Consider the following 143,649-nt stretch of genomic DNA (forward strand, 5'->3'; position numbering starts at 1 on the left):
ATTATTATTATTATTATTATTATTATTATTATATTATTATTTTGGTCAGCAAAGTATAGTGGTGCATACCTTTGATCCTAGCACTTGGGAGGCAGAGGAGGCTGGACCTCTGTGTTTTCGAGGCCAGCCTGGTCTACAGAGTGAGTTCCATGATAGCCAGAGCTCAGCAATGAGACCTTGTCTTGAGAAATCAACACCAAAAATTTTTGGGTTTTGTTTGTCACCATATGGATGCTGGGAACGGAACCCAGGTCCTTTACAAGAGCATCCAGGGCTCTTAACCACTGAGCCATCTTCCCTGCCCCCCAGGTACAATCCTCTTGGTCTCACTGGGATTCTTCTTGGTGGATCCTGAGGGAGCTGCGATGCTGAAGGCCCCAGGCAGAGGTGCCAGGGTGGGACAAGAGACCAGCTGAGGGTCCTGAGCAGATCTGGGGGCCAAGCTAATTATACTTTAGAATATTCTATTACATTTATTTCACCTGTGAACATGGGGGTCAAAGGAAAACTTGTAGGCGTGGGCTCTCTCCTCTTCTACCATGTGGGTCCCAGGATCAAACTCAGGCCATCAGCCTTGGCAGCAAACACTTCTTGTTCCCTCTGAGCCTTCTCACTGACCCTTTTTGGTTGTAGACCAGGTTCTCATTGTCACATAAGCCAGGCTAGCCTTGAACTTACAGCAATCCTCCTGCCTCAGCCCCCTGAATGCTGGGATTATAGTGTGCCACTGTGCCCAGCTCATCTATACCTCTTCCACACCCTCCTGTGTGTCTTAAAGAGATCTGATGTGTCACTCAGCCCAACGAGGTCATTGCCCTTGGCCACCCTGACTGAGCCAGGGAGTGCCTAGGTCACAAGGTTTAACCTTCTTAAGCCACATGTTCAGCTGCTGCTGGGGACACACTACTATTCCTCATGAGCTCCTTGACCTAGCCTTCTCTCTGCTCGGCCTCTGTCTGCCCTGATGGGGCCCAGACTCAGCTCTGCCTCCAATTCCCACTCAGGGTAAGCAGGGCCTGCTGGAGGTTGGAAGCTCCATGGACAGCTAGACTCTCACCCCTGCCTCCTGCCTTGTGCCGCTTCCTGCTTTCTCTTCCGGCCTCCTGGGGGGGAAGGTGGTACCTTCCCCAACTCAGGAGCATCTTCTTGGATGGGCACTGCCAGAGCCCAAGTTTAGGGGCAGGCACAGGGAATGACATTTCTGAAGCCCCTGCCATGTGTTAGGGGTCTTCATGGGTAAGACAACTGAGATTCCCCAGGCATGCTCCAAAATGCTGATGTCAGAGAGAGGGAATGAATGCCTGGCCAAGGTGACAGGAAAGACGTCAGTGGTGTGGGGACAGCATTTCCCAACCACATCGATTCACAGTGTCCGTCTTGATAAAGAGAATAGAACAATTATCCTGTTCAGGAGTTTCAGTGTAGCTGGAGCTTTCTCTCTGGGTCCCGCCAAGCCCCAGCAGTCCCATAGCCCACTTATAAATAAACATACAGACGCTTACATTATTTAAACTGCTTGGCCATTAGCTCAGGCCTATCATTGTCTAGCTCTTACTCTTATATTTAGCCCATTTCTATTAATCTATGCTTTGCCACATGGCTTGTGGCTTACTGGTACCTTACATCTTCCTTGTCCTGGCAGCAGCTCCAGGCAGTCTCCCCCTCCGCCTTCCTGTTCCCTCAATTCTCCTCTCTGTTAGTCCCACCTATACTTCCTGTCTGGCTACTGGCCAATCAGTGTTTTATTTATTTATACAGAACATCCCACAGCATTTCAGTGTCAATGAAAACTCTCGGCCTGTTGGGCATGTCCCATGCTGGGGACAAGGGTCAGCCATTTTCCGCATGGAAATGACGTGTCTTTCATGGTCTCCCTCAGCTGCCTGGCAGTGGCTGTGTGGAGCACTGTGTTGGGAAGGATTCAGAAGCCATTTGTAGGCGCTGTAGTGGGTGCTGTATTAGTTAGTGATGTCTGCCAGGAGCCCTGGGAGGGGGTGGGTCAGAGACCTTTGTATGATCTCCATTTGCCCCCTGTCGCCACCTGGTGGCCAGTAGCTGAACGGGTTGATCTGAAGGCGGCTGTCTTCAGTCATTATGGAGTTGGGAATTGGCCAGCAAACAGGAAAAGAGTTTCTAATCTACACTGTTCCCAGAAGTCAGAGAGTCTTTTGGAAGGAGAGGAGAGCATGGGTAATTTGAAAAGAAACTTCCTAGATGATTCTAGGAACTTGAGAAATTGTCCTGGAAGAACTTGGCCTTGGGAGGAATGGACCAGTTTGGCAGGAAGTGGCTGGCCTTCCTAATAAGTTACTCTTGTCTTTCAGGGACACAATACAGCGGGGGTTAAAAATCCTCTCGAGGAGCCAAGAGTGGTCATGCACACCTGTAACCAATCCGAACATTCTAGTGGTGGAGGCAGGGGATCAGGAGTTCAGAGCAAGCTTAGGCTACACATGGAGTTCAGGGCCGTCCTGGACTGTATGAGACCCTGTCTAGAGGGGCGATTTATTTATCTGGCTTTGGGGATCATGAAGAATGTGGACTGTGGGTCTGTCAGTGAAGGCTCCTTGTGAGATGGACGGTGGTAGAACACAGGGTGGTATTAGATGGTCTGTACAATCCTAGTTGCTGTCACTGTGTGATTGAGCAGTAGGCTGGGAGTCTGGAGGCCCAGGTCCCTTCCATTCCTAGCTTCCGTGGGTCTTTGTTTCCTCAATGGATGGACTGAACAGCCCCCACTTAAGTCTAAGTTCTAGTGGTGTGTGTGGTGTGTGTGTGTGTGTGTGTGTGTGGTGTGTGTGTGTGTGTGGTATATGTGTACATGTTTGTGTGTACATGTGTGTAGCTGGTCAGAGGTTGACAACAGTGTCTTTCTCTATTGCATTCTTATTTTTTTTGAGGCAGGGTCTCTCACTGAACCTGGAGCTCACTGATGGGGCTTGACCAGGTGATCAGTGAGCACCGGGGCTTCTCCTCCTCCTGCCTCTCCCTCCCCGGTGCTCGGATTATGTCCCACACCACCACGCCCAGCTTTATGGTGTGTGTGCACGGGTGAAATGCGTGGAGCATTGGGCCATGACTTGCATGTGGGGGTCAGGAGAAGCGTTTGTGGCGTCTCTTTACTCTCTGCACATTTGTGTGTTCTGGGGATTGAAATCGGGTCTCCAGGTTTATGCAATAGGAACCTTTCCCCTCTGAGCTGTCTCGCTGGCCCACAACTGTCTCTTCACATAGGTTCTAGGGATCTGAACTCAGACCTTCATGGTGCCAGGCAGGCAGGCTCTTTACTGGCTGAGCCATCTCCCAGGATCTCAGTATACTTGGTTCCACAGCTGTTGGCATTTTTTCCAAAGATGGGAGGGTGGAGACGAAAGTTTGCCCCCTGTTTGATAGGCTCAAGAAACTCAGGGGACTCCTCTCCATCTTCTTAGAAGCCAGGTTGTGGGAGCCCATCTGCCTATGCTCAGGATAAATCAAACAAACAGCCCCTCTGTTGAGTTCCTTCGCTGCACCCCGATAAACTGCTTGTGTGATCCCCAAGCCAATAACTGTCCTGGTAGGAAGGCAGAAGAAACATCTAGAAACCAGAAAGGAATAGAGGCAGGACAGCTGCTTTCCCAGATATTCCTACTTTATTTTTTGGCTACATTAGTGCAAAGTAAAGGCAGTGGGCATTGTGCATGCACCTGGGGGGGGGGGGTGTGTTCTACGTGAAGGGGTGGGTGCATGAGTGGTGGATGGCGTCAGGGCGCTTCAAGCAGGCTGCATTCCGAGACCAGAGCCAAAACCAGCAGTAGGCTTGGACGACACAGCCAGCATGCTTTCTCCTAAGGGTGACCATGACAGGGAAGTGGGCAGAGCGTGGGGGGGGGACCATGGGGACTAAACGGAGAGTCAAAGGTCGGGGGGAGGGTGGTAGTGGGGGACTGTCAGCCACTTTGGGGCAGGCAGAGAGCCTGATTCTAGAAGAGAGCCACTTCAGGGCAACACAAGAGTCCCTGAGGGCAGGGGGACATCCCAAGGGACATTGGAAGGAACAAGCAAGACTGAGTTGGGAATGAGAGTTTTTAGTCTTGGTCTGACTGCCTCAGGGGGGTGTGATGGGGCTTGGGACACTGACGGGGAAAGACTATCAAAATGGGAAAAACTAGACTTTCTTCTTGTGCGTGGAAGACGGCCCGACTCCAGCCTCGGATGCACATTCCTCTTGATTTGTGATAGACTAGGAGGGTTCTGGCCTGCTTAGAGTTCGTAATACTGTTATTTGCTCGCCCCCGGGAACCTTAGGGAAGAGAGAGAGACAGAACAGAGGTGGCTCTGAGTGGGAGTGGGGGCCGGTTCCTTTGTTCATTGCCGAAGAGTAGAAGAAGGGAGAAGCATGGGGCCTGGGAGGAGGTCCCCTCAGATCCAGAGCTCTGTGCCACCTGTGCCCATTTGGGGAACCAGGGACGAGAAAGAGATCCTGGACCTCAAGGTATCTACAGTGCTAGAAGGCGGCTGCCATGCGCCCAGGCTGTGCCCGCTGCAGACCCCAGGCCCGAGGACAGCCAGGCATGCCAACAGGAGATGTGACTTCAGAGGTGTGGGGCCCAGGTTTATCCAGCTTGTGAGGTTGCTGACTAGGCTGGCGAGGGGCACCGGCACAGGGGCAGGGTGAGGCTCTGTCTCACATCCTCCATTGTGGAGGGGAGAGTAGGAGAGAGACAGTAGGGCAGGGGGGGCGTAAGGGTGGATGAGGGGCAATGTTAGGGTGGAAGATGAGCCAGGAGAGGGTGGTGCTGGGAGAGCGAGCGGGGGATTCGTTTTCCTAAGAAGCAGATGGGCATCTTCCTGGAGGAAGGGGTGCAGGCCCTCTGTGTATCCTGTGTGTCTAGAGTCGAGGGTGGGTCTGTTTTGTTCTGGAGTGTTTTGGGGTGGGGGGACAGAGGCGGCCTCGATGTACAATTTCTGCCCCTGAGCTGGTCCTTACAGGCTGAGGGCCTGCCGATGCCCAAGGGGACACGTAGACAGGACACAGGGAATGACCTTGTATGTGTTCAAGATCAGAGCAAGCCCCTTTGTAAACATCTCTCCACTCCCACCCCCACCCCCATCCCCATCCCAGGGACCAGAGAGGGCTCGCATACAGACCCTGCAGCCCAGGGAGCGGGTCTTTGGCAGCAGTCTGAAGTGGGGGAGATATCAAAGGCTCAAGGGTAGCAAGGGCGGCTCTGAGAGGGGAGACCAGCTGGGGCGGAGATGGGGGCACTGGGGCACTAGGTCCTAATCACTCGACACGTGGTTCTCGTTCTGCAGCTGGTGCCAGCGTTCAATCTTCTTGTCCTTGTTCTTCAGACATTCGTACCAATGTTTCAAGCGCTCACCTTTGGCCGAGATCCCCAGCTGGCAGCCTCCTGGGGATGAGCAGGGAAGGGAGAGAGGGGCAGGTCAGTGGAGAGGGACACAGTGGCCACTCACGTCCCTAGACTCAGGGAGAAAGACAGTGACACCCCCAGCCCTCCCCGCCCTCTAAGAAGAGGCCTTTGGTATGTGACTGCCATTATTATCAATAACCCTCTGAACTATGGCTTTTTGCTGCAGCACCTAGCCAGACCCCCTAGAATCCTTGCCCAGCTTCTACCCTTTTCTGTACTTGTCTCCACATACCGGGCATTCACTGTCGATTCCCCAAGGGTCAGTTCCATCCTTATCCCTGCCTGGAATCTCTCCCTGTACCATGTTTATGACTCTCTCTATCCTTGGCCTTTGGAAGGGCTGGTGAAGTTAAACTCAACATCTGGAACTTGCATAGAGATTAAGGGGGGGAGGAGTGTCCCTGGTGCCTGCAGAGGATACACTCTGTGCTCTCTTGGGGTTCAGTTATTCTGCTGTGGGTGTGTACCCTCACTCATTAAAGGCACATCCAGGTGGGATCAAAGTCGGGACCCTGAGTCCCAGGTTAGCCCTGAGCCTACAGAGCTGCTGGAAGATGGGATGGTATGAACCTAGCCTCCCCTAGCCCTGCAAGGCGTCCTCTCTGGGGGAGGCCGGATGAGGGGGCTGTCTCCAGGGCCGGGGCACTCACCGATGTAATCGTTAGATTTGCCGATGTCGTAGTCCCACACTGAGATATCCAGGGACTTTTTGGCCAGGTCGCTGTGCTTGATGTCGTAAAAAAACTCCTGTGAATAGGATAGGGAGGGCTGAGCAACAATCCCAGGAGCCTCCAGCACAGGCAGCTAGGGAAGGAGCCTGAGGAGTCCCTGGAGTAGGGCATTCTGGGAGCAAAGAACCCTTCCCACCCCAGGCCTGTCATGTCCTTTCATCAAACACTCCTTAGGACAAGAAATCCCGGTGACACTTTGGCAGCAGGATCTGTTTGGTACTGGGCAGTCGTTGGTCAAGGATGGTGAATTCAGCCTTTCTGGAAGCTTCCTGAGATTGCGTACCTCAATTAGCATTTAGGGATTTACAGTAGCCCAGCCTTTGTCTGGTTTTGCTTTTTGAGACAGGGTCTCACTTAGCCCAGGCTGGCCTGGAGCTCAACTGTGTAGCCCAGGCTAGACTCAAACTCATGGATGAGCCTTGTACCTCACCCTCAGCCACCACTGGTCTTAACAGTCTTTAAAAAAAGCAACTCTTCGGCCGACTTGTAAAGTTCAGTCATGTTCATTGTTCAAACAAACAAGGAAGGAAGCCATGACGCATTATCCATCACGGCCACCCAAGAACAGCCACTGTCAGGGTGGGCCCATGTGCGTTTATACTGATGTGTGATTTAAAAACAAACAATGAATTCTAAATCTAGTTTTGAGGTTTCCATTTTGCACTTTATAACTTATGTTAAAAACCAGTTTAGCAGCCGGGCGGTGGTGGTGCACACCTTTAATCCCAGCATTTGAGAGGCAGAGCCAGGTGGATCTCTGTGAGTTCGAGGTCAGCCTGGTCTACAGAGCGAGATCCAGGACAGGCACCAACCAAAACTACACAGAGAAACCCTGTCTTGAAAAACAGAAAAAAAAAATCCAAAAAACCAAAACTTAGCCCATTTCTTAAAAATATTTCATGTCAATGTGACAGTTCATGCCTCTAATTCGAGTACTTGGGAGGCTGAGGCAGGAGGACCACTATGAGTTCAAGGCCAGTGTTAGCTACACAGTGAGTTCCAGGCCAACCAGGGCTACCAAGTGAGAACTTGTCTCAAACAAACAACAAAACAAATGAATAAAAGTGTCTTAAATGTCATCATCTTAAAAACACCACGCATGGGTTTATGTGTGTTTGCATGCCATGACTCCCAGATAGAGGTCAGAGGACCACTGGTGGGGTTCTCCTACCACGTAGGCCTCAGATAGCAAATGCAGGTCATCAGGTGCCCCAAAGGCTCACTGGGTCTACATAACCATTTCCATGGTGACATTTAATGGCTGTCGGGCTGTAACTTGGTCCCTCACAGTTGGGTGTGTAGGCTGCCTCTAATTTTCAGCCATTAATGACACCACCAGTGGCATCCAAGAGGCAAGATCACTCCATCCATCCATGATGATCCATTTAGGACCATTTCCAAGAAATGCTTTGCTGACTGCTGTGTACGGTGATGTCAGGTGAACTATGAGCAATCCGGCTGCAGGTTTCTTAAACTCAGAAGTTCGTACTATTGTTGTCTCAGAAAAAACTCACTAAGGCCACAGGAAGGAGGGTCTGATGGGATATTTCTTGTTTTGTTTTGAGGCAGTGTCTTGGGGTCTCGCTAGGTAGTCCGGGATGGCCTTGAACTTCCGAACCTCCTGCCTCGGCCTCCCAGGTCTGCACCCCTTCCCCCCTCCCCGCCCCCATTTGTATTATTTGTGACTTGTCCAGATTCTGAGAGAAGGTAGGGCAGCCTGCAGTGTGGGTCTCCTGAGTGAGTTTTTGAATGTTGGCTTTCAAAAACCATCATAAAAAAAAAAAAACCGTATCATACATCTCTCCCCCCACTTGCAAAGCATGGTAGAATCCAGTATTAGCAAGCTTAGAGGAAAGGCCAGAGGGGAGCGCAGGGGTGGGACAGCCCAGCAGTCCAGCTCAGCCCTGGTCTCCTGGCATCTTGAGAATGTATTTTTCTCTTTGTTTGGGGTTTGAGATGGAGGCTGTCCAGGTGGGTGAGGTTACAACTCTGCTCCTTTATACTCCTTATTCAGTCATTCGCTAATGGGACAGACACCTGCACCCCTCCCGCCAGGCTGGCTTATGGACGGGTAATGGAGAAGCAGGGGTTCAGCATGAGATGGAGGGACAGATGACTCTGGAGACATAGGAAAAGGTTGTGGGGGGGAGTCACATTATTCTGTGTTTTGAGGCATGGATAGGAGTTTGTCAGGGAGGAAAAGGGGCACGAGGTGTTACAGCCACTTAAAAAGGGGACGGTACATTCAGATTGGAGTTTTCTGCTCTTCTATGGAGGAGGAGCCAGGAGTCTACTACCATGGCTCAGGTGTGACCTCCCATGGTCCGAGCCAAGGTGGGGGACTTGAGAACACAGGGGAGTGGAGCATACTTGAGGACCCAGTGCTCAGTGGGATTCGATGGGAGGCTGTGGAGGTGGCCGAGAGTGCCGCTGCCCTCATTCATGTCCACGTAGCTCAGGAAAGACCCTGGGGGTGACTTAGTTCAGTATCTGAAAACAGCTTCCTCCCTGCAGGGTTCTCAAGCTCTGGGCTTTGTGACAGGGAGTCTGCCCCGCTTCCCTTTGACATAACTCAAGCCGACCGACAACAAAATGCTCTTTTGAGGTGACAAGGAGTATTCTGGAAGGGATTCACTCCTCTCTCACAGGCAGGAAGTCTCCACCAGTACGTCAAAGGAGGAGGCAGACTTACCTCATTAAACTCAGGGTTCAGCGTTTTCTTTTTAATCTGAGTCTTGTGCTTGGCTTTCTTCCCCATGTCTGGTTTCAGCCAGCTGGGAAGAGACACCCATGTATCAGAAAGTGACCCAACACTGGTGACACCTTGGATGGTGGTGGCCCTGCTCTGAGCACCTTGGGTCATCCTGCTGTTCAATGCTATCCACTGGCTTCCTGTGACCTCAGGGGAGAGTTTAACCTCTCCTCTTATGGCCCCAGTGTCCATGTGGTTGGATCTCAGCTCCACCCCAGCTTTCTTTTCCCATCATGCTCTTGACCACTGCTTCCTTATTCTCCTCTCTACCCCATGGCCTTTGCACACACCACCATTTCCACCAGCCAGGAAGCTCTTTCTCAGAGTAGGGCACAGTGCCTACCACACAGTAGGTGCTCAATCAGTATTATCTGGGTGAAAACAAGGACTTTTGGGGGCAGGGTTTGACAGACACTAATGATCAGAATGGCTGAAGAACATTCCAGCAACCAAGTCTGCTTACGCTCTTATGGTATTTTCTACAGGAGTGAGACAAGAGGGCTAAAACCCTCTCAGGGTGGGGACATCTGGTTCTAGTGGTCACCAGTGGAGCAGCTTTGACAATGTTGATGGAATAACCCCGAGTCTGGGGTATTTGGGGTGTTTCTATAGTGAATTTGAATCAAGTCACATTGCTTCTTTGGCAGTGGAGATCTGAGCTACTGGGGACATGGGCAGCTGACCCCTGGGGTCTGTAAGTGGGATCACTATGGCAATCACTCTAGGAAGGGACAGTTACAAGGGTCCCCATGTGGCAGGCATCACACTGGCTGGCTTCCAGCCTCATGTTCAGTCTGCACTGGGCATAGTTTAGCTGTGTGACCTAGGGCAGACTCCTTCCTTCTCTGGGCCTCAATGGTTAATAGTCTAGAGGGGTCTCTCATCCTCATCCTCCCTCTCCCAGGGTTTGAGACCCCCAGAACCCCTCTTATCTCCCATGGGTGCTGTTTGACTCACAGCTTGACGAAAGGGTCTGAGTAGCCATTGGCGTCCATGGCGGCCAGGTGCACACAGCGGATAATGCCCACAATGAGGCCGCCCTGCTGTGTGCTGTACATGAGGGACACCAGGATCTTTCCACGTTCCTCTATATCGCCGATTCGCTCCACCTGCTGCGTGTGGCAAAAGACGATGTGGGGCTCAGAGGTGTGGGAGGTTGCATTGGAGGGCGGGAGAGCCAGGGCCAGCGAAAGGGTCAGTCAGCACCATGGACAGCAGGTGCCTCTGGCAGCCCAGGAGCATGCCCCAGGCTAGGCTCACACATTGCGCAGGGTGGGGGGGCAGCTCAGCTTGAGTCAGAAGGGAGCAGAGCCCTGATTGGAACATTCATTGTAGCTGAGCTCCATCCTGGTCACTGACCTTGGCCCCTGACTGGCCTCAGGTCCCCTGCTACAAAGGGATGAGTATGCCATTGCAGACCCAGCAATAGAAGCCATGTGAAGTAGGCTCTGGAGCCATGGGTATGTGAGGATAGGAGAAGTCCCCTCTTCCCATGGTCTGAGCCTGGGGATGAAGGACATTCTCCCTTCCCCCCATGAGCCAGCAGGTCAGTGATGGTGGGATGATGTGGGAGGAAAAGAAGAGAAAAGAGGTCCCTGGTAGTCTCAGCAGAGACACCACCACTTCCCACCCACAGCCAGCTCACCTCCTCCTCGTAGAGTGCCATGCCACGGGCTGACCCAGTGGTCCCTGCGCGCTTCATCTGTGGGAGGAGACAGAATGGGATGGTAACCTTGAGGCTCATCCCCCTGCCCAGGGAGGACCCAGAGCCACAAGGGTGGGCTCTCCAAGCCACATCCCCCCCCCCCCACTCTCCCAATCACCAATGTTTACACAGCATTAACTGTCAAGATGGGGGCAGCAACCATGTGTGAGTTTTACTGCATTCTCCAATTTACGGAAGACGACACCAAAGGTCAGAGGACCAGCAGACTGTCCAGGTGTCGGCGAGCCCACCCTTAAACCACAAGTACTCATTCACTCAGGCTGGGTAGTTCAGGGCTCTTGGGGTCTGGCCTACTAGATGTTTCTCCTGTGTCGCTCTGGGGTCCTTCTGATGGACCCCAAGGTTCTGAGAAGCATGGTTGTGAACTATGGGTTAAACTCAACCTCCACCCATCAGAGATGAGGACAGCTGGGAGGAGGGGACAGTGTTGACAAGTCCTGTCCTTAGTGCAGTGAGGTAGAAGGAGGTGGTTCCTCAGACACCTGGCTACCTCCGTGTCTTGGGACAGCAGTGTCCACTTTAGCCAGACAGGCATTACCCAGAAGCTGGTGATGTTGAGGATATGACCATCCCGTCCTGACCAGCTGGATTCACCAAGTGAGAATGAAAAAGAAGCCTGAAGAACCAGCTGCCACCAGACAGGGTCCCAGTGAGATGCCTCATGTCCAGGACTGGTTTTCGAGACTTACTCTGTGTGAGCCACACTCCCAGCTGACTGGAGAAGCTGGCTCCCTACTTCTGGGTGACCCGGGCCATGTGCTCCCGACCCTAAGTCAGCCCACCTCTGCCTGGCACTCTGCACTGCCACAGCCCCTGCCTGATACCCACAATGCCTAGCAGGAAGGCAGCAGGCAGCCCCTGGCTCACCGGGATCACCCGCTCGAGGCAGATGTTGAAATTTTTCCTCTGGTTAGGCTTCAGCTTTTTGAGTGAGAACCTGGTCTCACCAATGAACTCATTGTGGCCGAATTTGTCCTCGTCACACACGGAGATCCTGCCGCGGAACCAGAGAGAAAGAGCAACAGATACTGAGCCCCCCTGTGCACCTGAGTGAGAGGTACTGGGCGTGGCCTCGGTTTACCTGCAGCCTGGTGAGTGACTCAGTTCACAGCCTGAGGGGGTCTATGCCTCTCATGATCCCAACTAACCACTGCTCACACAAAGAGCTAGAACATTCCAGTGCTGGGGTCCTTCCCTAGACCCTCCCTTACCTTAAGAGACCCACTCTTCCCTGCAAGGGGCCACACACCTGCACTTGATCCTGGGTAAATGGAATCACACAGTGCACACCGCCTTTTCTTGAGACAATGACTTACGATGTAGCCCAGGCTAGATTCAAATTCACTATGTAGTCTAGGCCAGCCTAGAATGCCTGAGCCTCCTGCCTCAGCCTCACAGTGTTGGGATGACAGGCATGCACAACCCTACCTGCTTATCTACCCTTCCCTGTGGCTTCTTCAGCGCCACGCATGTGAGTCTTAGCCATGCCGGAAGCTGTGGGATATACATCCAAACACAATGAGGGACAAAAACCCCTCAGTCCGTACTGAGCATGTGCAGATGGCTGCCATGGCTGCCTGGACAACACAGGCTGACAACTGTGGGCACCTAGACAGGGAAGTTCTCACCTCCCTCCCCACCCCCCACCCCCCACATTTACAGTTCCTGCTGGAGTCCATGCTGTTTTTTTAAGGGCTGGTCCCACCCTTCACTGCCACCTGCAGGCACCTGAGCGTCTTTCTCTGCATGTCCTCCTCCGTGATGCCGTGGTACTGCAGTGTCTCATTCCACACGGGGTTCCGCGTGTTGCGCAGGGTCTTCGTACGCAGCTTGTTGGACTAGAGGTCCAAGAGACAGGCAGGCAGGCATCCATCAGTAGAGACAACCTGGAGCCCCTCCTCAAACATTCCCTTAAGTGAGGAAGCTTAGGCATCTCCCATGGAGACAGACACGGCTTATAGCAGAAATGATGCCACTCATTCTGAGGCAGGGACATGGGCATGTCTCCCGAGTCCTCAGGAAGTGTCCTCCAGGCCCAAAAGTCCTCAGAGGGGATGGCCTGCCTTCCCTCCTCCCTCCCACAGCACTGAGGGTCGAACCCATGGCCGTGACGCAGTAGGCAGGTGCTCTCCCCCTGAGGAACACCCCCACCCCAAACAGACTTAAACCTCAAGATGGAGCACACTAAGTGACTCAGGCAGGCCTTGAACTTGTGACCCTCCTGCCTCAGCCTCCCCAGTAGCTGGGGTCATAAACCTGTGCCACTGAGTTCAGCCTTTTAAAAAAGTTGCGAAAGTTTTTCATTTTACTCCAGGAGAGAAGACTAGAAATACACCCACAAACACAAGAGGAGGCTGGATGGTCCTAATTCACACTAAGGTGTAAATGAACGATTGGGTTTTGAAGGGCAGCAAAAGTCACCAGTGGGCTGGAGGAGGGGGGGGGGACCATAGCATCACTAGCCAATCACAGCCAGGGGTGGGCACGTCTTTAGCTCAAAGACAATGATGGGTCAAAGTGTGTGTGTGTGTGTGTGTGTGTGTGTGTGTGTGTGTGCGCGCGCGTGCGCGCCGGGGCCGCTGTGTACCTTGCTGGCGCCAGGCAGCAGATGCAGCTTCACATATGGATCCGCCAAGCCATTGGAGTCCATGGGCTTCAGTCCCTGCAGGAGGAGGAGGAGGCACAAGATGGTCAGCCACAGCAGAGGATGGCATCTGTCTCACCCAGTGGGGACAGAACAGAGGGACGCTGTATCATGAAAATGACGCTGACATCAGGCACAGGGTTTAACAACATACCACTCCCTAGCTGTGTGGCCTTGGGCAGCTTTCTATGCCTCTCTGAGCCTGTTTCCATCAGGGTGGTTTCAGCACAGTTGCCCCTGGGTGTTGTAAAAGGGATAGAGAGGGCACCCTGGCATAGACAGCAGAGAGATGTGGCTGGGGACAGAGACAGTCCTGAATCCAGGGTCTGACCTCTGCCTTCATTTGAGGCCTCAGTTTCCCCCACTTAGAGGATGAGGCTCACACTGCCTGTCCCTCCTCAAGGCCAGGAGAAAGTGACTTTAGCATCACTTTCTGAGATTAGGTAAGCTGGCCTTGTTCACCTAAGCAGTACTCCAGGTTTTGTGACTCAGACACTCTCCACCCACCCTGGCTAGGTAGGAGTCCCACCCATGACCTCAACCTGCTCATCTGATTGATGGGGTCGACCGTGTCCACAGCTCGGTGGGGTTCAGGGAGTTATGAATGAAATCTTGCCTTTGAAGATATGCCTCATGTATCCAAGGATGTGACCCCAGGCATTAGCTTTCTGGCCTCAGTTTCCCCACCTGAATAATGGGGCTACTAAAAATGCCTCCCATAGCTGGAGAGATGGCTCAGAGGTTAAGAGCACTGGCTGCTCTTCCAGAGGTCCTGAGTTCAATTCCCAGCAACCACATGGTGGCTCACAACCATCTGTAATGAGATCTGGTGCCCTCTTTTGGCATGCAGGCATACATGCAGGCAGAATACTATACATAATAAAAATGCCTCCCTCACCTGGTCACCAAAATAGAGAAGAGAGTAATATACACCTGATCACTCAGTACAGTGTTCAGTACACAGTAGGGGCTCAATAATTGCATGCTAAAAAAATGGCTTGGGTGGGAAGGTGGGTTGAGGCTGGAGTTGCTTTAAGATGTTGATTCTTGTTTATCCTCCAAACTGGGGTGTTTGAGTGAAGAAAGAGGGTCGTGTCGCTTCTACCACAGGCCAGCAGGCACAGAGAGGGGACTGTCCTAGATACCCACAAATGGCCAGCCACTTAGCATTTGGTGCTCCCAGCCTGCCTTGGAGGGAAGACATCACCGTCACCCCCAATGAGTCAGAGAGGGTCAGCCACTTCCCCAAGTAACACAGTGCGGTGTCCTTGCTGGGGTTTTTTTTCCCCATGGGATCCCAGACTTAAGTTCATGCCCCCCCTCGCCGAGTCCCCCAAGGTCTGGAATTCAGCTTGCGACAGTACCTCCCTCCCCACAAAACCACCTTAATACCACAGCCACGGTTTCCACCTCACTGCTGCCCCTGGCAGACAACGGCATCAGCCGGAGAGACGGAAAACACCAAGTCTGGCTGTCTTGGTGGCAGCTGTGGTGTCCCCTCTGCGTGCTGTGGGTGGCCTAGGTGACCCTCATAGCCAAGCTGCCTCCACTCCCAGGAAGCAGCCACAGGACCATCCCCAGGGGAAGTCCTCCCCAAGGAAGTCTGCTATGGCGGGTGACAACCCTGTTCACATCTCTGCCATTACCACAGTGACGGCAGGAGCCAGGCCTGGGACCCATCCCCTCAGTCTCCTAGGAAAACCAGAGCATCCCCGGGGGTCCCCACCCACCTTCGCTCTGATGATGGTACACTGCAGGTTGCTGTTGTCCTGGTCATAGAGAAGGCTGAATTCCAGGGCACCCAGTGTGGCTACAGGCAACACAGACGGGAGCCAAGAAAATGTTAGATGTTTTGTCAATCCACAAACATTTCCTGGGGACTCACCAATGGGTCCAGCCTCAGCTGGGTATTGGGACCACAGAAGAGAGAGAGGGCAGAGCCCGGTCTTATACTCTATCCTGGTAGACCTCTCTCCCGAGAGCCTTCTACAATCATTTGTATGTGTTAGTTAGTGACTTCCTCCCCTGGCAGGTTGAGAGCTCCCTGAAGATAAGGGCTAGGGATCTTGATTGACTTCCCTATCCCTACTGTGTGCAAGGCACACAGTAGGTGCTCCTGTGTGTGCTGAAGGAATACATGGATATCAGCATTTGCTGGTCCTCTTGCTGGGAATGCTCTCTCTCTCTCTCTCTCTCTCTCTCTCTCTCTCTCTCTCTCTCTCCCCCCATGCTCACATGGCTCACACCCTCTCACGTTCTACAGCTTGGCTCAAAAGTCGCCTCCTAGAGAAACCCTCCCTGATTGTAACCTCGAAACGATGCATGTTTCATCCATAGTTTGACTCTTGTCTCTCCTGTTGCCTTTTGTCCCAATGACCTAGGGCCTGGAGCCGCTGAGTCACCTGGAGGTCAAGAAATCCTTGTCGGTGACAAAGCTGAGGAAGTGAGGAACAGAGAGAAGCCAGCTGTACCCAGCCCTGTGACAGAGCCTTACACCAGGGCAGCCTGGAGGCTGGCAGAGGTCACACTCGGGAGATTGAGGACGGAAGAGCATCCAGGACAAGGATGGAGGAGGGCAGATACAGAATGCTGCTGGGGACTGATACGGCAGGTGGGCTCCCCTCTCTCTTCCCTGAGACCACAGACCCCTGACTCTGGAGTGCCCCCATATGTCAAAGGGGGCAACTGCTATATCATGCAGTGTGACCCTCAAGTGACTGGAACCCTGTGATGGGCTTCCAGCCCCTCTGCTCACTGGCTATGTTGGCTAGTTTTATGGCAACTTGACACAAGCTAGGTCGTTTGGAAAGAGGAAATCTCAACTAAGGAAATGTCCCACAGGCCAGTCAGGTAGGGGAGGGTCATTTTCTTGATTGATGGGGAGGGCCCAGCCCATTGTGGGTAATGTCATCCCTGGGCTGGTGGTCCTGGGCTCTATAAGAAAGCAGGTTGAGTGAGCCCCTCTATGGCCTCTGCATCAGCTCCGGCCTCTAGGTTCCTGCCCTGTTTGAGTTCCTGCCCTGACTTCCATTCTTGATGGACTACAAACTGTAAGCTGGAATAAACTCTTTCTTCCCCAAGCTGCTTTTAGTCCTGGTGTTTATCACAGCAGTAGAAACCCTACCTAACTGGCCATTTCTGAGTCTCAGGGAGCTTTTCCAGGACTATATGCAGATTGAGAGGAGAGAATTCCTGTCCCCACTCCCTAGGGACAGGAACTAGGGAGTGTGGATGGCCCTTGTGGGAAGGGAGGCCCACCCAGAGCTCAGCTCCACCAGCGTCCACTTTCCTGGCCTGCAACCTTTGTGTTAACAACGCTGTCATTCCTGATGTGTGCTCAGCCCGACACAATCATGGCGGTGTCCAGTTCACCAAGCACTTTCCCTGCGGTGCCTCAGTTTACCTACCCATCAGCCAACACAGGAAGCAACACAGGAAGCCCCGCCTCCCAGTAGCATTCCAAACGTTCTGCTTTCCTGGCTGCTTCAGCCATAGCAGACAAAGAAAAAGCCTGTATATGTGTGTGTGTGTGTGTGTGTGTGTGTCTGTCTGTGTCTGTCTGTGTCCCCCTGGTTCTGAGTTCAAGAGGGATACAGTAGGTGTCTAATAAATCATTGTAAGGATGATCTAGCAGGGATCCTAGTCACGAGGGAAAAAAATGAGATAGACACACATCATTAGACTCAGGGACTCAGGCCTGCTTGAGGCGGTTGTGGGCCCCCAGATAATTCTGTCTGGCAGATGGCCACCTGAGGTGAACCTCAAGAAACCCCACAAGAGGCTTTAAATGACTCAACGAGGCTCCACTCTTAAGCTTTACCCTAATAGGACATGTGGTACCAGCACTGACCACACGGTGGCACTCACCAGCCATCCCAGCACTGGGGAGTGGCTGGCTGTAGCCCTTTCCCAGCACATCCAAGGCCCTGGGTTTGATCCCCAGAACCACAGGATTTTGAGGGTCCACATGCTAGCAGTTAGGTGGCATCTGTTGGCTTCAGAGTCCCATTCCCGCCCTATCTCCAGCCCAGTTTCTGGGCGACTTTTCCCAACACGCCGCCTCCTCCCCTGCCAGAGCCTCTTACTTGCTTCATCAGAGTCGTAGCTGTTGGCCTCCTCCTCCTCCTCCTCTGCAGGTGGTGGCTGGCGGGCAGGGGCCGCCTGGGAATAGGGGCCTGCAGGGTGGGGAGCTGACGACGGGAAGCCCCCCACAGGTCCTGTCCTCTCCTCCCGGCCTGGGGCGACAGCCCCTGGATAGCCAGGGTCACTTGGAGGAGCCTCTGTGGGGACGAGAGGAGACAGGGAAGAGGCAGCATTGAGTCTGTGTCATAGCAACGCGGCTGGAGGAAGCTTCCAGAATGCAGGTTCCCAGGCCGCACTTAGAATCAGAGGTCTGGGAGCCTGAATGTGACAGGCATGCCCCAGGGCTGATTTGGATAAAAGCAAGATAAACCCCACAGAGGTCAGTGAGTGGTGTGGACTCAGCCAGACAGTATGAACCTCAATTAACCTCAGCTGTGTGACGTAGGGCCAGTTACTTAACATCTCTGAGCCTTAAGTTTCCTTATTTGTTTTTTTTTTTTTTTTTTTTTTGGTTTTTTCGAGACAGGGTTTCTCTGTGTAGCTTTGCGCCTCTCCTGGAACTCACTTGGTAGCCCAGGCTGGCCTCGAACTCACAGAGATCCGCCTGGCTCTGCCTCCCGAGTGCTGGGATTAAAGGCGTGCGCCACCACCGCCTGGCAAGTTTCCTTATTTGTAGAGTGGGAGTTACCGAATCCAAAGGTGCGTTAAACAATGAGGGTCCGTGAAAAACCATGGCTACCTCGTAACCATGACAACCAGGCACCTGCGGCCTGCATGTGGGTCATGGAATCATCACTGTTTGCTTATCATGGGCCACACACACAGCAGACTCCACAAAAAGTGGTTTTTGTTTGGCCGGTTGGTTGGATTTTGAGTTTTGTTTTAACTTTTTTTTTGGTTTAATTTGTTTAATCGTCCCGACAAGACTGTGAGAGAGGTCCCAGGCTGACTCACACTTCATAGAAAACACAACAAAACACTGAAGCTCAGAGAGGGTTAGTCACTGGCCAGGAGTAACGCAGCAGGGAGTGAAGGGCCAGAGGGGATGCCAGGCAGTCTGGGCTCTGGGCCGCAGGAGCTGGCTTGTCAGTGTGGACAGTCCAGGGTATCAGAAAGTGGGCTGCTTAGGCCTCATCAGACAGGTCTTGGGGTACAGGCTGAGTACATGTGTTCTCCGAGAGGCTGGGACAGTTCACACTTGCCTGCACTCTGCTCTGGAAAGCGTCCTGGCCCAGGAGCGGCCCTGCTGCCCCCAGGGGCCCCTGCGAGGGGACAGAAAAGGAATGGTGATGAGGACATACTTCTGGGGTCTGTCCCTTCCCTCACTTCACAGGGTGGACAGGAGGCAATGGTGTGCAGAGGTCCCTGGGATGTCTGGAACTGTCCCGGGGGAGGGGAGGGAGGGGGGGCGCAGCTGGCATTGGAAAAGCCCAGGTCCAACCTCAGCATGGAGATCTTCCCGAGTCCCATTTCCTCCTCCTCTGAGATGTGGAAGAGGTACCACCAAGGCCCTGTCCCTTCACAGTGGACAGATTGCTCCACCCACCCACACCTCTACCGCAGTCCTGCCCTCAGCACGGGGGGGGGGGGGGGGGCTCCTTCACTCCCAGGGTCTAGAAAGAGCTCAGGGCTCTTCCGGTTTCAGTCCTGCAGGGTGATGGGACTGGAGTCACTGCTTGGGGACACCAGGGCACACAGGGGCTGCATGGCAGGTACCTGGCTGCACAGGTTGGGGAGATGCCTGGCTTGGCATTGAGGCCGGGGTGTGGCGGGAGGCCTGGACTGAGTTAGCCCTCCTCAAACCTGCAGAAAGAGGGAGACAGCATAATTCACATGCGCGCGCGCGCGCGTGCACACACACACACACACACACACACACACACACACACACTTAAGGGTCCACTGAAGGCTGCCCTTCTCTGGTCCTTCTTTTTTGTCCCTCAGTGCTTAGACCCTCTGGGCAAATCTCAGTGGCTGCAGGGTTATTGAAAAGCACAGGTCAGCTGGGCCCAGGGATGCAGGCCGGTCATCTCAGCCACTCAGGTAGGAAGCTTGCAAATTTGAGGCCTACCTGGGACACAGAGTGAGTACAAGACCAGAATCGGTCTCAAAATAAAACAATAAAATGGGCCTGTGGGCATGGATCAACGTAGTGTGCTTACCTAGAACCTGCCCCCCAGTGAGCTGACGATGGGATTAAGTGAGATGATACACGCCAAGAGTTTAATCATGTGATCGGTGCAGAGCAGGCGCTCCGTAAGAGGAGTTAATGTTACTAATGGATCGTTTGTTCACCTGCACACCTTAGACAGCCTACATTCAACCAGGAATCCTGGAATAGGCTAGGAAGAGAGGAGAGAGCACTGAGGGGCTTAAGGGCCATCTGGAGTGAAGAGGCATGCGCCCGGAAGTAGGTTGGGGAGGCCAACTTGGATAGTGGCATGTCCTAGGGCTGTGTCCGTCCTTCCACCCGGGAACTCAGAAAAGGGGGCAGTAAGGTCAGCTCAACATGGAGTGGGTGGTGCTAGGAGATAAGGAGACATGGACATTGATTGTACAGGTGCACATGTGTGTATACTCTTGTGTGTGCATACATGTGTGTGTATGTGCCTGTGTGCATGCACACGTGTATATTTCTGCCTGTGGGGAATGAATGCGGAGGCCAGAGGTCAACACTGGGTATCTCCTTCTACCATTCTCCACCTTATTTTTTGAGAGGGTTTCCCCCTGAACCCAGAGCTCTCCATCTCAGTTAGGCAGCTGGCTAGTGAGCCCCATGACTGCTTGTCTCTGCCCCTCATTGCCCCCATCTCTGCTCTGGGGTTACAGTCACATCACAGGTGTGCGCCACCACACCGTGCATCTGACATTGACTCTGGGGGGTGGATTTCGTGTGGTCAGGGATGTCCTGATGTTGTCTTTTCCTTCAGGAGGCTGAACAACACATGAAAAGCACTGATTACATCTAAAAAAGTCAACTGAAAATGTACCAAACATATACACACTCAATGCATGCACCCACGTGCACACACATGTACATGTGCTCACACACAGACAAGTACACACACACACACACACACACACACACACACACACACAGGAACATGCATGCTCCCACATGCATATGAATGCACGTGCGCACACACACACACACACACACACACACACACACACACATATGTACATTCATGCCCATGAATGTGCATGCGCATACAAGCTAAATCATCAAACACAGAGAAAACACAAAGGACAAACTTCATGTCACAGCTTCTTAGATTCGACACTCAAAGCAGAGGACCAATTGGACTTCATCAAAATCAAACCCCTGAAAATCAAGTGACACCATCCACAAAGAGAGCGAGTGAGCCACAGGGGGGCAGAAGCCATTTACAAATGACCCAGCAACAAAGGGCTGGAATCCTCCATGTAAAGAACACCAGCCCAAGGGCAACAGAGTCCTGTTTAAAACATGGGCCAAGGGCCAAAACAGACATTTCTGTGGAGTATCCAAGTGGGAAAAGCTGGGTGCCACTGACTTTTAGGGAAATGTCAATCAAATCTACAGCACCACTCTGAGATACAGACTCACACCCATGGGCCGGAGGTAGCTAGTACTTAAAAACCAACCCACAGCTGAGTGTGGGGGTGCACATCTTTAATCTGGGCACTTGGGAGACAGGTAGGCAGATCTCTGTGAGTTTGAGGTCAGCCTGGTCTACAGAGCAAGTTCTAGGCCAGCCAGGGCTTCACGGTGAGACCCTGCCTCAAAAATAAAAAGCAAATGAACAAAAACCAGCACTGGGCTTAGTGGCTCAAGCTTGTAACCTTAGCACTTAAAGAAGCTGAGGCGGGAGGATCACTATGCACTCCAGTCCAGGCTAGCTACAGTGGGAAGCCCTGTCCCCAAAACCAACCAGCCAAGCAAACAAATACACCAAACAGCTAAACAAACCAGACAGTCACACGAGTTGACAAATGTATATAGAAACTGGAATCCTTGTGTATAATTGACAAAAATGTAAAAGTCTATGCTACATAGGAAACAGGAGGGTGGTTTCTTTAAAAGGTTAAATATAGAACTGCCCAACATTGTGGTATTCTCTCTCTTGCAGGTATCTACTCCAAAGACTTGAATAGATATTTGTTGGAGATGTTTATAACAGCACAATTCACAACAGCTAGAGATAGGCTCATGCGCTGAGCGCCTGGCCTCCAGCTGGTGGCACGTTCTGGGAGGTGGTGAAACTTTAGGAGGTGGAGTCTCACTGGAGGAAACTCTACTTTCTGTCCACTGCTGTGTGAACTGCTTGGCCACACCCTCTCCTCTATGCCAGACTGAGACCTCTGAGGCTGTGAGCTAAGTTCATCTTTCTTCCTTTTAGGTTACGTCCTTCATCCTGTCACAGGGACGGGACTGGGGCTAAGACAGGAGGGTCATGAGTTCAAAGCCATCCTGGACTCATAATGAAATAACTTCTCTCTCTCTCTCTCTCTGGTGTCTGGAGAGTTCTTACTTCAGAGCTCCACAAGGGGCTCGGCCTCTCTTCCTGAGAAAAGGTTTTGAAGAATTAAGTAAGCTTCCCTACAGCCTCTCCCTCAAGCTTGCTCCAAATTTCCTTATTGCATGTGAAAACATAAGCACAGACCAACAAAACAACAGCCAACTCTTCTGCCTAGACCAGCAGTTTGTCCAACCTTTGACATCATAACATGGCATCGTTATCTGTGAATCTACAGGCAAGCACCACACAGCCATGTTACCAAAAAAAAAAAAAAAAAAAAAAAAAGACTCAAAATTCTGCTTCTGTTCTAAATAAGTTTGCAGTTTTGTTTTGGGCTGAATTCATAGCTATCCTGGGCTGCATGTGGCCTGTGGGCTGTGGGTTGGACACTCCCAGCAGAGGGAGGAACGGGTGACCAGGAGGAGGGATGGTTGGTAGGACTGCACACCCCTCAGGGACACAGTGTCTGTTGACAACTTTGTGGCTTCACAAGAGAAAGAAATGGCTGGTGTTGCTCCACAAAGAAAACCTTTGGCACCAGGCACCACGATTCTGAGAGATCGGGTCGGGGGCTGAGATTTGAGCCCTGTGTCTCTAGCTCACTTTTGAGAAATGATGCCCAGCATTGCTGCTCAAGTTGGGTCTTGCCATCCAGTGTTAATTGGGATTATTACAAGGGCTTTGTCTGGCCAGTCCAAGTGGTGCTATCCAGTGAAAATGTGGAGTCATTTTTCTTCCTATTTGCCTCTCTCTCTTTTAATGATCACATTAATTATTAATAACCATACTCGGATAAAAGCCATGATATTAATAGTGCTGGTAATTTTCTTTTGCTAATTTCACTTCTATTCATCTTTCACTTTTAATTAGTCCAGTTTCAGAATTATTTACAGTCGATAGAAGAAACACACGTGAAAATCAGGCATGGTGTCGCACACCTATAATCCAGCACTAGGGAGGTAGAGGCAGGAGATTCAGGTTCAAGGGCACCAAATCCTTGGATATAATGGAGTTCCAGAGTATCCTAGGCTACATAAGATTCTTCCCAAAAATAAAAAAAGAGGGGAAGAAAGAGAAAGAGGAGAGGGAGGAGGAGACAGAGAAGAGGAGGAGAGGGAGAAGAAAAAGGAGAAGGGAGGGGAAGAAACACAAGAAAACCAGGAAACCGTCTTTAGCAGGCCCAAGTTCCCCAGGTTCCATGGTATATTCAGGTGAGTGGGGGGCCTCTCCCAATTCCTAATTTTAATTTCTTCTTTTGTGCTTTTCAATTTCCCACTAAGGAAGACAGCAAAGCCAGTTGGCAAGCTGGTTTTTCTAGAAAGTTCCCTGTGATACCCTCCCAAACAAGGTTCATGGTAAACTGTGAAGGGGCTACGGAGTCCTAGACAAGAGGCCAGAAGCTGACAGACAACAAGTACTTCCCTAGGACACCTCCAGGTAGACCAGTAGGCCGGGACCTGTCCAAGGTTCTGAAAGGGGTTGGCTTTGTCGTACCTCGAGCTGGAGCCCGGGCTGTAGGCTGCTCCGGGGCGGCAGGCTCACCAGCAGGCTGCTGGGGCTTGGTCTTCTTTATAGGCATGGGCTGTGGAAGGACTTGTTTGGGGAAACCCTTGAAGAACCATGCTCCTGAGCGCTTCCAGACCTGGGAAGGGAGGAAGGCAGGTATGGGAGACATGGCAGCCAACTGCCAGTTTTGTTTTTTTTTTTATTTTTTGTTTATCTTTGCTCCCACAGCTCACGGCCATGACAGTGGCCACATACATCTGTTCCACTCATCAGCCTCACAAACCTGGTGGCCATTTTATTGATAGAGAAAGTTGAATGTTTGCCATATCAAGAGTCAACCCAATAACTCACAGCCAGAGAGAGGAAGAGGGAGGGCTCAATGCCAACTTGTAACTATGACCTGGCGCTTGATGTAAGTAATAAGGGAAGCACCTGTAAGCCCCAATGCTTGGAGGCAGGATGATCAGGAATTCAGGTTCGAGGTCAGCCTGGGCTACATGAGACCTTGCCTCAAAACAGATTATCTACTCCCTGACAACTTCAAGACCCCAGGCCTTTATCATAACTTCAGGTTAGACAAGATGATATGGGGACATCTGGAAGATCCCCACATTCCCATCTTGCTATAGCCCTACAGGGTTATCCAGCAATGGCACATAGTAACGAGGCTTCCATGACTTTAGTCTTCTGGCTTACAGGATCCAGGAGCACACCAGAGGAGTGTGCAGATGTGGAGAGGAGAGTCATGGTATCTATCCCCTTGGCTCTCTCCCTGCTCTTGGGTAGTGGTGACCCCCTGCTCCCTCTACCTATCTTCCTGGCTACTGTGCCCTCCTTTCTCTTTCGATTCAGACCAGGGGGTGGATTCAGAGCCCTGCCATCACTCATGTGGGGAGGTTCCCCCCTCTACTTCTGGCGTCCCCCACTCGGCCATAAATAGCACCTTCATCAAACCTTCCCTGTGTGTCCTGCTGTCCCGAGGCTGAAGAGAGAGAACATGACCATGGTGATAATGTCTCCAAGGCAAGAATCTACAACAGCGGGCGAATGGTAAAGAAACCGGAATGGTTGGGGATAAGGTCAATAACACAAAGCAGGTGTGGGCAAGAGAAGGATTCTAGAGGAAAATGGACAGAAAAAAGAGAAGGATGGGGAAGGCAGAGGATGAGGTAGAAGGAAGAGAAGGAAGCAGAAGTGAGGAGATAAAATATCATGGAGGAAGGGGGAGGGGGAGGAACAGAAAACAGGGAGATGAGAAAGGCAATGGGCAAGGACAGAGAAAAGTTGAGGGGAGTTCTGCAGAGACGACCCAGTGGGTGGAGGGCAAGTGGGAGGACCTGACCTCAGATCTCTAAGCACCCACATCAAATCTGGGCAGTGCGTACCTGTCACTCCAGTGCTGGGGGGTAGAAGCAGGGGGATCCCGTGGGCCCACGGGCCAGCCAGCCTAGCTGAAGCCATGAGCTCCAGGCTCAGTAAGAGACCCTGACTCAAAAAGCAGGACAGAGACCATAATGACAGACACCTGATGTTGACCTCTGGATGCCATAGGCTCATATCTGGGGAAGCACACCATCACACACGTGTGCATATACTTATGCCACAGAGAGAGAGAGAGACTTGGGGGAAGGGAGACTCAGAAAGTGAGGGACAAGGATGGGGAAGAGGAAATCGGAGGGTAGTGATAAACAGGCAAAGGGAAGAGGGGAGGAAGGAAAAGACCACAGCGGCACAGGAAGAGACTTTGCCGATTCACCAGCCATTCATTCCTGTTAGGTTTTTAGACAGGGTCTCATGGGTCCAGGCTGGCCTCAAATCCACTATGTGCCTGAGGCTGACCTTGAACTCCTGATCCTCCTGCTCCTGCCTCTCCAGTTCTAGGATGACAGGTGTGCACCACCATGCCCAGTTCAGGCCATGCTGGAGATTGAGTCTGGGTCTCCTCGTGTGTATTAAGCAAACACTCTGAACCACATCCCCAGCTCTAGGCTGGTTCTTTTCCTACCAAACCCTGAAGACACAAGAGCCAGGGCAAGCCCCAAGCCTCCAAGTGCCAACACCCACAGCCTCCCCACCAACCCCCTCCAGGCACAGGCCTGGCCACTCACCTCCCTCTGCTCAAGGCAGATCTTACAGAGCCATACTGGATGCGGGCGGTTATTGGAGGTCTCAACGCCACACTTGGTGCAGACATTCTGTGGAAAAAAACACAGTCAGAGCACACAGAGGTGAAGCATGCTTTGAGCTGTTGGGGGACTATGGACAGGCAAGAGGGGCATAGGGGTGGCAATGGAGTTCAAGATCTCTTGGGGATCCAAAGAACTAGAACCCTTTTTCACTTCTGAGAGCAAGGCCAATAGGAATAAGGTTTCACTTTGGGTCTTGCTGCCAATGGCAAAAGCTGGATTCTTTCCCAAGATTGGAGGGGAGATCTCTCAAAGAATCCATCCTGTGGGGCCTGGGTTCTCATCCACAATATAGAAGAGGCCACCGGCATGATTTTTAAGAAAAGCCAGTGTATTCATTCTGTTTATTGCTTCTTTCTTTTCCCAGAAGACTTGAGACAGTTTTAGCCATGACTACATGTCCACCCAACTCCAGTAGAGAATGGCTGAATAATAACCAGACAACACAAAGGGACATTATACTCTGGGGTGAGCTTCCCATTGGCTGAGGATGAATAGGAAAACCTACAGGTGCATAAAATTGTCTATCAAGATAACTGTTATAATGCATCATCTTTCACATGAATTTTCCCCAACACTGTATTTGTCTTGTTCAAGACAGTTTTTTTTTTCCTTTGGTGTAGCCCTGGCTGTCCTGGAACTCACTCTGTAGGCCAGGCTGGCCTTCAACTCACAGAGATCCACCTGCCTCTGCCTCCTGAATGCTGCGACTAAAGGCATGCACCACCATAGGCTGCTTGGATCACAGGGCGGGATGCCCAGCAGCATGATGGGTATCTCTAGCTGGGTGGATCACTGAATTCCCTTGAATGGAATCAGGTGGGCCAAAGACAGTGGCATCTCAGTTCTGGAAGGGTTGCATGCTTATAGTTCAGGGGAGCAGGGCAAGAGCTCCAGTGGGTGGACTTCTCTGCTTGGAGGAATGCTCTTAAAGTCCAAGGAGTCCATGTTGGCTGGAGAGAGGCTTTTTTTTTTTTTTTTTTTTTTGGTTTTTCGAGACAGGGTTTCTCTGTGTAGCTTTGCGCCTTTCCTGGAACTCGCTTTGGAGACCAGGCTGGCCTCGAACTCACAGAGATCCGCCTGGCTCTGCCTCCCGCGTGCTGGGATTAAAGGCGTGCGCCACCACCGCCCGGCTGAGAGAGGCTTTTTAAGTGTTTCTTTTAAAAAATATTTTTTTTTTTTTTTTTTTTTTTTACTGGTGTGTATTTTTGAGTATGTGTTGCCAAAAGATAACTCTGTGGTGTTCTCTTTTTCTACATTGCCAGGGTTTCAGGATTGAATTCAGGTCACTAGGCATGTACGACAGGTGTTTTTACCTGCTGAGCCTCTTGCCTGCCTTTGCTATCTAAGTCTCTTGTGGCTTGATGCATGTTAAGGGAACATGCACACATGTGTGAGCTCGTACATGTACACACACACACACACACACACACACACACACACACACACACACACACACACACACACACACACAGCATACTCTTCAGACCACACACCTAACTTACTAACTAACCCATAGCCAGGATCCTCATGCCCCAGACTCCTGAGTTCATCTTGCATCAATCTCAGCTCTAAGGGGACATAAAGGCCTTCCCTGGAAGGACCCAGGACCCAGATGACCTTGAGAGACCGAGAATCCTGCAGAATTCACATCCTACAACAGCCCTTCAGAAGCCAAGCTCCATCCTTCAGACCCCAGATCCACAGTCTAACCCCCCCCCCCCCCAACATCCCTCTGCCCCATGCATGTGTCCAACACGAAAGGAAGGGAGCATGATGCTGGTACCTTCTTACAGTCTTCACACACGACACAGGCAGAGCCCAGCATGCCCAGCTGCTCTCCACACAGAATGCAGCGGTTCACACCATCCCCGGCCACATTCTTCCTCATGTTCTCCAGACGGTCCACCAGGCGCCTGGAGCAGAGACAGGACAGTAAGGGCCCCCAGGACCAGGTGCTCCCCATGTGTCCCAAGAAGAGTAAGGCCCTCTGTCTCTGAGTCTATGTTCTTGAAGATCTGACGGCAGCTCCGTCCCTTTCAGAATGTCTGAGCCCACTCCAAGTCCAGGCCCCTCAGTGTCCATCTGTGCTAACAGCTTCAGGTTCAGGCCTTTCCTAACTCACGAGTCCTCTTCCAGGGAGCCGCCACCAGAGTTCTGAATCTGCTCACTAAACGTGACACACCTGCACTCGGCCATCGTTGCGGGCATCTGGAACAAATGCTTTCAAACTAAGCAGACTGGAGGCACCTGCCCAAATGCATATTCAGAAACACGGGTCTGAGGCGGAACTTTCTAGAAAGCTCAGAAGCAGTGCCGCTTAATGCTGCTGGCCCAGGCTCCAGCCCAATAATGAAGCAATGAGTGAGAACACCGACCCTGCAGGAGGGTTTTTGGCGTCTGGATTTTCAGACGTATCATCTACCAGTTTCAAAGTCCTCTCCATGCCCTTTCCTTGAACCAAAGATTTACTGGTCCAGCTGGGTGAGATGGCTCACATCTATAATCCTAGCACCTGGGAAGTAGAGGCAGGGGGATTGCTTTGAGTCCCAGGTCGGGTTGTGTTCCAAGGTTATAAGAGTGAGAGCCTGTCTCAAACAAAATGAAAGCAATGTCAAACCAACAAACACAACCAAAAGGCTTGTTGTCTTTTTCTAGATACAGGAGCCAGGGCACTGGAACTTGGCCATTCCACCATGAACAGTGGGTGATAGAGCCCTTGGAAGGACCTGGGAACCACAGCCTCTGGAGGGCCGCCTGGCAGCCCTGCGCACAGCCATCAAACGTGGACTCTGCCCAAGAGACCTCTGGCTCCTAAAAATCATGTTCTGGTGCTTCTCCCTTGAGTCCCTCCCTCCAAGGGAGAAGCAAAGAGCAGTCTGTAGCCTCCACTGTGACCCAGGCTACACCTCACTACCGCGAGGTGGCAGTGAAGAGCTCAGGCTCCCTCATGCCCAGCAGCCACCTCTCCCCAGAAACTATTCCGATGGACCCACAGAGGCAGTTAGTAACTGAAGCCCAGCAGCAGTCTGTGGTCCCAGAATGCCCGAGGTGGCGGGAGCTGCCCCTGAGGTGCACTTGCCCTGTGATGGGCATCAAGGTCAACACTCCATATCAGTTTACTGAGCAAACCTTCCAACCTCTCCAGGAACTCAGGATTCCCATGATCCCTGACATAAGAATTTTTTTCCCTTCACCATGCTATTAAAGAGACTCAGTATAAAACCATCCTGGGCAGGGACATGGCTCAGTTGGTAGAGGGCTTGTCTAGCAAACACCAAGCCCTGGGTTCTATTCCCAGCACACATAAATCAGGAGTGGTGGCACATGCCTATAATCTCAACACTTGGGAAGTTCAAGGTCATCCTTAGCTACATAGTGAATTTGAGGCTAGCCTGGGCTACATGAAACCCTGTCTCAAAGAAAATAACTAACTAAATAAATAGACAAAAACTCCCCGTAATTTTTATCTCCTTCTAGAAGATAGGAACTCCCTGGTGCTCCTCTTTCATGATGGTATGCAGCGGCAGTGGACCCGGCTTTCTGCCAGCCCCACAATCATGAGAGAAAATGACTGCATTTGACCGTGCACTGGGCCTCTAACACAGGGAAGTCACATTTCCTACACGATGTTTGCAGCTTGCCATGGGTTTATCCTACCACCACCCGGCACCCTGTGAGGATCCTCTGCACTCCTGTCCCCATTTATTCAATTCAGAAAACTGAGGCTAAGTTGTTACTGGGGCCACTGAGTCGAAAGGCAGGGATAGCTGAGATCAAGACTCAGGCAATCTGTCCCAGGCCCTGTCCCTTACTGCCACACACAGAGCAATATGCCAAGCAGTGCTCTCAAACAGCCTAACCTCGCCCTTACCTGTTCCCATGCCTTTCCCACACCAGCGGCCCCCCTCAGTCATTGGTAAGGCCTGAGCTGCACACAATGACCTCAGCTGCTTCTGTGCCCTGCGCCTGAGCAGGGTAGTCACACCTGCAATTCGAGCATCTAGGAGGCTGAGGCAGGAGGATCATGAGTGTGAGGACAGCCTGGGCTACTTAGCGAGTCCCAGGTCAGCATGATACATAGGGGCTACCCCATGTACCTCCCCCACCAAAGAAACCACCACCATCAACATAAATACCAGGCACTGGGGAAATAGTGCAGTTGACCGGGAGCTTACCTTGCCAGCATGAGAACCTGAGCTTAATCGCTAGAAATCTAAGTTTAAAAAAATGCTGGGTGTGGGGGTGCTCATGGGTAACCACAGCAGGGAAATGGGAGACCCCTGGGGCTCACTGGGCCAGCCAGCCCAGCCTATTTGGAGAGCTCCGGGCCAGTGAGTCCCTGCCTGGATAACAAAGTGGATAACTCCTGGGGAATCATAACCAATTGTCCTTGGTCCTCTACACACATGCAATGTGCACCTGCACATGAACAGGGAGACGGAGGAGGAGGAGGAGGAGGGAAGGGGGGGAGGGGGGAGAGAGAGAGAGAGAGAGAGAGAGAGAGAGAGAGAGAGAGAGAGAGAGAGAGAGCGAGCGCACCCAACAAACAACCCCCTTAGTGTAGCATCCTGATGTTGGGATTTCAGTCCAGCTCTGCTCTCTACAGTCCAGTTTCATCCAAAAAATAGTTGGCCAAATGGTGCCTCTTGGTGCCCTGGAAGTTCTGCAGAATCAGCTGAGGTAGCAGGAGCTTCTGAGAGCCCTGCACCCCATCTCCTCTAAGCCAGCCTGCATTCATCTCTGTTAGTTGGGGCTGCTGGATGAGGTCATCTTTGGTAATTTTGGACTCAAAAACCTTCCAACGTAGCCTGAAATAGGTGAGCCGGCATGGCTGTCTATGCAGTCGGACTGTACAGTGTGAGACCATGAGGACAGCTGTGGGGGAAGTGGCGGGAATGCACGGGTGACATTCTTCTTGTCAAGACTTCCTCTTCCACTGCTCTGGCTGGAAAATTTGATCTCACGTGTGCCTCAGTCCCTTTTCACTGTTTGTGATGAGACAGCTGACAGAAGCATCTTAGAGGGAGGCATGCTCATTTGGCTCACGGTTTCAGAGACTCTCAGTCCATCATGGTGAGAAAAGGGAAGAGTTATTTGGTCCACGGCAGTGGGAGTGTGTGGAAGAGGCAGAGTGCACTAGGGACCAGGGGTGGGTATGATCTCCAAGGCTGGCCCCAAGTGACCCTCTTCCTCCATCAAAGCCCTATCTTGGGAAGTTCCACAGCCTCCCCCAAAGAGCTCCCCCATCTGGGGAGCACATACTCAACACAGGAACCTGGCTGAGGGAGCATTTCAGATTTAAGCAATAGAAGCAGTCTGTCATGGGGGCCCTTGGCACAGAGAGGGTAAGAGGTTTGCAAAGGTCACACAGTTGTGGCCAATCTGCAATCATGTGCTTCACTGGGGAACATTTTAAAGGAGTTTCCTGCTTTTCTGCCTCTTCTTGAACAATAAGGGCATAGATTGCCCCTCCCTTGCAAGCCCACATTCTAACTGCCCTGCCTGAATGCCTGGTCCTTCCAGCACCCCACTTGCAGGCCTGTTACCCCATATGTCCAAGGCGGGTCTCCTGAGCATGCATTAGAGGCTTTACAAGTCCTACAGACTGAATGAAGGCTGTGTCCTGATGTCCCCAGCACTTGTCATAGTGGTTAGGAGAGGGGTGTGAGGTGGCAGGTGACCTTTCTTCTTGGCCCAGATCTCAGGATATGAGCAAGGCATCTCATATCCACCTGCATGGACACTCTCCCCGTCAGTCCCAAATGTGCCCTGCTTGGAAGGCCCCTAGAGCCAGAGACTTCAAATCCAAAGATAAGATTTTGCAAGTGGGTAGGTTAAAACCATGCCACCGTGTGTGACCAGCAGGCTCACAGCCTGGTGACAAAGCACTCTGTTCTTTCATGCCAGGACTATTTGTTCCCCCGGGTCTCAGAAGGAGAGCTTGGGGCACACTGGGACCCCTCACTGCCTGTCAATCACCCAGCTTTGTGACAAAGCTCTCATGATCAGGTTCCAGCTCCATCTTGGTGACCAGTCCAGCTAAGCCTGGACATCCAGGTTCAATCATGCAGTCTTGAGCAAATGTTCACTAAACCCATGACCCATCTTGATCCTCCAGGGAGCACATTTAATGCTTGGAAGATGGGTCTATGGGCTCAGAGCAAGACTCGGGAACCCACATTCTATTAAAGGAGTTCTCTATGTACTCTGTACTGCCTGAATGCTTGGCCATGCCTGCACTAATATTTTTTTTTCTGGTTCTGGGAATGGAACCTAGGGCCTCATTTGTGCAAGGCTGATGCTCCACTCCTGAGCCATGTGCAGACGGGCTCCAGCTCCACCCCCCTGCCAAATGCTGCTTCAGAAGAGGTGAGGGGAAAACCTCATGTGAACCCTCGCCTCAATCTGCTAAATGGAAAAAGAGCCCCAAGCCAGAGTGCAAAATCTGTTAGGCTGTGAATATGAGGCTGGAGGTGTTATGTCTGAATACCTTTGTTGTGCACATCAAAGAGAAAACAAAAGAAAAATCAAAACACTGGCAGCGACCATTGTTCTGATGGCTTCTCCTCCACATTTTAACTCCTTATGGGGAACATACGTCACCTTCCATTAGACAAGAAAAGGACGTTTCCCAACTCGAGGTATGCAGGTGAAATGCTGAAGGGTGTGAGTGGGAATCCTTCCTCTTAGCTAGTTGATGGCTGTGTTGGTATTTTCTTAATTGCAACTGATTATTCAGCTCAAGGTGAGCAGAAATCACAGATCCTTCGTTCAAAAAAAAAAAAAAAAAAAAAAAAAACCTATACAAACAGCCCCATAGAGTCTTGAAGGGACATGAAAACTTCCCTGTGTAATCTCCCAAGCCCGGCCTCCATTGTCTGCTGCTCTTTCAGTATTTTTTATGTCCAAACTCCCACAATGGCTCATTAAGCTCTGAGCACTCAGTTGCTTTGCCAGCCCCGCCAAGCTCCAAAATCATTCCATGATCCTCCCAAGACCACATGGTCAGGTTTATCACCTGACCCATTCTCTGGTACCCTTTTTTTTTTTTTTTTTTTTTTTTTTTGGTTTTTTGAGACAGGGTTTCTCTGTGTAGTTTTGGTGCCTTTCCTGGATCTCGCTCTGTAGACCAGGCTGGTCTCGAACTCACAGAGATCTGCCTGGCTCTGCCTCCTGAGTGCTGGGATTAAAGGCCTGTGCCACCACTGCCCGGTTCTGGTACCAATTTCTGTCCGAGCTAATTTTCTATTGCTCTAATAAAAACCATGACCAAAAGCAACTTGGGGTAGGAAAGGGCTTATTTGGCTTACAACTTACAGACCATCGCTGGGGGAAGTCAGGACAGGAACCTGGAGGTGGGAACTGAAGCAGAGACCATGGAGGAACACTGTTTGCTGGCTTGCCCCTTGGGTTCATAGTCAACCACCTTGCTTATTCTTCCCAGCATCATCCGCCTACGGGGTGGTACCACCCACAGTGGGATGGGCCCTCCCCCATCAATCATCAATCAAGAAAATGCCCCCATAGACTTACCTAAAAGCCAATTTGATGGAGGCATTTCCTCAACTGAGATTCCCTCTTCTCAGGTGACTCTAGCTTGTGTCAAGTTGACAAAAAAAAAAAACCTAACCATCCCAGTGACCTTGAATGACCTTGGCTCTCCTGGTGCCCTCTGCTTAGCTTCTGCTCTAAGGGGGTCGTGTACGCCATTTCTCAAATCTCCTAATGTGGGCAGCACTCAGAGACCTGAGGTCCTAGAGCCCAAATACCCAGATGTCCCTTCTGGTCCTTGGTGCTGAGACGGTCCCTGAGGGAGCCTGGTTTTATGGCTGTCTCCTTTCCACTCTTCCTCTGCTCAGGCTGGCCACTCTAAGTGGCTGTCACTCTCTAGTCAGGTCTTTACATGCCCAATTAACTTTATGACGCCCAGTGCCAACCAGGACACATCCATCACCAGGCGGGTGCTTCAGGGGACCGCTGACTACGCAGAGGACTGGAGTAGGCACCTCCCATTCCCCAGGATGTCCTTAGGAACACCAGAAGGGCCATATCCCTCATCCTTCCTTTCTAGATAGCAACGTATGACCTCTCAAGATGGTGGGAAGTAGATTACCACTGGCCGGATGTTGCCACTCCAATTCAGGAAGATGAGCGTGGTAGCAAACACTGTAACCTGCTGCATACCCCATACTGTGGGGTAAGGGGCAGTTAGGATGCAAGCATGGGTACCAGTTTTGACTCTGCATCTGCCACTTCCCAGCTCGGTGATGCCAGGTGAATAACTTAGCCATTCTGAGCTGCAGCTTCTTGCCCTGTAACCCAGGGAGAACCAAGCCCTTCGCTCTGGGAATGTTATGGAGGTGAAATCGTGTGTAATGTGCCTGGGTCATGGTGACCTTCACTGATGACTGCTGACCTTTATACTTTGTGTACTCTCTGGTTGTCCCAGGTGTCTCTGTGACCAGGGTGCTATCATCTGCTTGGGAACCCGTCCCCCTGTTTTGTAAGAGGCTACAATGACCATAGGGCTCAAGGCCTGGTCTAGACACACATCACATAGGACAGTGGTTCTCACCCTCCCTAATGCTGCAGCCCTTTAATACCGTTCCTCAGGTTGTGGTGACCACCAACCATAACATTATTTTGTTGCTACTTCATAACTGCAATTTTGCTACTGTTTTGAATCATCTGATATGCAGGATATCTGATAAGTGACCCCTGTGAGTCAGTCAATCCCCAAAGGGGTCAAGACCCACAGGTTGAGAACCACTGGTATAGGCCTCCCCCCCCCCACACCGTGGCACATGAAGTACAGGATGATCAGCATCTACATGCAGGAACACATCTTTACACACAACCATGGCGCTTGGCTCCTGAGAGGACCCATTTCCAACCTGCCCTGCAGAGACCAGTAACTGTGTTTGTGAATCTCAGGCTCCCATGAAAGTCCAAGCTGGCCTCTGCAACACTGTCACCACTATCTGGGGCTGCCAGTGAGCATGGCTGTGGCTCCTGAGATGCGGAGGAGACAAATGACTTTCCGCTGCAGGGTGAACCAATATGACGGAAGCTGCCCAGCTAACCTAGGTTCGGTGGTCCGTGCACTGGTCCCTGAACCAGCATGGAAAACGGCTGAACTGTGTGGTCCCACCAAGGAGCAGGTGGGGCCAGATCAGCTGCTGCAATACCTCACAATGATTCTCAGTAGGTGCCGTGTTGACTGTCATCTCTGTGTCCCACATCCTCTCTCTCTCTCTCTGCCCCATCAATTCTTAAATCCCTCTGCTCACTCTTTGCCTCCCCCAATGGCCAAGCAGGAGGGATCTTAGCAAGGCGCTTATGGAGCTTCAGGGCTGTAGTATTGTCAGAAGCAGAAACAGCCCATCTGCCAGGAGCAGGAGGTGGCTGCTCTGGTGGAGGCCAGCCCCGGGCTCCCAGGCAGGGCTCTCAGAACCTGTCCTCAAATGACCGAGCTGCCCCCACGCACAGCTAGCATTCAGGGTCCGTGCCTGGCAGACTCATCAATTCTCCCACCCGAGCAGCCACAGTTCCCATCTCACCTTGGGGCATTTAGTGTGCCAGGTGCTGTGCTAAGTACTCCCCGCCATGTTTCTCTTGATCAGTGAGCACCTGTGAGAGCACTTCTATTATCACCCCTGCTTTACAGATGGGGACACTGAGGCACGCGGAGGGCAGTCGCTCACAAGTGGCACCGGCGTGGCACCGGCGGCTGCTCTAACTGCCTGGACTTTGGACAAGGGAAGCTTTGTGTCATTCAGCGCTTAGGGTCGTGACTCAGCCGAGGCTGCTCCACCGTTTCCCCGTCATGATAAACGGAACTGAGAGAAAGTGGCGAAGCCCTGCAAGACAGAACCAATCAAGCTGACGGATATCCGAGACACCTGCGAATGCCTGTCTCTCCGCATGCCCCCCCCCCCCCCCGCCACCATCTGTCAACTGTCCTCGACACTTGCACTCCCCAGAGGCAGAAGGGTGTGAAAGATGTTTAAGTTCAAAGTCTCAGGTGGCCACAGGAAGGCTGTGCGCACCTGGGCGCACGGCTTCAGATTCCTCAGCCACTGGCAGCAGTGAGCCCTTCTCTCCCTGAGGACGTTACGTGGGTGAGAGGAAGTACTCAGCATTTGAGAGTTCCCAGCACAGGGTGCAAGAAATACTTCTCTGTGGAACGGCAAAATAGGGCTACAGCCGTGGGCTAGCCTGGGCTCCTGTTCCTAGTTCCATCAGCTTTGTAGCTCTGGGCAGGTGGCTTAACCTCTCTGTGATTCAGTTCTCTCGTCCATAACATGGTGATGCCAATGTGTTCTACTGCACTGGGCCACTGCTGAGACAGTGACTGCCCAGCTTGGGGCTCTAAGCAGGGGGCAGACATTTGATGACTTAGTCCAGTGTTCTCTTCCATCCTCCCGCTAAAGGTTGCCTATGATGACATCAGAATCCTTGGCCCATTTCCTCTGTCCATGAACCACCAGCAGAGGGACAGGGGAACGGTTTTCAGCCGGGGATGACTTTGCCCCCAGAGGATACTGCTCAGTGCTAGAGACCTTTTTGTTGTTGTTGTTATTGCAGCTGGTGGTGTTACCGACAAGCAGCTGATAGGTAGAATCCAGAGATGCTGTTTAAACATCCTACGACGCACAGCCCTCAATACGAAGAATTTCCCCAGGCCCACATGCAGGTGGGTGTCGCGGCTGAAAAGCCTGGGTGAGAGGGATTTGGGAGAGGGGGACTGGACTTCCCACTTGACAGATGAGTTGTGGGATGTCTCAAGGTTAAAGAACCTCAGTGAAAGACTTAGTCAAATTACAGCCTCCCCCCCCCACACACACACACACCATTCATGCCGCGTGATGATTTATAGTCCCTTGATGGCAGAGACTGGGGGCCGTTAGGGAACTTTAAAAAGCTGTCGTTTGCTTTGGTACCAACAGGTTCCACAGAGTTTCAAGGATGGAGTGTGTGTGTGCGCGCGCGTGTGTGCGTGCGTGCGTGTGTGCGTGTGTGTGTGCGCGCGCGTGTGTGTGCGCGCGTGTGTGTGTGTGCGCGCGCGCGCGCGCGCGCGCGTGCTCCTGCACGCAGCCGTGTGTGGACGTCAGAGGTCAATGTTGGCCTTCATTGCTCTCCATCTCACTTTTTGAGACCCAGTCTCTCAGGGACCCTGGCTGTTGCTCATCCATTTCGCAAGCCTGGCCAGCCAATGAGGTCCCGGCAACAGCTTGTCTCCGCCCACTGCCCCTAGCTCCTGCTGGCTTTTATCCGGAGGCTGGGATCCGAACTCAGGACCTCATGTTTGCTTGGCAGCCACTTTCCTAGCTGAGCCAGTCTTTTTTTTTTTTTTTTTTCCTGAGACCAAGTCTCACTACGAGCCCAGGCTGACCTTGAACTTGACATCCTCCTGCCTCAGCCTCCTGAGAGCTAGGATTACAGGCATGTACCACTCCATATAGCTAAGGCTGAAAACACTTACCTAACACCTGGGGAAACTGAGGCAGTCCTTAGCAGTTTTTAACACTGGGAGGTTACAGAGTACTATTAAACCTGATAAAAATCGACTTCTTGTGAAAAAAATGAACACGTGTATAACAATGTCCACAATGTTGGGTGTCCTGACCCTGACTCACACCCCTCCCCCGAAGGCCAGGGCTCCAGACTAAAGGAGGAAGGGCTGGTGTAGAAGGGGAGAGACCGACCTGGCTGGCGGTGTCCTTGCCCAGCCATGAGAATGACACCTGCCTAAGGACAAACACTGTGGAAAAATTCCGTGTCCAACCGTTGGGAGGGGGTAGTGAACCCCAACGGGGAAGTGTCAGGGACACAGTGGGTTCTGTCACAACAGGTCTTTCTTCATCTCTTGGCTTCTTCCTCCATCATCAAGTTGGGATGCCAAGGTTAATGACAACTCTAATTACTTTTCTTTGAGCCCGTCTGTTTCTGGACGCTGACCTCGAACAGAGCCACCCAGCTGCTGCCTCTTTGCAGGCAGGATACGTGCAAATGCCTTGGAGGGGATCCAGACACAAGGAAGCACAATGGGGACACGGAAGGGCAGCCTCATGGACAGAGACGCTGTCACGTAGACAGAGTGGGGGTGCGGACGACTTTTCTAGGCAAACGGTTTATTCCGGACTTAGCGCGTTCTGAAAGTCCAGTGACAATCAGCGTGCCTTTCTGACTCAGCCAGAGCCCTTTCCCACTCAGAGGCAGCCCCCAGCAGCCGCGTTTCATGGAGATGTGGCATGGCTGTGTTTGCTAACACGTGGGGTGAGAGGGTTTTTTTTCCTGAGGCTGTATGTCTGATGCAGATCCCCTGGGACAGCCCCTGCAGCCTCCCATTAAGTCCCCCTGTGTGCACACCAGTCACATCTTCCCCTGCACCCACCAGCCATTCTTCTCTTAAGGAGATGGGACCTTCGACCATGGTCTCAGTCCCAGACCTGGCTACAAAGACGTTTGGTGAACTCCACCTCTGCACTCCTGAAGCCTCACTATAAAGGAGCCGAGCAGGGGTGGGCTAGTGAAGAAGGAAGGATGTGAGGTGAGGGCAAGAAGACACAGGACCCTCCAGTGTCGTGCAATCCTACTGCCAGCTGAACACAGTGAGCAACCCAGATGCCCCACAGGACAGAAAGCCACCCAGCAGAGCCATGCCTCAATCCTTAACTCCTTGAAGTCTGCTTCAGCTAATCTCGGAGAACAGACCGGGAGCCTCCGCCTTGCGCCCGAAGCGGGAATGTGTGCAAGGGAAGCAGTGGGAGGAGATTCTTTCCTGGCCACTATCTCTCTATCCTCCCATCCTGAACAGGGCAGAGCCGGGGAGAGGGTGGAGGATAGGTGAGCTCTTAGACTCTGGGGATGGAGCTGCAGAAGGCAGCTTGGGACTCTGCACAGCCTGGGGCTCTCCTGGGTTCTCAGTTCCAGCAAAACTGTCCCACAGAGGAAGCAAAGCCTCCTGGGAGGCCTCATGCCTTCCCCCTCCGCCACAGCCAACATTGCCAGCACAGAAATGCAGATTAACAAGGCAGGAAGGAGTCTGCTGGAGAGGCCACCTACTAAGCTTAAACTCTTAAATGGAGGTTTGGATTTGGGGCTGGCAAGACAGCTCAGTAGGTAAAGAGGCTTGCTGCCAAGACTGATGGTCCGAGTTCAATCCCCAGAAAAACACAACGAAGGGAGAGAATTGACCCCCAAGTATTGCCTCCCGACCTCCGTGCATACGCCGCGGCATACTCATGTGCATGGAAAACAATAAAATGGAATATGTATTTTTAGGTCCACAGACAGGGAGTTGGGGGACAGGCCCAGGGAAGACACCATATAGAGTTAAGGACATCATTCTGAGGACCAACCAGAAGGGTTGAGCTAGGATTGCTCAACCTAGCTTGTCTATGACCTTGTCTCTCAAGCCTCAGTTTCCCAATCTGTATAGTGGAGATACTATAGTACCCACTCCATAGGGTTAAGAGGAGCAGTGACTGTATTGAGTCTAATGAAGTTTTAAACCATAGGACTCAGGGCTGGGGGGCTCAGTGGGTAGAGAGTTTGCCTACAGTGCACCAAGCCCTGGGTCCAATCGCCAGCACTGTAAAAAACTGGGTGTGGTGGTACATGTTTATAACCCCAGAACTCAGGAAGTAGAGGCAGAATGATCAGAAATTCAAGATCATCCTCAGCTACATATGGAGCTCCGGGCTAGCCTAGGCTATATGAGAACATGTCTCAAAAAAATGCAGGACTTGGCACATTGTGGGTGCGTGGTAAGTAGTGCCACTTAATGGGGATTGTTTTCCATGTTGATTCAAAATGACCTCATACTGTCCCAGATGACTTCACTTGGGTAACAGAAAAGAAAATTCAGCAGCAGGACCCAGATGGGGATGGGAGCACCTGAAATCCTAGTCCAGTTAAAAAGAGCCCCCTTCCTCAGAGACACCACCAAAGATGCTGGATGAAGTCCTCACCACGCCCAATCATGGTAGCAGCTGAGTGGGCAGGAAGGCACCTGAGAGTCAACTGGGGACATTGAGGCAGAACCCTGGCTCACTGAGAGCCTTGGACGCCCCGGATAGCAGAACCCCTTCTGTAGTCTCACTCCCCACCCGGTGCTCCCCCCCCCCACCCGGTGCTCCACCCGGCTTTCAGCTGATGCTCTTCCGGGAGGTGTAGGAGGAACAGGACTGAAAGCATGGTGTGGAGCTTAGAAGACACAAATAGCATCGGGCTTGCCTCTGGAGATGCTGCCAGGGAGGGCTGGCGACCGGGATGGAGGAGACACAGGCTGCCCAGGCCTCCGGGGCTGCCCTCCCCACTCCGGGAAGCCAGGGAGAAAATACACCAGCTCAGCAGAGGTACACTCTGCCAGCTCAGATTTGGCCCAGGATCCCTGGAAGCCTCTCAAATATCCTTCCGGGGAAGCCAGGGGATGCTGAGACTCCAGGGCTTGCCAAACTGGAGCATCTCATCGCAGGTGCAAACCAAAAGCGTCAGTAAGTACCCAAACACACAAACAAAAAGCCTCTTGTTTTAAAGACGAAACTGGCCCTTGGATAGCTACCATTTACTGGATGTGTGCTTCACGGTCATCCTTTGCGTATTCACTCACCAAGGAGTATCATCTCCATTCTGCACACGGGGAAACTGAGGCACAGGAGCAAAGCGGCTACCGTAAGGTTACAGAGAAAATCAATGGCAGGATCAGGATTTGAACCTAAGTCGCCCTGATCTGGGGACCCTAGCTCTCAACCGCGATGCTCTGCCTCACGACATCAAGTCAGTGTTGGGTCACAGAGGACAAGACAGGGACTCACTGACTTTGTGCTGGAAGCAGGAGGGAGTGCCTTTAAAGTTGAGGACAAAGAGGGCATAGATAAAAGTGTGGCCGGGTCAGGTTCTCTGCAAGGACCGAAGAACTGTTTGCACTCAGCTATTTCCTTATACACTCGCCCAGGACCCCCCGCCCATGGAATGGCACCACACACAGCTGCAGGGCTGGGGAGATGGCCCAGTGCATAATGAGCCTGCTGTGATCCCCAGCAGCCATGGAAGTCACACATAGCATTAAGTGCCAGAGCTTAGGGGTAAGAGAAAAGGCGGTGCCCTGGACCACTGGCCAGGCAACCTAGCTGAATGGATGCACTGTAGGTGGGAGTCCTTTCTCAATGAAAGGTAGAATGTGATGAGAAAGACATCTGGACTCTATCTCTGGCTTTTGCACACACACACACAAGCAGGATGCATCTGTTCCACTTTGCGCTAGGACAGTAAGAGATTTCCTGAGGATAAGAGGCGAGGAGGCTTCTCAGCAGCTCCCTAGTTCCCCCTGGAGACTGGAGTGTAAGGGACTGCTGGGTGGGTCCCTCTGTAGCCATGCCTAGAGTCTCCCCTTTTCTCCATCACCCTGCCCCTGATGATCCCTGACATTTCCCCACCCACATAGCTTCCAACTCCCCTCCAGCATGTATTAACTCTGTTCTCTTCCATATCTGCTTCCTGCAAGCCCTGCCTCCCTCCCGTCCACAGGCCATTATCCCTTTCCTCCCATCCATTAAACACACTTACAACTGGAGCACGCCCATCATCTCGCTCTATCCTCTTTAGAACCCTGTGGTGCCATTATGCCCTTCCTCCCGTCAGCAGGGAGGTAAATCCTTGTGCTCCAGTTCCACCATGGACTCCAGGTCCTCCAAGCCCAGAGTGTGTGTCCCCACACCGGGTCCCACTTCGGCCACCTTGCCCACACGATGCCCGCCTGCCATATGCCTGTTGCTTGTGTAACTCTACAGCTTACTCTGGGCTGTGTTCTTGCACACTCTTTTTTAACATATTTATGGGATGCACAGTGATGCTTGGATACATGTCTATAAGCTGCTGTGATCAGGTGGGCATCCTTGGTGTGTCCATCTCATCACTGGGAATAATCAGCTCTTCTCTGTCAGCTGTTTTAAAACACTCAGTTCATTGTCATGCACCATCACTGGGCTGCACTGTAGGGTACTGAATGCCATTCGTCCTGCCCCCTGCCCCAGCCATGAACCCTTTCTCCAACCCTGCCCTGCCTTTGAGCCTTTGCCTATAATGTCAAATGCAGTGACTTCTACTCACTCTCTCCGCTAACTCCGCCCTCAGTGGGGATTCGGTACTTTTAGAGCTCCTTCTCAGCTAAGATGGCCAGTGTTCACACCCACAGCACAGCCTCCACAGTCAGCCCCCCTCTGCCCTGTCTCCAGACCGCTCGACCTCCCTCCTTCCATGCACACTCAACCTGGACATGCCCTGATCCCAGCCCAAGTACACGCCCTCCATCCTCCCCACCTTCTGGGTCAGATCGCCACCTCATGCAACAAGGATTCTGAATCACAAATGGTCAAGCGCTCCCACCCCAGCATCACTATGCAGCCTCAGGAGGCGGCAAAGCTGGCCTCACCCAATGCGCTCCTGTTCCATCGCCTCCATCTTCTCCGCCCGAGCGATCACCCGGTTGATGATCTCCTTCTCCTCATCTGTCAGCTCTTCCTGGTTCCTCTGCCTGTCGGTCTGTGCTCCAGGATGGACGGACCATCCTGCCTGCAGCCTATGAGACCAAAAGGAAGGCGTGAGGCAGGTTGGGAAAGGCTGAGGAGAAGGCATGAGGCAGGTCAGGACAGAGACCCAGGGGTCTGCAAAACCAGGGCTGGAGCTTCTGCAGGGAGCCTCACTGGCCCAGAGGCAGAATGGTGCCTCTGAGCCTCAGCTTGCCTATCTGAACAATGTAACATGCATCATTCCTTCACCCCACTCTGACGCATTTATTTCAGTAAGTGTCCTGGACTATGTGCATGAAGAAAAGTTAGAAAGCAAGATGTTTTCAGAGAGATTCTAAACCAGATGCAACCCCCCCCCCCATGCATATAGCTTCAGGGAACACAGTCAGGCCAGGTGGACCTGATGGATGGCCTGGCCCACTCTCCTGAGGTAAATGCCAACCAGGAAGCTCTCAGACTTCCCTAGTTATCTGGAAAACTCAGATCTGGGAAAGCTTTAGAGTCCAGGACACATGAGCTACCGACTCAGGGGTCACTTTGGCATGGGGGCCATAAAATTGCTTTTTGATTCAGCAATTGGGAATTAAAACCTAGTTCTCTCCTCCTCCTCCTTCTCTTCCTCCCTCCTCCCCACCCCTCCTCCCCCTCCTCGTTTCCCCCATCTATCAGGTCACTGCTGAAGAGCAGAGGAGGATTGGAGGGAAGGGGAGCAGATGTCCTGAGTGGTCTTAATGAGGGAGGGAAGGAGATGTGGTTTGAAGAGATCTGATGGAAACACAGACACAGCCTGGAGCAGGTGCCTCAGGTGTTCCCACTACCAGCCTGGCTTGGACCCTACAGTAGCACCTCACTAACAGTGAAGCCCGGGACCAGACAGACGTGACAGGCCCCCCACATGGTGAGCACACCAGATGTTGCCAAATTCAGCTCTTTAAGATGCTTCGTGTTCAAGTCTGTGAATGTGACCTCGAGAGCCCCGGTGCTCTTTCCCACTACGGCAAGTCCCTCCCATCTGTTTTCCCTGCCCCGCTGCTGACACCCCACCCTGCTCCCCAACCACTGAGTCCCAGCCACACTGGTCTCTTGGCTCAACTTGATCCCCCAAACCTTGTTTCTGTCTCAGGACGGTTGCCCTAGCCCCGCCCCTTCCTGCCATGCCAGGAGCCCTGCCATCCTCCAAGCGCTGGTCTCAAAGCGACAGCACACCATCTCCTGCCGCCCAGGTTCCAACTCTCTATCCCATCCGTCTCCAGCGGAGGCCATCCTTAAATAATGCTCTTGGTACCTGTTAATCCCCATCTCCCCACCGAACTTCAGGGACCTAATCACTATCATGCCCTGTCACTCAGATCAATATCCGAGGACACGGGCACACAGAGACCTTAACTAGAACCCAGACTCTTCTGAACAGAGGGGATGTTAAAGTCTTCTATTGGTGGTCCACAGAGGGAGTAGAAACAAGGCATGCCCCTCCCCCTTGGTCTAGGCACCACAGGCCACTGTCCCGGATGATAAAAGGCTCCTGGGATCCTGGGGACACGGGGAGTTCAGAGTTGGTGTTCACCTAGAGCCCTCTCAGGCTCTGGGGTGTCCTGGTATTGGTCAATTCCTTAGGACTTTTTGCAAAGTGGGACTTGTCTCCTACCTCTGGAGGAAAGACTCTTAAAGAAACCTCAGGTCCCTCCAGGCTGTGCCAAGACCTCAGAGGTGAGCTAGGAGAGCAAGGGAAGAGGGGATGGGGGAAGAGAGTGCCAGAAGAGAGGCCAGCCCGAGGTTTCTTCGCCTTACTTGAGAAGGACACAATGGCTCCTGACCCATCACACAGTGCCCAGCCATCTATCTCTCCAGGCCTGCGGTTTTCTGTGGACACGGTCAGCAGCAGGCATGTGAGGCAGAGGGTCACATGACATCCAGAGTCAGGAAGCAGAAGGAGATGAACACTGGTGCTCAGCTCGCTTTCCCCTTCGTATTCAATCCAGGACCCCAGCCCATGGGATGGAACTGACCATGTTTGGAACAGATCTTCCCACCTCAACTGACCGAATCTCCAACGTCTCACAGGGATGCTCAGAGGGTCAAGGTGACCTTAGATCTTGTTGCCACATCCACAATCAATATGAACCCTCAGGATCCCCCTCCATTCCTTTCCTGCCTTTATGTAGCAATTCCATTCTGAACTCAAGGGACATTCCCGACCTGGGGCCCAGTATAGACCCCCCCAAGGACATGTTCTACAGTTCAGTCTGGTCGCAAGCAGTCTGGTCAGCCAGTGCATCCCTCCCACCCACCACCATACAATCTGCTGGGCTCTGTGCACACCAGGAGCTTAAGCTGCTGCTGAAGTGTGGCTTCAGAGACACAAACGAGCAGAGTGGATGTGTCCCCAAGGTCCCCTCTAGGAAGACTGCCTCCCTCTGTAGACTATAGGGAGCAGAAAGGTGGCTGGAAGCTGCTGCTCCCTCTGAATCTGCCTCCTATCCCAGATCTAGAGCGAGCAGTTGACACACACACAGCCCAGCTGGTGTTTGGAAACTTCCTCCTGGGTCTCAGTGGGAGCCCACAGGCCTCCCGGGGAATGACATGCTTTCATTCCCAAAGCAAACAGGGAAATGAGAAGGGCTTTTCAACCAAAACCTTTTACTCTCTGGGAACAAAAGGAGTCCCCTGGGTTGTGAAGCCTCGTGGACATGGGGGCCTTGGGACAAGACAGTGGGGTCTCTGCATATAGGATACTGTGGCAGCTTGAATGTAATTGGCCCCCATAATCTCATGGGGAGTGGCACTTTAGGACATGTGGCCTTGTTGGAGTGCATGTGATCTCGTTGGAAGAAGTGTGCCACTGTGGAGACAGGCTTTGAGGTCTCATACACACTCAAGTGTCCCACCCAGTGTCCCAGTCTACTTCCTGTTGCCTGCATATCAACATGCAGCACCTCCTAGTCCAGCGCCACGTCTGCCTGCACGCCGCCATGCTCCTTGCCATGATGATAATGGACTAAACTTCTGAAACTGTAAGCTGCCACCTCAATCAAACGTTTTCCTTTATAAGAGTTGCCGTGGTCATGGTGTCTCTTCACAGCAATAGAAACCCTAAGACAGATGCCAAGTTAGTGTCATCAAGACCAGGGTCCAATGTTAAGAACCTGGTTTGGGGTTTTTTGTTTTGTTGTTGTTTACTTTTTTGACAGGGTTTCGGGCATCCCAGGCTGGTCTTGAACTTTCTAAGTCACAGAGGATGACCTTGGATTCCTGATCCTCCTGCCTCCACCTCCTGAGTGCTAAGATTACAGTATGGCCCATCATGCCCAGTGTATAGGGTGACAGGGATCAAACTTAGGGCCTCGTGAATGGCAGGCAAGCACTCTGTCAAGGAACTTGCTAAAAGCCAGTGCTGGAGACAGAAGCACTGTTATCCATAGACAGGGATACACAGAGGATCATGTGCCCAGAGGGCCCACCATACCTGCCAGCTCAGTCCTCTGAGAAAACAGATTCCTGGGTAACCCGACCTGAGGTTAAGTGTCAAGAACTTGAGGGTAGGGTGTTTATTTCTGTGGGTTTATTTACAAGTTAGATAACTGGGGCCATCTGTAAATGGGGATCGCGGAGTAAAAGGCTTTAAGATGTTTTGTCACACAGCAGGAGCTAGCTGATACACATGACAGCAGAGAGGAAAAAGGGCAAACTGCCGGACTCCCTCCGTTCTCTTTACAGAGCGGTATCCTTTTAAACCGTGGCCATATAAAGTTCCCTGTGAATACTCTCAGCCACGGAAGGTCTTTACCCAGCTATATTCCTGTTGCTCTCCAATATTTAGCTTTTGAATAAAATATTATTCAAAGAAAATTTCACTGCTAATGGAAGCAGAAAGATCACCATTATTGAATGTTCCTTTCCTGGAAGTCTGACACTTTGGGGGAAGGGACTGATGTAGGCTAGAGACAGCATGGCCAGGCACTCACAGAAACAGCCCCTGCCGCATCTGTCCCTGCACCTAAAGAAAGTGGGAGGTCGCCACCGCCACCAAAGCCTGCATCAGAGGACTCCAGACAACAAGAGATGGGTGACTGTCCTGGAAGCCCCGCCCACCTGTCTGTCCTTGAAACACACAGAGGACACCTCACCCCCTTCCCACCACCCACCTGCATTCATTGCACGCACACGATCATCACGTGACTGCCAGATGTCTCTATTAATACATGATGACTCCCCAGAGGAATGGGATGATGGAAGTGCTGTTGGGGTGCCAGAGCTCTGCAGCTTTCTCCACAGCAGCCGAAATGAACCCCTTTGTGTCCCTGCCCTCCCGCCCACCCTTCCCTGGGATGCCCATACTGCAGGGGTCAGGAAGGCATCTTTGCAGTTCAGTGAGGAGATGTTACTGAAGGAACCAGGAAGGCTGTCCCAAGAGACATTTTCATCCGTGGTCTGCAAGGACCCTCTGCGTAGATTTCATCCTGGTGACACCAAAGTGGATGCAGAGGGACACTGGAGTCGCCATGGACCTCAAGTGCAAGCCATCTACCCCCTCAGCGGCTCTGAAATGCTGCATTCTCACATGAAGATACCCACATGGATCGATGTCTCTCTCACAGGGTGCCCAGCCCTTATCTGGCCTACCTTTACACCATTCTTTCCCTAGAAAAATCTCTCATCATGGTCCCCGAGTCTGGGCTACATAATATTCTTTAGGGTCCCACAACTGTATTTTCCTTATATGGGTTTGTTTGATTGTAGACCCCAATAGGTGTCACCCATCCTTGAGCTATGCATGTGTCTCTGGCGTTTAGCATGGCAGCTGGTATACAGTAGGTACTTGGTCAGTTTTCTTTCTTGAGACAGGGTCTCACTATGAAGCCCTGGCTGTCCTAGAACTCACTCTATAGACCAGGCTGGCCTCGAACTCAGAGAGATCTGTCTGTGTCTGCCTCCCAAGTGCTGGGATTAAAGGCATGCGCCACCATTCCTGGCAATATTTTTTAAGAAAGGAAGGAAAGAAGGAAGGAACAGGAGGGGAGGGGAAAAGAAAGAGAAGAGGAAGGGAGGAAGGGGTGGAGAGGGGAGGGAGGCATGAAGGAGAGCAAACTTTCTCCCAGCCTTCAGCACCTGGAAGCCTCTGTGAGCTTTGAGACCCTGTGGAGTCATGGCCCTGTGATGATGTCCTATTTACGGTTTTGTTTTTAATTGTTTAAGGGGCCGGGGAGACAACTCGGCAGCAAAGGGCACTGGCTGCCCTGGCAGAGGACCGAGGTTCAGTTTCCAGCACCCACATGGCAGCTCTCAACTACCCATCACTCTAGTTTCAGGGGATCCGGCGCCTTCTTCTGACCTCCACATGTTCCTACAGGCACACGGTGCACAGACATGCATTAAATAAATATACAGTCATTTAAGTTAGCATACAAAGTAGCGGGTTTCACTATGGTGTTTTCAAGCACACATGTGATCACACTTCAGTCTCTTCACCCTCTTCCCTGCTGCCCTCCCCACGCCCTCTTCCCCCAGCTTTCCCCTTCCTCTTCCCAAGTGGAGCTCCCTTCTGCTCTCATGCCGTGTGTCCACCATCATCCTCCCCTCCCTGGACATTCTTCCTCCCGCTCATGGTTCCTTCTCCACTTCAGGGTGCACATGCACACACACTTCAGTCCAGATTCCACATGTGAGAGGCGGCACGCATCACCTGTCCCTCTGAGACATCTCACCCATCATTAATCTGACAGCTCCTCAACCCCTGTCCCTGACACGTCTCAGTAACACATCCATGGTTTTATAAAAAACCAAGATCGCCTGACCAGGGTCCCACTAGCCAACCACAGAGATCACTGAATAACCAGATTCTCCCAGAGGTCATATGGGGAAACTGAGGCCCAGAGTAGAGGGAGAAGGCTGGGGTCACCTGAGTAGGTGTTATTGGGTTCCAGCAATTCCCTGGAGGACTCAGGGTAAGATTATTTGGATGCAAAGAGGCTGAACCCAACATTCAAGCCTGTTCTCTCCCCCACCACAACCACCAACAGGAAGACAAGGCAGTGATTCACATCTCCATCTGATTGCTGACGCTTTACAGTTTACATATGAATGCTCCTCCACCCACTGATAGGGAAGGGCAGGTTGTCAAACCCACTTTACAGACAGGACAGTCTAAAGATCCAGAAATGGTGGACAGTGTGATCCATCAGGTCACAGTGATGGTGAGTCTGAGCATCCTCGTCATTCCAGAGTGACGACGACATCCTGTAGTGTCTGGATGTGTTTGTCACTGAGATGGAGCTGCCTGGCAGCCCCTTTGTTGGGCCCGACATCCAATTTGTCACGCATAGTTAGTACATGAATCTAATTCAAAACACAAATGTGGTGAGCAAAGCCAGACGCTGGGAGCTGATGGCACATCTCACAGCAGTCAGGGTGACCTCCACAAAGAGACAGCTGCCCCAATCACTACAGCAGTGACCAGAGTTGTACTCCTAGCAAAACTCTGCAGGGGCAGACACGAACACCAGACTGTCGCCCAAAGTCCCAAACACTACCCAGGATCTCCACGACAGTGGGCTCACCTCAGGAACACATCCCATCTTTCTACCGAGATGGGATTGCCTTCTGAAATCTCATATTTCCTTCCAGGAAATACACACATTTTTTCGCATATGTATATATGCTTGGCTCATTCTCTTCTTTACCAGCTCATCACATTAGTCAGGAAAAGCATCACAGCTCAACTTGTCGAAAAATGAAAATGGTGTGAAATACTTACTGGTCCTTGTCACTGCAGGCATGCCAAGCAAGGAGGGAAAGAGGAAACGAGAGAGGTTATCTAAGAATTCTCAGGACCAAGAGGCGGCAGTTAGGAGTGTGTACTTGCTCTCAAAGGGGACCTGAGTTCAGTTCCCGGCATCCCTCATCAGCCAGCTCACAGCCACCTGCTAGCTCCAGCTTCAGGAGTTCTGCCCTCTTCTGGCCTCTGTGGGTACTGCACTCACACATGCACATACACATAGTTAAAAATAAAATGAATTTTTAAAAAAAAAAAAACAACCATCATCATGCTCACATTGCCACATTGTTCAGATGCAATGTCATAGTTTGAATTCTGATGGCCCACTTTCAGGTGTAGGGGTGTGTGTGTGTGTGTGTGTGTGTGTGTGTGTGTGTGTGTGTGTGCGCGTGGTCATTATCTTTCATCTGCTTGCTTTGAAGCAAGGTCTCAAATGTAGCCCAGATGGCCTTGACTTCACAGCAATCCTCCTGAAAGGCCCCTGCCCTTTCTACCTCTACCTACTCAATGCTGGGGTCACAGGTGTCCACACACCATATTTATACAGCTCTGAGGATTGAATCAAAGGCTCTGCACATGCTAGGCAAGCACTCTACCAACTGAACTACATCCCTGACCCCATTTCATATATTTGAATAATGTCTGCATGTGACACTAAGGGAAGTCATTTGATGGAAGTCAGATTTTCCTCATCTTGGGCTGTGTTATTTCAAACAGTGGGAGATCCTGTTCATGACTCCTGAACAGCAGAATATGTGTGGAGGTAGGTGCAAGTCTGTCTACTTCATAAAGGAGACCCCCCATTTCACCTCCACAGGCAGGTGGCAATCTGTCTTGGTACCTCAGTTTCCACCCAGCATCCCTGGCATTGTTTGCTGGCAGACCTACTGACAGCATCTGAGTATCCTCACTCTGATCCCACCCAGACAGGAACAGATGCACACATTCTTTCCCGCCCCACATTGGTGCCTACAAACAATATTGCTAGGTCCCCCGAGGCTGAGCTAGAAGGGTTTGAAATTTTGAAAATTGCAAAAGCAGGCAGTCTCTTTGGTTAGGCAGCTGTCGATGAAGATTCTATTCTTCCTCACCAGGAGGAAGACATGAACATCGTCTTCTCCCATGTTGAGCTGTGGTGCCAGGCTCGATGGTGTGTGTGTGTGTGTGTGTGTGTGTGTGTGTGTGTGTGTGTGTGTGTGTGTGATGGCTGCAATTCAGCCTCTATTTAATGTCTGGAAGAAGTTGAACAGCGAGCAAGGCAGCAGGTGTGTTCAGAGCGCCAGGATGCATCATGGGAGCACAAGAGTGGTTAATGAAGCCGCGTCTGGACTGCTAGAATCACTCTAATTTAATCGCCAGGCAAATTGTTTGGCTTCCTATCAACGGAAGTAAATGCTGATGGATGGGATTTTAATTAACTCATGTTTCTTAAATAAAATAAATATTTTACCCTGTCCACCCTCTGGGCAACTATTGATCTCACAGAAACACACTTTTTGGTAGGTGGAATATTATCTATGAAGTAAGTGTGTCCAAGACAACATTGAGGGAAATGCTTGAGAAGGCATCCTGCCCAGAGAAGCACCCAGAATCCTGTGCTATCTTCCAGAGGGGTTCAGGGAAGAGGGGAATGCTATGGGTAGACCCGGGAAACAGAGAACTTTAAATTTCTTTATTGTTATTTGTATTTTACATGTATAGGTGTTTTGTCTGCACATAAGTCTGTGTACCACACACATGTCTGGTGTATGAGGCAGCCAGACGAGCCATCGGATCCCCTGGAACTACAGTTACAGATGGCTGTGAGTCATCATGTGGGTGCTGGGAATCAAACCAGGGTCCCAGATGGAGGAGCTTTGTTTTGGAGCATATGGGTGGGTCAAAAAAATCTTCTCTGGGTATTTAACTAGTTCCTAAACAAATAAATTAAAGCCAGTTTTTTAGAGATACGGTCTCATGTAGCCTAGCTGGCTCCAAACTCTATAGGTAGCTGAGGATGAACTGAATTTATGATCCTCCTGCCTCCACCTCCCTAGTGCTGGCATTATAGACAATGTAGGGTATTACTCAAAACTTTGTGTATAGTGGGCTGTCTCTAATACCTGAGCCATATCCCCCAAGCTGTGCTTTTATAATCGCTGCTCAAGAATTGTTAGAAAGGGATTTTTCTTCAACTCTTTCATTCAAAACAGACAAAACAGATTTCAACAAAACATAAAATGGTTTCCCTCCTGAAGAGTTTATTATGAAAAACAAAACCTAAGTCACAGACTGCGGGAAATTATAAAATTCTGTAACAAAGGCATTTAACCTGAATAACAAGTTTAATGACAAGATGATAATGGACCTGCTCTTTAAAACACACAGAGATGGGGCTGGAGAGATGGTTCCATGATCAGGAGCATGGGCTGCTCAAGAGCAGGGACCAGGGTTCAGTTCCCAGAACCCACATGGTGACTCACAACCACCTATAATTCCATTTCCAGGGGGCTCTTATGCCCTCTTCTGGCCTCCATAGATACTGCACCCATGTGCATGCACCCACCACACACCCACGCAGACACATGCAGTTCAACCACCACCATAGAGTGAGACCTTGTCTAACAGTAATAATTATTATTTATTTATATTGATGATGATGATGATGATGTCACCACATGGGACAGACAATATGTGGGCCAGTAAACAGCAGATTTGGACAGTCAAGGACTTCAGGTGGTGGTGTGGCAGATGCTTAGCAATGTTCTCACTCATTATGACTGACTAGAATGCCAACACGACATTCGGAGCTGGGGATAGGCTGAGACATCCCTCTATATAGCGTTCACAGTACCCAGGGATAATAAATCAATAGCAGAGAGTATCAACCTGTCATTGGGTCATTTAAATGTAATTAATTTCAAGCACTCATCACCTTGTGTGTAACAAAGTGTGATTGTAAATTTATTTCAATTAATTTTCCAGTTATGGCCATGGTCAGTAAGTGGCTTGCAAAGGTCCTGAAATTTGCACATCGATTGTGAAGAAGTCCTGTGGGTGATTGGCACACCGCTGAGCCAGGAGTGATCGCTCATGGGTGATGTTATCATGTGGTCAAAGACATGAAACATACACTCAAAGTTCATCAAAGACCTGAGCCACATTCATAACACACCTATAATGTCAGCAGCACTTAAGGAGCTGAGGCAGGAGGATTGTGAGTTCAAGGCCAGCCTGGGCTATGGAATGAGATCCTGTCTGAAAACAAAACAAAACAAAAACAAAACCCCACAACACACAAACAAAGACTGATCAAAGAGCAGGAGGCTTAAAGGAGCAGAAAAATACTAAAAATAATGAAAAATCGTGTGCCTTAAAATGTCTCAGACTGGAATGTCTGGGAGGCTGAGACATAGAGCTAGGCCCACATACATTGTTTCATTTAATTTCATCTATTTCTGCTAGATTCTCCCTCTACATACAACACTGTTTCTTTTAATTATCTATTTTTGCTACAATCTAGAGTATCCCTACAGCGTTTCTTTCAGTTGTCTATTTTTACAGGAGTCTATAACCAGATGTAACAGTTTCTTCTGAAAACTGTTTCTTTCAATGGTCCATTTTCCCTACAGTATAAGGGAGATGATAATGACATTGTTTCAAAAAGAATTAGTAAACATTATTTATTTTTTATAATTACTTTGTCTTTCCTGGAAAGTGTGTAATATCTACTTACATCCTCTTGTGAAAAACAATTTCTTCTTTAATAAAAGTGGGGGTTTATGAGTCAAGTTTAAAAAGATAGCAATGGGGGTGTTTCATAGACAAGAAGAAAATTGTGACAATATGGCCATATGACTAAGGATGGGCACACTTTTCCACCTAATAAGAAGTGACCTTAGTTGAAAATCTATTCTACACTCTTCTTTTAAATTTCTTGGGGGGGGGGGTTGTTCTCTTTGTTATTTTTGAGGTTGTATTTTAATTACAATTCTCCCTTCCCTTTCCTCCCTCCAAACACTCCCATATACCCCCCTGCTTTCTGTTAAATTCATGACCTCTTTTTTATCAAGTGTTATTGCATACACACACACACACACACACACACACACACACACACACACACAGCCATAAATGTAACCTGTTGAGTCCATATAATGCTACTTGTATTTTATGTTTTCAGGGCTGTTGGCACTGGACAACCAATTGCTGTGCTCTTCCTGGGGAGGCCCACCCCTCCTCTTCCCGGCATCCCTCAGTTGTCTGCAGTTCTTTGTGTAGGGTAGAGGCCTCATGGGACTTTCCCTGTCCAGTTTGGCATGTTTAGAAAATCACAACCAATCAAAATGCAACATTGCGGAGCCCAGTCCCCAAGGATACACCTACAAAACATTCCCGCACCCGCACCTCAGGCTCAGGGAACATTGAGGAAGAGGAGGCAAAACAAGTGTAAGAGTCAGAGGATCAGGAAGTTTGCGGTGAGATTGTGTCTCCTGGGAATGTCAGAAGCTACACCCATAAAGTCCCACCAACTGACTACCCAAACGTGAGCAGAACAAGGATGATACCACTGAGCATGACAAACTGGATGGAGGTGGGGGGAAGCCCACCAGGCCTCAAAGACCTGCTCAACAAGAGGAAAATCATGCCTGGTACTGGAAACCTAGCCAATTGCTCAATACTAGTGAAGTCACAGTTATTAGAGGAGACTCTACAGCCACTAATTTACTAAACCATCATAAACCCGAACAGCACTCTATAAACCTTTGTCCTATACCCACAGAAAAGTGTAGACTTCACCCCTCATCAAGGAAACTTCTTTTTGCAACAGACAGAAACCCCTACAGAAAACCCTCCTGCATTCTTTGGGCCATCAAAGGCCACCAGCAGACAGCCCCCTACCCTCCACCCCCATGGCACATGTTCCTGTCATTAAAATAATCATGTTCCCAACTAGGAACTTCAACCTTATGATGTCTTTAAAATTCTGTCCAACAGAGACACCACACTGAGGCATAGAGGACAGAGAGGCCATCTCTAACCCGTGCCCATGGGGCTGGATGGGCAACTCAGACACTCATGATAGGTTTCCTATTAGAGACACAATAGGGAATGATGGAGCATATGAAAAATTGAAAAGCTTATACCATAAAACCCACCATGGGGCTGGGAAGCTAGGGAGCTAGCCCTGCAGTGAGAGACCCTGCCTTAATCAATAGAGTTGGGAGCAATAGAGGAAGATGTCCAATGTCAACTTTGTGCCTCACATGCATGCATACACATGTGTATTCACATATATATGTACACCCATACATACATACACACACGTACCCCCCCACACACACACACACCCCTAGCCCAGGGAAGGAAACCCACGGCTCTTCTCCTCCCTTCAGATGAAGCTTAGGAACGCCCAGCTCCAATGAGCTACTTGCAGGGTCATGGCAGACTTACTTTGACTGAAGTGGGCCATCACCAGGGTACATCCATCGGTTCACCACGGTGTCAGTCATGGCGGAAGGCTGGTACACCTGGAAAACACCCACCCAAGATGGTTACTGCTGAGAGCTGCTGGTAGCAAAGGCTTTACCAGAGGCCATGGGAGTATACAGCAGGTGGCAACTAGTGTTCAGCAGGTCGACCCACTAGATGAATAATTCCCTGATGGGGAGCCCCATTTGGCAAAGCCATAGGGTCACTGACTGTAAATGACAGGTTGCTTCTGTCTGTAATTTCTCTCATGTGCCACTACATTCCTTCCCTAATAGCAGCTATGTGTGTTTTCCCTCTGCTTTATCTCATGAAAATACTCCATCTTTGGGCACACATACAGCTGTGGATGGTCAGGAAGAGCATTTTTGCTTAATCTGTATAATTTTGATGAATAGAAATAATACTAGGATATTTTTCATAACTGACCTAGGAAAATAACAGTATTCTCAGTCACAAAGACAGCTTTTCACACATTGAGCTAAGACCTCAAAACAAATTCGAAAGAGACTAGCTGCCCCTGCAGAGAGAACACAAGGACAAGTTCCTAAGTGTCTGTTAAACCAAAGTCAGGCACAAAACAACTTAAGTAGATATAATTCTCTCAGTAATTGACTTTCTGCACATACTCCTAGGCTCAAGATTCAGCCAACTAATTGTTTATTGCTTAGGTCCTGGGTTTCAATGTCACTTTCTGTCTGGGAACCCTGACCACTCAGGCTATGTGCACAGTCAAGCATTAGTCACTGACTGGTCAGTGTGACATCTCTAGCCTGAGAGAAACTGGGTGACTTATCATGTGTCATGAGAATGGGTCAGACCCTGAAAATGTAACATATAGTTGTCCAGAGTTTGGCTATTGAAGCGTGTGTGTGTGTGTGTGTGTGTGTGTGTGTGTGTGTGTGTGTGTGTGTGTGTGTGTTGAAAAGGAGATGTAGCTGAGTGTGCAGAGGGAGGAGAGAGAGTGAGTGAGTAATAGTGAGTGAAGGAGTGCAGCAGAGTAGAGAGAGGAAATGCGTATAGAAGAGAGATGTGCAGCTATGTAAAAAAGAGATGTGACTGTATATAGAAATATATGGCTGTGTAGGAGAGAGATGTATGTGTGTAGGAGAGATGTATGTGGAGGAAGAGATGTGGCCGTGTGGTGAGCGAGCTGTGTAGATGAGATGTATAGCTGTGTAAAAGAAGTGTATAGCTGTGTGGAAACAGATTTTCAGAGAGCATTTTTAAAGATTAAGTAAGAGAGTAAGTTTCCATTAGAAAGTATGTGTTTCCTTATTTACCCCTCAGATAGAAAAAGTCCAGCCCTCACTGCATTCGTGAATTTTTTTGCATACCCTGGAGGTGGCCTTGGAGCAGGCTCCCCAAAGGCCACTTCTAGGTTACCCAATCATCTGGCTACTCTTAGCTCATGAGTCCCTACTCTATGCCACACATGTGTGTGGGCATTTACCCACCAACCCCACATTTCCCCAGCGTTTTCTTGAGTGCGAGCAGCAGGAAATATTAGATAGAAAGATTTATATTGTGTAGAATATTGCAGAGATAAACAGATAGAAAATAAAGGATAGCCTCGAGAGGGCCTGGAACCTTTTCCAACGGGCCCCGACTGTCTCTGTCCCAGGGTTTTTATAGAGACGCCAAGGGGTGGAGCAAAAGACCTCCTCCCCCAGCACAGCCAAGTGCAGACCATCCCAGACACCTGCACTCAGGCCCGTGGTCTAATCATCCTCTATGCGGACCTGCTGGGTAAAGCCACGAGGAACCCGAGAACGGGCTCCCACACATGTGGGGACACAGAAAAGGGAGGGAGCTTGACCCAGGATCTCCACTGTCCAGGTGTAGAACCTTGCACCCCTAAGGGGCAGTGACCCCTGGGGGTCTCAGCCACCTAGTGATGAGAGATGGGACAGCATGCTTCCTGTTCATTGCTGACACGGGTCCCCACTGTGGTGCTGTTGGGGGGACTGTTGTGGACTTTTAAGAAGGTGTTGGGGACATTGAGACCTTTTCCTTGAAGAAGAATGAGGGGCCTTGATTCTGTGACTTCTCTGTTTCTTGGCTGTGGTGTGAGTGGTTTGCCCAGACGTGCCAGCCCGTGCCAAAGGCCACAGCTGTGGGGTCACCCAGTCTTTGACTTTAGTCTCCAGACTCATGAACACCTTTCTCCACTTCACACACAGCCTGAGGTGGGCTTTTTGTTACAGTGACTCAAGCCTCTCTATATCTGCCCTGCTCAGGATCAGTTTACCCTCCACACATCAGTCAGGGAGAGCTTGAGCAACTTATCACAGTTTGTCAAACATCTCCACAGTCAGACACAGGGATTCCACTGGCCCAGCAACCCCACCTCTAGGCATCTCCCTGGAGGAGTGGAAACTCTCTTCTCTACAGGAATCTGACCTTCCTAACAGCACAGATGGAAGTGACCCCAAACCCACCACACCTGACAGAATGACCAGTTATGCTTGCTCATCATGGGTGACCCTTGGGGGCCCTGTGCTAAAAGAAGGAAGCCAGACTCCAAACAGTCTCTACTCAAGTGCCAATTCTTCCAAGAAGACACCTTCCCTGGCCATTCTAAGCCTCTCCCCAGTCCCTTTCCTCCTCATCCTACAGCTTAGCATGGCATGTGATTTGTATTCCTGCTATCTACGCTTATCTCTCCACCTCGTCAGTAAGAGCCATAAGTCCCAGGCTCAGGGCTGCATTTGTTCAGCTGCGGCTCCTTAGTGCACAAGGGGCCAGCTTCATGGACCATGAGCCAAGCAGCTGTATAGACTGTGCACAGAAGGATCCCACATCCCCACATCTGCAGGTAACCCAGACCCCTAAGCTCAAAGCTCTGTCCTCCTTTCCTGGGACTCTTCATAAGCTTTGCATGAGTGATCCAGAAATTCTTAATTTTGCAACCAGCCCCTACATTTGGTATATAGTTGGTGCTCAGTAAGTGTTCATATAGATCACAGAGGTTGGTGAGTACACAAATGTATGAAACATCAGAGTCAGCCCGCTGTCTCATAGCCTTGTGGACCCCTAGGCCACCCTGCATCTTGGACTGCCACAAAAGCCACTGTTCAAACCCCAGAAAGACCCGCTATGGGACCCCTCCCCTTTCATCTTGTCCACTGGAAGAGTCACTCACCCAGCCAAGTGAGCCAAATCTGCCCAGCTGAACCCAGCCTGATGGGAGACCTAGAGAGTCGGAAGACAACCATGGTGGCTCTGGGCCACTTGCTAGAGGGGTGGTTTGTTACACAGCACATACAGACTGATAGAAGTTGCTGGCTCAGACCCAACTCCCACATCCAACCCTGGGATCCTTCTCTAAGTGACCCTGGCAAGCTATCCCACTCTGAAATGAGGACTCACATTCTAGGGCGCTCAACTCCCAGGCTCTTGGGTGACTGACTGTCCACAAAGGGCTTGTCAGCTGACTTGCTTTCCAGGCTCCAACCAGGAAGCACTCTGTCTGTGTTCCCGGTATACCTGGGAGAGGTGAGAAAATGTCTGTCTTTGGGGTGTTGGAGGTCTGAGTAAAGGTGCAATAGATACCTGGCGTGCACTCTGTGTGTGCTTGTGTGTGTGTGTGTGTGTGTGTGTGTGTGTGTGTGTGTGTGTGTGTATAGGTCAGAGGTCAACTTTAGGTGTCATTCCTCAGGAGTTGTCCACTGGTCTTTCGTTGGCACATAGGTTGCACGAGGCTGGCTGGCTAGCAAGTCCCAGAGATCTGCCTGCCGCCCTGGCTCCACTGCTAGGGTTAAGGCAGGCACTGCCATACCTATCTTTTTATGTGGGTCCTGGGGATTGAACTCAGGTCTTCATGCTTGTGGGGCAAGCACATTACTGACTGAGCCATCTTTCCAGTCCACACATCTCTCTTATTTAGTATTTGGGTGGGGATAAGAGCACCCCAGCTTTCCCTCCAAATGTCTCCTTTCTCAATATCCACCAGTGAGACTCAGGTGGGGTTCACCTTGTTCTGTCCTTAGAGGTGGTCCTATGGCCCACTTCTGGTCAATCAGTTGGTCTGCTGTGATTGGCTCGGGGATCAGCATGTGACCTGATCTGGGCCAGTGAAAGCTTTGCTAGAATTCCGTAGCCCGGTGATTTTCTTTCTGTCTTCTGAATCCACCTCACAGAGAAAGCCTGCGGCAGGGTGATGGCGAAAGGCTGCTACCCCATGGTGCACCGGTGGGATGGGGGGTGCTGGATCTCACCATGCCTGAACCCATATTTGTCATTTTGGCTATCATAAGCCAATGAAGTCAAATTTGAATTGAATTTTTGCCACTGCAACACTCCTGCATTCGTGTCCTCGGGGTCCCATGTCAGCTTGGAGCAAGCAGGGGTTCCAAAGGCAACCAGAGCTGGTGGGACCTGAAAAATGAACACTAGTCCCCATCCAGATGACAGGAGGTCCTCTGACTGCCCCCTAGGCTCTGCCATCAGATGCATCCTCCCCAAAGGGACCCTGCACTGGTAATTAAAACTCAGTGACAATAAACAACACTAATTAAAAGCAAAACTAAGTACTTAATAAGACAAATGAGGTGACGGTATTACAAGTCGGGATGAGCAAGCTGGTATTAATTAAAACCAAAGATGGATGTCTTCCCCCTTTAAAAACCGTGTGTGTGTGTGTGTGTGTGTGTGTGTGTGTGTGTGTGTGTGTGTGTGTGTGTGTGTAGGGGCCAGCAGATGATCCTGACTGTTGTGTCTCGTGAACACCATCCATCTTATTTTCTCCTCTGTGTGTGTGTGTGTGTGTGTGTGTGTGTGTGTGTGTGTGTGTGTGTGTGTGTGTGTGGTATGTGCATTTGCATTTCTGTGTGTTCGCATGGGTGTGGGCATATATGTGTGAGTGGGTGGGGCTTGTGCCTGTGGAGGCCCAAGGTTGACAATCAGGTGTCTTGTCTTCATCACCCACCATTTCAATCATGGAGGCAGGATCTCTTATTGAACCCCGAGCTTGCTGATGCTGGATAGTGTCATCTCAGCTCACCCTGAGGGTGCTCTGTCTCTGCCTCTGAGGTGCTGGAATTATAGGCAGCTGCCATACTTGCCCACTCTTACACGGGTTCTGAGGACCTGTTATCTGGTCCACACACTTGTATGGCAAGTATTTTATTTACTAAGTTCTCTCCCTGATCCCACTTTATTGCTTCAAGACAGTATTTCTCTCTGGCCTTGAGCTCACCAAGTTGGTAAGATGCCTGGCACACCAAGAAACTGCTTGACTCCACCCCCCTAGTGTTAGGTACCAGCATGTGCCACCATATCCTGCTTTTTAAACACCCATTTAGTGTATTGGGAAATCATTTGTCCCAAAACACACAGCCACCACCCCACACAAACATCTTATATATTTGAAATGAGGCCACACTCCCATGTACATGGCTCACTGAAGGCAGGGCAGAGGATCCTAGGAAGAAACTAAGAAAGACTATTCTGCCCCCTCCTGGACCATGGAGTCCCTCCAAGCCCTGAGTCTACACATCTGAACATGGCAGGTACAAGAACCACCACCAAGCCTTCAGCTGCCCTGACAGTACAGCCCACTTCCAGGTTACCCAGGCAGGCAGGATTTACTCTCCCCTCCTGAGCCTTGAGTGCTGCATTTACGTGTGTGCTCACAAACATCCACCCAACCAGGAAAACATGATTAGAGGGGTCTGTGTATCAGAACAAGTTGTTTAGCTTAATGACTCTTGTCCTGCTCCAAAAGGACTGGGCAGGCGCTGGCTCACCTAAGCCCTAATCACAGAGAATTACGGGAGACCACAAGTCCCATGTCCTTCCTTGCCTTGGGATAGAATGCAGAACAGAGAGGGGCATCCACTGCCTTACACCCACCAGCAGTCCTGGTCCCCTCCTGAAAGGGGCATTTTTGGTCAGCATCAGATCTCTTGCTCTATGAATGAGCCCCCTCACCCTGAAGCACTATTTTCTATTGAGGAAAATAATAAAAAAATATTGGATTCAGTTATTAACTTGCTGTTCTCAGGAGAAAGAAGTAGCCACATAGGCAGCATGGTGGATGGGCCTATAAAAGTGCAGCTTGCCAAGCATACTCTATTCTGTCCTCCAGAGTATCGCCATCCATCCTGCTGGGGCTCAGAGTCCACTGTGGTGGCTGCATCCACTGCACCCTGGAGTTCTGGTTTCTGGTTGGGTTCCAATAGGAGATACAAGCAGAGGCTGGGAGGAGGGAGTGCAGGAGGAAGGAGAGGCTGAGGTTTCCCTGAGTCTCCCTGTTGGACATCATAGTTTGCCAGCAGAAAGGAGGGCTAGAGACAGCCAGAGTATATAGTACATAGAGTATATGATATAGAGCATCTAGTATATAGAGTATATGACAACCACCATGGTATAGGTCATGAATCTCTGCACAGGGCAGCAGGGTTGACTGTCCAGATGAAGGACCCCAGTGAACATGCCTTCTACATCTGCTGCTGTCCTCATAGTAACTCTGTCCTTTACAGTAACTCTCCAGGCATCGAGAAGTTGGTGAGTGTGGCCATCAGAAGCTCACACATGCTCACCCACTGGGGCTTGTCCCCTCCAGCATGTCAGAAATCTAGTCTACCCTACTCCCACCAAAGGGGCCACATGGAGAACTAAGGCTCCAGCCGAGAAGTCAAGCTACCCCAGACACAGGAGACCATGTTGTTTTACACACCGCTATGGATCTTCAGTGTAGAACACCATGATCCCTTAACATGACCAGCCAAGACACACCGATCAACTGGTTTCAGCTGGAACACAGAGTCTTGAGCCAATATGAGTGGTCCTCAGGCACAGGCAGCGTGTTGGTTGGCTTGTTGTTGAGACTGAATACTTGTTGCTTAAAGAGGAAGGACTTTATTTTGCCTTTCAGTCTGAGGGGATACAGTCTACCATGGTGGGAAAGGCATGATGCTGGGAGCAGAGATGGTCACACTGTGCCTGCGGTCAGGCAGAGGAGAGTGGGCAGCAAGTGGGGGTAGGCTATAAACCCTCAATGTTGGTTTCCTATGACTCACTTCTTTCAACAAGGCTCTGCCTCCTGAAGGTTCCATAAGCTTCTTAAATAACATCGCCAACAGGAAACCAAGTGCTCACATGCATGAGGCTATGGGGGAACATTTCACATTCAAAACAGCAGCCACGAACTTTCACGGTAGTTGTTATGCAGCGTAACTGACTGCTACAAGCAGTGCACCGTGTCTCCTGTCTGCCCGTGCACACCTCTTAGCCCTGCTTCCCTATTCTCATCCCTAGGAGGTGACCTGTATGTGTGGCCTCACATGATCCTGTGCCCTCTGGCTTTTATTGGCTTCAGTCACTGGAAACCCTGAGGGGGAAGCGTGGCTGGGTTGCCAGGGAGCTCGGGGCTCCTTTTCTCCATGCTGTCATCATGGTCATAGCTCAAGCCCAGTGGCCTCTCTTGCAGCCAGGGTCTGGTCATGGAATGTCTGTCCCACTCTTGGCTAGGGACTGAGAGTTTCCTATCATTGCCTGTTCTGGGTGCATCACACCTCTTGTTGGTTTTCCTTAAACCCATTCACACCTTAGTTCCTTTGCAAAAGCTCACCTCAAATGACCCAATTAGAATTATCTGTTTTCTGCTGGGGCCCTGATTCGTGTGGCTAATTGTTGATAGTGTATGATTTCCGTGAGAAGAGAAAACAGACACAAGTCAAGTGTGGTGCTGTGTGTTTTAGCTCAAGGCCAGCCTGGTCTACATAATGGGCTCTGGCCAACCAGGGATAGAAAGTGAAACCTTGGGTCAAAACACAACACAACAAACTAGGCAGTGTCCAGTGCCTGGGCTTGAGGAACAGGTTTAGGAATGAGCTTGAGGCCTGGGCTTGGGTTCAGCACCATGGACAGCGGCAAGGAGCCCTTGATCGCCTGGGTTTCAGGAGAGATCATTGAGGAGGGAAGGAGGGAGAAAAGTGGGGAGGGGTGGAGAGGGAGAGGGGGGAGGAGGGAAGGTAGGGGGGAGAGAGAGAGATTGAGAGAGAGAGAGAGAGAGAGAGAGAGAGAGAGAGAGAGAGAGAGAGAGGAGAGAGGTTGAGAGAGAGAGAGATTGAGAGAGAGAGAGAGATTGAGAGAGATTGAGAGAGATTGAGAGAGAGAGAGAGAGAGAGAGAGAGATGAGATTGAGAGAGAGAGAGAGAGAGAGAGAGAGAGAGAGAGAGAGAGAGAGAGAGAGAGAGAGAGAGAGAGAGAGAGAGAGATTGAGAGAGAGAGATTGAGAGAGAGAGAGAGCATTCTAATGTAGTGGTTTGGCTTTCTCTCCTCAGCCACCAGGATTGGATGGGACAGTGTTAAGGTTTTTGTTGTTGTTTGTTTTTTTGGCCTCCTGAAACATGCCCTTCTCTGGCCTCCTAATTTTCTCCTGGTTTTTTTTTTTTTTCAATCAGAACGTCAGGACACAGCCTCCGTCCTCCACAAACTGGAAGTCCCAGGAGGATGCAGACAGTGGACATCTGTTCCTCTTACTCCTGCTACTAACTTCAGCTGCCTTCTCTGAGGGAAAAAAAAAATCTTTCCCAGGCTCAGCCTTGGTGCACAGCTGGGGTTGACTCCACACTTCAGCCCAGGGGTGGTCACATGACCCTGGGATGGCCAATCACCATGATCCCCTCTTCCAACTACACGTAATTGATTCAAAGCTCAATGAATTCTACAACTCAGCTTTTTCTGGACTCCTAGGAGGAAAGCAAAACCGAGAGAGGCTGGTAACTCCATCCCAATGCTGCTGCTGAGCCTCAAGAATTCACACACCTCTGCCACACTGGGGCTGTATATCATCTCAGCTATGGGGCATCCTTCTATGCTACCTAAACAAACTTGGATTCAGTTAGCCATTCATGAGGTTTACACACACACATACACACACACAGAGAACTTACCATCTATAGATTCCTTACAAATTTGCCCTCCTGGCCAAAATTTGCACATAATCCCCAAAACAATCCTCAGGGTGCTTTTGTGTTCATTCACAACATGCACAGAAACAACCACATCAAGGGAGCCATCCAACATGCCCATTCCCAGCTGACTTCACCTGAATCTTTACCCCGATGGCCTACCCCTCCCCATCCTGCAGGAAAGCCTCTGTTCAAGGTTCAGTTAGCACTGCAGTCTTGTGTTTCTGTGCTTTTTACTGGAGGTTCTGCTGTTTGCAAATTGGCTCCTGGTGTGAAAGGGGACTGTGGTGTGCTTTATAGAAAATAAGCAGTTAGATAAACCTTGTTCAGGCATGAGGTACAGTGCTGTAGGCCATGAGTTCAATTCATTTGTAATATATATTAAGTGAAATGTGGAAAGCAAGATTATGAGGGACTGGAGAGATGGCTCAGCAGTTAAGAGCACTGACTGCTCTCCCAGAGGACCTGGGTTCAGTTCCCAGCACCCATACAATGACCATTTAAAACTCCAGTTCCAGGGGCTCTGACGCCCTCTTCCGACCTCCTCAAGCACTGGATGCATGTAATGCACATTCATGCATGCAGGCAAATACTCATATACACAAAATAAAAATAAAGACATCTTTTAAAATACACAGCACATTATACACATAATAAAATGTCTACAATTTTTTATAAATAATGATGTGTTTATAAATGATATTTAATGGTGAGATTTAAATATTTATGATATATAATTGTATTATAATGTGCATATTGTTATTTGATGTATTTATTTGTTTTTAATTGCTTCTTAAAACTTATTGGGAGTGCATGAATGGGTGAGTGAGGGGGGAGTCACAACTGTGAGAGTTGGTCCTGCCCTTCCACCATGCGGGTCCCTGTGATCAAACTTGGGCCTTTCTGTGCAGATTCATCCCACAGTCTGCTTTGTAACGTATTAAATATAACAAGAGTGATCAGTGAGTGCCCCTCACGCTCACCTCTCCTCTCACAGAGACAAGTGAAGCAGGCCTGTTTTATGTCTTATTTTCTGAGTGCGGCAGAGGCAAGGGGATCATCACGATATGACTGTTCAAAAGAGGCCATGTAAGAGGCAGAGTACCAGGGGGAGGAGAGGAGAAGTCCTGTCCTGGGCGCTTTTTCCTGGCTGCCATCTCCTACATCAGTGGTCCTCAACCTCCCTAACACTGTGACCCTTCAATACAGGTCCTCATGCGGTGGTGACCCCCTACCACCATAAAATTATTTCGTTGCTACTTCATAACTGTAATTTTGCTACTGTTATGAATTGTAATATAAATATCTGATATGCAGGATATCCGATATGTGACCCCTGTGAAAGGGTCATTCGACCCCCACAGGGGTTTCAACCCACAGGTTGAGGACCATTGTCCTACAGGAACCTGAGATGCAGGCTCACCTCATCCCTGTGGAGGAAGGAGGGAGGTTGGTTTGCCAAAGTGAACCTGTTGGCTTGGAGACCCACCAGCTACTGATGATTTATACGAGTTAGTCCAGCATGCAGGTGCCCTGGGGCCTGATCAGATAACAGCAGAGCTGGCCTGCAAATGGGTCTCTAAGTGCCTTTCCAGCTTCTGGTGTCCTCAGATAGGCTCAGAAGTGAAAACCTTGCAAGGCACTCAGGGCGTGCTAAGGGAAGCTGCAAGAGGTTTGCTCCAAGCTAAGCTGCTGGCTCAGTTTCCAGGACAAAATGGTATCCAAGCGAGGGGGGCATGGAGGCCTCCATCTTTTAGAGCTGAGGACAGTGCTTCAATGCTAACTTTGTCTCTTCCTTAATAAAGGGAGCTGGGAGTCACTTAAGCTTACAGGGTTATTTCTCAGCTCTGCTCTGGTCTCCTGAGGCTGCTCTGCTACAAGAAACAAGACAGGAAAATGAAAGTGGCCCCAGCAAGTCTTCCTTCCTCACTCAGTTCTTGCTCATCTGGGAGAACACGCCAAACTGAGCTCTTGTGACATAGAAGGGAAGGCAGCAGGAGGAGGTATGGTGCCTCAGAGCCTAGAGGGAGCAGGGGGGTGCCTAGGATGGGTGTTCCTCCTGGGTCACCTTTCCTGTGCCTCTTGGGACATCCACAGCAACTGTCCTCAGTAATTGCCTTTCCTGGGAAGCCCAGAGAGTGTAGACTGGGTGCTTGTTTGGCATGAAGGATCTACTGCCAGATGCTGCAGCGAGGCCAGTCCCAGCTCAGTCTCTCGCCGGCCTGGGACCTTAAGCAGGCTCTCGGAGCCCCTTTGCGCCTCATTTTCCTTGTCTGGATAAAAATGGGGATTATAACTCAACAGCTTCCTCACACTGAAGTTAGGATGGGGTAAAATAAGGGGTGCAGAGAGCCCAGCAAGGGGGTGTGCCAGCCTACGAGAACCACTCACTCCCTGCCTGTGCTCCTCTGAGAATAGCAATCACTCTAGCGTAGAGTCCCAAAGCCAAGCCCAGCCTGCAAGGATGCAATGGGTACCCATCTCCTCTTCAGCCATCACTAGTTCGTGTCAGCCTTTCCCTTTCAGGGTGGTTATCAGCACACTCCGGTACCCAGAAGGTTCTTCTGAAAACATCCTTGTGGTCCCAGCTCCCCAAAAGGATGTGAACTGGTACCTTAGGGCGGGTGTCAAGAAATAACCAGGGATACCCAAAAGCCAGTGTCCACCCCGAGAAAGCTTCCTCCACTTCCCCATTGCCACCTGGACACCCCAGATGGAGCTCACAATGGCATTTGTCATAATTTTCCTAATTGCCACATAAACACGCACGTGCGATTTGAGGTCCATTTTGTGACTCCCCAAGGTAAGGGGGCCCCAGTGCCACACAGGTGGTGAAGAGAGTGTCATAGTCTAGTTGCACACTAAAATCATCTGGTGAACTTGAGACTGTCAAGTCCATTCCCCCGTAACATACAAACCTATCTATCACTGGGAGTGTAGCTCAGTTGGCAGAGAGCTCCCCTGGCATGCAGGCATCCCTGGGCTCCAGCCCCAGCACTGCCTAGATGGGGCACGGCGGCACATGCCCCCAATCCCAGCACTCGGGAGGCAAAAGCAGGCCATAAGGTCATTCTGGGTTTCACAGCAAGTTCGGGGCCAGCCCGAGCTACTGCCATCCCAGCTCCCCTCCCCCCCCCCAATAAACAAATCCTAATTAGAGAAGGAGTCTAGAGGTGCTTAAAAGTGTGCAGCCCAGGCTGAGAAACAGACTCTGTGGAAAGTCGGGGTGTGCCAAGGGATTTTTTATCTTTCTTCTTTCCTTTCTCTCCTTTTCAAAATAATCCACCACTTTGGGACCGTCTGTGAGCACTGGCTGCATGCTCTCAACACAAGAGGCCCCAATCCTCAACACAGTGCAGGTCTCCTGAAATACCGACTAGATCTGCCACCCCATCAACCACAGGGCACGGGGGAGTGGGTGTGAATATTGACAAAGGCTCAGTGTGGCTCACTAGCTTCTAACAACCTGGCCGGAGGAGCTAGTTTCATGAAAACACCTTGATTTCTCCCCCATCACTCCCTGCCCTGTGTCCCCACGTCCCCTGCCCAGCCTCCAGTCCAGCGGAGGCTCAGCTGGGATTTTTACTTCTTCTCTTTGCTACCGTTCTGTGTAATGACCTGTCAAGTGAGTCTGAGCAGCCTGGAGAGGGGAGGGAAAGGTTTCCAATTAGACCCAGAAGCATCGCACTGACACCTGCCAGCGCCATTTAGCCAACAAGTATGGGGCGCCTACTGCATGCTGAGCACTGGTGGGACACAGCCTATGAGGGGCACAGAGGGAAACACCACAGTCCAGTTGTCCCATTCTAGAAACCGACGATGACGACAAAACACGTTGTTAGAAAGTGTGCACACGGTGCCAGGTTCTGTGGGGGAGGAAGAGCCCTCAAGAAAAGGATGCTATTTTAAAGAAGGGGGTTAGGAAAGGACTCACTGGGAAGGAGGTGGAAATGACCGGAGGCGGGAAGGGCTAACAGCTCCCCTTCTAGAACCCAGCCCAGAGGTTGTGTCATCCCCATTAACACAGTCCTACCTAAGGCTTGCTGAGCGCAGACCCCAGGCCAAGCCCCACGCTGAACCAAGGCCCTATAGTGGTTGGTGACAAGTCAGGAGGTCCGTGCTCTTATACCCATTTTCTGGAAGAGGAAACTGAGGTGAGCAGAGAGGGTTAGTGGCTGACAAGGTAGGCTTGAGGACCTGCGTTTGATCCCCTGGAACCCACATAAAAACATCAGGGGCTGTGGTTACTCCCACTTGTAGCCAGTGCTGGGGAGTGGAGACAGACACATCCCTGGGGCTCAGCAGCTGCCAGTCGAGCCCAGTGGGTGAGTTCCAAGCCCATGAGAGGCCCTGTGGACGGTGTCTGTGGAGGTGACACCCAGGGTTGACCTCTGACCTCCACATACATGTGCCTACGCACACATGTGTATCTGCAAATGTATGGACACACACACACACACACACACACACAGAAGAAAAGATAAACCCAGCTCATCAGGATTGGCCAACCATACACAAGGCTGCTCTGCGGACACTGGCTTTCCAGAGCCATTGAGTCCGTCTGTGCCCGGAGAGATAAGGAGGCAGGCAGGCAAACCAGCCAGGAAGTACAGCTCCACTCCCAGAATGCCCCACAGACCAGCTGCAGCCGGAACACTCAGGAAACTAATGCACAGCTTCCCAGCACCTCTGAATTTCTAGGCAAGGGCCTGGAGGACCTGTCTGGAAGCGGGAGGGGCTTTTCCACACACTGAACTTACAGCCAGTGAGGTCCGGGGGGGGGGGGGGGGGGGGGGGGGGGGGGGCGGGGCGGGGCGGGGCGGGGGCGGAGCTTAACTCCTGGAATCCTGGATTCCTCAGAAGAGCACAGCTCCCTCAGTTGTCTGTCACCTTTGCCAGTTTTACTTTCCAGGAACACTTAAAAATAGCTTTGCAAAAGAAGTCGCCCTCAACTACAGCCACGGCTTCATTTTTAAAGCTGCATTTTAATATTGAAGAAGAAGAGCCGGGCGGTGGTGGGGCACGCCTTTAATCCCAGCACTTGGGAGGCAGAGCCAGGCGGATCTCTGAGAGTTCGAGGCCAGCCTGGGCTACCAAGTGAGTTCCAGGAAAGGCGCAAAGCTACACAGAGAAACCCTGTCTCGAAAAACCAAAAAAAAAAAAAAAATAGAAAATAAAAAAAAATAAAAAATAAAAAAAAATATTGAAGAAGAAGAAATGACCCCCACAGGATGGAGGAAAACCCTTCCAGGGGAAAAATGGAGCCTCGCACCCATCTGTAAATGCCTTATTTGCCTCACTTCACCGCGACCAGCAGAAGAATCGCAGACCAGTCCACATTTGGAAACCATCAGTCCAAGAAGAACTTCCAGCACGTTCTTAGGGGCGATCCAAAGATCTGAGAGTCTGCGGTGACTGTTGAGAAATGTCAGTGATAATGATGAAGGTGATGCTGATGTGGTGGTGTTGGTGATGATGGTGGTGGATGATGGTGATGGTGATGATGGTGGCAGTGATGGTGGTGGATGATAGTGATGATGGTGATGATGGTAGTGGTGATGGTGGTGATGGTGGTAGTGATGATGGCGGTGGATGATAGTGATGAAGGTGATACTGATGTAGTGGTGCTGCTGATGATGGTGGTGGTGATGAAGTGTCTTGAGAGTTCTTCTCCTAGGGACCTATTTGTTCTTTATAGGAACTTCTGGAGTCCACCTTTTATGAACAGGATCCCCATTCTACAGTGGGAGAAACCGAGGCACAAGGAGCTTGAGTAACGGTCCAGGTGAGAACAGCAAAAGCTGTTTTTGACCAAAGCAGATTTGAACCCAGGCCACATGGTGCTTTGTGGTGTCCCGTCCACCGGCAAAGCTTCCCAGGGCCTGCTGAGCGCATGCAGGAGACAAGGCCTAGAAGCGGGAAGGAGGTTCAACTTCAGACTCTCTGGAAGGAGCAAGCTGCTGGGAGGCCTTGTGCTCAGTGGCATGGAGAAGCTGCAGCATCCCCCTGTACCCCACTGGGAGTCCTCAGAGCCCACCTGGGAGCCCGCCAGGAAGGATCCCGAGGCCACCAAGTGCCTGCCCACTTTTTTCCAGCCTGGTGTGTGTGTGTGTGTGTGTGTGTGTGTGTGTGTGTGTGTGTGTGTATGTGTGTGCTAGTGGCCTGGTGCACCTGCCATGCTCTGGGACTTTAGAGTTTGGATGTTGCTGTCCTTGAAGACTGAGACCTCCCTAGTCCCTACCTGCCTGTGAGCACAGGCAACGGACTCCCCTGTGTGACATCTGTTCCTCCTCTGTTAAAAGGAGCACTAATGCCTGCTCTGCTCCCTGCCCCATCCCAAAGCAATCTTTTTAAAACTAGAAATCCCTCTGCCGTCAACTAACCTGTAGAGCATGTCACATACTGAGTCCTATTCCAAGACACTCTCTATGGGGATGGTGGGACGGTGCCATACTGGTTCATATAGTACAGGTGAGTAAACTGAGGCTACAAGGCCAGGTTGTTGGTCACAGGTTGAGAAGTGGGATCCCTGGCACACTCACTGCGCTATCAGAAGACAGCAGGGTGCTTCTGGTCACTGGTCACACTGCCTCCTACTGGTCAGATGGTCTAATTGCAATGACATTCATGCTTCTCCTCCACCCAGGCTGGAAGGAGCTACAGACAGACAGACAACTCTTGTTACAAAGACACTCTCGCAGGTCCTTTACCTCAGAACTCCTCCAGCAAGTAAGAAGAAGTGGAGAACAGCCCCTGGCATGGGGCAGAGGAGGGAGCAAGGGCGTCCATGGCCTGGCTATGAGAATTCAAGATTGAAGCTTGGTGTCAGCAAGGGTTTGGTTTGAGGGCCTGCATCCACCTTCCCCTCACAGCGGGGCTCTGGAGACTGAGAATCTCTGTGCACAGCTGCCTCTGTGCCATCTGCACAATAGAGGGACAACTTTGTCTGTGGTCCAAGCCTCTTCCTAGGACTAAGGAGAACACCTCCCTCCAGGGAGAGACCCCAGAACACCACGGACTCCTGGGTAATCCTCTATCGGCCCCAAAGCTGCAGCTGTGGGAGGCTGTCACCTCCCGGGGCCAGTAGGTGGTTGGGCCAGGAGATCTGGCTCTCAGCTCCCTGCTCTTTATAGCATGGGGTAATGAGATGCTCTGAGGACCCCCTGAGATGTCGGTGACCACCTGCTATCAAAGCCTCAGCCTGCCCGTGTAGTTGGGTTTGGGGAATCTTCTCTCTCTGTCTCTCTCTCTCTCTTTCTCTCTCTCTCTCTCTCTCTCTCTCTCTCTCTCTCTCTCTCTCTCTCTCTGCTTCCCAGTCACCATAATTCAGCTTACTCAACTGTGCCCTGATCAGGTTGTGACCAAAAGCAAGGGGGGGGCAACCGGCCAGAGGCTGAAACCTCCAGAACTGTGAGCTGCTACAACAAACCTTCCTTCTTTTTTTTTTTTTTTTTTTTTTTTTTTTTGGTTTTTTGAGACAGGGTTTCTCTGTGTAGCTTTGTGCCTTTCCTGGAACTCACTTGGTAGCCCAGGCTGGCCTCGAACTCACAGAGATCCGCCTGGCTCTGCCTCCCGAGTGCTGGGATTAAAGGCGTGCGCCACCACTGCCCGGCACCTTCCTTCTTTTTAAGTTTACTGTCTCGGGTATTTTATTACAGTAATGGAAAAGGTGGCTAACACAGACTATCAACATCTATTTGTTTATTCCTAAGACTGCCCTCTGGAAAGGCTTCATAACCCAAAACATGCCACATATCATCTGACTTCACACTCAACTTTATAAAATGAATATTATCTTTATCCCATGTTGCAGAAGAAGAAATTAAGGCTCAGAGAAACTGACTTCACCAAAGGTCACACAGCAGAGCTGGGATTCAAATCCAGCTCCAGGCAGAAAGTAGTGGCACAGGTGGATCTCTGAGTTCGAGGCCAGCCTGGTCCCGGACAGCCAGGGATACCCAGAGAGACCCTGTCTCAAAACAAACAAACAAACAAACAGCTCCAGACCCCCAAGCAATCTTCTGCCTCATCTACATGCCCCAGGCCTGGCATCATAAGTTGGTGCCCAGTGTTTGTTAAGCAAAATAACCAAATCAACCCAGTGACCTCCATGTTCTGAAGGGATTACAGCTAGTGACTGTAAGGAAATCTCAGGAATACTATGCGATGGCGGAGAATGGGAGACAGGGGGTAGCTAGGTGCTAGGACACTTGCATGGTGTATACAAGGTGCAAGGTACAACTCTAGCACCATGCATGTGCAAGCAAACACAAACACACACACACACACACACACACACACACACACACACACACACACACACACGCCGAGGACAATTTTAAGAGTCATGCCATATTGCCTGCCTGAGTTAAGTTTCTGTTGTCCAGTATTGAGCCACTAACCAGAAACTTGTGACATGCCTGGACAAGTCCTGAGTTATTAGAAAATAACTTAACATTTCCTTATCTTTATGCTACAGTGACCATGAGCAAACCATGTTTTGTGGTTGGGTTGCTTGGTTGGGTTGCTTGGCAACTCAACAGTCCCCTGATCTTTTCCCAAAGAAAGTTTCCTGGTCTGTTTACTATAAAACCCACCTGAGAAAAATAAAATTTTGCAGCTTGATCAGAATACTGTCTTGCTGTCAATTCTTTGTGTCTCTTGTCCCTTTTATTCGCCATTCCCCCTTCTAGGGTCTCTGCTGAAGACCCCGCTGGTCAGGACACATACACACATACACATACATACACACACACACACACACACACACACACACACACACACACACACACACTACACATAATTAAATACATTGGAAACTGGGCAATTCACACCTCAGAGCCCAGCAATAGAGTGGAAGCAGAGAACGGTATGGAAAGTGAGGAACCACGGGCTGTCCGGCTGGTTACACAAGTCTAAAGGCGGGCTCAAAATGTCCATCTGCCACCAAAAGGGCGACTGTTAGCAGCAGAAGAGCATCACCTACGAAGGGAGGGGAGTGGAGAGGGAGGAGAGTGCCGTCTGGGGATAAAAGAGAGTAATTGATGAGACACCGGGAAAGAGGCTCACACAGGCTGAAGGTGTGTCTTAGGCAAGGAAGGTGAGGAGTGACTGGATGCTGCGTGCCTCCCACCAGCACAAGCCTTCTGGCCTAGGCTGGCAGACACGGTGGCTGTAAGCCTGGCACGTGAGAAGTAGAAGCTGGAGGAATAGGAGTTCAAGGGTCATCCTCAGCTACATAGAGGGTTTGAGGCCAGCCTGGGCTACACAAGACCCTGTCTCAAAATAATAATAATAATAATAATAATAATAATAATAATAATAATAATAAAGCAACAAAATCCTGCCAATTTGCAAAGCCCCAACATCTTCCATGGATAATTGAGAGGTGGCGGGCAAGGCTGGCATAGTTAGCAGACATGAATCCCCACTCACACTCCTAACCTCCCCCACCCTCCCATGGGCCACTCTCTCTTTTCCCAGACAGGTATTAGCCAAGAATGAAGAAAAAGCTCAGGCATCCTCAGCGGATGGACATTGTGATGGCTGTTCTCGGTTGTCTACTTGACTACATCTGGAATTAACTAAAACCCACGTGGCTGGGCATATCTGTGAGGGATTCTTTTTTTTCTTAAGTAAATCATTTGAAGCTGGAAGATCCACATCTCACCCAGATCTTTGAGGTGGGAAGATCCACCTTTAATCGGGGGCCACACCTTCTGCTGGTGGCCTATGTAAAGGATGTGGAAGAAGGAAGCTTGCTCTCGCTGGCAAGTCCATTCCTTCACTGGCATTAGAACCTGCTTCTTTGGAATTTTAGAATCCGGAGTATACTGAAGACCAGCTGGGACATCCAGCCTCGTGGACCGAACAACTACAGGATTCTTGGGTGTCCCGTTGATAGACGGCCATTGTTGGACTAGTTGGAACACAGCCTATCAGTCGTTCTAATAACCGTGTGTGTGTGTGTGTGTGTGTGTGTGTATTCATTCTATATCAGTTCTGTTATAGAACCTTAACACACACACACACGTACACACTATACAGTTGGATAGAAGGAAACAGCATTAGTCCCCTCAGACAGGCAAGTTTAAGGCAGGACCTGCTGGTCTGTCTTAGTCCCCCCCCGACTGGCCCCTGGTCTTGCTTTTGGCCTTCGTCGCTAGTTCCCTTGAGAACTGGTCTAGCTGACTCGAGAGCCACAGCAGACCCAGAGTAAAATGCATGAGTCCTCACCTCCAGACATTTTAGAAGGTGACTTGAAGGGACACACCGGGCCTCTCAGGGCATCAGCCAGCCACCTCCAGGAGCCTTACCACCTCTGTGGAACTGCCCTGTCCTGCATCTCGTGACTGATGAACATGGCCACTCCCAGCCACTGCATCTTCTGTAGAGAGGGGACCATGCCTTTACCGCATGCAGTGAGCACCTACAACCCCCAGACAGTCTCTCACTCAGAGTTTTCTGCTGGTCTTGCTACATCCCAATGGTCCCTGCACGCAATGAGGCCCCTCTCCACCAGAGCCCCCAAGATCACGACCACTGGACATCTGCCAAGGACAGTCCCTGAAATGGGTCCTGATCACCTCCTGTCCACACAGCTGCCAGACACATTCACATCTCACCACCTGCTCCCCTGCCTCTACCTGGCCCAGCCCCATCGTGGCTCTGCTCACAGTCCCCTGGCTTCCACCTCACTTCTCACTGTCCATCTCCACTGAGACACCAGAGCAGCAATCATTGCTGTGGTGTCATGAGTGGGGGGTCATGACCTCCCCTGCTTAAAGTCAATCCTCCCACCCCCAGCCAAGTAGTCATTCACCTGTCATTCTTCCCTGGGGCTGTGTACGGGGGCCCCCTGTTCAAAAGCAACCTTCAAGCCACCTCTGTACCCTCCCGTCTGTCTCCTCCCCAGCACTGAACTGGATCTATCTGGATCCTTCATATGTAACTTCTCTTTTACCTTCACTCCTTCATAGAAGACCCACTACTGGGGCACTGGGGGGCAAGTACTGGACGTCACCAGCTGCTGGGGTCCCTAGTGCCTAAGAAGGGTCTTAACCCAGGGTACACACCACCCATACTTGAGGGTGTGGGAAGAGAACCAACTCCATCCATGACAGTGACCCTCCAAGCATGGGTCCTGCGTCAGCTGCCGCAGCGCCACGTGGGAACATGTCAGGCAGGCAGGTCTGTGCGCCCCATCCTAGCCTCACAGACCCCCCCCAACCTGCTTGGGATCTCCTGCAGGGGAATCTGACACAGGGTACCCGGAGCTGAATCTGCAGTAGCGCCTTCGTCCCCCCTGGTGACCGGTGACGGGATGATGGATAACTGGATGAATGGCCGGATGGTGGAGGGAGTCATCTCACAGCCCTGAATGGGCCGCTGTGCTCTGTCTGCTGGGGCAGCAGGATTCCAGGGCTGGGGAGGGCTTCAGAAGCCAGTGTGTCCCCCTTCGTAGGAAGGCACTTGGAGGTTCCTGCTGGTCTGGGGTGCTGTTTTGAGTATAGACACCCCAGGCAAGTTGGTTGGTAGAGCCCCAGGACCTCACACATGGTCCCGTCACCCTCTAGCCCCCTCCCCTGATCCATTGCTCACTGGGGACCGACAAGGGGTCAGGGGAGGGGACTAGAAGAAAGGGGTAAGGAAGGGGACAAGAGAAAGATGGGGAGAATACAAGGCAAGAAGTGGGCCTATGAAGAAGAAGGGGTGTTTTAAAGGGGAAGGAAGTGGATGGGGGTACAGGACAGACAGACAGACAGAGGCAGACTCTCTAACCCATACCACCGTGGTACAGGGAGGACAGGTAGGTTGGAGAGGGGAAGTGGGGCGGGGGCGGGGGCGCGGGGGGGTGGAGATCCTGGACATGGCCAGGGTCAGCCACACAGGTGCTTCCCACGGTTGGCCCGAATTACCTCCTAACTAACTTCAGGCCATCTCTGCTCCGAGCAGCCCCCAAGCGCCCGCCACCTGCCATCAGTGGCTGGCACAGAAAAGCCACTTATGTAAGGAGCGGGCTGCTGGAAGTGGCTTCATTCACAAGTCCCTGCCTGTCACTGTGGAGACCCGGTGGAGGGGAAGAAAGGGAAGCACCGGGCAGGCGGGCGGGCGGGCGGGTGGGAGCTGAGGCGGAAGAGAGGACCTCCTTCCATCTCTCCTCACACGCCAGACCCGGCTTGACGCCACGAGAGGAGGCCCCTGTTGGTGGTTAATTGTGGGGGGTGGGCACACCCCAGCTTCCTGAGGCGCAGTCTCCTGCTCTCTGGCTGGTTCACTGAGGCCCAGTCGGCCAGGGCTCCAGTGCAATGAGATTTCAACCCACATTTATATCATTAAAGCTAACGACGGCAGGACAGCGGCTTCCAGGAAAGCGTGGCGGCGTTGCAAGGCCGTGGCCTGGTGCCGTGTGAGAACCCAGAGTCCCCCAAGGTGAGCAGGAATGGGGGGACAAGAATCAGAAAGCAGACGGCGGGGGTGGGAACCTGGTCCAGATTCGAGTCCTGTGCAGCCTCTTGGGTACAGAGGCAGTTCAAATCTCATGACACACTAGAACTGTCCGAGTGTTGTCTACACCAGGACTCTGTAGTCTTATACATGCCTATATTTAGAGCGCTGGGGGCTGGGAAAACACAAGTACCCATGCTCAAGAGTTTGGGGATGAAGACAAGTTACCAGAGGACTTCGTGGATCACAGAGTGAACCAGCCATCAACCCAGGTTCCTCAGCCTCCCAGGTACAAGCGAGGGAAGTTTAGTATCCACCACCCTCTCCACCCTCCCGTCCTGCCCAGCAGGACACAGGCAGCACCCTTGACCTTTCTAAGTCCTCCCCTGTCTCTGCCACCCCTGTGGCCCCGATTGGGACGAACCCCAAGCCTGCCTCGCAGGACGGGAGGTACAGGCCTTCTTACCACAGTGTAAATGACTCCATATGGCTGCACTGACTCTCCACCCACCCCACCCCGGAAGCATCCGACATCAGTCAATGCTTCAGGACAAGGGGGCTAAAAACTTCTGCACAGAATTTCACCTATCCTTCCTATGTGCTTCAAGGTACCCAGAGACCCCCCCCCTTCTGTGCCCTCCCCCAATGCAAAAGGTACACATCACCCAAGAGCCCAAAGGAAATGGGACCTTGTCTCAGTGTTCAGCCTGGTTCTGGGTATACCATAGGTACTCAATAAGTAAATCAGCAGCAATGAGTTTTGGGCAAAAGAGGGATCTGCCTGCAGCAGATCTGAGACCAGAGCCAAATCCCACCAACCCCACCAATGACTCATCACAATCAACAAGCACTAATGGAGCACCTACTGCATACATGCCTCTGCCTAGAACATAGACCAAAGGCAGCTCCCAGACTGAACCATCCATTAGTTGATCAACAAACATTTCGCCGAGCAACTGATTGATTCATTTTATTCAGCCATTTGGTGATGAGCCCCTGCTGGGTTCACCCTGACAGCCTAGCCCTTAAGGGCCTCACCATGTAGCATCTTAAGCCCCCGAGGAAGGAACACCAGGCTAGGTAAAAGAACTCCTAGCAGGAAGAAAAGCGAAAGCCCATGCACGTCCTGAGCTTATAGGATGGGATGACTCAGCAAAACCTCCAGGGGCCCTGGAGCTGTGGGAAACTTAGACCTTGTTTGCAGGCAGCAGATTTTCTCGAACCCTCCCTAGGGCCACCCTGCACGATGATGACCTGGGACTTGCTTGGAATGTCCCCAGCCTGGCAGAAGAAGGTCCCTGCGTCCACTTCACAGATGGGGAAACTGAGGCCTCAGATATTCCCCCCCAGCAAGCCTGTCTGCTCCCTCCTGGGTCTCACAGCTGTGTCCTGGACCCAGGGGTCCTTCTAGGCTCCCCTCACACCCAGCCTTGCCTCAGTGTGAGCGGTGCTGCTGTCACTGATGCCAGCAGCTGGTTCTCCTCACTCCCCCCAACCCCCACCCCCCTCCCCCATCCCTCAGCCAGGGCCATTTACTGCACTTATTCCTTGTCTGCCTGGGGACTGAGCACCTGGCATGCATTAACTCTTCACTGTCCTTAATACTGTCACCACCACCCCATTCTTCAGATGAGGTAAGTGAAGTCCAGGGACATGCAACCGGGCACGCGTGTGCACGCAGAAAGTGCTAGAACCAAGATCTCAGCTCAAATGATCTATCTCCAGAGTGGTCTTAACTATGATACTGTTTCACCTTAACAGAGGAAAAACGGAGGCTCAGAGAGGTTAAAGACCTGCCTGAGGTCACACAGCCCCAGCACCCACACTGCAGGTCCCGACTGGCAGGCAGGCGGGCAGGCGGGCGGGCGACAGGAATGATGGGCTGTATCTGCAGTATCCCCTCCTCCTCCTCCGAGCACATGAGCCTCTCCATCCTGGGTGGCAGCTGAATAATTTAGACGCTTCAGCTCCTGCCCACCACTCCTGGGTCCCGGGTTTATTTTTATCCAAGTTCAGCCAACAGCTCCTAACAGAAATAACCCCCACCACCTCAACTCCAGTTTGTCTGCCTGGAGGACCACCCTGCCCCCGGGCCCTTGCAGGAAAAAGACAGAACCATATGTTGGCTGGGGGTGGGGGCAGCAGTGGGCATGGGGGGGGACAGAAAGCCACTGTCTGTGAGCAATACAGAAAAGGGATAGGGTTAATAAAGACTCTCATGGCCTATATATGCCATGTCTTACAAGCCACTACCGCCCACCCCAGCAGCCACCCACCCCAAACACACACCAGACACAGTGGCTGAGTGAAAAGGGGCAGCAGGAGCTTCTGGGACCCACATCCCTCCACCCTGGTGGGGCTGTGGAAGCCCCATCTACAAGGATTATCCATATCTGCCTCCAGGGCTCAGTTTCCCAATCCAGTGCAGGTTTGGAGGGGTGATGATGAAGGTATCTCTTCCATACACCAGGCTAGGGATGGGAAGTGGGGGCTGCCGGGATATAGGGGTAGGTAAGAAGATGCCTTGATCTCCATGAAGGTGGATTCCAACAGGGCTCGGCCATGGCTTGCTGCGTGTGGTCTATGGAAAAGGCACTTTGCCTCTCCGGGCCCCCTTGAAAGTTGGGGTGAGAGAAAAACACTGACTCCCCCTAAAAGTATGGCCAACCCTGCCACAGCAGCAGCAGCAGCAGCTGCTGTCGTGAGGATCAGGGGATCTGGAGGGAGCCTTGGTCACTCAGAGCAGCTGACACCTTGTACAGATGGAGAAACTGAGGCCCAGAAGGGGGAGAGAAGCCCTGAGACTCAAGTGCCTTGATTTAAGTCCAAGAATCTTTCTGGAAGGTTCTCTCCGCTTCTCTCCCTGGTGCACCCCAATGCACCACTTCTGATGTGACAGAGAGGAGGCAGGCTCCTGGCTCTCAGCCACCCCCAAGGAGGTGAGGAGGCAGGGAGACGGCCTGGGAGCTGTCTGGACACCCCCAGGCCTGGGCTGGTCCAAGGGGTTGTCCTGTGCTGCAGGATTGGGAACTAGAAGGTGACTGGGGATATGTCCCGCAGTAGCTGTGACACTTCCCTGGGGGTCCCTTGATAATCCTCTAAGCCCCACAGCCTCCCCACAGCCCAGCAGTTGAAGGGTTCATGTTCAGTACAGCAGTGGACCTCAACAGTACCCTGCTCCAATGTCCAGCCACAGTCCATTCTAACCAGAGAATATGAAAGTCCAGTATTTAAAGTATCGCTGATGGCAAGCCTGCAGCTTCTCATTCAAGCCCAATTTCTTCGTTTTCTATTCATACTTACAGTCTCCCAGGGAGGCAACTTCCTCAAGGTCACCCAGATGGGAAGCCAGGACTCAGGGGACCATAACCTTGGCACTAACCACCAAGCCACCTACACTCTCCTCCTGTGTCCTGACCCTGAGCTCCCTGGCCTCTCTTGGCTCTAGAGCTGGGTGACCCTCCTGACATTTCCAGCTTCCTGGTCCCTGGGGCTAACCTCATCTCCTTTCCGCGTCCTAGGATCCAACTTCCTGAAGAAATTCCAGTGGATAGAGACGGCTGAGGTGGCCTCTGAGTGGAACACAGTGCTAAAAATAAAGACTTCCATTTCCCCCCAAAAAAGGTAGAAGCAATTAAAGCAGAAAGCAAAGCGGAATCCTCTCCCACAGATCGCAGATTACTGGCAAAGCATTTTAAAATTAAAGACGAGCTTTAGGATTGAGTGGTGAGGGGCCTGGGCTTCCCGCTCACTAAGAGGATAGGCCCATTGGGATGTCAGAGAAAGAAACTGCTGTGTGTGTGTGTGGGGGGGGACAGCTTGTCCTGGAACTGAGGACCTAGGATTGGAATGTCCTGTCCCCCTTCTCGGTGGTGAGATGGGTTCAGTGACAGAGTCCGTGTGTCACAGCCACACACATACCCCCATCCAGTCTCTTACAGGTGACACCACCTGTAAAAATAAAGCACCCTTAGCTCGTCGGGCAGGTGACGGCTTGATCATTCATTGCCAAGAGACAAGGTGGCGCTTTCACGGATCCCTGCTCTCCCATCTCAGGACAGCTGAGCCTGCAGAACCCACCACAATTCAATTACCCAGCGGGCCCTGGCAGACAGCCCTGTCTGAGCCCCATCCTAAGCAAACGCTGGCCCAGGATGCCTGCCCAAGCAAGGGTTAACTTTCCAGTCTCAGGTGACTCTCTCCCAACCAGGGTCAAGGTGCCCACCCGCCGAATCAGAACACCCAGAGGGCCCCCTGTGCCCGACCGGCCAGGAAGGGTTAACTTCAGGAGCTGCCAATCACTTTCCCCGGCTTTTGCTGCAAAGAGGGCAAGCCAGGCAGAAGCCACTCTCCTTGCTCACGCTGCCTGAACAGGCACACATTTGCCCCCTCCCTGGGCACTGAGCTAAAATCCCATTTGTCTCTGGAGTGTCGCTCTATTGATAAAAACCCTGCAGAATGCAGGCAAAGAACTATGGCCATTTCTTGACAGCCCTACCTTTCCCACTCCCCTCTCCTCCAGCTCATGCATACACATGTCAGTTAGGGTACTGAGATCTCCTAGTCTGTTTGCACAACCAGGAAGAATATCACTCACCAGGACAGTAGAGAATTGCCACAGAATGAGTGAGCCAAATTCTTGCCAACTCCTTGCCTTCCCTGCCGGTGGGGAGATGTTAAGTCCTGGCGACTTGGCTTGAAAGATCAGCAGACGTGCCTGAAAGAAAAATTGTGCATTTTATTCTCCTGGTCTTCCCAAAATAAAATCAAGGCATCAGCATGCACACATGCCCCTAAACCATGCAAAACCAAGACAAAAAGAAATACCCCCGGCAGAGACGAAAACTAAGTGCAGTTGGAGTCCGCAGACGGTGGGCAGTGATTCGCTCAGACTACTCCACATGGACGGGAGGTTTTATAAGTCTCTCTCTCTCTCTCTCTCTCTCTCTCTCTCTCTCTCTCTCTCTCTCTCTCTCTCTCTCTCTCTCTCTCTCTCTCTCTCTCTCTCTCTCTCCTCTCCCCCTTTCGGGGCAGCGTAGGCAACTCTGGGCTGCGGGCAGTAGAGGAATCAACTGCTTCCCCGGTGCCCAATCCGGCTGTCACCACTACTGCAAAAACCCTGTGTGATCCAGAGGGAGGGGCAGCCGCTTCGCTTCCTGGAGCAGGAGAGCCAAGCCTGCCTCCCACCGCGTTGCATTGTGCCGCCGCGTTGGTTGCGGGAGGAGAGGTGGGAGGCCAGGAGGGGAGGCTGGGCATCCCAGAATGCTCGGGATTGGCGGTCAGCACCACGGACAGCACCAGGACGCAAGCGAAGGGGAAGGGCAGCCACCAACCCCAGACAGAAGAGCGGAAGTTATTGGATGGCTGGGAGAAGGGGGAGGCCAGAACAGAGGCACAAGGATCATTCGGTCGGACTGCATACGGGCCCACCTCACTGAACACTTATGCTAATATTGCCCAATGAGCTGTAACTTCTCAGCCCCTCTCCCCTCAACAACCCCTGGCCTACACTGGTCTCTGTGTAAGTGTCCTCCTGTGGCTTCCAAAATCATTCACATTGCCACTGAAGTCTGCACCTCAGGCTCAGAAGATAGCAAGAAAAACAAAATAGGAAAGGAGGGGTACTTTAGGGGGAGGATGATTTGGTTAAACAGTCCCCATGAAACCTTAGGAACGTCACTTAATGTTTCCATGTCCTGTCGGCAAAATGAAGACATGACTACCTACCTCATTTTCCTAACGACAAGAAGAATGAGGCTAAGCAATCGGAATGCCCACGCTAGGGGCTGCTATGCTTCCAAGATCTCTAACCCACCCTATGATTCAAATGTTTTGACGGAGATAAAGCAGTTGACAGCCAACCAGGATGGCACGTGCCAACCTGCAGCATGTGGTTTGAGTGGGATGAAGCTGGGAATTCTGGGAGTTCCAGAGCAGACACGATCCTCTGCCAAAAACCCATCTCCCCAAACCAGACTGGCTTTCTAAGGTAAAGTCACTACAGACAGGAAATAAATCAGCGGTTGGGGGGCGGGGGAGGTATATACAATGGGAACATGTTCCCATGGCACCTGCATCCCAACTCCCAAGAGTTCTGCTCTTGCCAGATATGAGAAAGTGCTCGTGCTGGAGAAAGAACGGGAGAGCACAAACAAGCCAAGAGCTACTTAGAACCTCCCAGCAGAGCGAGGGAGGTCCCTCTCTCCATTGGAGACACATGTAAAGTCTCCCATCAATGGCAGGGTGAGTCACTGCATTTGCCACTAAATTCTCCCTTTGAGAGCTAGGATCCAGACTGTTGGGATCTGAGAGGCCATCTGGAGCTTGGCTCCTCTACAGATGATCATTACGGTGGTGTTGATGATGGTAGAGGTGGACTGGGTGCTGACAGCAGTGCATTGATGATGGCGATGGCGATGGCATGATGATGATGATAACTGTGATGGTGTTGATGATGATGGTAACGTTGATGATGGTGGCAATGATGTTGGCAATGACTACGGTGGTGGTGGTGGTGGTGGTGATAATGATTACGACATTGATTGTGATAGTTACGGTCATGTCCACTATTAAGAGCCTGCTATGGCTGGGTGGTGATAGCACATGCCTGCAAATCCCAGCACTTGGAAGGCAGAGGCAGGCGGATCTCTGAGTCTGAGGCCAGCCTGGTCTACACAGTGAGTTCCAGGATGGTTAGGGCTACACAGAGAAACCCAAAAAACAAAGAAAAAGAGAAAGAAAGAAAGAAAGAAAGAAAGAAAGAAAGAAAGAAAGAAAGGAAGGAAGGAAGGAAGGAAGGAAGGAAGGAAGGAAGGAAGAAGGAAGGAAGGAAGGAAGGAAGGAAGGAAGGAAGGAAGGAAGAAAGAAAGAAAGAAAGAAAGAAAGAAAGAAAGAAAGAAAGAAAGAAAGAAAGAAAGAAAGAAGGAAAGAAAGAAAGGAAGGAAGAAGAAGAAAGAAAGAAAGAAAGAAAGAAAGAAAGAAAGAAAGAAAGAAAGAAAGAAAGAAGAAAGGAACCTGATATGTTCTTCATGTGACATCTGGGGTCCTCTGTGCCCCCTCTGAGGCTGCTGTTATTCTCACTATAGAAACAAGGAAGTTGAGATTTAAGAAATTCAATTCCTGGCTCAGGGATACATAGTGACAGTCACAGGAATCAGACCCAAGGTTGTGATTCCAAAGCATGCCCACTGGGACATCTGTCCTGCGGGACCACTCAATGGTACCCTTCAATTTGGAGGCAAGACTTCACTGAGTATTTTCTTAGAAGAGACTACGGCATAAATCCATTCCTCTCACTTCACAGATGGAGAAACTGAGGACCCAGGAGGTTGGAGAGTCTTTCTAGTCAAAGACCTTGCAAGCAGAATGGAAGACAACTGGGAGCATTTGGATGGCAGAGTCTATGTTCTCAAACCTAGACAAGCCCAGCACATAGTAAGCCCTCAACAAACATTCGAACAACCACTCAAGAAACTCACAGATTGACAAAAGTCACGCTGGGTGCTGTTGATGCAACAGCACCCAAATATCTCCCAGGAGTCTTGGTCCCTGGATCCTGAGGAGTTCCTCCGCCAGTATGGCTTCCTTGGCCATGAGGCATGCATTCTGGGAGGACCTGTCTCAGAGTCAGCTCTCTCTTTAGGAAGAAACAGGACCACCAAATACCAATGCCAAGACACTTACTGTGGGTCCAGTCCAGCCACAGTTCCTGTCTTATGTCTTCATAATGACATGAGGTGGGTTAAACTGTCCAGCTACAAATGAGAAACCCAGACGGGGAGAGTGAAGCCCCAAACCCACACAACCAGGGAGCAGCTGACAGGAGAGAATGTCTGTCTGTCAACATCTGTGTCTTTATCGCCCTTTCTCCAGTCAGGTCCTCTAAACCTCCCAGGCATAGGTAAAGGAGGCCTGGACTGCTAACCCTCCACACCTACCCCAAAGAGTCTGGTTTTAACTGGGTGCTTCTAGCTACTTTTGTATGCTGGGCTCCTGCCCAAGCATCACTAAAACAGGGTTCTGTCACAGAATTTTAAAAGTAACACGGTTAAGCATCAGCTCGGCACCCTCCCGGATGTCTGCCCTCTAGGAATACGCATCAGCTTCTCAGGGGGACTCACCCACCTTCCCAGCTCCCTGCTCAGTCTCCAGCCCCCTCTTCTGCCCCAAGTGCGCTAAGAAGCCATTCAGAGCCAGCAGCTGCTATGAGCTCTGACAGCCACTGCAGTGAGGAGCCGCCTTGAAACCAGATTCCTCGAGGCTGCTCCCTCAGGCTTCATTCAAGCCAGCGCTTGCAAAAGAGCATCCCAAGGGGCTGGGTGCAGCAACCAGCTGCCTTATCCTGCTTTTGTACATTCTAGTGTATAGCCAGTTAGGACCATCAGCCATCCCCAGCAGGACGGACCATGATGGCTACAAGTGAGCTCAGAGCACTTTCAGGCTCTTCCCGGGCTCCATATTGTTATTATTTCTCTCTCTCTCTCTCTCTCTCTCTCTCTCTCTCTCTCTCTCTGTGTGTGTGTGTGTGTGTGTGTGTGTGTGTGTGTGTGTGTGTGTGTGTGTGTGCAAGCATGTGTACGTGCTTTCTAGTTTCATCTCTACGGCTGTGATACAACACCCTGACCAAAGGCAATTTGAGTGGGGGAGGGGCTAGAGAGAGAGTTCAACAAGCACTCACTGCTCCGGCCAAGGACCAGGGTTTGACTCCCAGCACCCACACGCAAGCTCACAACCGTCTGTAACCTCAGCTCCATCGGATCTACTGGCTCTTCTGGCGTCAGGCACACACGTGGTACACAGACATACATGTGGGCACTTAACAGGCATGCATAAAAATAAATGTTGTTGTTGTTGTTGTTGTTTTAAAGAAAGCAACTTAGGGGAGGAAGTGGATTGATTCCAACTTACAGTCAGTCCATCATCAAGAGAAGCCAGGGCGGGAACTCGAAGCAGGGACTTTGGAGAACGCTGCCAACCAGCTCACTTGCAGGCTTATCTCAGCTGGTTTCCTCATACAACCCGAGCCCAGCTGCCCAGAGAATGATGCCGCCCACAGTTGAGCTAGCCCCTCCTACATCAATGAGCAATCAAGAAAACGCCCCACAGATGTGCCCACAGGCCAATCTGATAACAATTACTCAGCTGAAACTCTTTCTTCCAGGTGATTCGAGGTTCATGGTAAACATGGCAGTGTACGTGTGGTATATAGGTACATGTATGTTTAGGCTCCTGCACACCAGAGGCCAAGGGACAATGTTGGTGACCTGCTCTATCACTCTCTGCCTTTTGGGGAGGTGGAGGGGCCAATGAACACAGCCCAGTGAAGTATACCCACCGGGTTGGTCCCTGTCTCCCCAGCCTCTCCCGCTTCAAATCGCTTTCGGTCAGAGTGTTGTATCACAGCAGTAGAGATGAAACTAGAAAGCACAAGCACATGCATGTATACACACACACACGCACACGCACACACACACACACACACACACACACACAGAGTATAATAACAATATGGAGCCTGGGAAGAGCCTGGGGTGCTAAAGAGCCCATTTATAGCCACTCTACTCTTCTGGCGCCAGTCTCGGTGAACCTGGAGTTAAGATCATAGCCAGCAAGCTCCCGTGAGCCTCTTGTCTCCTCCCTTCCCGTGCCGTGGTTACAGATATTTTATGTGGGCACCGGGGACCTGAACTCAGGTCCTCACGGCTTAAGCAGCAAGCTTCTTACCCACTGAGCCATCTCCCCAGCCCCCTCACCCTCAAGAAGCTGGAAAGGTGAGACATCCCCAGACCTCCAGGGGCCGTGCAGCCCAGTAGGTATATCTTCACTGAAGGACCCCTGACCCGGAACTGCAAGCTCTCATATCTGTGGCATTTTAAATGGCTAAGCCTGTGATCATTTTCTCACAGCAGCCACAAGCAACCCATTCAGCGAGAGTGCTGGAGGCCCGAACCGGCCTGGGGAGTTAAGACTGAACTGAGTGCCCTCTTGGTTGAAGGGCATGGTGACCCGATCACATCAAACTGTTCTGAAGGATACAGCCTGGGTGCATGGGGATGGGCAGGCAAGAGACCCTACACCAGAAAGGCCTCCATCCCCCCTGGGCTGTGTTCATTGGCCCCTCCACCTCCCCACTCCAGAGAGAGGCTTTTGGTAGGACAAGGAGGGGGCAAAGCATCAGCCACAGGCTCCTGATGGAAGATCAGAGACAAAACAAGAAAAGGAAGCAGAGAGGCATGAGGAGGGGAAGGGAGAGAGGAGGGCAGGTGGGCTGCAGGAACCCCTGGGTTCATCCTGCATGGCCAGACAGATTCTTCTCACCAGCAAAAGGGGCTCATCCTCAGAGCTCACTGCACCCCCTGGGAAACAGCCAGGTAATTACAGAGGCGCCGCAGCAGGGCTCAGAGAGACAGATGAGCCGGTATTACTTATTAATCAGCCAGTTTGGTGTTAGCGGGCAAGGCGCCGCACACCGCTGAGAACTTAGACTTGGCGATTGGATCCTTGGTTCCTCTTCCTGCTGGTGGTGTGACCTTGGCCTCATGGCTGACACACCCCAAGCCTCAGTTTCTCACCCGAGAAGGGGGTGTAGACCACCTCCCCTGCCTGCCTCCATTCTGCTGCGGGGGGGGGGGGGGGGGGATGTTCCACGGAGCCAAGTGCTGTGAATGAGAGCCTCGTTCACCACACAGCCAACAGCAGCTGCCGTTAAGCACCTACTATGTGCGCCTTTCATCCCCAAGGATTGTAGCCGAGCAGGTGGCGCCAGAGCAGCAGCAGGTAGACATCTATCTATCTGTAGCAGGTAGTGTAAGCATAATCAGGTAGTCAGAGGGCCAAATTTCAGAGCAGAGCCGCCAAGTTTCAAATCCCACATCAGAGCTGAATGGCTTCGGGGAAAGTCACTAAGCCTCTCTGTGCTATACGCCAGTTTGTAGCACTCCTGTGTAGAGCCACACGCCAGGTCATACTTCCTTTTTATCTCCAGTATCTCGGTGCCATTGCTTGCATTGGAATCAACCTCTAAGGTGTGCTAGGTTCTGACTGCTTGGTCCGTCGTCCCCCCCCCCACTCCCCCCATCCCCCCCAGCAACTAAACCTCCCCCACTTACGCCTGTGAAGCCGGAAGGACAGACTGCCACAGGAGGTTGAAAGCCGCCACCTGTTCTCTCCTTTCTCTTCCTGGCTGGTAGATCACAAGTTACGGCCACGGAAAGCTGCCCTGCCCCTCCACAGAGCCCCCCAAGCAGAGCTGGGATCTGTCAGGGGTAAAGGAGGGTCACCGGCAGGAGCACCAAGTCTTCAAGGTGCTGCTTGCTACCTTGGGACAATGCCAAGAGACTCTGGCCTGAGTGGCCAAGGCAGGCAGAGGGGCAGGTGAGGGGCGGGGTCCCTAGCGTGGAGTGGAGATGGAGGAGGGGTTGGGCCAAAGGGAAAAAGCAGGAAGCCAAGAGAGCACAGAGGGCCAGCAACTGGAGAGATGAGCTCAGATGTCCCCACGCCCACCGAGGCATGGAGAATGGATGGGCTGACATTTGCTGGAAAATTCCAATTTCTCCCCCAGCTCTTAAAAAAAAAAAAAAGGACGTGTTTATTTTATTATGTGTATGGGTGTTCTGTCTGCCTGGATTTCTGTGCACCATGTGCATGCCTGGTGCCTGTGGAGGTCAGAAGAGGGCATGGGATCTCCTGGAACTGGAGTTATGGGGGAGGGGGGTGAACCTAGATCCTCTGAAAGACCAGCCAGTGCTCTTAACTGCTCAGCCGTCTCTCCAGCCTTTCTTCTCCAGCTTTATCTCCATGTTTTTTTATTATGGTTGAGTAGTGTGTGTGTGTGTGTGTGTGTGTGTGTGTGTGTGTGTGTGTGTGTGTGTGTATGTGAGTGTGTGTGAGTGTGTGTGTATGAATGTGAGTGTGTGTGTGTGTGTGTATGTGAGTGTGTGTGAGTGTGTGTGTATGAATGTGAGTGTGTGTGTGTGAATATGTGAGTGTGTGTGTGAGTGTGTGTGTATGAATGTGAGTGTGTGTGTGTGTGTGAATATGTGAGTGTGTGTGTGTGTGTGTGTGTGTGTGTGTGTGTGTGTGTGTGCCTGTGCATGCCTGAAGAGAGGCCAGAGATCAACTCTGTATCTTCCTCAGCCACTCTCCCTGTATTTTTTGAGACACTCTCTCTCACTGCACCTGGAGCCATTTCAGCAAAAGCCAGCTGACCAACAAGTCCCCAGGATCTACTGCCTCTACTTCCATGGCACTGGGATGACAGACACATTCTGCTGCCATGCCCAGCTTTTACATGGGTCCTGGGGATTTGAACTCGGGTCCTCGGGCTGTACAGCATGCACCTTACCCACTGAGTCATCTTTCAAGCTCCAGTTTTCAAAAACCATTGGCTTAATGCAGAAACCACGGATACAGACAACTGAGGCTCCATTTCTCTGAGCCGCAGGCCTCAGAAGAGAGACAAGAGTCCCAAATCCCGGTGCAGAGTGAGCGAGCCCACAGAGAGCTGTGGGAGGCTTATTTCTGTTGAGTTAGGTAGGAAGATAATGAATAAGGTTACATCCTCAGAGACCAGGGAAGCAGGGCCCGGGAGTAGGGAAGCCACGTGACCAGCCCCTCACTGCCCAGAGCATCTCTCCCTCCCTCCCTCCCCCAGCATTCCCTGCACATCTGGGGAGCATCTCCCCTCCCAGGAGCTCTCTCAACACCACGGTTATGTAATCTTAGCGCAGCATGACAGATAAGCGGCAAGCTTGGGAAAAGCAGAGACAAGCTGAACTTGTACCAAGATCCCCACTTGGCCAAGCGAGGAGGGCCGGGCAGAGCACAGCAGAGAGGGAGAGATGGCTAAGGCCCTGACCTGGGAGTGGCAGGGTGCTTTGGTACAGCCTCTCTGAAGGCAGTGGAGGGCAGTGGTCAGAACCTTGACCGCTGCATGCACCTGCATGTGACCCTTAGAACCTGGCCAGGAATTTCACCTAAGGAAATAATCAGATGTCCATCTGAGAAAGATCACGACAGCGCTCGTAACAACAGCAAACTGGAAACAGCCTGAACGTCCAACAGTAGGAGATTGTCTGGCTCACACATGGGGAGGTCGTGCAGGCCTGTGTCATCCTGCCCCTCCTCTAACTCCAAAGACAGTCTAATCTCCATGTTACAGTTTCAAGAATAGTGCTCTGTCTGCTTAATAAACTCCCCCAAGCAGGCCAGACTGGCTGGCCACTGAGTCCCAGGGATCCTCCTGCCTCCACCACCCAGCAGTGGGATAGTAAGCCCATGAGTCCACAGCTGGCTTTTGTGGAGGTCCTGGGGATGGACCTCAGGCCTTCACACTTTTGCAGCAAGCAATACCCACTAAGCCATGCCCCAGCCATGGCAGGTAGTTTTGATGGTCAGCTTGATCTGATTGAGGGACTCCATTCCATACCTGTCTCCTGGCTTTGAGGAGTGGCTCCTCGGTGTCATTGCCCCACTCCGTCCTGTCTCCATCATCCCACAATCTCCTCTCCTCTGTCTGTGCCTGGGAATATTTCTCTCTTCTTCATATAAGGGCACTAATCACTAGCGGGTAAAGGTCCACCCTGACCCAGGATGACCTCATCCTAGCCCATAGAATTACATCTGCAGAGACCGTGTTTTCAAATAAGGTCACATCCAAAGGTTACAGATGGACATGAATTTGGGGGGAACTCTGTTTACCCCATCACAATGAGGGTAGACAGTCACAACTGGGGTGTTAGGCTATGTGAGGAAATTGTAATCTCTCTTGCCTCAGTTTCCCCATTCCACAAATACTAAGCTAACAGCTATTTACATTGTTCTGGATCCAAGAGACATTTCACAAACAGGTTATTATCTATGACCACCATAAGAAAACACCTCCCAGATGCCCAGCAGAGGAAGCTTCATGGACCCAGGGCTCCAGCTGCCCGGCTCTCAAACCCATTGGTGCGAATGAGGCCATGCCTCTATGGGCAGCTGCTGGCTGCTGGCTGCTGGCTGCCGGGACATTAAAGCAGGCTTCTTCCTGGGGGATGCGGGGAGGACCCTTCTGACAGGGATGGGGATGGAGGGCTTCTCACGCATTCCTGAACCATCTCTAGCCCAAAGAAGTCCAAGACACCCAGCCTCCCTTCTCTCTCCCCTCTTCGAAGGCTCAGGAGCCTTCCCTGCCCCCCAGCAGGTTGTCCCACAGGCTTCCCTCTAATTGGATGCTGGCACCCTGGTTCTTGTCTTGTGATACCTTCCAGGAGGACCCAGGCCAGCACCTTGTCCCTCAGGCCACCCTTGTCTGCTAAGCACCCACCTAATTCCCAGAAACCCTATCCTTCCAGTAAACAGTCTCTCCCTCTCAGCCAGCCCTGGAAGATTTTGGAAGTTCTCTCTGTGGTCCAGGCACCAGCACCCACCCAAGCCTGACCCGTTCATCTACTCCACAAACACAACGATTGATATGGAAAATGGGTCAAGAGAGACTCAGTAAGTTAATGGGATTCCGATCTGAAATTCCTGTTGATTTCCTAGGGAAAGAGACTGTCTTGGGTTGGGGGGAGCTCGGTAGCAGAGCATTTGCCTAGCAAGCTTAAGGCCCTGGCTTCCAATCTCAGTATTAGGGTGGGATGGGGGGAAACCAGGCATGGTGGCACATGCCTGTAATCCCAACAGTGGGGAGACTGGAACAGGGTACATTACATAAAGAGTCCAAAGCTGTCCTGGGCTACGTAGGACACAGAACATAGAACACAGCATGATCCTGTCTTGAAAACAGAGAGGGAGAGGAGGGAAAATAAGGAGAGGTATGTCATTTTTGATTTTAGTTTTCATGACAGGGTCTCTCACTATATACCCCTGGCTGGCCTTGAACTCACAGAGAGCTGCCTGCCTCTGCCTTCTGAGTGCTGGAATTAAAGGAGAGCGCTGCCATGTGCAGTGAGAACTCTCTTTATTGCAGTCACTAAGTGGCTAGAACGTAAGCCCACGGCGGCTGAAGGCGTCGCATCCTGTGGCCTGAGACCGACATCTCCGCAAAAGGGCAAGAAAGGGAAACTGAGTCCTGATGCTAACGGAGCGCCTGGATCCAGCCATGCCTGAAGCTCCTGTACTTTCCCATAATACAAATCAATTCTTCCTCCTTCTCCTCCTCCTCCTCCTCCCCTTCCTCTTCCACTTCTTCCTCCTCCTCTTCTTCCTCCTCCTCTTCCTCACCCTCCTCCTTGGCCCCCTCCATTTTCACTCTAGTCTCTTTGAGTCGGGCATTCCGAACTTTTTTAAAACTCAAAGTCCCTAGCACCCTTTCTTTCCGATGAGAAGCCGAAGTTGCGACTGCGGCTTCGGGAGAGAAATCACACACACCGTCAAACAAACATCAAGGGTGGGCAAGATGGATTCGTTGGATTCGGCACACGATCTGCTCACAGAGCTTCGGGATGACGGAGTGAAAGGAAGGAGCCCAGCAGCTTCCATGGAGCTTGTCGGCTTTTTAAAGCTAGCCTCTCCCAAATTAGGACTTCCAAATATAATCTCTCCCTGTCGACAGCTCCCAGTGCCTAGACAGCGACGTCTAAAAATAAGAAGGGACGGGAATCTGTCTGTTTTCTGATGACTCAGTAACACATTTGCTCTCTGGCATTTCTGAAGAGAGGGGGTTTCCTCCTCCTTAAAATGCTGAGAGCTACAGGGCGTCTATTGATACATTTGTTCGGCTCTTCTCCCTGAGTGTGGGCTCTCTGGGGGAATGCCGGTGCCTCCCATATGGAAGGGAAGTTGATGTCACACCCATCATATCAGTTACATTTTAGGTTCATCCTGTGTGGTGGAGGGGGACCCTGGTGACGTTGGCTTGGGAATAAACAAAGGCCCAGCACAGCTAAGCCTGGACAAGGCCTTGTCCTGCTTGAGCGTAAAGAGAGTCCCTGAAGAGGTAATCCAAGCCGGGCAGTGGTGGCTCACACCTTTAATCCCAGCACTCGGGAGGCAGAGCCAGGCAGATCTCTATGAGTTCAAGGCCAGCCTGAGCTACAGAGTGTGTTCCAGGAAAGGTGCAAAGCTACACAGAGAAACCCTGTCTCAGAAAAGAGAGGAGGGGGGGTAACCAAAAAGGTGTCCTAAGCAGGGTCAAATTGTAGCCTGTTTCAGACTCGGATCTCTCTCCCTTCGAAATAAAAATAAATAGCTCATTCATGGTCCACAGTGAACAGGAAGAAAGCAAACATCCCGGGCAATCCCTCTCCCTCTCTAGGTTAGGTGGGTCTGTTACATGCCAGGGCCTTTGTGCCCCTGGTTCAGCTTTGATAGCCAAGGAAAAAGACACCTAAATGTTCTTTAAATAGATTGCCGCCCTGGCTGTCCAGACAACAAATGGCTAAAGGACACTGACGTACAGCGACACCACGGAAGCTCTACCGACTGCCTTGTCCCTCTGTGAAAAAGGAAGAGCAGCAGGCAGACAGTGGTAATGTCGACACGGAGACCAGAACCCTCAACCCCAGACCCTAGGGACAGGACCATGCAGACCAGTGCACTGTGGTGACAATAACACAGCCCTGAGAGCGGTGGCGTCTTCTGAGAGAGTCCTGCAGACCTGGCTCCAAGCCACGGCTGTGTGGGCATGATGTCACCTCATCGATAGGGCTTCTAACGGCCTCACAGAACTATGGGCGCATGATAGGTCAGCCACAAAAATAAAAGGCCTGATGCTTTCTTTCCCTGCGCATGCTCCTTGCCATGGGACTTGGCAGCTCTGCCCATGGAGGTAGAGTCAGTTTCTCCAGGCCTTTGAGTTGGGGTTCAGCCTGCACTTTGCTCTAGCCATAAATGCTGCTGGACTGTTCAAGGCCCCATAGCATCTGACACCCGCCCTCTCTGTCTTCGGATCTCTGCCTCTACCATGGTCCCTGCTGGTCTGCCAGAAGACAAGAGTCCTCAAGCCAAGGCCATTTTAGACCGGCTAGTACCCAGAGTCACAGCAGAGCCAGCAAGATGAGCCAAGCCCTACACAGATCAGCATAGGTATCTATAGACTATGGAGAAATACACACATGTGTATCAATAGAGTCACCGGGGTTTTGTGGTTGTTTCTTACACGGCGCTACCGTAGCAGTTGCTAACTGATACAATGAGGAAGTGACTTGCTAATAGCCTATTCCACAGCAGGTATTCAATAAGTGCTAATTAAACTATACCTGTCTGATACCACAGTGTATTTGATCAATAAGCTATACCAGAATATACCTTTCTACATTAAGCCTCTTTATTTCTATTTTTAAACCCTCTAGGGATTGGCAAGATGGCTCAACAGATAAAGGGAGTTGCCATCAAGCTTGACAATCTGAATTGGATCCTGGGGATCCACATGGTAGATTAGATCCTGGGGATCCACAGGTTGCCCTCTGACCTCCACTGGCACTATAGCATTCAAGTGTACATACAATAAATAAAATAAATGTTATATATATATATATATATATAAATTCATACCTAATTCCATAAATAGCCTTCCCTTTCTTTTCTCTCCCACCCTTTATCCTTAGTATGTTAATGTAACTCAGTCTCTGCTTTATTATGAAGTCCCTCAGGAAAAGAAGTGTTAAATAGTGAGAAAAGATGTTTGACATAAATATAATTCATTCCTGAAAACAAACCTTGGTTTTTATGTTCTAAAATGGCTAGATGTTAATGAAGGGTTAATGTGACAAACCTCCTTCACACACAAGCAAAAAGTAATTAAAATAAAAATATAAGAAAAGGATTGTCAGCTGGATGGTGGTAGCTCATGCCTTTAATCCCAGCACTTGGGAGGCAGAGCCAGGTGAATCTCTGTGAGTTCGAGGCCAGTCTGGTCTACAAAGTGAGATCCAAGATAGGCACCAAAACTACACAGAGAAACTTTGTCTTGAAACCCCTCCCAAAAAAAAGAAAAGGACTGTCTTAGGGTTTCTATTGCTGTGAAGAGACACCTTAACCATGGCAACTCTTATAAAGGAAAACATTTCATTGGGGTGTCTTGCAGCTTCAAAAGCTTAGTCCATTATCATCATGGCAGGACATGGTGGCATGCAAGCAGACATGGTGCTGGAGAAGGAGCTGAGGGTCCTACATCTTGATCTGCAGGCATCAGGAGTCTGTGTCTACACTGAGTATATCTTGAGCATAGCCCACCCCCACAATGACACACTTACTCCAACAGGGCCACACCTCCTAATAGTACCACTTCCTATGAGCTCATGGGGGCCAGTTACATCCAAACCACCACAAGGACACAGCTAAATTCCCCACCACCATCCCATCCCATCTTTGATCCCTAGCTTTTAACTGGTGAGTTTAGGCCATTTATATTTATTATCATTGTGGTTCCATGTGGCAGAATTTCTTTCCACAATCATATTTTACATTTTCTCTACTCTGCTTTTACCATGGTCCTCTGATTCCTTTTTTAAGGGGGAAAAAAGGATGAGAGGACTTAAAGTGAGAGGAAATACGTAAACTCAATTTGGACCAGCAATCTCAAGTTCAAAGCTGGAGTAAGACCTCACAGTGGACAAGAAATAGAGGGCAGTTTTTGCAACAGGGAGCTGAACCCACCATTATTACATTTTACGTCGTCCACTGCCTGCGAAACGCCATCCCCTGTGCCATGTCTTAGGAGTGTCCTCCTGTTTAGATTCCATACAAGCCTAGGAGAAAAAGCCCCAGCACACGAGTCTGTGGGAGTCTGTGATACGCTAGCTGAACCATAACAACACTGAGAGCCCTACCCAGTGCTCACACAGCTCTGTGTAGTGGGTGCTGTTGTTGAAGACAAGATATCTGAGGTCTAGAGAGGTAGCACAGCTTCGGGGTGGAAGAGGTAAGACTTAGGCTGATGTTGCTTTTTTTGTCAAGCTATTGGTTACAGCAACAGAAAAGAGATTCGATCAGTGGATGAGTGTTCAAGACGGATAAAGACTCAGAGGGTTTGAACAATCTGTTTTCTCCATTCCTTACAGCTTTGAGTTTTTCTATAATTAAAAATCATAAAAGCAAAATAAAATAAATAAAGCCAAAAAATTATGTTCGGGCAGATTTATTCCCTTCCTCCCTCCCTCCCTCCCTCCTTTCTTTCTTTCTTTCTTTCTTTCTTTCTTTCTTTCTTTCTTTCTTTCTTTCTTTCTATGTTTTTAATTTCTGGCAGGGTCTCACTTTGTAGCCCAGGCTAGCCTCAGGGCATATAAGCCTCCCGTCTTACCTGCCCAAAGGCTGAGATTATACATGTAAGCCTCCATGGCTAACTTCAGCTGGGTGCTTTCAAAGACAAGAATATGGAGGTATGGAGGATCACTAGCAAGAAAACCAAGAGGCAGCTTGGGGACAGTGGGGCAGGGAGGGACATTGGACTCTCTGGCTATTTCTCTTATTTTGCCCCACAGCCCTGGGCCCCTGTCACCTGTGCAGCTGGGTAACTGTAGTGAGATTCTAGCGCTCCGTGTAGAATGGCAATACCTCACACACTGCCCACCCAGGCCACTTGACCACTGAGCCTCAGAGCTTTCTAAGCCCCAAAGTCTGTGATAGAACCTCTCTCCCATTGAAGGGGGCTCTAATTCCTACCCCACCTTGTTTTGCTCAACAATCAGACACACAGTTCCATGCACAGTAAACAGAGTTGTAACACCCCCTCTGCCCCTGCCCTAGTCCCTAACAAAAAGCCAACTTGCTGAAAACAGCGTACTCCTGGCTAACCCCACACTGCCTTCGGGGAGCTTCCCAAGCAACTGAGCAACAAATGGAACACAGTTCGATTACATCATTTCTGTCTACTGGTTGTGTCTTTGAATGGTAATGCCACAAAACCTGGGCCACCTGGGACCCCGGTTGATCCTGGACCTGATATAAGATTTAACACGTTCAATCCCCTTATGTTAAGATGGGCAGAATGGCCATGAGCTGGCTGTTTCAGTTCTCAGTATCTTTCCGAGAGAGGAGACCAGCCGAGCAAGGATGTTTACCAGGATGTGGAAAAGGGGGGGAAAAGTATAAATGTCCAACAGGAGGGAAACGCTCAAGGGGTCTCGGTGTGATGGCATCACAGAGAACCATGAAGATACTCAGAAATACAGGAAATGCATGTGTTTGGGTACGAAGCTATGGGACCTCGAGTTGGGGAGGCCAAACATGGCAGCCACATTGCATGCACTGATTACTTTTCCATGGTTGTAACCAAACTAGAAGCCAGAAATAAATGTAATGGAGGAAGTTTTATCATGGTGGGGAAGGGATGGCGGCATGGGCAGAGGGAGCCATGGTGGCAGGAGCTTGTCACATGCTGCTTCACATCTTAGTGGATCAGAGAGCTTGGTGCACTAGCATTGGACACCGCCCCCGAGACCCACGCCCAGTGGACCTCTGCCAGACCTGCCTCTTGCCCCAGAAACCCCACCATCTCCCCAAACAGCACAACCCTCTGGAGAACCAAATATTTAAACTCATGGGCCTGCTGAGGACATTTCATATTCCATCAGGGACACTGCACCTTTATAGAAAGCACAGTCAACAATGAGTCACGTGGCCCCTGAAGAGCCTATGCCTGGCGACGAAGCCATTTCATTGCCTGGCAACACGGTAACCATTTTAATATAAGCACGTCGCTGGAAATTACCTGTAGGCACAGTTCTCAGAATGTGCCCTTGACATTAACTGACAAGTGATTCTATTAATGTACACGTGCATATGAATGTCACCTGAAAATACAAAGTCTACCAAGCTACATCAGAAGCTTGGAGGAGTCTGGCCAAATGGGATTCCAGTCTTGTTTACAGATTTAAATTTTTTTTAATAACAAAATATTTTTCAGTATTATGTGAGTAAAATTGCTTCCAGAATATATTGCTCCCAGTGCTGGGAAGGTGCCTTGGTGTGGTACAGGGCTTGCTATACAAGCACCAGGACACAAATTCAGGTCCCCAGCACCCACATAAAAGTCAGAGAGCATAGGAGCTCACTCGTGACCCCAGAGCTTGGGAGGTGGAGGCAAGGCATTTCTAGGGTAAGCTGGCTGACTAGACCAGTCAAATCAGCGAGCTCCCGGTTCAGTGAGAGACCCTGCTTTAGAATATGGGGTGGAGGCCTGGCGGTGGTGGCACACGCCTTTAATCCCAGCACTCAGGAGGCAGAGGCAGGCAGATCTCTGTGAGTTCGAGGCCAGCCTGGGCTACAAAATGAGTTCCAGGAAAGGCTCCAAAGCTGCACAGAGAAACCCTGTCTCGAAAAGCCAAGAAAGAAAAAAGAATATGGAGTGGAGTGGAGAGTAACTGAGGCAAGACATTTGATGTCTGCCTCCTGCCTCTGGCCTACACACACCCACACATGTATGAGCATGTACACCACCACACAAATACACAGAAAGCCCGCTACCCTCAGGCACCAGAGCTGCTTCTAGAATCCAAATTCTACAACCCACCTCCCACTCCGACAGTTCTTCCTGATGCCAGTTTCCTCCCTGTCTTAATTCTGAAGTCAACACCACCAACCCCCTTCTCCTTCTCGAGGGAGAAGGAGACAGGTCTCTGTGTCCCCAGACACTGGTAGGGAAGGAGTGGGCTCATGCATTAAACGTACCGTGTTAGATCTCAATGAGGTTGGCAAAGACAATTAATTTCAAAGCTTCCCGCTGACAGCAATACACAAATTAGCTTCCACATCTGCTTTGGAAAACTAATTTCATCGCAGTACAGAATTCAGTAGGGGTTCTGCTGTCCTTTAAAGAAAGGAAAGTTTGCTTCAAAGCGAAATGGAAGGTGTTTTTCTGGAGCAGCTTCCTAATTGGACTACAAGGATAATGCTCACCCTGCCCCTTGGGGGGAATGAGCCAGGAGGAAGCGAGAAACCTCAGAGAGGTAGCAGGCTAAAGACTGCAAGAGATGCCCATGAAAACAGTGAGATTGGAAAGGGTGTTGTGTTTTCACAAAGACGGGCATTTATTCTGGCATTTATTAGGCCCAGGACTTGGGGAGACAGCTCAGTCAGTAAAGAGCCTATCACACACGAGGACCTGAGTTCAGATCCCCAGAACCCATGTTAGGAACCAGCACAATGGCACAAGTTCATAAGCCCAATGCTGGGGGCAGAGATGGGGGGTTCCCTGGAGCTCACTGGCCAGACTCCCCAAATCAGTGAACTACTGGTTCCCTGAGAGACTTTGTCTCAAAAGATAAGGCAGGAAGCAATTAAAAACCAGATGTTGACCTGTGGCTTCCACATACATGCACCCCTATATGTATACACACACAGACACACATGCACACATGCACATACATGCACATATGCACACACACACAGAGATGCGCACACACACAGATGCACATAAAATGCACGCACAAATACTGACCATGGCAGGGAACAGTCACTTTGGTGTGTGGGTAGTGAGTACTAGGTCACACATTTCCATTTGAATTAAGTGGAAGGGGCAGTCTTTGAGCAAACTCCTGAAGGGAGCAAGAGTTGGTCCTGCCTTTGGGGTCTTTGCTTGCTGGATCCCACTCTTGTTAGGTAGTAAAAGCACAAACAGCTTTAAGCCATCCAAATGCCTTAGGACCATAATTCACATAAACCTGAATTCCTTACGGAAAACGCAAAATGTGGGCGCAAGAGACTAACTTCACTCAGATGCATGCCCTACAGAAGCATCGACTCTCCTGCCACTTGTACGGCGAGTGTCTTTTGACTCCCCACAAGCTTGTTCTCAGAGCAGCTGGGACCAGGTAGGTGAGCAGCAGGATGTTTGATGTATAGAAAACGCTGAATGAATACAGAGTCCAGAAGAAGGTGACTTCTCTCCCTCGAGGCAACACTCATAGGAAGACATTCAGAGGGACACCAAACAGGGAGACTTCACTCTTCCACTCTAGGTTTCCAAACAGGTGAGACTTGAGATGGAAAAGACTAGAAACCACGAGAGGAGAGAGAGGCGAGGGAGAGGTCAGCCACAGAAAGAAGCCACACTTGAGGACTGGAGAGATGCCTCGGTTGACAAAGGGCAATCCCAGAATCCACTTAAAAACCTAGCGGGGCGTGTTGCGAGTTTGTAATCCCAGCGCTGCCCTGGGGAGGCAGGAGGGTCTCTGACCTCTTGTGCCAACCAAACTTAAGTGGTGAGCCCTAGATCTCAGCAAGAGAGCCTGTCTCCAAACAAGAGGGGGACGATGCCTGAAGAATGGCACATGCACACGCATTTTCCCCCGGAATGCACACATGCACACACAAAGAAGCCACAATTGTTCCTAAGTGTGTGGACAGAGAGAGGACCATAGGGTCAGGTCACAAGGCAAAGCCAGAGCTAGCGAGGAGGAGGCCACTGCAAAGGAAGGTTGGAGGGGAGGGGGGCAGGGGAACCAGAAATGCACCCAGGCTCTCCTTCATTCTGCCTGAAAGCATTCCCATTGTCTGTCCCAGGTAAGGGCTATGAAGCCTGGGAAATGTAGTCCACAGGGCTCCACCCCATTGACTCACTCATTTTAATTCAAGTTTCTATCTGTTGTTTGCTTGCTACATGCTGGAGAGTGTGGTGTAGGCTTCCCAAACATGGCCATATTTACATCCTCCCATACCAGACAATGGAACTACTCAACCCCAATTTACAAATGAGGGCACAGAGGCTTCCATGGGTTGCTCAACTCCCCGCAAGGTCACACAGTAGCAGAGCTGAGATTTCATGTAAGTCCCGTGATGGTTGGTTGACTGATTGCCATGGTAATAAAGTGACCTGCTAGGTGGCAGTGACAGTGTCATCTTGTCGTATTAGCCGCGGCAGGCAGAGCATCTCTGGGCTGGTTTGGGGAGGTCTGAGGCAGGCCGCAGTGACAGCCTGCAGTCCGGTACGTGAGCATCTGCACTGCCCAGCCTCAGGTCCAGCCCGGAGTGACTCAGCAGTGGAAGCATGTGGCTCTTTAAATAGCTTGTGCTCTCAGAAGGCTGATCAACGTCTTACCTGTGGCAGAGAAAGGGAGCTGAGCCTGAGATCTTGGGGTTCACTGAGGGCTGCACTCGAGAGACAGTGGGAAGCATGGGAAAAGGTTGTGGGGGGGGGAGAGTCAGGGTGCTGCATGACCACCATCTTCCCAGGCTCAGAGACTCTTCCCATTTCCTCACCCCTTACCCTTCCAAGCTGCCTTTCTGGGAATTAGGACCATGCATGTAGACCTCAAGGCCCCTGCACCTTGAGGCAGTAATGCCCCCATCCAAGAATAGGGTCAGGAGACCCATGTTCTAATCCCAGCTTTGCCCATACAAGCTATACAACCTTGGTCAAGTCCTTCACACTCCGCTCTCCTCCAACAATCCACTCGAGAAGCGAATGTTCAGCAGGATGAAATATACACTGTTGTCAACTACGCTCACCATTCTGGGTCATCAGCATTAAAAAGTGACCCCTCTGTAGATGGAGACTGTACACCCTTGATGGTCACCTCAGGGCTGTCTGGGCTTGTTTGCCTCTTCTGTTTTGAATACTTCCAAAGCCATGTCCAAGGTCAGGCTGATAATCACAGGACCACACTCCAGTTCCATGGAGAACAAGGTGGTACCGCGCGCGCGGGGGGGGGGGGGGGGGGGGGGGATCACCAGAACCAGGCAGGGACCATGAGATCTGTTTCTGGCGGCCACAGTGGGTGTGTCCGTCTGGAAAGCCCCCACCCCGGCTTCCCACAGTTGTTTCACTAGCAAGGTTTACCCATGGGTAGGAAGTCAAGTACTGAAGCCCAGCCTGCCAGTTATTTGAAAGGTGAGTGTCATTACTGGTGTCTTTTTATGGAACAGTGGCTCTGTGGCTCTGTCTCAAGCCAGGCCTGATGGATAGAGGAGACTTCCCCGGGAACACATCCCACAGAATGCTCAGGCCTGTGCAAGATGACCAAAATCACGTGCAAGCAGACAGGGTTGGTCATTCGAGGGGATGAATTTGAGGAATAATCACACCTCTGGGTGTAGTGTGCTTATGTGTGCATACATACTGGAATGTATATGCATGTCTGTGTGCACATGTGTACAGTAGAAGCCTGAGGTTGACATCCAGTGTCTTCCTCAATCTCTCTGCACCTGCTGGCTAATGTTTATGTCACCTTGACACAAGCTAGAGTCATTTTGGAGGAATGAACCTCAATTGAGAAAATCTCCCGAACACACACACACACACACACACACACCAGATTGGCCTCTGGGCAAGCCTCTGACGTACTTTCTTGATTGATGATGGATGTAGGAAGGAGGTCCGGCTCACTATGGATGGTGCTACCCTTGGGCAAACGGCCCTGGGTGTTATAAGAAAGCAAGTCATGAGGAGCAAGCCAGTCAGCAGGGTTCTTCCAAGGCCTTTGCTTCAGCTCCTGCCTTGAGTTCCTGCCCTGACTTCCCTCAGTGATGAACTGTAATGTGGAAGTGTAAACTGAAATAAACCCTTTACTGTCACGGTGTTTGGTCACAGTAATGGAAACCTTAAGATATCACCTTATATACTGAGACAGGGTCTCTCACTTGAACTTGAGGCTGAATGATTCAGCCAATCTAGCTAGTCAGCCTGCTCCAGGGATCCTGGGTCTGCACTTCCCTTACTAGGATCACAGGAAGCTTCCACACCTGCCTGCCTTTTATTTAGGTTCTAGGGGCCTGATCTCGGGTCCTCATACTTTCCTAGACAGTGTTTACCTGCTGAGCCGTCTCCCCAGACACCTCTGAAGAGGAGGCAGGTGTCTGAAGGTCAACACAGTGCTTCAGCAGGGTGCATGGCTGATAGGGAATGCTTCACGTATACTGGTTAATAGGGAGGCACAGAGGACTTGCTGTTTCCAAAAGAGCACTCCCTAACCAATCACTCTGAAATGGAGAAGTTCACCCTCATGCACAGGGTAGTGAGACTGAATTCAGCAGGAAGAAAGGCTGATTGCAGCTGGAGTCTGAGTCTCATTCAAGAGCCAGGTTTAGGGGCAGGGCCCGTGAGTCACACATGCTCTTCCCACAGAGCTCCTGACTGCAAGCTGAGCCCTTGCATCCCAACCTCCCACGGGCCTGAGCAAAGTTAAAGGAACAGAGAAGACATTTTATTCTCTAGGACCCAAGGTAAGGCTTCCAATAGGGGATGGTAACAGAGCACCAATCCGGTGCTGGGGAAGGGTGTCCAAGATACATTGCTAAATGAAAAGAAGCAAGGGTCAGGGAGCTTTTTTATAAAATATAGTCTCCTGTTTAAGTAAATAAATACGTAAACTTGTCAGATGATCCGTGTCTTCTATAAAGAAAAACAGCAGCTGAGAGACGGCTCAGCAATTAAGAGCTCTTACTACGCTTGCAGGGGACCCCGGTTCAATTCCCAGCACCCACCCGGCAACTCACAACCATCTGTAATTCCAGGATCTGGTGCCCTCTTCTGGCCTCCATGGGCACTGCACTCATATGCACATGTACATGTGCACACATGGATAGATACACACACACACACACACACACACACACACACACACACACGTAACAATATGCACATCCAATAGGTTCTTTGATCTTAAGAAAGAGCTTCACTTGATGTTTCATTTGAAGTGAAGACTCCCCTCTCATAGAAAGCTGTGCTTAGGTTTTGCAAGTCAAAGAGGGGACTTTGAGTAGAAGATTCAAATTATCACATACCTAAAAAAATAAGCCCAGAGATAAGTTCACGCTTACAAAATCTAAAAATAAATACATTTTGGATTTTAGGAGTGAAATAACCTGAGAAGGGGGAAGGTGTAGATTTCTGTAATTGAATTTTTTTTTTTTTTTTTACTTTGGTGACAGGACACAAATAAAAAGGTTCTGAAACTCATCTCTGTGAGTCAGAGCTTTTGTAGGAAAGTGAAAACTCATTTTTATATTCATAAAAATGAGAGGCTTTTGACAATACAGCCCCTCAGGAGAACCAGATTTCATTTGTGCTTTTAAAATAGAAAGAATGTATTCTGTTCTGATTGTCAAATCTAGTGTGGTCATTGTATAATAATCAAATACTCAAATAATGTGAGTCATAGACATTGAAACTTCCCCTTAAGAATATATTCTGGGCCAGGCGGTGGTGGTGCACACCTTTAATCCCAGCACTCAAGAGGCAGAGGCAGGTGATTCTCTGTGAGTTCGAGGCCAGTCTGGTCTACAAAGTGAGTCCCAGGACAGCCAGGGCTGTTACACAGAGAAAGTCTGTCTCAAAAACACCAAACCAAACAAAAAAGAATACATTCTGGACCAGGAAGATGATTCATTTGGTAAAGTCCTTCCTGTGAAAGCATGAGTTTGGATCCCCAGAACCCAGGTGAAAAGCCAGGCATGGTGGCTAGTGCCTCTCACCCCAACACTGGGAGAGGCGGAGGTGGAGGCAGGAGGGTCACTGGGGCTTGCTGGCCAGTCACTTAGCCAAAGGCAAGTTCCAGGTTCAGTGAGACCCTGTCTCATGAAATATGGAGAAATGATTGAGGAAGACACCTGATGTGACATCTGTCCTCTACACACACCTATACAGGTGAACACCACACACACACACACACACACACACACACACACACACACACACACACACCTGCCTTCCATAGCAGAAGGAAAGGTTGGGGTACAGAGCCCTTTATACAAAAAAAAAAAAATTCCCCAGGCTGGATGTAGTGATGCACACCTTTCACTCCAATGTGCAGGAAACAGAGGCAGACAGGTCTCTGTGAGTACAAGGCCAGCCTGGTCTACATAGCAAGCGCCAGGCCAGCCATGGCTACACGATGAGACCTTATCTCAAAACAAGCAAACAAGCAATGCCTATCTTCCTATATGGCTTTAAATCCTAACTGTGTCTAATACATGAAGGATGTCTTCATATGTCCATAATGTTAAAGTACACAGCATCACATTAAGGACCCCAATAACTTACATCTACAGCTGGGCCACAGTTGGTCAAAGAATTGTACGTTCTTTTTCTTTCTTCCTTCTCCCCACCCCCACGTAAACGATGATGCAGAGAAAACCCCCAAACATGTATCTTTAGTGTTTATGAATCTGACTGCTCGGAGGGATGCAGCACAGAAGCTCCCTGGATCCAAGAGCCTATACACCCTTGGAATCAATCACTAGTACCCAGTCATCCAGCAGGATCAGTCATTGGCATCAGCGTCTGTCCAGCAAGGACTCTGAGCCGGTGTTGTGAAATAATCTTTTTGGACACTGTGAAGATGTGTTGCTTTCATTGGTTTATTAAAGAGCTAAATGGCCAATAGCTAAGCAGGAAGAAGTGAGGCAGGACTTGTTGGGATGAAGAAGGGCAGGGGCTGCCTGGAGGAGGAGAAACAAGATGAACATGCCTTGCTGAAAAAAGGTACTACCACATGGTAAAGCATAGTTAAGAAATATAGGTTAATTTAAGTTGTAAGAGCTAGCTATGAACAAGCCTAAGATATCAGCTGATCATTTATAGTTAATAATGAGTCTCTTGTGGTTATTTGGGAGTTGGCTAGCAGGACAGAAACTTCTACCCACAGTCGGGCTTTGCATGCCTTCTTATATCTTTGGAGCAATCCTACAGGGCTGATGTTTTTATTATTTTTCATTTTCTAGCTGGGTGAATGGGGGTTCAGAGAGATTCAGCTGTCAGTGCCACACAGCTGAACCCTGGCCAAGCCAAGGATGCCAACCAGCCCATCTGCTTCCAAGGGGAGAGTTCATGGTCAGTACCCATGCTGTCTGCCCTTTGTAAGGTTTCCAGAATAGTCATCATGTTTGGTCACCTGTCACCCAGCACAGGGGAGCCTGTGTCCCCCAACCTTGCTTGAACTGATTGCCCCTATTGCAATTGGGTGTGGAGTCTGCTCCGACAGTCAACACAGAGAACTGGAGTTGAACTGAATGACTCAGTGTTGTGTTGGCTCAAATAATCACAAGTCCCAAGGAAGGCCATGGACAAGGCTGACCCCCCCCCCAGAAAGGCTGCTCTTTCCCTGACTGCTGTTGAGTCTGGCTTCACTGTCGCCTCAACTCCCCCTCATGAGCTAAGAATGATCCTCAGATCTTCCCAAATCTTTTCAGAGCAAGAAATGACTGACTTTGCACGTCCCTAGGAGAATGAGGTCATACCCAGAACCCCAGCCTCCCACTGGCCCCATCTGACCCAGGTGCTCACTGTGAGCCTGTGTGATTGGCCCGACCTGATCAGGTGCTCACTTCAAGCCTGTGTGAATTTCCACCCAAGCTGTGTGCTCCCACTCATTCCCGTATTCCCCCGCAGGGACAGGCTTGACTAGCAGGGTGTGGAGGGAAAAACCAGCAGCACCCTAGAGGAGGCAGGATGTGGGCATCGAGGGGGACTCCATACTCCAACTCTCAGAGGGACTCACTGCCACTCCACCCTCAACAAATGACCATTGTCCTGGGTCAGAGCCTGCATATAAAATCAGTTTACACCCTGATTCCCTCAACCCCTCCACAGAGCGATTGCAGCCCTCACGACCACCCATGGTACTGACTGCCTAGTCATCACGGTTCCCCCAATCCCGGCCTGCCGACTCTCCATTCCCAGATCATTCACCCCTGCCCCCTGCCCTGCGTGTGCACGCGTGCTTCTTTATTTATTTATGTCCATATTTGTTTGTTTGTTTTGACCTATGTAGCCCAGGCTAGCCTCCAACTCCCAATACCCCCCTATCAGCCCCCTGAGTGCTGGGATTACAGCCATGGGCGTCACCAACTTTTCTCTTCCTTCCCATAGTCTTCCCTTCCTTCCCTTCCAGAATTCTCAGGGACCTCATCACACAGGAAGTTCTTACGGTTGTGTTCTAACTTGGGGTAACCTTTGGTAACCTTCTGAGGAGTGCACATTAAAACACTGACCAACTGCGAAGTCACTCTCTCATTGACGCTGGCATTGATCTGACATAGGCATGCCCTCCAGACAAGTTCACAATGTTAAAGGGCTAGTGGCAGGTGTGTGTGTGTGTGTGTGTGTGCGCGCGCGTGTGTTTGAGAGTGAACGCATGTGTGTGTTTGTTTTGTTTTGTTTTGAAATAGGGTCTTATGCTGCCCAGGCTGGATTTAAACTCACTAGGTTGCGAAGGATGACCTTGAACTTCAAATCCTCCTGCCTCCCCTTATCAAAGGCTGGGATTACAGGCATGTGCCACCCTATCGGGTTTATAAAGGACTGGGATTTGAACCCAGAGCTTTGCATATGCTGGGCCAACACTCTACCAACTGAGCCACATCGCCAGCCCTAATGATACTCATGAAACCACTCTTCCCCCCAAAACAAGGTAACATCTGCCTTTCAAAATCTCCCCCTCTACCCCCAAAGAGAAAGAAGCTCCCACCCTCACCCCCACCCCACCTCCTCTGAAAGCCACTTTACAGACTCAGTTGTCCTTCTAGAGCCCAGACACGAATGCATTATTCAGTGCCTCACTGCAAGGCCACCCTGCAGACCCTGACATCTGGACTTCCTAGTGACATTCATTCAGGAAAAAATGAGCAAGCGGGAACTCAAAAGGCCAGCTGGGCGCTGTATATTGGGGTTCTTAAATAGATGTCCTTCTGGAGGCTCCAGCCGTAAAGAAACTATTCATCAGGTTGAGGGCTAAATAAAACACAAGCCCTTCCTCAGACGATGGCAGCAGGCATCCCTAAGTCACCTCTGAAGATGTAATCTCTCCTCTGCCTGCTAATGGGGTTTGTACAGCGACCATCTATTTGCTGGTGTAATTAACTGCCACACAGCTCGGCCCAGTGGGATGCGGCATCGGCAAGTGCTGGTTTCCATTAGGGAGAGACATGTGAGCGGTTTCATTTCAGGGCCCAGCCATCCGAAAAGCAACCAGCTACCTCAAAATGGCTTTTTCAATGGGGAAGAACTCTGGGGTTTTGTTGCTGTTTTTTTTTTTTTTTTTTTTTTTTTAAGCAGGGCTGGGTTGTAAGACCTGATCAGCTAAAGGCAGGGCAGGGACAGTGCCAGCCTAGAATGACTTTGGGGATCACTATCTCCTTCCCTCCCTCTTACCTGGGAAGAGGGTAACTGGGAACCTGTACAGAAGATCACTTCGTTGGAGGGAATCAAAGACAAACGCTTGTGAGGGGTGAGCGTAAGGGAGTGGTGGGGATTGTGGTACACAGGAACAAGGTCAAGAAGTCCACACTGGAATAGAATCTCTTTAAAGAAAAGCCAAAATGCAAACCGTGGTCGGTCTCAGGCTCTTAAGTCTTGAAGACTGGTGTAGTTCTTTGATGTTTGTGTGTGTGTGTGTGTGTGTGTGTGTGTGTGTACATATAGAGGGGTGCACACACACGTGGGTGTTGGGTATGCATGCCTGGAGGACACCAAGTCTCTGCTCTATTGCTTTCTACCTTAGTCCCTGGAGACAGGGTCTCTCACTAACCTAAAGCTCATGGGTTTGGCTAGGTTAGCTGTCCAGTGAACTGGGGCCTACTTACCTCCCTCTCACCCCCGCCGGGGCTGGGTTTACAGGTACCTGGCTTTTTTATTACACGGGTGCTGGAGATCTGAACTCAGGTCCTCATGGGTGTGTAGTAAGTGCTCTTACCCACTGAGCCTTCTTCTCAACCCAAGAAATTGGTGCAGTTAAAAACAACACACACACACACACACCCCTAACCCTCCTCCAAGTCTAACTATATACATATATATACATATACATATATATACATATATATACATATACATATATATGCATATACATATATATATTATCAAAATATCATTCTATAAACTGTGCAGTGGAATATAGGCTTTTCTGATCATGCTCATTCAAGAATGCACACATTTGTTTGTTTGTTTGTTTATTTATTCATTTATTTGGGTAATGAGCCTTCAAATCCCAGTGTCCAGGTACCACACTGCAGCAATGACACAGAATGCCCAGCATTGGACACCAGGATACTTGAGACATCCCTAAATAATCACCATGTGCAACCTAGTTTGGGAGTCACTGCTACAGTGAGCCAAGCTGCATGCTTGGCCATGAACGCAGATGGCCAGCAGATGTTCCTGGGCTCCCACTGGGACCCAAACAGGGGACCAAAGATAACAGGCTACCAGCTGCCTGCCGAACCTGTTCTCTGCCTCGTGCAAGGCACACTCAGAACTACATTTCCCAGCCTCCCTTGCAGCTAGTGTGACTAGCACACTAGGTAGGCAGTGATGATGGAGGTTAGGACAACAGCCCTACAGCAGGACCAGATGCTATGGGTGCATGGACACAGACTAGGGGAAATCAGAGCCAGCCTCCTAGGAACTTATTTAGTCATTCAACAAATACTTACTGAGCACTCACTCTGCACTGGACACTTTTCTAAAAGTAATTAATCCAGTAAGTAAAAGTTTATTATTTGCTCGCAGGAAGCCCTGGGTTCAATCCTCAGCACCACACAAACCCGGCACCATGGTGTACACCTCTAATCCCAGCACTTAGGAGACCAGCATGAGGAGGAATTCAAAGCCATCCTTGGCTACAGAGCAAGTTTGAGGTCAGCCTGGACTACATGAGATCCTGTCCCTAAAGGAGAGAGAGAGAGAGAGAGAGAATTATTATCATAGCAGTCACATTAAAAGGCTTAGTGGATGCAATTGTAGGTATATCCAGTCCATCCCTGCTGCTATAACAAAAATCCTGTTAAAAATGACAAAAAAAAACTGTAGTGATTTCTCACAGTTCTGGATGCTCAGAAATCTTAGATCAAGTCACCAGCTGATGTGGTGTCTTGTGAGGACACTTCCAGGTTCATAGACAGGCATCTGGCCATGCACTCCTGAGGTGGAAGGGGCAAACAGGGTTCTCAATGAGACCTTGCTGTGGTGAGGATATGAAGTGTTTCCCCCGCACCCCGAAAGTGCTCCTGGGTTGAAGACACTGGAGGCAGTATTGAGAGGCCATGGGATCATGGGGACACTGGACTCCTCCATGAGCTAAGTTGTGGCTCAGCTCAGAGCTGAAAAGGCTTTGGGAAGGTAGAAATTAGTCACCTGAGCCCCTCTCCCACCCCTCCCCTGGCCACAGGAGCTGAGACCCCATCATCCCCTCTCTCCACACAATGCTCTTCTCATCACAGGCCACTAGCAGTGGGGGCCCCTGACCATGGACAAGAAAACCTTTCCTGCATTAAGTTTATTTGTCTCGGGTGATTTTTATCACAGCCCAGCAAAGCTAACTGGCATGAGTATCCTAACGGTAATGACCCCACTGACCAGTACTCTACCTCTGAGTTCCGTTGACCTCCCCAAACCCCACTTCTCAGTACTGTCTCTTGGGGGGTCAGAATACCAGCCTAGGACAGGGAGGGGGACATAAACGCTCAGGACCATAGCAAGCCATGAAGAAAAGACTCAAAACTCCTCATGCTTCGCAAAGGGTAACGTGGGCACAGACCCCAACCGGCAGGAAGGGAACACTGAGGGTAGAGGCTAGCGGGGCTGGAGGTGGTGGGTTGGAGGCGGGTGCGAGTAATTGAGCCTGTCTGGAACAGAGTGTGGGAGACAGAGGGAGGGAGGGAGGGAGGGAGGTGATGAGAGCTATCAGGGAAATAAAAACTGCAGAAGCAGAACGAGGGGGCGAGAGATGCTGTAGAGACAGACAGAGAGCCAGGTAGCAGAGCGGAAAGGTCCCTGGAGACAGTGTGATAGGGACCACACAACCAACGCCCTCCTCCCAGTCACATCAAAGGCAGAGTTCCCATCCCCACGTAGTACTTGGTACCAAGGGTTAATATTTTTCTTGCCTCCAGGGTCCAGCTAAGTTGCCTGCAGGCAGCCTGGTGCTTGGCTCAGGGAGCTGGTACCCAGACTTTGTTCCTTTTAACCCCTAGGGCTCAGGCTGGGCACTGGAGGCTCTGGACCCTCCCTGGCTCTGCTGGTGACATGAGGTCTCCGTGTCTTCAATCGTAACATGAGCACCTGCCTCCCTCCTTGGACGTTCAGTCCTAGCGCTGATCCGAAAGTGATTCTGTGCTTAAACGTGAAGATGTGAAGTGTGTGTTTGTCTCCGAGGATCTGGAGAGCTGACTGTGTCTGTGCATGGTTAAGAGTTCAGAGGCATTGATTTGATATTTTTAAGTGGGAAGGAAGGAGGAAGAGGGGGAGGAAAGGCACCCCAAAGGCCCAGGGAACATTGCAGAAGAGGACATAAAATTTTAAGAGCTGTAGGAGGGGAAGAGTGTCATAAAATGCTACCATCCAGCTGTGACATGGCTCGCAACCACAGACAGACACACAGCAGCTATGGAGAGGTACCTGCACAAGACTGGCCTTTCAACTTCCCATCACGGGTGAGAGAGGCGCCCCCAAGGCCTCCCCTTCCTGACGAGCTAATGGCTGTAAACGGTTGCTGGAGGTGGGCGAAGGTGTCTTTTTCCCCTCACGGTGGAGTGGCTGGGGGTTAGGTAAGGAGAAGAGGAGCAGGAAGAAGGGGGTACCAGAGTATGATGGGGCGAATGTCATCTTAATATATCATATGCAAAACTGTGGGGGCTGGGAAAAGAACCTTCCCTGGATGCTAAAATCAACGGGTTGGGAGCTTAGTAGATAACCCGGTGTTAACTAGTCTCAAAGCGTCTCCCATGAATCCCCTCCTCTTTACAGAGGGGAAGAGGGGCATGCTACCTTCACAGTGGAGGACAGTGGCGTGTCAGCCACACCAGGAGTACACAGGCCACCAGCAGGCGTCTGAGGACAGGAGACAAGAGAGAGTGCAGGGTCCCAGCCGGGTTCCTCCTGCCCCAGATGCACCAGGTTGGGGTAAGTTCCAGAAAGCCTGAACTGAGGGGACCCGCTACAAAGTGGGCCTGAACCCTTCAAAGATGTCAGAGACAAAGAAGAAAGGGTGATACGCGGCCCACTCATGGCACCTCGCCGGAAAGTGTTGCCCTGGAGTGGGTTCTGGGCAAGGATTAGGAGGACATTACCTGGACAGGAGACAAAATTTTGAAGTGAGCTGAGGATTATGTGGCTAACGTGATAGGGGTGCCAGATTCCCTGGTTTTGAAAATTGAACTGTGGCCATAGCAAAGAATGTCTTTTTTCCTAGGGACACATGCGCCAAGTTTGGTGGTGGTTTGTGGCAGTGGGGAGTGGGGGACAGAGGTCAGCATCATCTCCACTCTTTTCTTTTTGGTGGGGCGCAGTGCAGTCTCTTACTAGCCTTGGGACTCACCAATTCAGCTAAGCTGGCTGACAGCAAGCCTCTTGTCTCCACCTTCTAGGCACTGGGACGACAGGTGTATGCCACGAGGCCCAACTTTTTTTTTTTGGTTTTTCGAGACAGGGTTTCTCTGTGTAGCTTTGCGCCTCTCCTGGAACTCACTTGGTAGCCCAGACTGGCCTCGAACTCACAGAGATCCGCCTGGCTCTGCCTCCCGAGTGCTGGGATTAAAGGCGTGCACCACCACCGCCCGGCCAAGGCCCAGCTTTTTTAACGTGATGCTGGGATTCGAACTCGGGTCCTTACACTTGCACAGCATGTACTTTTACTGCCTGAGCCGTCTCTCAGGCCTCCACACACTGAATGTAAGAAAAGCCAGACAAACAGACTAGGAAGAAGATTTTAACAGCAGAGGATAAGATTTGGCCCCTGGGATTTGGGACCTGTGTTCAAATCCCACCGCTTCAACCTGCTGGCTATGTGGCTTTGGGCAAGTCACTTGATTTATGGAGCCTTGGTTTCTCTACCCATACAAAGGACCAATTAGAGACTGGAAATGTGGCTCAGCAGTAGAGAGCAACTTGATGCTGTCTCCGGGGACTGGGGTTTGAGTCCCAGTACCCACATGGTGGGTCAGAACTCTATATACAGTTCCAGGGGATCCTCCATTCTCTATGGTCTCCTGAAGCCCCAGGCCCATGTACAGCGTGCATATGTGCATGCAGACAAAACAATCATGCAGATGAAAATGATGTATTTCAGTGGGGCCAATGAGAACAGCTTTCTGCACAGGAAGGATACAGAGACTGGTGAGGTGATACAGTATAAAGGCTGAAAAGGAGAGTCTCTGGTGAGTATGGATGCTTGGCAAATGTGTTTACAGGGAGATATAAATGTAGTTCTTCTCCCAAGTGGAAGAACTCAAGGCATGATTCAGTCAAGTTTATAGTCATGAATAAAGAGTTTGAAAGCCGTATTTCCCCCCAAGTGACCACTCCACACCTCTGCGTCACGAGCTTCTGTGTTACCTGGTTCTCATCCATAGCAGAACGGATGTGCCCCTGGGTTTGAGGGCTACCCAGGGTCAGAGCAGCAGAGGTGACTTCAGGTCCAAACAACTGAAAAACAGACAAAACCTGACTATGGGGTAATCACACGTCCACATGTTCTCCGTCCCGGCCCTTAGCAGGGTTTCTGTTGGTCTCAGCAAACACCATCCAGGCACCATAGGGATGGCTAAGTTCCCTCGAGTCTGGCACATAAAGTGGGTCAGTGCCAGCTCAAGGCAGGAGGATGGTCCCTTCCACTAAGATTCTGAGGATCCATGATACCATAGCAGCTGGGAGTCCTGAGTCAGATGGGGTTCCCAGAATCCTCCAGGCCAACTGATAACTCCCTGGGATCCACTCCCCATGCAAAGAAGCACAAAGCTTCTAAACACCTGAGAGTCAGAGCCCAGGACACCCTGGCCCTTTTAAACATGGGCAGTGTGGCCTTAGAGATAGCTCCATATTCAAATTCTCAGACAGCCCAGTCTAAGAATAATAATTTTTTCTGGCTGAGATCCTAACCATCGACTCATCAATGTAAATCCCACTGGAGGAAGCCAGACTTGTTCTAGACTTCTGTACATTCAAGAATATTCCAGAACATTCCAGAATATTCCTTCCCCTAGATTTCCATGCACCCCAGAAGCTGATTTCCTATAGTGGCTCCTGGTATATGAACTCTGGTGTCTACAGTCTGCTCACCTTTCTCTGAGAGAGACTCACATAGCTCAACCTGGCCACAAACTTGCTATGTTGTGGGGTATGAGGTGCCTGGGATCCAACCCAGGGCTCTACACATGCTAGGCAAGCCCTCTGCTAACTGAGCCAAATCGCCCCACCTGCTCCTTTACAATTGATCGCAAGACTCTCCCCACTGTGAGAATTCCCTATTAACTATCCAGAGCCATCACACCGAACCCCAAACTGTAGCTAGAGTTTTCCTGCCTGGCCCACAGTCAGGACAAATCTCTCTCACCTGCCAGTCCCACAGCCTCTCAGACCCGACCAAGTAAACACAGAGACTTATACTGGTTACAAACTGTATGGCCGTGGCAGGCTTCTTGCTAACTGTTCTTACAGCTTAAATTAATCCATTTCTATAAATCTATACCTTGCCACGTGGCTCATGGCTTACCGGCATCTTCACATGCTGTTTATCATCGTGGGGGCTGGCAGTGTCTCTCTGACTCAGCCTTCCACTTCCCAGCTTTATTCTCCTCCTTGTTCCGCCTACACTTCCTGCCTAGCCAATGGCCAATTAGTGTTTTATTTATTGACTAATCAACAACACATTTGCCATACAGACCATCCCACAGCACCAAACTCTTTTAAAATCATTAAAATCTTAAAGAAAATTTCTCAAATGTATTTCTGTCTTAAAATATCTGTGATAAAGTAACCAACAAAAGTGACTTAAAGAAGAAAGAGTTTGTTTTGGCTCACAGTTCGAAGGTACGGTCCATCATGGTGGGGAAGGCATGGTGGCTGGAGTGTGAGGCAGATGGTCATATCACATCCAAAGTCAGGAAGCAGGGAGAGATGAATGCTTATTCAAGCCTCTCTGGAAACATCATCATAGGCGTGTCCAGAGGTGTATCTCCCAGGTGACTCCAAACCCTGCCATGTTGACTGTGATGATTTGAATGAGAGTGCCCCCCACAGGCTCATGGGTGTTTAAATGCTTGGCCCCCAGTTGGTGCAACTGTTTTGGAAGGATTAGGAGATATAGACTTGATGGAGGATCTGTGTCACTTAGGGTGAGCTTTGAGGTTTCAAAACGACTCACACCATTCCCAGTATGCTCTCTGCCTCCTGCTTGTGGATCAAGATGTGATCACAGACTAGAGAGTTGGCTCCATGGTGAAGAGCACTTGTTCTTGCAAAGAACCTGGGCTCAATTCCCAACATGCACATGGTAGCTCACTATCTCACTGGGCACAACCCATGCATGCGGTTCACAGACACACACGCAGGCAAAACATTCATATATACAAAATAATAGATCTTAAAAAGTATTTTTTAAATTAAAAAAAAGAGATGCATATTCTCAGCTGTTCCTGTCCCCATATGGGCCTTTGCTCTACCATCATGGACTCTAACCCTCTAATTTTAAGTCCCACATAAACTCTTTCTTCTATAAGCTACCATGGCCATGGTGTCTTATCATGCCAATAGAAAAAATAACTAAGGCCTTGGCCATGAGGATGAACCATTATAGCCAAACATTCCACAAAGGGCCGGATCTCACAGCAACATAAGCATCGATGTGCAGCCACCATGGATGTTGCCAATCCCAAAATATGTACGAGGATGTCATTTGGTTCCCGGGTCTGAGGCCATCTTCCCCTGGCCTCGCCTCCCGTTTCTTCCCTGCCTGCCCTGCAGCTTTGGAGAAAGACCCCAGCAGCGAGAGGAAGCACACTCTTCCCAAACACACAGCAAAGCTACGCAGCCTGCTGGATGCTCACAGCTTCTCCAGAGGACAGTAGTTCTTCAGTCATCAGAAGAGGAGTGTGAAGTTGGAGTTTAAGGGTCAGGAGGGCTCTAGGAAATGCTAAGAAGCAAGCCGATGTGGGAAGAGGTGAGATGGCAGATTCGATACATGTGAGAAGGAGACTAGCAGCATGGCAGCAGCAGAGAGCCCAGGGAGAAAACCAGACGGTGAGAATGTTCCAGAAGGGGTGGTGAAGGACACTACCATTGGGCCATGCCAGGTTCACCAGTCCCCAGCCCAGCCAGCCCCTGATCCTCAGTAAAAGTCTGCCTCATCCTGCTCTTGGCATCTCAGTGGTTGTGTGCCATAGCAAAAGGGACTGTCAGAAGTAAAGATGGAGCAGGCAGCAGCTTCTGAGGGCAAGACTCAGAACCATCTAGAAGCTACAGGTGTGACCTGGAAGACGCAAAGCCCCTGTGGATTCCCAGAGGCATCTGGGAAGGGGTTGGTCCTCCTACCTATCTGGGATGGATGCCTGTCCATCTGTGTTTTCATTTAATGGAGCAGGCAGAGCTGGAAGCTTGAAGGAACTGAGATACTCAGGTCAGACAAGCCGGTGGCCCTCTCAGGTCTTGAACCTCCGCATTCACGACTCAAGGTCTCGGGTCATAGGGCTGGAGCCTCTACCATACGGCGGTGTTAATTGCGTGTCTGCCAGCCAGTCTGTGAGCAGACTAAAATTAGCTGCTAACTTGATATGCTGATGACGGGCAGCAGTCACCGTGGCTTGTATGAAAAACTGGCTGCCAGAGTTTCATGATGACACACAGGCCTTTCAGGGGCCCCAGGACATTCGAGAAGGTCACAGTTTCTCTGTGTCCTCCAGGCTGTGCACGGCACTGGGAAAGGTGTTGGCTCCCCTGCTTTGTGGGGTGGTAAAGGGGATGATGTAGAGAAGAGTGGAGGTTGTTAGACTAAGGCCAAGCCTGTCTGTGTCTGTAGTGCATGCTCTCTATTAAGGACAGGCATTCGTATGCACACACAGAACCAATGCTTTGCAGAGGGTGAATGATGAGGCACTATGGCTAGCTGGAGAAAGAACTGTGCCCCGGAATGATGGCCTGCAGCTCCTGCTGGGGCCTCGCTGGGGAAACCATCATTATTGGGAGCCAGAGACTAAGCCAAGGGTCAAACGAGAGCTAACACATTTGAACCTTGCGTGACCGTAAGTGGTGAGTCCAATAGCTAACCCCACTTCACAGACAGGAAAGTCAAGGCTGGAAGACTGGAAGTCACTTAACAGGCATTGCCAATAAGAGCCAGTCAAGAAATCAGAAACAGCTGGGCACTGTCGGGAAGCTGAGGCCAGATGCAGGATCCCATGTTCAAGATCAGCATAGGCTACACAGTGAGACCCTGTCTCAAAACAGCAGCAAGGAGGGTCAGGCAGTGGTGGTACACTGTGCCTTTAATCCCAGCACTCGGGAGGCAGGCGGATCTCTGTGAGTTCAAGACCAACTCTGGTCTACAGAGCAAGATCCGGAACAGGCACCAAAACTACACAGAGAAACCCTGTCTCGGGGAGAAAAAAAAGAAAAGAAAAGAAAAAAGCAAAACAAAAACAGCAGCAAGGAACAAATAAAAACTATTTTAAGAATTTTCAACAGAGAAAATTTAATACAGGGAACTGGTTTTACCGGTGAGGAGGGAGCTGCTGGCAACAGGATATGTGGGGGGGAGAACCCTGAGGTAAGAGAGCTAGTCCTTCCCTGGACTGGAGGGATGAGAGGGAGAAGGAAGGAGAGAGGAGGGAAATAGAGGATAGGGAAGAGGGGAGGAGGGAAGTAGGGAGGAGGGATGGAAGAAGAGAAGAGGGAGGAGGGAGGGAGAGAGGAGGAAGAGAGAGAATAGGTATGGAGGAAGGAAGATGGAGGGGAGAGGGGTAGCAGGAGGAGGGAGCAAGGATGAAATGGAAGGGCAGGGGTAGGGAATGTGGGGGGACATCACCAGAGTCCCAGGGCAGGGGTAGAGAATGGGGGGGGGGCATCACCAGAGTCCCAGGGCCAGGCTTTCCTATTAGACACTTGGATCTTGGAAAGTTGGCAGACCTGGAGGTAGGGGAGGGATATTCCCTCTGGTTCCTCTTCTCCCATATTCCAGTATAACATCACTGGCTCCCACTGGCCAAACTCAGCAGGAAGCTGGCTGACCGGAGGCCCGGCAAACTCAGCCTTTGCGGTAGGGTTCAGCACGGACATGGGCGCTGGCCAGGACTGTGAAGCTAGTAAGTGGCTAAGCCTAAGCTCGAATCCAGGTCTTTGCACGGACATACCTTCCCTTGGAAAGCACAACAGGCTGGCCCAGATTCCCTCAAGAAGAAGAGATCACCTATCATCCCAGGTGGAGACAGAACAAGCTAGGCTGCCAGTGTGCCCAGTTAAGGATGGATGCTGGCCTCCACTCACAGGCGCCAGCTCATGTGACTTTAAGCAAATGGCTTCATCTCTCTGAGCCTCAGTTTCCCTCTCTGGGAAGTAGATGCTGGAAATGTACCGCTGGGAGTGCTGATTCAAGCTTTAGTGAGCATCTGGCTCACGCAGGTGTTCAAAAAAACAGACGGCTCCCTCCCTCCGTCATCAACAACCTTGCATGAACCCCAGTTTCTCATCTCACTCACAGAAGCACTGGAGGGTGGCCTCCAGAGGACATGGCTCCAGCAGGGAAGAAAAGTGAATCCTCAGCTCTGTCTTCAAAGCTTCCCTGGGCATTACACACACACACACACACACACACACACACACACACACACACACACACACACACACACACACCACCTCCTGCTCAGCTGTCAAGCAAACTGGCTCAAATTCACCAACAAACAGCTTCAGACCGGGAGAGGAAGGCTGGGCGTCCTGAGGGTCTGTGGCCCTAGCCGCTCCTTCATGCTTAATCCAGGCATTCGCCTCATGCAGGGGTCATTCTACCTTCATTAGAAGGCCAGTTATCCATTAGGAAAGAGAGAGGAAGCCAATCATCCAGGCTGCCAAGCACAGCACACAGATCTGTTAGGAACCACTGGCTTGGAAGGTGTGATGAGTTGGATGTGAAAAGTCCCCCACTGGCACATTTTTTTTTTTGAATGCTTGTCCCCAGCCGATGTACAGACTGAGGAGCCTTTGATACTCCGGTTTGACTGGAGGAAGAGAGATGCTGTGGGGTGGGTCTGAAAAGTTATGTCCAGCCGGGCGGTGGTGGCACACGCCTTTAATCCCAGCACTCGGGAGGCAGAGGCAGGCGGATCTTTGTGAGTTTGAGGCCAGCCTGGTCTACAGAGCAAGATCCAGGGAAGGCGCAAAGCTACACAGAGAAACTCTGTCTTGAAAAAAAAAATTCTAAAAAGTTATATCCACTTCTGGTTCCTGTCTGCTGCTGTGATGTAACCAGCTACCTCAACCTCCAATTGCCACAGACCAAGATGGTCCAGCCAATGTGCCTTCCCCGCCACCGTCATGGACTGTACTCTCCGACCTGCTAGCCAGAACAAACCCCTCCTCAAGTTCCACATGATTAGTCACAGTACAGAGAAAAGTGGCTGACAGAGTCAATAGGAGCTGTGAGGAACAGTCAGCATTTGGAAATGCTAACACAGGTCCCTGTGAGCGGGCAGTTGGCTGTGCCATGGGAGACATGGTCTCCTCAACATGAAGCCACCCAGGGAGTCCTCTGCTCCTTCCCACTGAACCAGCAGAGATATGGATGGTACCATGGCTCACCTTTTCTGATACCTTTCTCACCCACCTGCTGTACACCTCTACAGTTCAGATGGCAGAGAGAAGCAGGTGTGCGCTGGGAAATGTCCACCCGCTGTGGCACACCCCCTTCCCCACAATGCATATCCACTCAGCACTTCAGAATGTCGCCTGGAGCCGGGCGGTGGTGGTGCACACCTTTAATCCCAGCACTCGGGAGGCAGAGGCAGAGGCAGGTGGATCTCTGTGAGTTCGAGGCCAGCCTGGTCTACAAAATGAGTTCCAGGACAGGCTCCAAAGCTACACAGAGAAACCCTGTCTCAAAGAAAAAAAAAAAAAAACCACTCGTCAGAATGTCACCTAGTCTGGAAACAGCACAATGCTTGGTCCCCTGCAGTAGCACCCGGAGCCCCTGTCTAAGTGAATGACACCATGCTGGCTGTGATCAGGGCTCTGTTCCCTGCTCACACAGCAGCTACTGTCTCTAAGAACAGTCCCTCCCAGTAGCCCAGGCTCTCTATACCCAGGCCAGGAAACACAGCAAAAGCCAATGTCCGACACCACAGAAAGGCTTCAAAGTCACCTCAGGGATGAATCTGTCACCCAACCACAGCACCTGGGCACTCCCCACACACACACACACACATATCAGGTGACCTCACCATGGCTGACCAGTGTGCAATCCACAGTCCTGATCATCTTGGCCCAACTCCTGAACCCTCCCAGGGCTCCCCTAGCGGGTCTTCCTATGGATACACTAAAGTAGGCACTCAGACTTACCCTTGACCGATCTCACTCTCCCCGCTCCCTCAGAACCCCAAAAGCTCTGTTTCATAACCTTGCCAAAACCTCCCCGCTCAGTGCCAGGGCCTTCAGCATACACATCAGCTCCCTACACCCCCCACAAGCCACATGGGGCCAATGCTCACCCCGTGCCCCAGAGCAGGACTCTGAGGCCTCTGAAGATGAATGGGGGTGGGGGCAGCCCTGCAAGCTCAAAGAAGGAGCTTCAGAGGCTGGGAGATCAAATCTCAGTCAAAGGCCTCTACCCTCCACCCCAAAGTGAGTCTCGACAGGCCAGCTCCGGGAGCAGTGAGGGCTGTTGCTACCCGGCTCCCAAGAACTCCACTTTTACAGGGATTCATGGGGAGCTACTAGAAACCAAGGAACACTGATCATGGATCAGTCACACAGCCCTGAAGGTCACGTACCAGACACACTTTTGTTTGGGCTCCAACCCCAGGCAAGGTCATGGTAAAGGCAGCCATTCTTGTTCTTAAAAGAGTGTTTTATCTGATGGAAAGCCCCAGCCTGAGAGTTTTCACACCAGCTGAAAAACCTCCCAAAATAACCGCGCAATCGCAGCAGATAGTAGCTTTGTTAGCGGGATTTTCTTTTTCCTCACTGCCGTCTGGCTGGGCAAGAAGAAAGTGGACTCCAGAGAAGCACAAAGCCGTACCAACTTGATTGAAATATTTGCTTTCTTTGGGCCCCAAAGAAAACCTTTCTCTATAATTAAATGTCATCTTTCAAGAAGACTTAATTAGAAAGCCTTCCGGAGAGAAATCCCCTGAAATGGGTTTGACGGGACATTAGGATCTGCCACTGTTAAATTAGAAGGGAAGAGGGGGCAGAGGACACAGGGACCAGAGAAAAGTCAGGTCTCTGAGCAGCCTCCTCAGGAGAGGAGAGACTGGAAGACAAAAATTGAAGGAGTCTCTCCCCATTCCCCGTTTCTAAAGGGGCCTCTGCAGTGAACCCATGGGTCATTAGGCATTTAGAATACAGCCATTCCCTTTTAAACACAGTCAGAACAGAGAGTTGGACGTTTACTGAAGTTCAAAGGCAGCAGAACGGGCCGTGTGTATTTTTTGCTTGATTGGCAGTTCTTCTGCAGCCATCGGGGGACAGGTGAAATGACCGTTATTATCTGACTGTGAAATGTGTGGGCCTGGAGTCTCCAGGAAGACAGTGGATGACAATCTGCATGTGTCCGCTCCCCCAACTCTCCCTCTCTCTCCCTCTCTCTCCCTCTCTCTCCTTCCTCCCTCCATCTCTGTCTCTGATTCATACATACCATAAAATGAAATGAGCTGTAAAACTCAGAGCTCCTCCCCCCCCCCATCAAAGAATGAAAGACGTAGTCATCCCACATCCGCAGTGCTCAGCATCCCCAAAGACAGCCAACTCGGGCCCAGGCTCCCGCAGAGGTGGCACCTGTGGAGGCCACAGCAAAACTCAGACAATTCCACATCCACACAGTGACGCCTGCCCTGTTCAGCCAGTCCCCACAAGGGTTGTAGCAGCGCCGCCCCCCCCCCCCACAGCGGGCAAATTGCTGGGATCGGAGCCCAGAGCCTGCAGTGAACACCAGTGGCCCCCCAGAACTCACCCCCTTCAACTGACGGTAGGCCATGTCCAGGGGCTCTGACGATGGGTCTGAATGACAAAATGGCTCCGCTGGGTGATTTCTTCTTCTTCTTCTTCTTCGTCGGCTGATGTGCTTCATAATCACGGGGTTTTGTGTCTTGGGTTATTGAGCTCAGCACAGGGAGAGACACTTGAGGCCGAGTCAAAGACCGGAATCCAACCCCTGGGTTCCATGTGGTAGAATGAGAGGGTCCCCCTTCTGCAAGTTGTCCTCAGATGTGTGTGTGTGTGTGTGTGTGTGTGTGTGTGTGTGTGTGTATGTACACATATGTAACACACACACACACAAGAAAAAATGTAAAATTAAAAAAAACTATTGTGAAGGAAGAAATGATCAACCTGAGTGTTTTCCAACCCAATGCAGATGCAGTCTACGTTTGTTTCTTTTTTGATCATGAGGGACAACCCTGCTCAAACTGACATAAACCAGAGGATTCTGTGCTCACATTCGAGCCCTGGCACAGCCTTCAGACAGGGTGTGATCAACAAAACCGCACCCAAGACTCTTACATTCTTGTCCGTGTTTGTTCGAGACAGGGTCTCACTGTGCAGCCCCAGCTGTCCGGTAACTCACCGCCTCTGCCTCCAAATGCTGGGATTGAAGGTGCACACCACCACACCTGCCTAAGACTCCGTTTGTAATCTCTGAACTATAACCTCACTCCTGGGCTCTTTGACTCGATGCAGTAAGAGCTTCCAACATTTGGGGTGTATGTATGGTTCGATCTAGTGGCATAGTAATAGAAACCGGTATAATCGGGGCTCAAACTAGACAGAGGTTAGTTATGTCTCAGGTAAAGTGATTCCAGAGCTGCTGCCAGACAGTCACCAGTAACCTAACCTTCCTTTGCCAACTTTAGCACGTGACTTTCATCCTCAACAATGCTTCCTAATCACGAAATGGCTGCTGCAGCCCCAACCACAGCATTCACATTCTACACAGGAAGACCAGCAGAAAATAATACAGAAGTCTCCTATGTCCCGATTGGCTCAGTCTCCCTTCAAAAGTTTCACTAGAGGCACCCTCTAGCATGTCCATTTATGTTCCTCTGGTTCCCTTTGTCCACGGACGAAGTTGGGGAGTGCCACTTGCTTGGCTCACGACAATACAGAGACCCTGTAGTGATTACGATGTAGAGCTGGCTATGGAGGCGGCAACCAGCAGAATGTTCCACAGCGTTCCACAGAAGGCACAGACAGCGGAAGTCGGATTTTTCAGCTTGATTGCCGTCACTCACCTAGCTAGTCTTCCCGGAGTCCAGATTCTTGAAATCCTGAGTGAGGGTTCTATCTGGCTATCACGGTTAGTTCCAGACCCCAGGTAGGACCCTCCTCCTGAAGAGGTGATCCCTGTAAGAGTCTCAGGAGGTCTCAGAGTGAGCAGTACCAGGAGGCAGGAGAATTTCACACACACATCCAAAGAGCAGGCGATCTACGCAGGTGGAAATCATTTCCAGGACAGAGTCTTCCTGCGCGGAGAAGGAGGAACCATTGCTTCTGGTCCTGACATTTACTTTGTGTGTGTGTGTGTGTGTGTGTGTGTGTGTGTGTGTGTTACATACATGTATGTGTTTGTGGAAGTGTGCATATGCACAGTGTGCATGCACACAGGTGTTAGAGATCAATGTTCAATATATTCTTCTACCACTGTCCTGCTTATTTTTTATTTTATTATTTTGTGTTTAGGCGTTTTGCCCAAATGCATGTATGTGCACCACAGATGTGCCTGGTGTCCACTGAGGTCAGAAGAGGGTATTGGGCCCTCTGGGACAGACAGTTGTGAGCCGACCTGTGGGTGATGGGAACTGAACCAGAGTCCTCTGGAAGAGCAACAGGTGATCTTAACCACTGAGCCATCTCTCCAACCCCAACTTATTTTCTGAGACAGGGTCTCTCACTGAACCTGGAGCTCACCATTTGGCTAGGCTGGCTGGCCAGTGGGCTTCAAGGATCCACCTGTCTCTGTCCCTGTATCGGGACTGTGGTTACAGATGTCACCACCACATCTGGATTTTTACATGGGTGCAAGGGATTCCAAATCAGGTCTTGTGTGGCAAGCACGTTATCAACAGAACCGTCTTCCCATTCCCTGGCTCTCATACTTCACAGTATCCTCGTGAAATCTCACCACCAAATTATGGATGGAGATGGACTTTATTTTAAAGGAGAGAGGCAGGAGGCAGGGAGGAATGGAGAGAGGAAGAAAGAGAATTATTTAAAATCCGTTTCTGGGCTAGAGAGATGAGGCAGTTGTTAAGAACCCTTGCTGTTCTTTCAGAGGACCTGGGTTGGGTTCCTAACACCCCTATCAAGTGGCTCACAACTGCCTATAACATCAGGGGATCCAATGTCCTCTTCTGGCTTCCAAGGGTGTGTGTGCGCGCACACATACACACACACACACACACACACACACACACACACACACACACACACACAATTGAAAATAAAATAAATCTTCTTAAAAATCCATTTCAGTTCCACTTAACAGGACCCCACCTTGTTAATGAAACTCAAGTGCGTAGAAGAGATAATAAACCCCAGATCAACTTATGTCACGCGCTCTTCTTTCCAGCTGCCTTATCATCTTCATTTCACAGGGTCACCAGGAACTCCGGATTACAACACTGAATGTGGTCCCATCTCAAATGGAATCACTGTTGCTACAGCAGCTTCCAGGAGGACACGTGGGGATTAACTGCTCTTCCCGTGGAACAGAAGAAGGCAGACCCCACTAAAAGAAAAACTCATTCACCAGTCTTTCCCTGTGCGCCACAAAGGCACTGAGCACGCTCCCTCCATTATTCTAGAAAAGGACACTGCTTTGCTCCCATTTGTCAGCCCAGCAAAATTCAAATATTGAATGGTAATACATTCATGTCATCTTATCTCTTCCTTGACGTGTTGTTTATTCACTTCACGGCCTTCAGTCTGTTTGTTCCCCTAGGATGTTGCTACCCTGCCCGACTGCCATCATTTACCCCCTCGTGGGCCCTTTAAAGCTTAACTTCTCTCCAACCCAAGGGTCAGATCCTTGAAGATCTCCTACCATGTTCCACAAAAGGCACAGGCTTGGACTGAGAGCCTCCTCCACGCCACTGAAGCTCTGGGAAGTGTGATGAAGCGGGACTCCTCATAGTGGATGATGTCAAGAGATGTCTAAGCAGAGCTGGGCAGACTGTCTCAGTTGATAAAGGGCTTGTGAGGCAAGTGTGACAACCTGAGTTCGAATCCCCAGTACCCACATAAAAATCCAGATATGTGCCCAATAATCCCAGCACTGGAGAGGCTGAGGCAGGAAGACCCCGGGAGCTTACTACCTATGTTCCATGAAAGACCATGACTCAAAAATTAAGGTGGAAAGCTATTGCAAAAGATACCTGATGTCAACCTCTGGTGGATATACAGCAGTATTACTAGAGCAAAGGAAGGAGGAGGGAAGAAGGGAGGGAGGGAGGGAGGGAGGGAGGGAGGGAGGGAGGGAGGGAGAGAGGGAGAGGGAGAAGGAGAGAAGGAGAGAGAGAGAGAGAGAGAGAGAGAGAGAGAGAGAGAGAGAGAGAGAGAGAGGTTAAAGCCCAAGCCACTCCTGGAAGAATTTTTTTCTGCCGCTTTGAGCCTTTGTTCTCAGCAGCAGGTGACACAGCATGTGTTCTGTGACAGCAACTTTGCTAAGTGGCCTCTGAGCAGCTTTAGTTTCACCCTTGAAATGGCATAGAGACACAGCCCCGCGCTCACACCCATCAGTCAGAGGAAGCAATACCGGAGCTCAAAAAAAAAAAAAAAAAAAAAAAAAACCAGTAAGTTGGTGGTGGAGCTGGAAGTTCAACCTGGGTCCTTCTGGCTCCTTAACCCCAGCTCTGCACACCAGGCTGAGTGAGAGCCAGCCAGCGCACACCGCCACCCCACCCCCAATCCTGCCCTGTAGGCTGTTCCCACAAGGCAGAGTGGCCTGAGTAAGCCCCTGTGGTGTCTGCAGAGACAGCTCAGCACTGGCTTGGAAGTTCTTTGCACTGTTGAACCCGCCTTCATGAAATTCTGACATTATGGAGAGGAAAGAAAGAAAGAAAGAAAGAAAGAAAGAAAGAAAGAAAGAAAGAAAAAGAAGGGAGGGAGGGAGAGGGAAGGAAGGGAGAGAAAGAAAGAGAGAGAAAGAAAGAAAGAAAGAAAGAAAGAAAGAAAGAAAGAAAGAGAAAGAAAGAAAGAAAGAAAGAAAGAAAGAAAGAAAGAAAGAAAGAAAGAAAGAAAGGAGGAAGGAAAGAAGGAAGGAAGGAACAAAGAAAGAAGAAAAGAAAGCATGCTTCAGTGGGGAGGGGCCACTCACCCCAAGAAGACAGGAGACCCACATGAGACAGAGCCATGCCAACCGGCCTGAGAGCCGGCTCGTTGTATCCCACTGATACGTCTTAGAATATTTGTCACAGGCACCCCAAGGCATTTAGTGGCTTTTCCCTGCTCACTCACTGGCCCAGATCCCTTCCAGCTTAATCAATCAACCCAAAATGACATTGCCAAGCGACCACCTTCGAGTGTGAACCTCAGGGACAGAGTGCCACAGCCATTTCTCCATGAGGAAGCCTTAACCTCGCCAAGGCAGAGCCAGAAACTCTGTGTGAAGAGAAAAAGCACGTGCCTGCAAGAGAACCACTGCAAGACAGAATTTGCGGGGACAGATCTACCAGCCAGACTTACTTCCGTGGGCAGGTAGCACTCCAAGCCCCCCCGCCTCCTGTGAGACCCCTCTGCATGCAGCCTATGGATGCCTGTCACCAGGATGCTGGCATGGAGAAGCCCCTTCCCATTGTCCCATAGTCCTGCCATCCCAGCACTAAAGGATGTGAGAGAATGGTCTCCATTTTCTTCTTGCTCCATCAGGGCTAGAGACATCACCCACCCCTCAGCAATGCCCAGAGATGCATTTGCCTCCCTCAACAGGAGGTACCACATGCCATTATAAAAAAGATGGGGATCCTAGAGAGGAAGTGTGTGCATGTGTCATGGACCATCCCCCATAGTAATCCTGGCAGCCCTCACCCCCACCTTGTCCCCCAACTGGACATCAATATGGACTGTAAGCATAGTTCTTAAGAAAAAAATTTCCTCTTCTATATGTTTTTTTTTTTTTTTATCTTTTTGAGACATAGTCTTGCTGTGTAGCCCAGGCTGGCCTCCAGCTCCAGATCTTTCTTGCTTTGGTATCTTGAGTACTGGGACTTAGCATGAGAGGAAACACACACACACACACACACACACACACACACACACACACACACACCTGTGAGTTTTCATCAAATGGAAATGCTGTGGGCAGGTTGTTAATTACTCCCTTGTATCTGTTCTCTGCGGTTGATGAAGATGTAGTGGGAAACGTGGCCACCTAGAGACTACATCACCCACGTGACTTCGAGTAGCCAATGGGATGCCAGCAGAAGCAAGGTCACCCCTCAAAGGCTACCCTTAGCAGAATGTGTGTGCCGCTGGCTAGGAAGCCAAAACCAGGGCCGATGACAGGGACTTGGGGGCTGGTACATGTGGAAGTGCGGTTTCAGGGGAGACCTCACTGGGGAGGAGAAGGTGCTAGCCACGTGGTAACCTAGAGGAAGAAAGCATTAGGTAGAGGGAAGGGCCAATTCCAAGACCCTTGGATGGGAGCAAAGCGGAGGAGGTTGAGGTTGGAAAGGAATTTCACGAAGGAAAAGCAAGTCTAGATTGTCGGAGTTCATGGGAACGTCCACTGATAACATGGGCACTGGAAACTGTCAGAGGAAAGGACCGAGGATTCCATTCCTCAGAGAAGACTTCCTGGAGGAGGTGGGATTTGGAGCCACTGAGAAACGAGGGCTGGCAAGATGGCTCAGTGGGTAAAGGTGCTTGCCACCAAGCTGATGACCTGAGTTCAGTCTCCAGGACTCATAAGGTAGAAGACGACCTTCCTAAATGTCATCCTCAGCCATCCATTTGCATGCACATGTGCACAGACACAAAAAGAAAAAAGAAAAGAAAGGAAGGAAGGGGAGGGAGGGAGGGAGAGAGAGAGAAATGGAATTTTTAAAAAAGAACAAGAGAAAGAAATTTGAGCAAAGTGTATACGAGTTAAATTGGACCTGTTCTCCTTCGAGATGTGGGCATAGAAAAACAGCATGCATTCGATGACTTGCCACTTCATTACCCATAGCAGACATTGTTAATCAATCACAGCACTGCTGAGCTGAGCAAGGCCTTAAATCCTCATCCTTCACTCCATCAATTTCAATCTATTCCAGTGAGATATGGGGGACAGGAGGGCAGCTATGAGTCATCACTGAATTAATTGAAAAGTCCCTCCTACTGCTCAGGAAAAGAAGAAAGAGAAAATAATATAATTGGACTTCTAGAGATGTCTGCCAGGAATCTCAGTCAAATCCTGAGCATTTGGCAGTTTACTAAGTAGCTCTCCCATCAGTCCTGCATACACAGAGTCCTGGACCCAGACCAAGATCCCAAACACAAGTCTTTGCCCCTCCCCTCTCCTATCAGATATCTTTTTTTTTTCCCAGAGCTGAGGACCAAACCCAGGGCCTTGTGCTTGCTAGGCAAGCGCTCTACCACTGAGCTAAATCCCCAACCCCTCTTTCTTTTTCTTTCTTTTTTGTTTGTTTGTTTTGTTTTTTGTTTGTTTTTCAAAACAGGGTTTCTCTATGTAGCCCTGGCTGTCCTGGAACTCACTTTGTAGACCAGGCTGGCCTCGAACTCACAGAGATCCGCCTGCCTCTGCCTCCTGAGTGCTGAGATTAAAGGCGTGCGCCGCCGCCGCCGCCGCCGCCGCCGCCGCCCGCCGCCGCCGCCGCCGCCGCCGCCGCCGCCGCCGCCGCTGCTGCTGCTGCTGCTGCCCCCACCACCACCACCTGGCTCCCATCAGCTTTCTAATGTTGATGACTGCTCGAGACATTTAGTTTGGTTAGATCCAGCCTAGGCTCACACCCACATCTTCATAGCTCTTGTGGCTTCTGTGGCTTCCCGCCCCACCTCAAGAATCGTGTTCTAAATTGTTTTCTGACATCTACAACTCCGTCATAGCTATGTGACCCACTTTGCAGAAACAAACACCCTCCTGAGTTAGGATTGATCCCATGGGTCTCTGTGCCTAGGAGTGGCTGGCACCCTGTCCAGCCATGTATGTATCACTGACTGAGTGCTCACTAGACTAAAGCCTGAGCTTTATATACCAGCCACTCTTAAGCCTCACATCATTGCTATCAGGAGACGCTCTTTGTTGTCCCCACTTTATAGATAAAGACACAAATATAAGGTCCAATAAACCAACCTGCCAGTGTGGGTACTCAACCAAGAGAGCCTAACCTCCATCCCCAAATAGCAGCTTTCTCACAGAGCACGGTCATCCAGATATAACAGCCATACCACAGCAAAGAGACCCTCAACACCAGGCCTGTTGACCTGTCTTCATAGCCAGGGGTGGGGAGAGTCCTTAGACCCCACTCTACTCTCCTGTTCTCTGACACATACCAACCAGTCATATGAGATTCTGCCCCAGCTGCTGGCCATGTCTCAGGAGGTGGCAGAGTCCTCCAGGCTGTGGAACATTAGCTGAAGGGGGCAGGAACTCCCTCTGTGCAGCTATGGGGATGTCCTCACCCACACTTGGGTGAGACTGTCCAGTGAAGCAGCTGGTTTAATGTGTGCCCCACTCCCGTGAGTGAATCCCTCACTCACACCCTGTAAGGAAAACCAAGGAATTCATTGGTTCCCTGGGTTGGACTTTCGATCTGTCATTGGTATCATCTAGGGGGTGCGGGGAGCTGATAGCTGTTCGTATCTCCCAAGAAAGCTTCACTCGAAGCAAAGAGCAAGGGCCAGAAGTAGTGGCGCACCCCTTTAATCCCAGCACCCAGGAAGCAGAGGTAGGTGGATCTGTGTGAGTCTGAGGTCAGCCTGGTCTACAGAGTGAGTTCCAGACCAGCCAGGACTGCATAGAGAGACCCTGTCCAAAAACTTCTTAATTAAAAAAAAAAATCAAAACTGATTACATATAACTCATACCTACCTTGTACTGTCACTCAAAAGCTTTCAAGTTGATTGAACTTCCTTTTCACGTCTTTGTAACCTGAATATTTATCCAACATCCACAACCCAGGCTGTGCCTGCCTTGGGGGTTTTGTACCATGAATCCCCTTTAGTCTTGAAAAAAAACAAAACAAAACGTACTTTTCAAGATGGCTACATCTTGTTTACTCAAGACTTTTTTTGTGTGTGTGTTTTCTGCAAATCTAAGGGAATCTTTCTCTATACAAATATCTTCCAAAAATAGAGCCCGGAACAAGCCTGGCTTGATTGGGGGAAGATGGTGGAGAAGAGGCACGTGCCTGCTGCGTGTGTTTTTTTTTAACCTTTATCCTTTCAGCTGCTCGGTTTCTGAAAGTCAGAGAAACACAGACAAGGATGAGCAAATCTCAGCCTTGTGTTGAGAGACACAAGCAGGTGGCCAGAGGACTTGGTACCCTGCTATTAAAATAAAGGAGTATGCAAAAAGAACGCTACAAACAGAAAAGAGAGGGAAAGCCACTGTGGAGATCACCAGTGCCACACCCTCAGTGTGAGTGGAGCCGTGAGGGACGCCTGATTGGGAAGAGATTTCCCATTGCTTTGAGAAAGTTCCACTTGTTTGGTTTTTCCCCGTGTGTGTGTGGGGGGGGGGGGTTGTTGTATGGACACGTTCAAATGAGCTCATCAGTTTGGCTAAAGCTGCCACCTGTGAGCTTCAGAGATCTGCCTGGCTCTGCCCGCTCCATCCCTGCGCTGGGGTTGTGGGTATGTGCCACCATTCCTGGCTCTTACATGGGTGCTGGGGATCTGAACTCAGGTCCTTGAGCTTGCACAACAAGCATTTCACCAACAGAGCCATCCCCCAGCCCCAGCCCTCCCTGAGGCGTTCCTTTCTTAAACCAGATGGTAAGGATGTGTGTATCTTCCTAGTCCTTAGAGCTTCTGAGTGGCTAAATGGTTTGTATGTGTAAGACCTCACTTTAAAACACATATCTGGGTAGCCTGTGCTTTCCATATTGTTGAACCATAAGAAAATGCCAGCGTTTGCCCACTGCTGACCTCCATGTGTTCATTACAAAAGATAGACCTGCAATCAGTGCACCCTGAACCAGCTACTCTGATCATCTCAGTCATGGATAATTAAGAACAGAAAATGGGGGGCTGATGAGATGGCTCAGCCATTAAGAGCATTGGCTGCTTTTTCAGAGGACCCTGGTTCAACTCCCAGCACCCACATGGAAGCTCACAACTGTCTATAACTCTAGCTCCAGGGGATCTAATACACTTCTCTGGCTTCTGTGAGCACCTACACTCATAGGCATACACATAAGTAAAAGTAAAATGAAATCTTTTTTAAAAAAAGAAAAGAAAAAGAAATGCATGTGTAAGAACATATTTGTGTGTGCATACGTGTGTGTGTGTGTGTGTGTGTGTGTGTGTGTGTGTGCTTGTGCACACCTACATTTCCATTAATTGATGACACTCTTCAGGGGACAGAATGGGCATTAATCTAAGATATAAGACAAAGGGGAAATAAGAAAAGAGATCTCAGTAGAAAGTAGGCGAATGCAGCATTCCCAGCCTTCATGAAACAGTCACACAGGGGAGGTGCCTAGAATAATGCTCATCAGTGATTTCTTAATAGCCTGAAGTCCAGCCAGGTAAATCCATGGCCAATATAATCACAAGGTGAGTGTTACTGAACACTGGTCACACGTCTGAAGTGCTCACGTGGTTTTCAAGAGCTTACAGTCATCACGCACCAAAAATATGAAAATAAAAAATAAACCTATGTCAAGAATCATAGACCATTCCAGAACAGAGGCAGATCGAGGAGATAACAGCTGTGTGGCTGTCCCCTAGCTGCCTTGCAAGCCTTATTGGCTGAGAGTCACCCCTGCAGAGATGGCTCTTTTTGGTCTATGTGAGGATTTAAAGAAAAGATAAAGTTTAACATAGATGAGGAGGGAGGCCTGAGACAGCTGGCAGGGATGATCAAAGGAAGGAGCCGTGTTTATCTAAGGCAGGTTGTTCCAGAACCTTCTGGGGATGCCTGCATATGAAAATTTCCACCCTGCCTCAGAGCTGTGTGGGGTGCTTGTTTATTAGATAGATACATAGATAGATAGAGACATAGATAGATACATAGATACATAGATAGATAGATAGATAGATAGATAGATAGATAGATAGATAGATAGATAGACAGATGATAGAGAAAATGTGTGTGTGTGTGTGTGTGTGTGTGTATATATATATATATATGTTTGTTGTTTGTTTTGTTTTTTGAGACAAGTCTCACTGTGTAGCCCTAGAACTCACAGTGTAGACCAGCTGACCCAGAATTCACAGCAATCCTCTTGCCTCTACCCTTCAAGTGCTGGGATTACAAGGTAGCACCTTCACACCTGGCAGAACCGTGAGATTTTTGAGGGTGCCCCCCACCTTTTTTTAACATTTGTGTGTGTATTTGCACGAACGTGTGTGTGTGTGTGTGTGTGTGTGTGTGTGTGTGTGTGTGTGTGTGTGTGTAGGACAGAGGGCAACTTGTGGAAGTCAGGTCTCTCCTTCCATCACGTGGGTCCCAGGGATCAAACTTAGGTCAGTAGGGCTTGGCAGCAGACACCCTTATTCTCCATGCTATCTCACCAGTCTGTAAGAGACATTATCTTTGAGATAGGGTGTCTGCATGTAACCCAGGCCAGCAGTTAATTCTCCATCATCCTGTCTCAAACAAAGTGCAGAGGTAACAGGTATGTGCCAACACACACTCACTCACACACACACACACACACATTGCATGTGCACACACATAGTTCTGTTTTTATTAAGATTTTAAAATTTTTCATGCCATGTGTGCCTGTGTGAGTGTATGTGAACACGCATGCAGCGCCCAAAAAGGCCAGAAGAGGGCATCAGATCCCCTGAACGGGAATTACAGACTTCTGTGAGCCACCACGTAGGAGCTGGGAACCAAACCTGGGTCATCTGCAAGAACAGCCAGGGCTCTTAACCACTGAGCCATCTCCCCAGCTCCTCAAATAAGATTTTTGACCAAAGAAAAGGTTGTTGTTGCTGCCAGTGTGGAGTTCATTTTGAACCTGAAAAAGCTCATGAACACACACAGGATTTGGATGGTCTCCACCTATTCACTCAACAGATACTGAGGACCTACTGTGTGCTTAGATCCTGTTGCCAGCCTGGAGTCTACAGAGTGAGATCCAGGAAAGGCACAAAGCTACGCAGAGAAACCCTGTCTTGAAGAAAAAGAGAGAGAGAGAGAGAGAGAGAGAGAGAGAGAGAGAGAGAGAGAGAGAGAGATTTGTGTGTGAGATAAATGGAATGGGGGGAAGGAAGTAGAAATAAAGGCTAAGAAGGAAAAATATATCTAGGCAGGAAAGGGAGTGAAGGGCAGGACTCTTAGGAACACTAGATTGTCACCAGGATGACTCTCAAGTCACCAGGAGTGGTACAGAATTCATGGTGACTGCTCTCTGTGTGTCTGCTGACTGTGCCTGGTCCTTCCTGGTTTTGCTTCTTGGTGGGACTCAGAGAAGGGATTGCATGTTACCGTAAGGACAGACCATCCACATGACGGAAGCTCTTCCTTCAAGCTTGGAGACCTCAGGGGGATTGTCACCCACCATGAGGCCTGAAAGGGGGCAGGCAGAGTTGAAGGTGCTGTAGCCTTCCATCACATAATGACGTCCTGGGGACCTTATGGGGACAGAGAGAATAGCTTCCCAACTCCCTGCTCATCATGTACTCCACTGGCCCTTCCTTCTCTTTTGCTTGAGTCCAGCCAAACCTTCCACTCAGTCAATGGTCCATCTTGGGCCACTTTCAGAGCTGAGACTGGAAGTGCCCCAGGCCACCGTGGAAAAGATGGGTCACCCTCCATAGCCACCACATCCGTGCTCCTGATGAAAAGGTGAGCAAGGAGGGTCAGGGTCTCAACCCTTTCTCTCAACAGCTTTGGGCTCATGACACAGCTTTGGGCAAACAACTGCACAGGCCTGTGCCTCAGTTTCCCCCTTAGCAAAATGGGGAGAACAGTCACCCCTCAGTGAAGACTGAGTGGACCTCTGTCCATACTCTGTTCTCTGCCAGCCATCTTCTCTCTGGCCCTGAATGTTGGCCGGGATGGTGCGCTTGGCACCAAACACTCCCTCAGGAGCTGTCTCGGGCTCCACACACAAATCACCAGCACAGAACACAGTGCCTGGCACATAGTAGGTGCTCAACATTGGTTTTGAACAGGCGGATGGGCTCACAGCCCCTCCCCACACAGGCCAGGCAGGCAGTCATTCACCACAAGCACTCCTCATTTATTCCTCCCCATCCCATCCCCCATGTCACTTCCGTTATCATCTTTAAAGTCATTTCCAGTGCCAGCCCATCTCTCTTCCTAACGGTCCTGAAGATGCAGCCATCCACCCACAGGGCCCGGGTTTCGGACGGCTGTGTCATCAACACCATGACACCCCCCACCTCCACCACCACCCCCCCCCCCCGGGGAAGGGAAAGGCAAATGAAGGTAGGAACGGCGACCTTCCACTCGGCTATATAAAACCTCTCCCCACTATGCACCTGTCCCCAAGGACCCACTCACATTCTGGGACTGCAAATACCCAAGGTGAATGTCATAATTGCTATATTTTATTAACTGCCAATTACAGGCCAGGCAGAGCTGGGCAGAACCAGTACATCTTCATTTACTCTGGCGGCTACTCTGCTGCCGGATAGAACCACCGGCTTTGAAATCCGACAGGTCCAGGCTGAAATCCCTGCTGTGGGACTCACCACGTGACCTTGGACAGCTGACACAATCTTCTAGGACCTTTCTTGTCCCTAAGGTGGGGGTAGAACTACCTGGAAGGTTTCTGGCTCAGGGTCCTAGGGGGACACTGAGACCCATGGGGTAAGAGATTCCTTAAGAGAGTTATTAACACCATGGATGGACGGATGGACAGATAGCAACAGGGCAGGGGCTCTGATGAGAGTTCAGGCCCATGAGGCAGACTGAGGGTTCACTTCTTTTAGGTCTCAGTGGGAGAGAGAAGTTCCATGTCACATGGTTGATGAGCAGTTCACAGCTCAGCCTGTACCAGGCTGTCTCTGTCCTCTGGGCAGCAGAGACCAGGATCCTGCTTTCCAGGGAGGGACTACCATTCCCAGGAGGAGAAGGAGGAGCGGCCCATTTAGTTAAAGTGTACCCATTATACAGGTTGGGTATGTGATGCTACCTGCAGGTCTACCTGGCCACCTGAGGTCTACAAACTCCCTTGAGAAAAACAAAAACAGCTCCTTGCTGTTCTAGAACCTGGGCACCTGGGAATCTATTAGAGACTCACAGACTACCCCCACCCCGTGGGGGCTTGTTATTTCCTTTGCATCAGCTGTAAGAAAGAGGCAGCAGCAGGTGGGCGTGGCCTGATCAGCCTGGAGCCTGGAGGTTAACACAACCTACAATAAAGGATTGGGAGAAGCAAATGGCTAAATTCCCCTAAGTTGATTTACAAAGCCAGAGCTTAGGTATTAGAGCTGATGATATGAAGAGAGTACAGGGCTTGGGGTGGGGCATGCAGCCTGTAGTCCCCACAGTGTGGATTTCAACCTGGACCCCTCCACAAGCAGCACTCAGGAGGCAAAAGACCAGAGAACCCAGAGTTAAAGACTAGCCTGGACCACTGTGGCATCGACCCCGTGAGGAGGGACCGTTCCATGGCGGCTGTGTAACCTCCCATGGTTTGGAAGCCGGAGCAGATGGCAGAAGCTAATGGTTCTCTTTGTGGTGAACAGGAAGCAGAGAGCAAGGTGGGCAGGGGGCAGGCATAAGAGGTCCCCAAGGGCCTCTGTTAAGGTTTTATTGCTGTGAAGACACACCATGACCGCAACAACTCTTAAAAAGGAAAACATTTCATTGGGGCTGACTTACAGTTCAGAGAGGTATTGCCATGGTGGGAAGCATGGTGGTGTGCAGGCTGACATGGTGCTGGAGAAGGAGCTGAGAGTTTTACATCTTGAACCACAGGCAGCAGGAAGAGACTTTGAACCACTAGGCCTGGCTTTAGTTTCTAAGACCTCAAAGCCCGCCCCCTAGTGACATACTTCCTCCAACAAAGCCACACCTTCTCCAACAAGGCCACGCCCCCTAATAGTGCCACTGCCTATGGGCCAAGCATTCAAACACATGAGTCTATGGGGGGCCAACCAAGCAACCACCACACCAAGCATCTGCCCCAGTAACCCACTTGAGCTAGTCCTCACCTCCTAAAGGCTCCAGAAACTTCCAAAACAGTGCCACCAGCTTAGAAACAAATATTCAATATATGTGCCTGAGGAAGTCATTTCATACTCAATGACAGCTGCAGGGTGAGACGTGGTCTCCAAAAATGGAAGGGGGGAGACAGAGGAGGGAGGAAGGGGGAGAGGGGGGTAGAGGGGAAGATGAGAGAAGGGAGTGGAAGGAATAAGAGGAAGGAAGAACATTCCAGAGAAGTTAATTGTCCTAGTTGGGTTTCCATTGCTGTGGTAAACACCATGACCAAAAACAACCTGGGGAGGAACAGGTTTATTTCAGCTTACAATTCCCAGGTCACTGTCCATCACTGAGGGAGGGCAGGGCAGGAACCTGGAGGCAGGAACTGAAGCAGAGGCCACGGAGAAAGAAGTCGGGCTTACGGGCTTCTCCAGGCTCACGGTCCTTATCCAGCTGCCAACCCGGTGGCTCCGCCCACAGTGGGCTGGGCCCTCCCACACCAATCATCAATCAAGAGACTGCCCCACCGACGTGCCCATGGACCAATCCGATTAATGCATTTTCTCAGCTGACGTTCCCTCTTCCTAGATAATCCTAGCTTGTATCAAATTGACAAATAACTAATGAGTGCGCTAATTAACTCACCGAAGGTGGGTGGTACGACTACCGGGAGGCAGAGAAGGGATTCAAGGCCAGTTTAGCTCACTTTTACATTTTTAGCCACTCCTCCAAGGCAAAGGACCCCTCCATCTTCCAGCCCTGCCTCCGTAAATGATCCCCCTGAGGTCTCCATGGTGCAGCCGCTGAACATCACTCCCCTCAAATTCCAGGTTGAGGGGACCTCTTCTAGACTCCAACCCACTCACCCCACACCAGGAACTTCTAAATGACTGTGAAATTTTTCTGCCATTGAAAATGCAAAATAGTAGGGCGGTGGTGGTGCATGCCTTGAGGCAGAGGCAGGTGGATGGATCTCAGTGAGTTCAAGGTCAGCCTGGTCTACAGAGAGAGTTTCAGGACAGCCAGAGCTACACAGAGAAACTCTGTCTCGAAAAAACAAAACACAAAAACAAACAAACAAAACTGAAAATGCAAAATAAATCAAGAAGCCTCTGTGCCCCATGGCCCCAGCCTTCCCCACTGACGTCACTCAGCCACGATGGCCCGCCCCCTCTGAAGCCTGCCTGCTCTTCTTAGAACAGAAGCCCAGCGGGCCTCTACCTCTATTCAAGGCTGTGTGGAAGCCATTCTCTGAAGCCTTTCCCGCCTGCCGAGTTGAAGTCTTGGCTTGAGTGGAAGATTGAGATGTGGATGTGCAGGCTTACTTGGAAGAGTTATTGACCCATTTCCCATTACCATAACACAATACCTAGAGCTGAGTACTTTTGTCAATAAAAATGGTTCTAGAGGCTGAAAACCCAATATAGGGTGGCCTCTTGGAAGGATCTAATGGTATGTAGTATTGTGACAGAAATATATATAGGAACCAGAGATCCCATTTCCAGACAGGAAGCCAACCAGGGGAAGGGGCCAGGGTCACTCCTTTTGTAACAGGAGGACTAACCAGCAGGTGTCAAAAGAGAGACCTCATCGCCAGGTGGTGGTGGTGTGTGTCTTGGAGGCGGAGGCAGGCAGATCTCTTGTGAGTTTGAGGTCAGCCTGATCTACAAATCGAGTTCCAGGACAGGCAGGGCTGTTACACAGAGAAACCCTGTCTGATGTGTATGGAATTGGGTTCTACTTTTTATGTACAGTTTCCATGTGTCTAAACCACCCTTGTATTTATCATTGTTGTGGCCACACACAACACTTTATTAAGTCAACAACAGACTTGGGCCCTGTGTACAAGCTATTTCACTCTTTGAGGAATTGTCTTCGGGTATTTCTCTAGAGGTAGAGCTGATCGCCCAGAATAACTTGCAAGAAATTCTACTTTTCTGTCTCACATTTCTCTCCCACCTTGTTCCATGATAAGATGTTCAGTGGGACATGTGTGTCCTAGTCACTGTTCTGTTGCTGTGAAGAGACACCATGACCAAGACAGCTTATAAAGGTGCTGCATTTGCTTCTAGTTTCAGAGGGTTAGTCCATGCCCATCTTATGGTGGAGAGAGACAGACAGACAGACGAGTGCCACACTTGAGCCTGGCGTGGGTTTTTGAAACCCCACCCCCAGTGACACATATCCAGAAAGGCCACACCTCCTAATCCTTCCCAAACAGTTCCACCAACTGGGAACCAAATATTCAAATATATGAGCATGGGGGGGCATTCTCATTTAAACTACCACAATTAGCCAGCTGGAGGAAAGACTACAATTCCCAGAGGCCTTGCAGCCAAACAAGTCAGGTGATTGATCCCTGCCAATAGTATATAAGCATTTGTGATACAGCAATACCTGAGTCAAGCCCTTTAAGAGAAGTCTACCTATTCCCCTCCCCTTTTAATTGGCTGCCATGTGGAATTGCTGGGCACTGGGCTGGATTCTGGGTTCAGGAACAGTACTCAAGACAAAAAACACAGGGCTGAAGAGATGGCTCAGAAGTTAAGGGCACTGGCTGCTCTTCGAGAAGACCCTGGTTCAATTCCCAGCACCCTCAACAGCAGCTCACAAGTGACCATTGCTCCAGTTCCAAAGCATCCAATGCCCTCTTCTGGCTTCAGAAGGCACTGCACGCATGTGGTTCTCCAACATAAGGACAGGCAAACATTCAAACACATAAAATAAAATCTCAAAAAACATTTTAAGTCAAAAGACAGGTGAGGAGAAGAACCTGCCCCTGACAATGTCATCAGTCTCCAGCCTGGCTGATGCTTTTATGGGCAAGAAATAAGCCATGCATCCTTCTTTAGTCACATCACCCAGAACAGTCTAGTCTCAGATGCTAAGCAGGGACCAGCCTGGTTGGGACTGGATGGGAGATATAGTCCATCCAACTAAAGGTGTGTCTTTGAGTCTATAGCATTCAACACCCCCACCCCAGCTAACTTGAGATATTCTGGATTTGACAGTTCTTTAGTTTAAGACTTGAAAAGTCTCTGAAAAGGCAGAATTGTTGCAAAATGTTCCTGGCTCTCCCCGACAATGTAGCAAGTGGCGTCGGACAGCTCTGCCCCTCCCAAGCTCTGGGGAAGGTGGGCTGTCCCCTCACCATCCCCAGGTCAGACCACCCAAGAGCTGGTGGTCACTTATGTTTTTGAAACTCCCAGCAAAACCAAAGTGTCCCAACAGGATGGCGCTAGATCTGGGATATTCACATCTCAGTGTCCGGTAAGTTCTGCATCTGCGGTGGGAAGGGAACCAAGCCGGAAGCACTGAATCCAGACACTGCATCTGCGTCCCACAGCCATTTTCGACCTCCAAACTTTTCCATCCACCGGAGCAGCTTAGTTGGTATTCAGCGGGTGGCTGGGCCTGACGGAGCTCCAGCATTCACCCCAGGTGGCAGCCCCTCCCTCCCTTAGTGCCCAAACCGGGGGCGGGGCACAGAAGAGCTGGTTCTGGCCAGAGCATCTGCTTTGCCACCAAGAAATGAGCCGCAATGCTGACTGCAGGGACGTGGGCCTGCTGTGCGTTTCTGAGTGGACACTGTCAAAATAATTAATGTGAACTGGCTCCTGTTCGCTGGCTCTTCTTGCTTCTAACACCACACAGCCCTTCTTCCCTGGATTTCATTATTCTCTGTCTCATGGCCTGGAGCCACAGGCCAGCTCAGTCCTTTGGGACTGAGAAGGACATCAGAACTCATTCAGCTAACCGCATCTTGTGGTTTTTCTGTCACTCTCCAGTCCAGAACTGAGATCACCCCTGTAGTCCTGACAGGCATCCTCCCGGCTTTACTGAACAGTCTCCAGAGATAGAGACCAACATCCCAGGCAGTGCCCGCAGCTGTGGGACAGCCGCAGAATTGAGCATAACAATGGCCCACAGGCTAAGCTACACCCACCACCCCACAAGCTAGGCCACACCTACCACCCCACAGGCTAGGCCACACTACCTCCCACAGGCTAAGCCACACCCACCACCCCACAGGCTAAGCCACACCCACCTCTCCCACACTAAACCACATCTACCTCCCCACAAGCTAATGCACACCCACCTCTCCAACACGCGCTAAGCCACGCCCACCTTCCCTAGACTACTTATACTGCTAGTAAATGACAGTACAATTGAAGTATTTATATCGTCCTTGCTTCCTACAACCCTGCAGTTTCACGAGTTCTAGGCTACAGCTAGGAACATCTGCACCCATGCTCACTCACACCACGTAGAAAGAAAACCTCAGCTGTATTTCTTTCTCTTTATCACATCGCCACCAGGGAAGACCTTTAAATATTATGGCAGCTGGGCATGGCCAAAGGGAACATCAGGCTTGTTCTCACATTTGGGGCAAAGCTTTTGTGTGTTTACTTTTTTTTTTTTTTTTTTTTTTTTTTTTTTTTTTTTTTTTTTTTTTTGGTTTTTCGAGACAGGGTTTCTCTGTGTAGCTTTGCGCCTTTCCTGGAACTCACTTGGTAGCCCAGGCTGGCCTCGAACTCACAGAGATCCGCCGGCCTCTGCCTCCCGAGTGCTGGGATTAAAGGCGTGCGCCACCACCGCCCGGCTGTGTGTTTACTGTTAGCTATGATGTTGGTTATAGATTTTTCATAGATGCCCTCCTGTGTCCTTTCTCAAAATCATAAATTATGTCATTGTTACTATTAATATCGGGAAGAGTTCCTACAAAAACAAGACCAAAAGATAGGATACAAAACCGCAAAGGCCACTGTGTTAATCCCACCAGTCTCCACAAAGGTAAGGATTGTGATTCTTTGGAAATAAAAAGAGACAGACCAAGAAAGAGGGGTGAATGGGGAACAAAGAGGAAAGGTCCCCTAACAGAGGAACAAAAGCTAACCCATCATTTGAAAGGAAAGTAGCCTCGTGCCCAGAACTGCACTCTGCTCAACGAGGACTCCTCTCTGTCCCTGGGCTATTATCTGAGTGACAGACACACCGTGGCTCAGCTGTCTTCTCTGCATGCTGGGGACAGACACATTGCTCAGGGGGTCAGGGGGATGAGATGAGAAAAGAGACTAGTGATCCTGAGTTGGACTCCCCAGCCCAGTGGTTACAGCTCCACTTGTTCTTACTACGTACGTGTGGGGCTCTGAGGCTCCATGTGCACATCTGTAAACCAGGATGCTGGTTCCTAGACAGAGGCGCGGTGTGTGGGGTGGACCGGGAAGGGGATCAATTACCACATCCATGTGCCAAGGTCACCACCTAGCACTTGACGAACTAGGGAGACCCCTGTCTGCCTCCCAAGATCATACAGAAATGAGCCGGGGAATCAATGTCAAGGTCAGAGTTGGAGACTGAATTCAGGCTTGTGGCTGGCTGTGGAATCAGAACTCAGTTTAAAGATTCATGTGGATTTTTTTTCTCTCCAAATCGATTTCCCCTTGAGCCAGCGCCACTAGTTCCTTTGTTGACATGCTTCTGAGGTCGGCCTGCATTATTTCGGTAGGCCATGTCTCCAATCTTTAAAGAAGGATTCATTTGTTTACCCTGGAATGCACACACTCTATTTTTTCTTTTCCTCTTTCAAAACGGTTAACCTTTACAAATCAAGCCCCAAAATGGAATAGTGTTTGGCAAGCCTCCCTGGCTGCTGGATTTTTTGGGGGGAGGGGGGGTCGGGGGGTGGTAGGACACACACCAAGAACAGAACCAGTCATTGGAGACTAGTGATCCTGAGTTGGACTCCCCAGCCCAGTGGTTACAGCTCCACTTGTTCTTACTACGTGTGGGGCTCTGAGGCTCCATGTGCCTCATCTTTGTCTCTGGATGAGGGATGCCAAAATTCAGCAGATGAGAACACAAGGTGCAGCCTTATATTTCAGTGTCAGTGGGGAGCGGAAGAGAGGCTGGGAGCTAGAGCTGAGAGACGTGCCGGGAGGGGATGAGATTAAAGTCAGAGATGGCAGAAAAGGGCAAGTCCCCGGGGCCTCAGGCCAAGGCAGGAAGCTGCGCTGGGAAGACCAGGGGTGGTGGCTCACACCTGTAGTGCTAGCACTCAGGAGGCTGATGCAGGATTGCTGTGAGTTCAAGACCAGCCGGGATGTATAATAAGTTCTGGACAGTTTGGAATGCAAAGTAAGACCCTGTTGGAGGAATAGGAGGAGAGAGAGGGGAATAGTGGGAGGGGAGGAGGAGGAAGAGGAGGAGGAGGTGGAAGAAGAGGAGGAGGAGGAGGAGGTGGAAGAAGAGGAGGAGGAAGGGGGAGGAGGAGGAAGGGGAGGAGGAGGAAGGGGGGAGGGGGAGGAGGAAGAAGAGTACCTGCAGGGGAACCTGGATCTCCACATAAAGAAGACCCAAGATCCTCTCTCACCCTGTTCAATCTAGAGCAAAACCCTGAAACACCAAAATGAGGGGAGTTGCTTCCAGACCTAGACATAGCAAGCATTTTCTACATGGGCTCCCGAGGCTCAGCAAACAACAACAAGAACTGGCAAACGCCACCGTACAGAGTTTAAAAGCTTCTGCACCACAAAGGGAAGAATTGCCAGGCTGCCGAGACGGCTCACAGGATGGGGGAGTCTTTGCCAGCTACGTATCCGGCCGGGGATTCGTAGCCAGAATATATAAAAACAGAAAATAGCAAATACGAAAAGAACAGGTGCCTTCATTAATTTAATTAATTAACTCAGTTCATTCACAGGAATGAATGAATGGAAACTCTGCAAAACGAACTCCATACAGAGCTTCTTCGATGCCCATCATCTCCTCTGAAGTAGATGGGTGCTGCTAGGAGCAGACATGTCTCACTGTCATGAAAAGCCCTAGTTTATTAAACATATTGAATGTCATATTCTGTAAGTCTTTGGAGTGTTTGAAGACCATCTATATCTATCTATCTATCTATCTATCTATCTATCTATCTATCTATCTATCTATCTAAATATATCTGCTTTATGACCTTGAAAACATACCTAACATGACTATAAGTTTGGCTATTATAGACGACTAGTTATTAATCTGTATTTTCAATTACACATTACATTTTTAAATGAGTTGTGTAAGCAAGAGAGAGCCTCTGATGGAGCCATGGTGACCAAACACTTCTGTTGTCACAGCCAATGTGGACAAGGGGGGGGCTACAGCTGGGATGCACAGGACCCGAGAGAAGTGAAGGTCAAAGACGACCCTCGCCATCCAGCCGGAGAGACAACAGTGTCAAGCTCACACCCCTTGCTCCAGATGTCCAACTTCACCCAAAGCCAAGGTGAAGGTGGTTGGACAGACCCTAGAACTGCTGGAGACGGGAAGTGAGAACTAAGAAGCCACCGAAGTAGGCAGATACAGTGGCTTCTGCCTGCCGTCTCAGTAGGAGGTGGAGGCAGGAGGGCCAGGAGTTCAAGGCTAGCCTCAGCCACGTGGTATGTTTGAGGCCAGCCTGGGATACATGAGACCCTGTCTCAAAAACAGCAAAAGAAGGCCAGAGGGTGGCGGTGGCGCACACCTTTAATCCCAGCACTCAGGAGGCAGAGCCAGGCAGATCTCTGTGAGTTCAAGGCCAGCCTGGTCTACAGAGCGAGATCCAGGAAAGGCACCAAAACTACACAGAGAAACCCTGTCTTGAAAAACCAAAAATAATAATAATAATAATAATAATAATAATAATAATAATAATAACAAAAGAAGAAGAAAAAGAGAAAGGGGAGGAGGGGATGGAGAGAAAAGGATGCTCTCTCGATACTAGGATGTCTCAGGTGTTTTGGAAGAAGACCGAAAATTCTAAAGGAAAATATTCCCACCTCACTTTTCAGAAAGAGGTAAATCCCGTCCTTTGGAGACTCGGACGCTTGAGGATCCCGGCTTCTTCGAACTCACTGGGCACAGCCTCACCCCTAGAGACCCAGCTTCAGATCTTATTACCTTCTTTGTTTTCACAGCTCTACTCTGACCCCCGCTCCCCCGCCCCCCGCCCTCACCCCCTCCAGCCTTCTCCCTGTCCTCAAGTACCTCTGAAAGGCCTGGGGCAGACATCAGTGCTGACCAGAAGCAGATGTGTCTCCCCGTCACTGCGCTGTCTGAGGCTCTATAACTTTGTCTGGGGCGTCTTCAAACTGCAGGGTGAAGGTGACAGATGTCTGGCCCCCACGTGGACATAGGTTTCTGCCTCTTATGGTTGGAAACGGTCAGTTATCAACACCCCTGCAGGAAGTTAGACTCCAAAGCAGCTTACAGGTCGGCAAGATGAGGGGCTGCATTTGGCTCTTAACTATAATCTTATAATATGTGGACTATTATAAGCATACATACACACATATTTGCATGTATATGTGTTACCTGAGTATATGTGTGTGTGTGTTGTGCTTTAAATTTGAACTGACTACAGGCCTCTGTGCACAAACTCGTGTGCATGTACACACACACACACACACACACACACACACACACACACACACACAGACTTATCAACTTTAGCAGGAGGTGAGTCAGGCAGGTGTTTTGTCTGACTCTAGGACATTGCCCAGAGCATTGATTTTTTTTTTTCCAGGGGAGCTGTGGGCAATTGGATTTGTTGTTATCTCTGCACTAAACAAGAGCAAAGAAAGATCTGAGATAGCCCAACCAGATCAACTTTCAAGCACCCTTCATTCTTTGTCCCCATGCTGACCTCATCTTTCTGATTTCTAAGGATGGATTTGGGGGGAGTGGGGGAGGGAGGAGCAAGTGTGGCCTGTCTCCTTGAAAGAAAAGCTCTCTCTGGGTTTTGTTCAATTATACGGGTGCTGAGCACAGCTTGTTGGTTCTGGCTGTGTGTCATATAAACATTGCTAACTCATTTAT

General features: G+C 50.5%; 1 protein-coding gene across 3 annotated transcripts; it reads right to left on the minus strand.

The window, feature by feature from the left end:
* Window positions 1-3,610: 3,610 nt before the first annotated feature.
* Rph3a (rabphilin 3A) lies at window positions 3,611-80,923 on the minus strand. 3 transcript variants are annotated; one of them, XM_052755233.1, is made up of 20 exons: window positions 80,519-80,923; window positions 80,289-80,408; window positions 54,288-54,364; window positions 48,834-48,845; window positions 41,986-42,132; window positions 27,331-27,460; window positions 25,467-25,553; window positions 23,347-23,494; window positions 19,067-19,153; window positions 18,553-18,612; window positions 17,353-17,547; window positions 14,998-15,077; window positions 13,211-13,285; window positions 12,352-12,461; window positions 11,491-11,617; window positions 10,543-10,599; window positions 9,855-10,009; window positions 8,838-8,919; window positions 6,065-6,161; window positions 3,611-5,393 (listed from the first exon to the last, which is right to left on the minus strand). In XM_052755233.1, the coding sequence occupies exons 3-20, from the start codon at window positions 54,344-54,346 to the stop codon at window positions 5,263-5,265; spliced, it is 1,839 nt and encodes a 612-aa protein (XP_052611193.1). In that variant the 5' UTR covers window positions 54,347-54,364; window positions 80,289-80,408; window positions 80,519-80,923; the 3' UTR covers window positions 3,611-5,262. The 3 variants fall into 3 exon arrangements, with proteins under 3 accessions (XP_052611193.1, XP_052611194.1, XP_052611192.1); XM_052755234.1 differs by lacking the exon at window positions 48,834-48,845 and having other exon boundaries at window positions 80,519-80,922; XM_052755232.1 differs by lacking the exons at window positions 48,834-48,845; window positions 54,288-54,364; window positions 80,289-80,408; window positions 80,519-80,923 and adding an exon at window positions 48,637-48,731.
* Window positions 80,924-143,649: the final 62,726 nt, after the last annotated feature.

This window comes from Peromyscus californicus, unplaced genomic scaffold (genome assembly GCF_007827085.1).
Source record: "Peromyscus californicus insignis strain IS unplaced genomic scaffold, ASM782708v3 Scaffold_2__1_contigs__length_46816999, whole genome shotgun sequence".
NCBI classification, from domain to species: domain Eukaryota; kingdom Metazoa; phylum Chordata; class Mammalia; order Rodentia; family Cricetidae; genus Peromyscus; species Peromyscus californicus.

Coding starts and splice junctions, on each gene's coding strand:
- Rph3a (XM_052755232.1), bottom strand. CDS start 48,716: ATGTGTGTATTTCCTGGAAGGAAATATGAGATTTCAGAAGGCAATCCC. Junction 27,461..41,985: donor ATGGAACAGGAGCGCATTGG/GTGAGGCCAGCT, acceptor TCTCTGCTCCAG/GCGCCTGGTGGACCGTCTGG. Junction 11,618..12,351: donor ATGCAGAGAAAGACGCTCAG/GTGCCTGCAGGT, acceptor GTTCCGCGGCAG/GATCTCCGTGTGTGACGAGG.